The 123,943-nt window shown below is 36.5% G+C and overlaps 2 protein-coding genes across 3 annotated transcripts; one reads left to right on the forward strand and one right to left on the reverse strand.

Moving 5' to 3' along the window:
- Window positions 1-22,133: 22,133 nt before the first annotated feature.
- Window positions 22,134-68,957, reverse strand: LOC123565051 (ankyrin repeat domain-containing protein 54-like). Of its 2 annotated transcripts, XM_045359052.2 has the most exons (8): window positions 68,737-68,953; window positions 65,023-65,230; window positions 58,249-58,296; window positions 56,852-56,950; window positions 49,663-49,734; window positions 37,187-37,234; window positions 33,684-33,805; window positions 22,134-24,735 (listed from the first exon to the last, which is right to left on the reverse strand). In XM_045359052.2, the coding sequence occupies exons 1-8, from the start codon at window positions 68,812-68,814 to the stop codon at window positions 24,562-24,564; spliced, it is 849 nt and encodes a 282-aa protein (XP_045214987.2). In that variant the 5' UTR covers window positions 68,815-68,953; the 3' UTR covers window positions 22,134-24,561. The 2 variants fall into 2 exon arrangements, with proteins under 2 accessions (XP_045214987.2, XP_045214988.2); XM_045359053.2 differs by lacking the exon at window positions 49,663-49,734 and having other exon boundaries at window positions 68,737-68,957.
- A 46-nt stretch (window positions 68,958-69,003) lies between these two features.
- On the forward strand, window positions 69,004-120,886 carry LOC123565050 (chitobiosyldiphosphodolichol beta-mannosyltransferase-like). The gene is made up of 13 exons (XM_045359050.2): window positions 69,004-69,330; window positions 70,393-70,473; window positions 70,975-71,078; window positions 86,717-86,865; window positions 98,975-99,064; window positions 108,024-108,134; window positions 108,659-108,771; window positions 109,833-109,871; window positions 111,702-111,764; window positions 113,600-113,710; window positions 115,004-115,118; window positions 115,851-115,926; window positions 120,166-120,886. The coding sequence occupies exons 1-13, from the start codon at window positions 69,132-69,134 to the stop codon at window positions 120,328-120,330; spliced, it is 1,416 nt and encodes a 471-aa protein (XP_045214985.2). The 5' UTR covers window positions 69,004-69,131; the 3' UTR covers window positions 120,331-120,886.
- Window positions 120,887-123,943: the final 3,057 nt, after the last annotated feature.

Raw genomic sequence — 123,943 nt, forward strand, 5'->3', positions numbered from 1 at the left:
TTTAACACAACATGAGTACGTGCAGTGTAAAATGAAATGATTTATTACAACTTGACGCCGTCTACCGCTTTGTGTAATTAAGAGCGGTGTATTAAAACCTGATGCCATGCAGTGCAATGTGAAGACGTTTAACGCAACATGAGTTCGTGCAGTGTAAAATGAAACGATTCATTAAAGCTTGGCCCCGTCTAATGCATACTGAAACTGTGTTGTGTGATTTGCAGCCAAATATGAAGCCGTTTAACGAAAGACGAGTACATTGCATTGTAAAGGGTTAATAAGACTATCAGTTCATAAGTTTGACCTGTTATAACTATTAAATTTGGATCAATTTTACATAAGAATATCTTAAAATTTGTCCTAAAACTGACCTTGTGGTAAAATTCTAACATTTAATTTAACACTGTTCCTGCGATTTATCTGAAGATTAAAAGGGACCTTATTTTCGTGAAACATCTTTCTTCTTAGTTTAAGCTTTGTCAGAAGTATACTTCGTGAAACAGACTCAGTAATAGAAATAATAATGACAAAATTAACAAACACTAAAAATTTCACGACTTAATTACCAATTATAAAATTATAAAATAAATGTTAACATGTTTATGTTTATCAGTATGTCTAAATTACATGTACTTCACTGTGCAATGTTTTGTTAATTTTTGTTTGTTTATTTGTTATTGGGTTTTTTTTCGGGGATGGGTGGGGCGGAAGATTTTATGCCGTTTCTAAACAGTATTTCATTTAAGTTGGACAGTCAGTTTCCTGGATTTCAAACAAGTATTAAATTTATCTCCACAAGTATCTGCTAAACGGGAGGAAATAAAAAGGACAATAAGAGGAAAAATAGTGACGAACCTATGAACGATGAGCGAAAATCAGGTCGGTATACGCAAACACTCGAGGGAATAACTGTTGTTAGTAGCATTTTGAAAGAGACAAATTCAGTGTTATTTAGAAGAAAGATGTTTTACGAAAATAAGGTCCCTTTCAATATTTAGATAAATCGCAGGTACTGTTTAAAATTAAATATTAGAATTTTACCACAAGGTCGGTTATAGGACAAATTTTAAGATATTCTTATGTAAAACTGATCCAGAATCTATATTTATAACAGGTCAAACTTATGAACTGATAGTCTTATTTACCCTTTACAATGCACGTACTCGTCTTTCGTTAAACGGCTTCACATTTGGCTGCATGGCATCAAATTTTGATACGCCGCTCCAAATCACACAACACGGTTTCAGTATGCATTAGACGGTGCCAAGCTTTAATGAATCGTTTCATTTTACACTGCATGAACTCATGTTGCGTTAAACGTCTTCACATTGCACTGCATAGCATCAAGTTTTAATACACCGCTCTTAATTTCACAAAACGGTTTCATTATGCATTAGACGGCGTCAAGTTGTAATAAATCATTTCATTTTACACTGCACGTACTCATGTTGTGTTAAATGGCTTCACATTGAGCTGCATGGTGTCATGTTTTGTTGGATGATTTCATATTACGGTGCATCGCAACAAGTTATTCAATGCATCGTTCCATGTTTAGATGGATGGAATGAAGTTTTGTATTAAATGGTTTCAAAATACAATGCGTTGAATGCAAATATATTGGACGGGATGGAGTTTTAGACTAGACGGCGTTGAAATGCTATGCACTGACTGACTTGTTTATGAATGGATTGTATATTTACTAATTTTGGAGGTCACCGCCGCCCATAAATGTCCTTGTTTTCTATCACTTGACTACAATTTCGATTGATGATTCTTTTCTGACACTATCACTGTTGAATGACATTTCAGATTACTTCAGGAAATAGGGACCTACAAACAGTTATTTAACAGCTCATCTTAGTTTCTAAAATACAGTTGAAACTGGATATCTCGAATTCGCTTATCTCAAAATTCCTGCCATTTCGAAGATATTTTCAAGTCCCGTTACGAAAACACGTGTTCAAAATACCATTTTAAGTCGGATTTCGGTAATCTCGAACTAAAACGCTCTATCCCTTGGAATTCGAGATAACTACCTGAGCCAAAGTTTGTAATATGTTTTTAACACCAACAGCCCTTCTCAGTGCTATCAGAAAGTTTTCATAGTAGCTACTTTAACTTCATAGTAATGATTACAATTTTACAACGGTGTGATATATTTCTGAAAACGCAAATAATTTATGGGGTTTTGTTTTCATCGTTCAGTACAATACTTGTAGTGGATTTTATCAGATTCATATTTTTGGATTTCCACAAATTTCTCAAGAATTTTAATTATTACGAAGTATATTTCCTTTAAAATGTATTTTGTTGGTAAGTAAAACAAGCATACCATCTGTCATGTTGAAATTTCCAGGTTCGGATCCTGGCAACTCCTAGTACAGCTTGTCCATGGGCAAGGCGGCATTTATATCGCGATCAGCTTTAAACGAGTATCAGCAAATTCCTGAGGAGCTGGTTTTAACTGTACACGTTTTCTTGATATGTTTGTCTCTTTCATGCTTTTATGTCAGTAAGGTTCTAGATTGTCCTTTTCTTAAGTAAAATGTTTGATATTCTTTTAACAGTTTTCAATTAATAGACGTTTTAGATGCCTATTTGTTAAAACGGTGAATTGATTCCACCAGTACAACCAACAGAATGCTGGTGCTATAAGCACAGATGTTTGCAGCATTTTTGCTGTTGTTCTGAGTTGAATTATCAACTAAAAAAGAAGCAATGTCTTCGTAGACACTGTTCATATCGTCTGCGTCAAACTGTACGTCGGAGAATGCTGACTTTGTACCAGACTTTTGGTTGACATTGGAAAACATTCTGTTAGATGCTGCTGCGGACACTTTTTTCGGTGTATAATCTGTTACAACAAGAGATGTTAAAGATGTAACGAAGCCGTGTTCTAATGACAGATTAAGAGCCTGTTCGTTCAAAATTGTAGTACGGTAGGGATCCGTGGCTGTTTCAGCGTCTTTAAGTAGGTGTTTTACCATTTCGTATACAAGAAGACGTGACAACGTTTTGGCAGTTACATTTCGGGCACGAAATGTCGGTACACCGTCAAAAGTAACGTTGTCATTGATACCGAAAGCTCTTATAACTGGTTGGATCTCCGCTTCCGGAAATGTCCAACCGGCAACAACAAGCTCTTCACCACAATCGTATTGTCGGAAATGTGCGCGTGTCATGTTTTCCTTTGGTACAATTTTGTTATCCACCTTAAATATAAACTCAATGTCTTTTAAATAAGGATTTTCAATTCCATCATATACCTTAAGAAGTTCTCCGTCGTCGTTTCTTTCTCTTATAATTGTTAGTGATCCTTCGTTTTCATTTGCAAGAACACGTAAGAAATCTATAGCGGCAGCCTTACCAAATGCGATCGTGTAAATAGTCGATTTGCAGCATTTTTCTCCTTCATAATAGTTCATTTCGCGAACATTGCTTCGGATCTTATCTCGGTCTTGCACCCCGACTGTTGGGGACCCGTCAGTCAAGAACACAACTATTTGTCCTGATCGTTCATTTCCGTCAAACTCTGATTCTTGGCCGAACAAACGTATGGCTTGCAACAGAGCATCGTTTATATTTGTTGATCCTTCTGCAATAACTTTATTATCAACGAACTCTTTAGCATTTGCAATATTATACGGAGTAGCTTGTTGAAAACTTTTCTTCCAAAGGATTGACTTTTCGTTAAATATTACAATGTTGAAGAAGTCATTTACACGAAGCTTGGTCAAGATTTCTTCCATAGTTTGCCGTACTTGCTTAATTGGGTCATTCTGCATAGATCCACTTATATCAATAACAAAAACAATTTGTTTCATCATCACTTTCGTTTCTTCGCATGGTGTTGAAAACATGTGAACAAATTCGCCATTATCGTTTACGTACACCATTCCGCCATTTTCTGTAGGCTCTAGTTCGTATGCAATTTCAAACGGATTCTCCAGTCCAAATTGCGCATATTCTTGATCAGTTTCACTAGGTCTCCATTCAATTTTTCTTGTAAAATAACCATCGTCTGAGACTTTTTCTTCACTTAAGTAAAGTTTTTCAACATCTATAGGAGTTTGATAGGTAAATTGCTTGAATTTCTGCTTTTCTCTAAATTCACACGTAACTTCTAACTTTGGTATAACGTGATCTGAATCTACAAAAATTTTCTGTATATATTTTCCTGCTCTCTTTTGGATAAGTTCTTCATATTGTAAACGAAATTCGAGAGTCGTCTGCGCGGCAACGTTGACCTTGACATTGAAAATATCCCTGTCAGCGTCGTCTGCGACATTCGTCTGTTGAGTTACGGTCCCTGCACTGACGCCGTCTTCCTTCGCTTTGTTGTACACTTCGGTGGCCGCATTTTTCTCTTTAACTACAGCGTTAATGGTTTTCCCATTGGTAACTATCACAAAACTTGTGATGTAGGCTTCATGAGGAATTCTCACCTGAAATGAGGCTTCATTGTCCTCAGTTTCCAAGTTTTCAACGAGGCTCCGCACGAGCACATTGGCATATCTGATGGAAACAGATGAACTGATTGAAAGTTCCGTTACAGAAACCCTTTTTGAGGTTTTGCGTAAGCGTTTACTGCTGCGACAGTCTGCAAAATAAAGTGTTACACTTAAAAAGACACAAATGAAAAGTTTAAATTCGCACATCCTTGTCTGTTTTTACTCCCAAATAAAGGAAAAAAGTGACGGAATCAGAATGAATTCTATTTAAATACGGTTGTAGCGGAGAAGGCGTCAACAAGTATCACGTCACATCTCGCATCATGTCACATCTCGTATTTCATGCGCATTTATTATAGGAGGACGTTATCGCAAAAAAAAGAAATACTAAGGAAGAGAAACATCATTTAAACTTGAAAACTTAGAAATTCTCTTATTAAGAATTATTTCGAAATTTATCAGAAACTCTGAGACTTCCATCCCATCAATGAAGATAATAACAATAATATAGACAAACCCAAAAATGCTGAACTGAATATTAAACAGCGAATGACAGCGGCGTTTAGTCCTAGTAAATTGTTCCATTTTACACAGCAAATCTTCGCATTGTGAACATTTAAGATACGTTGCAATGGATTTTAGCTCCGTCAGGCGTCCGTCCATTCGCACTGTCCTTTGAACAAATCTCCATCTAAACTTCCAGTTCAGTTTGTTGAAACTTCACAGAAATGATCTTTGGATGCCCCCCTTTGAAAATTATTAAAAGAATGAAATTCCGCACAGAAGTCTGTTGCCATGACAACCGAAAGGAAACACTTAACAAGAAATATCTTTAAAAATGATGGTCGGCGAATTGTAATAAGGAAAGAAGTTTATGAATTTTTCATCTAACATTCATGTTTCATCTAACATTTTTCAAATTGCAAAACTAAACACCGCACTTTAACAATTTAAATGGTTCTATTTTAATTTTTCGCAAAGGTTTCGTAGGGTTGCAATTTTGTTTCGTTTATCCTTAGACGAATAATGACAGCAGTAGTTTGATGAAGATTCATGAAGCAAGGTCATTAAACGTGTTTATTTTTTTAGCTAAATTGGTCCCTATCCCCATTTGTAACAAAATAGCAGGAGACCTTACGATATTGTTACACATCGAGTTTGATAAAAATCCATTACATTTTAGTGGTTAATGCGAAGAAAGGCATATCTACTTTTAGCTATAGTGGTCCCTAATAGGGCCCAAGTTCCTATACAAATAAATTTGGAAGAGGACCTTATAATGATGCTCCAGACCAAGTATGACAAAGATCCACCAAGCTGTTCATGAGACGCTGTATAAAGGCATTTCTAGTTTTAGCTCTAGCTGCCCCTAAAAGGGGTCAAATGTCCCAGCTGAACAAAGTTGGCTGCGGGCCTAATAAAGATGCTACAAATCAAGTTTGATTAGAATACATGAGAAAAAAATCAATTAAAGGATTTTTTTATTTATTATTTTTATTTATTTCTAAAATAGGCCAACTGATCCCGCTTTAACAAATGCATATTCGCTATTCATGAATCTTTGGACAATGACGTCACACCTATAAAAATGTGAAGGTCAAGCAAAACATACAATTGTAATTATTTCAATATTTTTGTTTCATAAGGAAAGTTTGACCGTAGTCATATCTCATAGATAAACTGTATGCAGCGTACCTTCGTTTCAGTGTAATGAGATTCAGTCATTATATAGCATATATATAATAAAACAGATTTCAACTGAGTTCAATATTTGCATACCATACTAAAGAAAAATATTCATATATAATAAATCAGTTAAATAATTTATAACAAATATTCAAAGCAAACAAGTACTCATTTTAATATGCAATCTGAATAAGTCACAAAAGCAAGAAACCTTTTCATATACAGACGACAATTGTAACAAGGAAAATCTTTTAAAAAGCACTTCTCTACATAAAAGACTCTTATCACACCCTTATTCATGTGATACGCAGACCGTATTCAGCTCTTTCTTTATTTTGACATATGTTGGTATCTGAACAGGTTTTTATCATATTTATTAAACTTACTTATCATTTTGAGATATATCAATATTCTTGCTAAATATACTGAGCCAAAGTTAGCTTTAAAACTGTGAACAGCGTCGTTTAGGATAAACGCTTTGTCTACATTTCACTCAGCGTAGCACAATCAACAGAGTGAAAGAAATTGACACTCTCGTCCAATCAGGCAGAGTGTTACATAAATCTTCCATTTTGATAAATTATCTATAATGCGTTATCAAGTAGTTTGATTTGCAAACTGAAGTCACGTGGCATAGGAAACGAAAACGAATTTAGACGGCGTTCGCCGAAAAAACAAATTCTCGTCCAAAATCGTAAGGCATAGAGCCTCGATATTTGGCATGTAACATCATCTAATGGTCCTCTATAAAGGTTGTTCAAATTATGTCCCTGAGTGAAAAGAGGCCCCACCCCGGGGGTCCCAAATTTTATATAGACTTATATAGGAGCACAAAAACTTTAAAAATCTTCTTGTCTGAAACCACAAGACCTAGGCCTTTGATATGTGGTGTGTAGCATTGCCATGTGGTCCTCTACCAAGATTGTTCAAATTATTGCCCTGGGGTGAACAAAATTGATCAAATTATTACCCTGGGTGGAAAGAGGCCCTGCCCCTGGGGTCCCAAGTTTTACATCTATACTTATATCGGATTTAAAAAAAACGCTTCTTGTTTTAAACTGCAAGGTCTAGGCTTTTGATATTTGGTATGTTGCGTTGCCTAGTGGTCTTCTACCAAGATAATTCAAATTATGCCCCTGAGTTGAAAAGAGGCCCCACCCAGGGGGTCCCAAGTTTTACATAGACTTATATAGGGGAAAAATCTTCTTGTCTGAATCACAAGACCTAGACCTTTGATATTTGGTATGTAGCATTGCCTTGTGATCCTCTACCGAGATTGTTCAAATTATTACTCAGGGGTCAAAAGAGGCCCTGCCCGGGTGGTCACAAGTTTTATATAGCCTTATATAGGTAACAATCTTCTTGCCTGTACCTGCAAGGCCTAGGCTTTTGGTATTTGGTATGTTGCATTGCCTAGTGGTCCTCTACCAAAATTATTCAAATTATGCACCTAGGGTGAAAAGAGGCCCTCACCTGAGGGTCCCAAGTTTTACATAGACTTATAGAGGATTTAAAAAAAAATCTTCTTGTCTGAAAGTTCGAGGCCTAAGCATTTGATATTTGGTACGTAGCATTGTCTAGTGACTCTCTAACAAGATTGTTCAAATTATGCCTCTGAAGTGGAGTGAAAAGAGGCCCCGCCCCGGGGGTTACTTGTTATATGAGTTATATAGGAGAAAATACTGTAAAAATTATCAGATCATATTTCCTACACTGTTTAGTTACAATTACCTGATGACCCAAATGATTTGGAGGTCACCTGACTGTGGCCTTGACCTACTGACTTACTTTCTTGTTTTTTGAGATACAGTCTTGAAATTTGGATGACCTATACAGTTTTGCACACCGATCTAAAAAAATGACTTTCAGTGACAATGAATATGACCTACTGACCTACTTTCTTAATATTTTAGCATCAGTTTGACATTTAAAACATGTAGGTTATACAGCAAAGAAATTTGGACCACATGTATAATATTTGGTTCAGATTTCAATACTCATATTGAATAGTCTTAATTGTGACCTACTTTCTTGTTTTTGAAGTTATAGCATGGAAAACGGATCACTTGTGTAATTTTTGATACAGATTACAATACTTCACTTGCAATGTCCTAATCTTGACCTACTCACCTACTTTCTTGTTTTTGAAGGTACAGCATAGAAATATGGACCACGTGTATAACTTTCAATATAGATTTCAATACCCATAATACCTTAATATTCTTAACCCTGACCTACTGACCTACTTTCTTGTTTTTTAAGCTACAGCAAAGAGATTTTGACCACTTATATAGTTTTTAACAGATTTCAGAAGTTATGTTGAATAATTTTTACCATGACCTACTCACCTAGTTTTTTGTTTGTTTTTGAAGCAATAGCAAAGAAATTTGCTCAAGCAAGCAACTAAACTCAGGTCAGCGATATAGGGCCTTCATGACCCTCTTGTTTTTTGTTGTTGTTTTTTTTTGTGTGTGTTTTTATTTCAATGGATGTATTTCACAATATTTTCATTTTATCCCATCATATTATATTCAAATAAAAGTGGCGACACGTTTATAGAACTGTATAAAATGATTAGGTAAAAAATATTACCATTTTTCGTAAATATGATGTCGGCAATAAAAATTCTCGCTATAGTTTACAAAAAGTAACGGCCGCCCATAATTGACAAGATAATATGAATTTCACCGATCTAAATGTACGATATTAACAAATGATGAAAAAAATATATATATCACTGAAAAATCATAGCTGTGAGAAGAGTAGGTAGCGTGTCCTTATCAACAGATAATCGAAGTATGCCGATATGAAATCACGCTGGACATAAGACGCCATAAAATGATACTAAACGCGGGGAATGTAAACACAAAATGCGACAACGTCGGGGTAGGCTTCCATTCCAGATTTGCTTTAATATGTTTCAGCAAATTGTCAGTCGGCCAAGGTAAAAAATTGAAAGTCGTAACTCAGTCGTAACCCAGAAATTAAGCAATGCAAAAAATTGAAAGTCATAACCCAGAAAAATTGAAAGTCGTAACCAGAAATTAAGCAAAGGAAAAAAAAATGAAAGTCATAACCCAGATATTAAGCAAAGGAAAAAAAATGAAAGTCATAACCCAGATATTAAGCAAAGGAAAAAAAATGAAAGTCATAACCCAGATATTAAGCAAAGGAAAAAAATGAAAGTCATAACCCAGATATTAAGCAAAGGAAAAAAAATGAAAGTCATAACCCAGATATTAAGCAAAGGAAAAAAAAATGAAAGTCATAACCCAGATATTAAGCAAAGACTGGGCTTTGTCATGATTTTATACTATCTTCCTGGAAACTTTTAGGGTGGATGAAAACGAAATTTATTTGACAGTTCTTATCCTAGATCTCATCTTTTATTGCCTGAAATATTTATTTCTTTGCTATTTTGTTACAAAATGTTACTTTATTTATTACACACAGGATAAAATGTAAAACGTTGTGGTCGCCGTTCTCCACTCCCCACATTCTAGACAAGCTCCTAGACTATGATATATATCTTTAATGTTTTAATATTTGTAAAATTGTGAATATAGCCAGTCTATATCCAATGTGCAATATCAATATCAGTTTTCTGCGAGCGAAAATCTCTAAAATAGACCGGCATGTGTCACTATTACATAAAATAAAAGAAAAATTAAGAAGTTGAAATTTTGTGACGAATTCTTTATCAGTCTTGTGGCTAGTCTAACCACATTCGTACATATACTTTTTCGGAAAGTTTTAAGAACTGCTGATCCTTTATGAAGAAACGTTTTCATATTATTCAAAGGGCTCTGAATGTAACGAATATTTATTTGTAACAGGATGGCTGCTTATTAGATATTCACATATAATACAGTATATATGAGTAAAACAGTTTTAGAAATTAAAAGATTTATAAAGCATTTTTAAAATGCGAATTGAATTCCTGAGTGTCACAGACAGTTGGAATTTTACGACCTTTTTTTAAAGGACAGCCTGTGTGATTGCACAAACGGAATGAGCTTATACAGTTCCACACCTCTCAAAGCAGTTGATGCTAAAGATATATTTGATGTACTTTTTTGTACTTGAATGTACAATGATTATTTAAAACAGAGATTACATATAAGCAACATTGAACACATAATATACATAAACCGATAATTTCAGTAAAGAATACAATCTGACCTCCCATTAAATCGTATAAACACACACACTCGCGCACGCACATGCAAGCACACACGCAGGCACGCACACACACACGCGCGCGTACTGATAATATAAAAGCCATTGCCTTGAAGTCGCCACAGTACAACGAAACGCTGTCCTTGCTCTTGCGTTACTTAACGTTCTGTGTAATCTTGTATCGTATGCATCATAATATATATTTCGTTTCAACTGTTTACCATTGTATAAAATGACTGAATACGTGCCTTGCAATGCCAGTAAGCATGAATTACGTATTTCCAGGAAGAATAGTATATGAGATTCGTAACCGAATAAGCAACCATTAACACCTAAGTAACGTATTTTTGATTCTAAGACACCCTCCTGTTCTTTACTTTTGATGAAAGGCGAAAATATTCAGACTGCTTTTTTATGATAGTCGAAAATATTCAGACTGCTCACACACTACCAAATTTTCAGTTAATTATCAATGTTATGTTATATGTTAAGTTTGTTTGTATCTAATGCTAATCTGTGCTATCTTTAGCCATTACCCTGCTAAATTTCTATAAACCATCTTTCAATTTGGACAGTACCATTAACTGTTTAAAAGGGGTGCATACCAAAAAGATACTGACTAAATGGCGAACAGTGCAGGTCATGAGCAGACTGCACGGATGTGCAGGCTGATCATGATTTGCACTGGTCGCAAAAGGCAGAATCAATCGTGTCTAGCATGAAAAGGGTTAGAGTGATGTTGAAAGAGTCATCATTGTTTTACTGTCGATAATTCAGTGTAGTGACATAATTAAGTCCAACAATATAATACCGGTCATGTGAGCATATTCAGTAAAATTAAAAGCATACAGTAGAACTTAGTAGAAATTTTCATCGTAACAAGACGATGAAATATTTAATAATCTAAAGGTGGAATAAATGTGTGCGGTCATATTTCTTTTCCAGTCCATACCTTCAGTATACATGTTGTATTGCCAAAGTGTCATTGTTCACAGGACTCATGCTGTTGTTCAGATTATACTTCGCGGACTGACAGAAACAAGGTGATCGGTAACATCGATGGATATTCCACGAAATTACTGTAGCATAATACGGAGGTTATACTAAGGAGAAATGTGGGCAGCAAGAGTTGTGGTTCAAAAAGGGAGATAATTAAAAAATGGGACTACCAATAGTTATGGTTCATTGTCACTGAAGTGACTGTCCCCCGTTCTTCACTGCCTTTTATCAGTTTGTAAAGTATGAAGTCAATATCTCATAAAGTATTTAAGTTATGCCCAAGACAAGGTTTTCATAAAAAGGGAGATAATCAAAAAAGCTACCACCTAGAATTATGGTTTCTTGTCATTGCACTCCCTCTTATCGATCTCTATGAAGTCAATCCCTTACATAGTATTCAAAGGTTTTCAAAGAAGGGAGGTAGTTAAAAAAGCTACCACCTAGAGTTAAGGTTCCTTGTCATTGCACTTTCTCTAAATGAGCTCTATCATTGGATAAAGTTACAACTTGGTACATTTAATACTTTTTTAGTTTTACTCTATACGAGAAGTGTGACAGACGGACGTACGGACAAGCTGACGACTATATGCTACTCCACTTTTCAGGGAGCATAAAAAAGTTTGTTCATTGAAAGTTTGTGGAATTTCTAGCCGTTCCTCGCTTATTTCGAAGGAGTCATGACGACCAGAAATGAGCCGCGCCATTAGAAAATCAACATTGTGCGTTTGCGACCAGCATGGATCCAGACCAGCCAGCGCGGATGTGCAGGTTGGTCTAGATCCATGCAGGTCGCAAAGCCACTATGTTGGTTTTCTCATGGTGCGGCTCAAGTCAACTTTGTATAAAGTATCGAATGGACGTCGAAAACGACAGGGATTTTCATGAAATAAAAAGTGTTAACACTTAGAAAGATGCCTCCAAGTGGCAAACACAGAGAGATAACAGTGATCTGGTCGTTTCTTGCAGCAGTGTTCTTGTTTGTTCGGCATCAATGCTTCTGCCTCTTCGGACATCTTATATCTTTATATATATAGGCTTATTAAATCCCTTAATTCTGCCTTTGCGACCAGTGTAGATCATGATCAGCCAGCACATCCGTGCAGTCTGATCAAGATCTGCACTGTTCGCCATTCAGTCAGTATTTTTTAGGTAAGTATATGCCTTTTAGCAGTGAATGGTACTGTCCGAATTGAAAGATGGACAAGTTCATTAGTAAGGACCAAGTAAAATATTTTATAGTGTGTCTGGCACCTGTGATAAGCCTTAATTAAAAATGTTTAATTAGTGGTCTAAATTTTATACAGTTTATAGTTTACAGCTGTAAAACCAGACGGTATTATCAATTTCGTGTCTAGAAATGTCAAAAAGTGGTTGAAATCAAATAATTCACAAATATAAAAACTGATTATCACATCGTTGGTAAAACCGAACGGTTTAAAAAGATGTTAGTTTAAATGGAAAATCCTTGACACATTTATTTCCTGTTTGTATTGTCATTAAATAACTAAAGGGAGAATACATTTTGTAATTACAAACATTACCATTTTTTCTTAGCTCCATCGAAAATCCCGGGAGAAAAATGAGAAATGATTAGTGCTATTTTAGAGATGAAAATCCGGGTATGACTTTATTTAAGAGGCCTTTTATTACTTTACGCCGACTATTTAACTTGGGTATATTAATTTATATACCAGAATGTACAGACTGACCGTTTGTCTACAGATAAAAAGATTTTTTTAAGAAATATACTGGTTTCTTTGCCCTGCACATCTGTGCCTTTGAAATATTTACATTGTGGCTGTCAGTCGAATAATCTTGATACAATGTAATTTTTAACATTTTTGTTGAGTTCAGTAGGGGATATAATATTCAATAACTAAGAAATTAATTACTAATTGTCAATATTTTTTTCTATAATTTAAAGCCCGGCGTCCCCTGCGATAAATAGTAAAAATAGAAACATATCCTATATAGGTCGAGGGACATAAATCTCGCGGTTTCCGCAACAGATATTTACCTTGATTAATATCCCCTATGGAACCCACTCCATGTCATTTTTCAGTCATGGGGGTTTAACTGAGGGGATTTTGAGCGTCTCCCCTATTGAAACATTTACTTTATACCTAGACCATGATGTAATATAATATAATGCCAAGAACACAGTTGTGACGTCGTGTCTCTACAATGGATAACACGTCTTTTTGATGGCCTATCTGATGCTTTGCTCGGATATATTGTTCTGCTATCAAAATCTGAAATTTTAACACTACAATTTACAATTTACTAGCCGTCTTTATTTGAACCGCACATCTATTGCCTCGTTATCGGCGCAAGCCGACCGCCTGCGGTTTAGCGTCGGCAAGACGTTGCAGCATCATTTGTTTGCTAGCGGTCACCTAATCTTCCTTTAAGAGGCAAAAAAAAAAAAAAAAAAAAAAAACAGAAAAAAACAACAACAATATCTTGTTGTAGCTGCAACCACATGCAACATAAACTTTACACCAACCATGTGACCAAAGCGAAGTTTTGAACGTACAACCGCTTTAATGACGGAAATTCTGATAGGTCTGGAATTTTTATTCAGAAATTTGATATAAACAATTTGGTATAAATATTAGTTCAAATACTTATTACGGAACACTCCAGTCTGCTCAATATTTCAGGAGAGTGGGGATAAGTCCATGGAGTACATTATCATGTACATTTGTCAAGATATGGATAAAGTAAAGAGATCAATTTTAACCTTGCTAAATTTCTAAAATAGACTGGTATCATTCAATTTGGACAGTACTATACTATTCGAAGGGGTTTTCGCCGAGAATTTACTGACTGAATAGCGAACAGTGCAGACCATGATTAGGCTGCACAGATGTGCAGGCTGATCTTGGTTTGCACTGGTCGCAAATGCAGAATCGCTTGCCGCCAGCAGGCAAATGGTTAAACACAGTGACGGGAAAAATAATCTGTTGTAGTTTAATAGTTTTAACTTTTTTATTCAACATACAAAATTCAAGTTTGAAGCAAAACAATATCACAAAGAATTGATATATACTACATAAACATAATGTTTAAAAATGTTTTGTTTATCAGTCTTGAGGTGAACTTATTTTGAATAGTACCACTGTGTTTCCAAGAATGAAAATAAAAGCAACAAGTCTGAAAATGACAAATGTTAATGGCTTTTACAAGTTTCCATATTGATTAAAGCACGTAAACAACGAAAAGTTCGAACTCCGAAATGTGCTGCAACTGAAAATAATCTGTATTTAGATACCCATTTGACATTCATTGAGATATCCTTGACCAAACAAAATGCATAAATTTTGAATTTTAATTAAGTTTTAAAAATGAAATTTTTCTCGCGGCACTTTGATCATTGCACTGAAACGCTAACTCACGGTACAAATGTTTACGGACCCATCTCGGAAGCGAGTTCTATCAATGTGTCAATAGATGGTTCTAGAGGTATAACAATACCATCAACTTTATCAATATAGCAAGCCTTGCATTTCATCATTATAATTCACTATTCCCGATTCCCATTTTTAAACGATGCCCGTTATTTATTTAAGATAATAGTAACCATGGTAACCATTGCCGCAATGTGTAAAGGAAGTCTTGTGGTCTTAACGCCGACTGACAAAACTATAAATGACACCCAACAGCAAAAGCACAAACATGGAGATACTGTTAGCACAGTTGTTGGCAGCATTTCCGCTATTATCTTGGATGAAACTCGTACCGATAAAAGAAGAATCGTCAAAAGTAAAATTCGTGTCGTCTGCGTCATATTGTACGGGGGCTGCAGCCGACCTAACTTTGCTGCTACCGCCACGAGGACGGGCAAATACTTCGTTTTCGTTGGAAAGTGCAGACTCTTTTTTCGGAGAATAATCTGAAACAACAAGAGATGTTAAAGGTGTTACGAAGCCATGTTCTAATGACAGCTCAAGAGCCTTTTCGTTCAATATTGTAGTACGGTAGGGGTCCGTGGCTGTCTCAGCATCTTTGAGTAGTTGTTTAACCATTTCGTACACAAAAAGACGTGACAACGTTTTGGCAGTTACATTTCGGGCACGAAATGTCGGTACACCGTCAAAAGTAACTTTGTCGTGGATACCGAAAGCTGTTATGACAGGTCGAATATCCGCTTTCGGTATTGCCCATCCGGCAACAACAAACTCTTCACCACAATCATATTGTCGCAGATGTGAACGTGTCATGTTTTCCTTCGGGACAACTTTGTTACCTGTCGTGTATGTAAACGCAATGTTCTTGAAGTAAGGGTTTTCAATTCCACTGTATACCTCAAGCAGTTCTCCGTCTTCATTGGTTTCTCTTATAATTGTTAGTTTCCCATCATGTTCATTTGCTAAGATACGTAAGAAATTTATATCGGCTGTCGTACCAAACGCAATCGTATAAATAGTCGATTTGCAGCATTTTTCACCCTCATAATAATTCATCTTACGAACATTGCTTCGAATTTGATTTCGGTCCGTCACTCCAACTGTTGGTGACCCGTCAGTCAAGAACACAACTATCTGTCCTGATCGTTCATCTCCGTCAAACTTTGGTTCTTGGTCGAACAAACGTATGGCTCGCAACAGAGCATCGTTTATATTTGTTGATCCTTTCGCATTTACATTGTCTTTAATAAACGCTTTTGCATTTGCAATGTTAAACGGTGTAGCTTGTTGAAATCTAACATTCCACCTATTTGGTGTATCGTTAAATATTACAATGTTAAAGAAGTCATTTACACGGAGCCTGGACAAGATTTCTTTCATAGTTTGCCGTACTTGCTTAATTGGGTCATTCTGCATAGATCCACTTATATCAATAACAAAAACAATTTGTTTCATCATCACTTTCGTTTCTTCGCATGGTGTTGAAAACATGTGAACAAATTCGCCATTATCGTTTACGTACACCATTCCGCCATTTTCTGGAGGCTCTAGTTCGTATGAAATTTCAAACGGATTCTCCAGTCCAAATTGCGCATATTCTTGATCAGTTTCACTAGGTCTCCATTCGATTTTTCTTATAAAATAACCATCGTCTGAGACTTTTTCTTCATTTAAGTAAAGTTTTTCAACATCTATAGGAGTTTGATAGGTTAGCTGTTTGAATTTCTGCTTTTCTTTAAATTCACACGTAACTTCTAACTTTGGTATAACGCGATCTGAATCTACAAAAATCTTTTGTGTATATTTCCCTGCTTTCTTTTGGATAAGTTCTTCATACCGTAAACGAAATTCGAGAGTCGTCTGCGCGGCAACGTTGACCTTGACATTGAAAATATTTCTGTCAGCGTCGTCTGCGACATTCGTCTGTTGAGTTACGGTCCCTGCACTGGCGCCGTCTTCCTTTGCTTTGTTATACTCTTCCCTGGCAGCATTTTTCTCTTTGATCGAAGCCTTAATTATTTTGTCGTTAGTGATTATCTCAAAACTTGTGATGAATGCTTCTCGAGGAATTCTCACTTGAAACGAGACTTCATTGTCGGTAGATTCCAAATTTTCAACTAGACTTCGCACGAGCACATTTGCATATCTGATGGAAACAGATGAAATTATCGAAACTTCCTTTACTAAAATGTCTTCACAATGTGCGAAATAAATAGTTAAAGTTGACAAAATACAAATGCGTAGTTTAAATGTGAACATTCTTAGGTTTTCTTATTTCCAAGGATATGTGACATGTGACAGCAGTTAGAGAGTGATCAAGTTAAATAGTATTGGATAGCCTGCGTCATCAGTTGTCGATACGACTGTATGTATGGCTGGTGGTAAATTGATTAAAATACTAAGCAACTATCTTAGGGAAGGGCAAACATGTGGTCTCAACACAAATGAATAAAGTGGTCATATATGCAAGTGGTCTTCTAATAGACGTGGACGCTCGAACAAATTTGACTGTATACTTGTATCGAGAAACATAATACCATTGTATGGTGAGAGAGAGAGCATGCGAAGCGCGTTGGACAATTTTTCAAGCATAACTCTTGTCCACAATAATCATACATTTGATATTGGATGAATATTTTCTCACCAAAATGCTAAATTTAGATTGATTAAGAAAAATAATCTGAATTGCTAATTATAGTATTAGATCCAAATATTCATGAAGAAACCCATTTTAAGACTCTGATAAAGCTAATGAATTTTGTATACGTGCGCCAGTTCAGGTTAGAGCCGTTGCCGCATAGTTTGAGCTTGAAACATGAAAGAACGATACTTAGATGTTGAAAAGTGGAAATAACAAAACCTCCAAATCATGATGATAGAAACACAACGTTGAAAAGCCGAAACAGCGAAACTGCGATGGTGAAAGGTCGAGTTTTTTGCACTTTCTTTACCGTAATTTCACCTGTCAGTCGCGCCGTTCAGTATGTATGTCTGTCGGTCCGTCCGCCTGTCGGTAGAATAAACGGTTTCCGCTCAATAACTGTCATAAGAACCACTTGGCCTAAGACCACAGTTATTTTTACTATATGTTCTATATAGGCACTGGACACTATAGCAATTTTGCATGCATTCCAACCCCTATAAAAATACCTGAACTCAACAGAACTATCCAAGAGAAAAAATTCCAGCCACAGTAAACATTGGGTTGACTGGCTCTTTTTTCCACCATTTTGAACCAAATCACATGCGTATGAAGAATACTCTCTAGATGGCCGCAAACAGGCAAAACAGGTCCTATCAAAAAGTCATGTTATGCATATTCTGACATTTTTATTCTGTCATATTGTACATGTACCTACTATTTCATATCTCCTCTATTAAATCATACCATTTATTGCAGGTCTTTCACTCAAAAATTCACCAATATTCACCATCAAACAGAGGAACTATTTTCCGCGTAACCACTTCCGTAACTGTGGTCTTGTGCCACTTCACCCAGAACATTCAAACTTGGTAGTATACTTAGGTTTATGAAGTAGATGACCCAAATTGTTTTTGGGGCCAATAGGTCAAAGGATCTTCACATTCAACGGTTTTCCCTCAGTAAACTGAGAATCACTCGACCCAGCCTGAACCTTGCAAAACGGTTTCCGCCCACTGAACCACTTCACCCAGTACCTTCAAACTTGATAGCATGGTTGATTGGAATTATGAAGTTGATGATCCCTATTGTTTTGGAGCTCATGAGTGGACGCATTGGCCGAGAGGGCTAGGAGGTGAAGGCTCCTGGTTCGAATCCTGACTACTCCCATTGCGGTGTGGCTTTGGGCAAGGCATTTATCACGATTGCCTCGGTCGACCCGGCTGTAAATGGGTAACAGCAAATTGCTGGGGATAAGGTATAATTGGTCTTAAAAAAGGTCGCTCAAAAAGTTCTACAGAGCTTATGTTAATTGATTCACAAAGCGATGGTAAATAAAATTTACCTTTTACCTTTACTTTTACCTCAAAGTCATGGTGGTCACGGGACTGAAAATGGGACCTCATCGGGGGCATACATGTTTTACAAATTTAACAGCTCTTGTTTTTTTTCTGTATTTTAGCCCTGGCAGTCACATTATTTGACATATCAAATGGCTAGGAGGAGGGTCCTAACAAGAAACACTTCAAAATCAATCAAACCAGTGATTTGGCGAATAAGTTGTTGGAAATGTTTTTTAACTATGGCGGTCAGGTTTCTGAGAGTCAAAAAAGTAGATGTACGTCAATAGGACACTGGTGCTCCAACTTCCTATCACTATACATGATTTCAAGACTCCAGGTGACATACCCTTATAGGCAGTGGCTACGATTACGGTACCGTAATCCTAGCCTCCTATTCCTACATAGTGTCATGACTCTAGGTCAATCAAATATTTCAAAGATATATGCAGCAATAATTTTCCAGCACCTACTGGTAATTTGTATTTTGCACTAAGTCAATGGTCATAACTCTGGTCTGGCTAAGTGAAATCTCAAATAAAAACCCAGGTGCATAATTTCACATGCTGAATAATATTCCTGTAATATTTCAGACTCCTGGGTCAATTACAGTTTGAGATACACGTGACACAAACTTTTAGGCCCTAATTACGCATTTTTTTTTACGAAATCGTAACTCTGGATTGGCTGTGTGAAATCCCAGTGTGAAATCCCAGTGTAAACACAAGGTGCACAACTTCGCATGGTAAATAACAATCCTGTAATGAGGTGTTTGATTACTCAGGGTAAATAATTTTGGAGATTTTGCACGACAGGGCAGGGCAGGTAGACCAGACCAAGACAGACAGACAGAGGGCAACTCTAAGTGCACCCTAACCCCTAAACAAGACAGTCTGAAAGACAGCTAAATCCCCCGCCACTGTTATGGATAGTGAAAGGGTAAACCTTGACCTTGAACTGATATGGCTGACTCATGAATTCTGCACAACGTCTTGATGAGGTGATCATTTGACCCAAGTTTGATGAAAATCCTTCAAGGGGTTTAGGAGATACAGAGCTCAAACCTTTGACCTTGAGTTGTGATCTTGACCTTGAGTTGACATGGTTGACTCATGAGCTCTTGATGAGATTATCATCTGACTCAAGTTTGATGAAAATCCTTCAAGGGGTTTAGGAGATACAGAGTGGACACAAAATGGAAGGCTCAAACCTTTGACCCTAAGCTGTGACCTTGACCTTGAGCCAGCATGGCTGACTTGTAAGTTCTGCACATCAATTTGATAAGGTGATCATTTGACCCAAGTTTTATAAAATTCCTTGAAGGGGGTTTAGGAATACAGAGCAGACATGAAATGGAAGACTAAAACATTTGACCTTGAGTTGTGACCTTGACCTTGAGCCGGCATGGCTGACTCATGAGTTTTGCACATCGCCTTGATGAGGTGATCATTTGACCCAAGTTTGATGAAAATCCTTCAAGGGGTTTAGGAGATATAGAGCGGACACAAAAAAGGCTCAAACCTTTGACCTTCAGTTGTGACCTTGACCTTTAGCCGGCATGGCTGACTCATGGGTTCTGCATATCGTCTTGATGAGGTGATCATTTGACCCAAGTTTTATAAAATTCCTTCAAGGGGTTTAGGAGATATAGAGTGGACACAAAATGGAAGGCTCAAACCTTTGACCTTCAGTTGTGACCTTGAACTTGAGCCGGCATGGCTGACTCATGGGTTCTGCACATCGTCTTGATGAGGTGATCATTTGACCCAAGTTTGATGAAAATCCTTCAAGGGGTTTAGGAGATATAGAGCGGACACAAAATGGAAGGCTCAAACCTTTGACCTTTAGTTGTGACCTTGACCTTGAGCCGGCATGGCTGTCTCATGGGTTCTGCACATCGTCTTGATGAGGTGATCATTTGACCCAAGTTTGATGAAAATCCTTCAAGGGGTTTAGGAGATATAGAGCGGACACAAAATGGAAGGCTCAAACCTTTGACCTTGAGTTGTGACCTTGACCTTGAGCCGACATGGCTGACTCATGGGTTCTGCACATAGTCTTGATGAGGTGATCATTTGACTCAAGTTTCATGAAAATCCTTCAAGGGGTTTAGGAGATATGGAGCGGACATGAAAGTGTTACGGACAGACGGACGGAGACCATTCCTATAACCCCCCACCAATTGTGGCGGGGGATTAATAATCTAGATATGTCAAATTACACCTAACAATTGGAAGTACCATCCATGTTGTACCACATAAAAGTGGTCTCGTTTTTTCCCTACAACCAATAGTAAAAATGTTGCAAAAAAGTTATTTATAGTATCATGAAAAGGAAGATATTCAACAAAAAGAAATGTAAGTGAAGGAAAAGAGATCTGCGAAAGGAAAACAAAAATTACTAAAAACCAAGACCATGGCAATGGTAAGCAATATACACATATGACCTTTCACCTCTGACCTTGAAGCGGGCCATCCAAAACATGCGCACTGCAAGTCATCTTGATGTGATGAACATTTGTGTCAAGTATCTTCAAAATCCTTCAAGGTGTTAAAAAGTTAGAGATCAGACACAAAATATCATCCCATGACCTTTGATCCCCAAGTGTGACCTTGACCATGACCTAGCGCAGTTGGAACATGGGTTCTGCACATCGCCTTGGCGAGTTAAACATTTGGTGTTAATATAATGGAAATATGTAAAGGGGTTCAAAAGATATGGACCGGACACGAAATATCACCCCATGACCTTTGATCCCCAAGTGTGACCTTGACCTTGACCCAGCACAGTTGGAACATGGATTTTGCACATTGCCTTGGTGTGTTTAACATTTGTTGTTAATATAATGGAAATATGTCAAGGGGTTCAAAAGATATGGACCGGACACGAAATATCACCCCATGACCTTTGATCCCCAAGTGTGACCTTGACCTTGACCCAGCACAGTTGGAATATGAGTTCTGCACATCGCCTTGGTGAGTTTAACATTTGTTGTTAATATAATGGAAATATGTCAATAGGTTCAAAAGATATGGACCGGACACGAAATATCACCCCATGATCTTTGATCCCCAAGTGTGACCTTGACCTTGACCCAGCACAGTTAGAATATGGGTTCTGCACATCACCTTGGTGAGTTTAACATTTGTTGTTAATATAATGGAAATATGTCAATGGGTTCAAAAGATATTGACCGGACACGATTTTGTTACGGATGGAAGGACGGATGCAGACCATTCCTTTAATCCCTCCGCCACGGCGGGGGATTAAAAATGTAGGCTGGGGTGAAGGGCGCAAAAAATGTTGGTGGGATTAATGGGTGATATTATCTATTGTTATGATTTAGTCCACTGAATAGCTTAAAACAAAAGTTGTTGAAATCTAGAGTTCTCATATCTTCAAATATGTACAAAAAATACAGAAGAAATACCAAATGATTTGTATTTTATTCAATACATTTTAATTTCATAAAATATCTCAGCTTGTTAAGGGAAAACATAGTTCTCAGTACAGCTTAAGAAAAAAGTTGAGATCTCAATACCGTATAAGTACAATAAATTAATTAAACAGTTCACCTCACTTAAATGTGCATCATTTTAAAACTGCAGGTTATCCTTTACAAGTGTTTCATGAATATATGTGTCTCAATTTTGTTAACGTTCTCAATTTTGCTACCTTTTTAACTCACTAATTAAAATACAGTTAAACCCTGCATTAAAAGCCATCTGTGAACTCTGACCTCCTGGCTCTGAACAGAAACACTAGTTGCCCTTCCAAATTTTCAATTTCAGTTTGCCTGAACACAATCTGCACATACTGGCCATCTTTTTACTTCCCCCAAGCAGGGCGACTCTATAAAACAAGTTTGACTGTAAAGTCTTGCACATTACCTGTTCAGCTGTGAAATCTTACCCTATCTATTTTTAACCCTTACCCTGCTAAATTTCTATAATGAACTTGTCCATGTTTCAATTTGGACAGTACCATTAACTGTTAAAAGGGGTGATTACCAAAAAGATACTGAATAGTGAACAATGCAGATAATGATCAGACTGCACAGATGTGCAGGCTGATCATGATCTACACTGGACGCGAAGGCAGAATTAGTCGTGTCCAGCGTAAGGATTAAATAATAGAATTGCTCAAAACTGGAGAGAAATAAATAGTAATCCCTTAAATTTAAAGATTATACCATCCTCCCCTTATTCATGTAAGTTTGCGTATTTAAAGGAGACAGCTCCCTGTCACAACAGTATGTATCAGACTTGAAGTCTATTGTCAATTTTCAAATCTGTACCATATTCAAACCATAGCGATAGTTGTTATTTGTGAAATTCAACAATTTACCAAATATAGCTTAAAACTCTTATCAACAGCATAAAAGCCATTCAAAATAAGCATTTTCTTACACTAAAAATTTTGAGCCGCACCATGAGAAAACCAACATAGTGCGTTTGCGACCAGCATGGATCCAGACCAGCCTGCGCATCCGCACAGTCTGGTCAGGATCCATGCTGTTCGCTAATGGTTTCACTCACTGCAATAGGCTTTGAAAGCGAACAGTATGGATTGTGACCAGACTGGGCGGATGCGCAGGCTGGCCTGGATCCATGCTGGTCGCAAATGTACTATGTTGGTTTTCTCATGGCGCAGCTAATTAATGATTACCAAACACCTATACGATCCCTAAAAGGAAGCCTACATAGCATCTGGCTACAGGACATCTAAAATGGGTGTAACTGGACACATATAATGGCAAACTCTCGAGTTGGGGAACCCGCATTAACCTCCAGCAGCCCTATGCATTTACCCGTAGCTTCAATAAGCGTAAGTCTGGTCATAATCATGAACCCAAGGGTAGATCTATCAGATTTGCACATAAATTGTACACGAAACTCACATTAATCGTACATGTAGTTTAGCAATGTTTCCATAATTATGATGTATTCTCAAATGGTAAAATACTATAAATAGTAATTGACTTGGAATGTGACAACAACAAAGTTTTTGACATAACATTAACAGTGTTTCATTGCGTGTATGCCAGTACTATATGACAGTATTTTTTCATTACCCACATCAAAACAATCTCATTTATGACTAATTTACAAGTATTACTTAATAAGTTTATTAGTATCGGTTCCCCTTTACTGACGTAATCATCACATAGACGAATACAAATACTTTTACAGCTATCAGTTATATGTTGCTTTCTGAGTGCAGTCTTTTATTGCCTTTTATTTTGTTTACAATCCCTTCAACTCTGAGATTTTTTTTGTCTTAGAAATAATTCTATTCTGTGCAGTCAATGCCTCTCATAGAAAACTTAGACATCCTGAAATTTCTTTTCTTCATTAACATTTACTACTGCTTAGTTCACAAAGTCTGTAACAGTGCATTTTTAGTTTTTAAGAATTTCTGACTAATTTTGCAATATAAATTTTACAGAAATGTAAGTTTCTCTAAATGTGGTAGTACATACTCTCTGAATTTTAAAGATAAATATCATGGCAAGTTATGTTTAGTTTCATAAGAAGATTTACTGGTATGTAAAGTTTGGTCCATAATGATTTTATTTTTTTAACCCTTTTACAAAAATCTGAAACATGCTAACAGACATTCAGCCTGTTTTTTAAAGGATTCAACAACAAATAATGTTACTTCATAGTTTTCAAAATTTTGTGAACTAAAATTCCTTAAATTTACAATAAAAAAATTAAAATCAAAATACCACATATGAATTTCTTTGGAATGTGTATATCAACTTTTTCAAAATAGTAAGTAAACAGGAACCTGATTAATTCTGTTACAGAATAAATGAATTAAACAGAAGTTTTAAATCATTCAACAAAAATTCAAGAATCAGTCTTTTGGATGTTGAGTGATGCAAATTCTGCCATAAGAGAGTTCACATGATCGACCTCTTCTCGGGTAGTTGTTTTCTCCAGCTGACGGCACAAAGATTCAAGCTGATCAGCATCTTCATTCTGTCCAGAAATTCTGAGGTAAGTTGTCATCATATCAGAAACCTGGAGAAAATAAAGTATATCACTTAAGGTGATTTACTAAGAAGAATATAAGAAATACAAGAAGCGTAGCACAAATAGGCCTGAGACTGAGTTGCACCCCTGGGGAAGCCTTAAACCTTTTGAACTCTTTGAAGTCTTCTCTGTTTTTTGCTGTGATGGCCCCAAAATGTGTAACCATATATTAAGAGCAAACTTGACAGAGGTCCAAACACCAGTTCTACAGATCAAGCTTGGTCCATCAAGTTCATGAGAAGAAGTTGTGTTAAACCTATTCTATTTCAGTCATGGCAGCCCCTGTAAGTCAAAAGTAAACATTTCAAAAATTGAAAAAAAGGTCCATCTAAGGATGCTTAAGACCAAGTTTAGTGAAGATCTTTCATGCAGTTCATGAGGAGGTGTTTCAAAGTTTTCCTATTCCTAGCTCTGGGGGCCATAATAAGTGGAACCATCTGAACAACTTAGAGAGGTCCATGCATGGAGGCTATGGAACAAGTTTGGTTCCAGATGTTTTCATGTGAAGATGTTGTTTAAAAGCTTTCTTTCTGTTCTTTGCTCTGGTGGCCCATACAAGAGGTCAAGCAAAACCATTTAAACAAACTTGAGAGAGAGAGGTTCATGTATGGATGCAATTGACAAAGTTTGATGACAAGCAATTAAACTTTCTACGGGAAGTTGTTTAATTTTGTTTTACTTGAAGCATTGGCAGCCTCTAAAAAGGATGAAGTGGAATCATTTAAACAAGTGAATGAAGTATTGCCATGCAATACAAAGTCTCCTACTGGAAGGCACTTAATTTTCTCTATTGTTATTTATAGTTACAACAAATGGAATTTAATCCTAAAAAAAAAATCTATATAATATAAGTCCACATATAACTCTTTACCAGGTAGAGATAAGTCAAAATACACCTAAAAATTGGATATCACATGCATGTTGTACCACAGAAAAGTGGTCTCGATTTTTCCCTACAGCCAGTAATAACAAGAGCTGTCTGTAAGACAGCGCGCTCGACTTTTCTCAGTGCTTGACTCTGATTTAGAGCTTTGCCAGTAAAAAAAATTCCAAGTTAAAAAGGGACATAACTCTGTCAAAATTCAAATCAGAGTTATGGGAATTGTGTCTCCTGGTGTAGACTTTGATAGTAAATAACTATTTTGAGTTTCAAGTCAAAAGCTATAATAGTAACAGATATATAACTTTATCAAAAATTTTAACAAAAAATTCTAAGTTAAAAAGGAGCATAATTCTGTCAAAATTAAAAACTGAGTTATGCTGATTGTTTCTCCTGGTGTAGCCTCTGATGGTAAATATGTATTTTAAGTTTCAAATCAAAAGCTTTGATACTAACAGAGATGTTTGACTTTATCAAAAACCTTAACAAAAAAAAATCTAAGTTAAAAAGGGGCATAACTCTGTCAAAATTCAAATCAGAGTTATGGGAATTGTGTCTCCTGGTGTAGACTTTGATAGTAAATAACTATTTAGAGTTTCAAAGCAAAAGCTTTAATAGTAACAGAAATATTTGACTTTTAACAAAAAATTCTAAGTTAAAAAGGAGCATAATTCTGTCAAAATTCAAATCAGAGTTATGGGGATTGTTTCTCCTGGTGTAGATTGTGATGGTAAATAAGTATTTAAAGTTCAAGTCAAAAGCTTTGATAGTAACAGAGATATTTGATTTTATCGAAATCTTTAACAAAAATACTAAGTTAACAAGAGTGCCAGAATGTCACAATATATGCCCGTCACAGCAACTTTCTTTACTCTAGCACCTGTATTTGCAGATGTAATTTTAATTTTATGGTTGTTTAGCAATCATTGTAATTCTTTTGTTTTTCTAAGTCCACAAAAAAACTCCTTACCAGGTAGAGATACCTTAAAATACACCTAAAATTAGAAAGTAACAACTATGTTGTACCACAGAAAAGTGGTCTTGGTTTTTCCCTACGGTCAATTATAAAAAGTTACAATATAAGTTATTTATAGTAACAACTAAGGGAAGTTAATCTTTAAAAAAAAAAAAAAAAAAAAAAAAAAAAAAAAATTGGAAGTCCACACAAAAATCCTTACCAGGTAGAGATTGGTCAAAATACACCTCAAAATTGGATGTAACATGCATGTTGTACTACAGAAAAGTGATCTCGATTTTTCTCTACGTCTAGTAATGAAAAAGTGACAATATAAGCTATTTATAGTAACAACTAAGGGAAGTAATTCTAAAGAAGGGAACTGCGCATGACACTTCGTCTCATGATGGTGTATAATTGTGCCAAGTTACATCAAAATCCCTCTATGCATGAAGAAGATATGCTCCGGACAAAGTCATACTTGAATCTGACCTTTGACCTCTAAGTGTGACCTTGACCTTAGACCTAGGGACCTGGTTCTTGCGCATGACACTCCGTCTCATGATGGTGAACAACTGTGCCAAGTTTCATCAAAATCCCTCCATGCATGTAGAAGATATGCTCCGGACAAGGTCTGTGGACGCCGCCCGCCCGCCAGGGGCGTTCCCATAATACGTCCCGTTTTTCAAACGGGCGTATAAAAAGGGGCATAATTCTGTCAAAATTCAAATCAGAGTTATGGGAATTGTGTCTCCTGGTGCAGACTTTGATTGTAAACAAATATTTTGAGTTTCAAATTAAAAAGCTTTAATAGCACAGTGATGTTTGACATATCAATTTTTTTTAAATATTCTAAAGTTAAAAAGGCATAATTCTCGTCAAATTCAAATCAGAGTTATGGAATGATTTCTCGTGTAGACTTTGATGGTACAGAAAGTGTTGAATTTCAAGCAATAACTTTGATAGTAACAGAGATTTTTAACTTTATCAAAACTTTATAACCAAAATTCTAAGTTAAAAAGGGGCATAACTTCTGTCAAATTTCAAAATAGAGTTATGGGGATGGTGTAGACTTTGATAGTAAATAACTATTTTGAGTTTCAAGTCAATAGCTTTGATAGTAACAGAGATATTTGCCTTTATCAAAAACTTTAACCAACGGCGATGCCGACGCCGACGCTGGGGCGAGTGCAATAGGTCTACTTTTTCTTTGAAAAGTCGAGCTAAAAAACTTACAATATAAGCTATTTATAGTAAAACAAAGGGAAGTAATTCTAAAAACAAGGGTGCCTCATGATGGTGAACATTTCTGCCATGAATGAAGAAGAAATGCTCCGGACAAAGTCATTCTTGTATCTGACCTTTGGCCTCTAAGTGTGACCTTGACCTTAGACCTAGGGACCTGGTTCTTGCGCAAGACAATCCCTCTCATGGTGGTGAACATCCACTTGACTTCCAAGTGTGACCTTGACCTTTCAGCTGTGGGCCCAGGTTTTGCGCATGACACATTGTCTCCTCCAGGGGAATATTTTATCATCTGTTTTGCATGAAAAGTTTAGACCGGACAAGAAAAAGAGCTGTCGTAAGACAGCCAGTCGATATTCGAAATATTGTCCCAGAAGCAGGAAAATATTACCGAACAAGAGTGCAAGAATGTCACAATATACGCCCGTCACAGCAAATTTCTTTACTCTAGCACCTGTATTTGCAATGGAATTTTAATTTTTGGTTGTTTAGTAATAACTAGTTTTTGTTTTCTAAGTCCACAAAAAAACTCCTTACCAGGTAGAGATACCTTAAAATACACCTAAAATTGAAAGTAACATCTATGTTGTACCACAGAAAAGTGGTCTTGGTTTTTCCCTACGGTCAATTATAAAAAAGTTACAATATAAGTTATTTATAGTAACAACTAAGGGAAGTTAATCTTTAAAAAAAAAAAAAAAAAAAAAAAAAAAAAAAAAAAAAAAAAATCAAAAAAAAAATTGTAAGTCCACACAAAAATCTTACCAGGTAGAGATGGTCAAAATACACCTCAAAATTGGATGTAGCATGCATGTTGTACTACAGAAAAGTGGTCTCGATTTTGTCCCTACGACTAGTAATGAAAAAGTTACAATATAAGCTATTTATAGTAACAACAAAGGGAAGTAATTCTAAAGAAGGGAACTGCGCATGACACTTCGTCTCATGATGGTGTATAATTGTGTCAAGTTACATCAAAATCCCTCCATGCATGAAGAAGAAATGCTCCGGACAAAGTCATTCTTGTATCTGACCTTTGGCCTCTAAGTGTGACCTTGACTTCTTAGACCTAGGGACCTGGTTCTGTGGGCATGACACTACGTCTCGTGGTGGTATACATTTGTGCCAAGTTATATCAAAATCCCTCTATGCATGAAGAAGAAATGCTCCGGACAAGGTTTTCATTCTTGTATCCTTTGACCTCTAAGTGTGACTTGACATTAACCTAGAGACCTGGTCTTGCGCATGACACTCCGCCTCATGTGGTGAACATTTGTGCCAAGTTATATCAAAATCCTCTATGCATGAAGAAGAAATGCTCGGACAAAGTTTTCATTCTTGTATCCTTTGACCTCTAGTGTGTGACCTTGACCTTAGACCTCGAGGACCTGGATCTTGCGCATGACACTCCTTCTCATGATGATGTAACAATGGTGCCAACTTTCATCAAAATCCCTCTATGCATGAAGAAGATATGCTCCGGACAAAGTCATTCTTGAATTTGACCTTTGACCTCTAAGTGTGACCTTGACCTTAGACCTAGAGACCTGGTTCTTGCGCATGACACTCCGTCTCATGATGGTGAACAACTGTGCCAAGTTTCATCAAAATCCCTTCATGCATGTAGAAGAGATGCTCCGACAAGTCTGTGGACGCGCCCTGTCGCTGCCCGCACGCCCGCCAGGGGCGTTCCCATAATACGTCCCGTTTTTTCAAACGGGCGTATAAAAAGGTTAAATATCAAAAGAGTTTTAAGTTCAAAAGGGGACATAATTTGACCAAAATGCATATCAGCTATGGGACTTGCTGCTATCAACTAGTTTTATAACCCCGAAGACACATGTGAAGTTTCAATTCAATATCTGCATTAGTTCTGGAAATAGAAACTTGCATGTAAAACTCTAACCAGAATTTTCTAAGTCCAAAAGGGGGCATAATTTGCCCAAAATACATGCCAGAGTTATGGGACTTGACCCAGTGAGGTTGGTAATTGATCTAGAAAAAAGAAAAATAACTTTCAAATCTATATGCCTTTTAGTAATAGCTGTATATGTACTTGCATGCAAAACTTTAACCAGGATTTTCAAAGTCCAAAAAGGGGAATAATTTGCTCAAAATACATGTCAGAGTTATGGGACTTGACCCAGAGAGGTTGGTAATTGACCTAGAAAAAGAAAAAATAAGTTTCAAATTTATATGCCTTTTAGTAATAGCTGTATGTACTTGCACGCAAAACTTTAACCAGAATTTTCTAAGTCCAAAAGGGGGCATAATTTGGCCAAAATGAAGGTCAGAGTTATGGGACTTGCTGCTATCAACTAGTTTTATAACTCCAAAGACACATGTGAAGTTTCAATTCAATATCTTCATTAGTTTTGGAGATAGTAACTTGCATGTAAAACTTTAACCAGAATTTTCTAAGTCCAAAAGGGGGCATAATTTGCTCAAAATACATGTCAGAGTTATGGGACTTGAACCAGAGAGGTTGGCAATTGACCTAGAAAAAGAAAAAATAACTTTCAAATCTATATGCCTTTTAGAAATAGCTGTATGTACTTGCACGCAAAACTTTAACCAGAATTTTCTAAGTCCAAAAGGGGGCATAATTTGGCCAAAATAAAGGTCAGAGTTATGGGACTTGCTGCTATCAACTAGTTTTATAACCCCGAAGACACATGTGAAGTTTCAATTCAATATCTGCATTAGTTTTGGAGATAGTAACTTGCATGTAAAACTTTGACCAAAATTTTCTAAGTTCAAAAGGGGGCATAATTTGCTCAAAATACATGTCAGAGTTATGGGACTTGACCCAGAGAGGTTGGTAATTGACCTAGAAAAAGAAAAAATAAGTTTCAAAGCTATATGCCTTTAATTGATGGCTGTATGTACTTGCATGCAAAAACTTAACCAAGGTGTGACGCCGACGCCGACGCCAGGGTGAGTAGAATAGCTAGACTATTCTTCGAATAGTCGAGCTAAAAATTCCAGTTGACCTTTGTTCTCCAAGTGTGACCTTGACCTTAAAGCTAGGGTTCTGGGTGTTGCACATGACATGTCATCTCATCATGGGGAACATTTATGCCAAGTAATATTGTAATCCCTCGATGGATGACAGAGTTATTGACCGGACAGGGAAAAAACCTTTTTGATATTTGACCTCCAACTGTGACCTTGACCTTTGAGCTAGGGGTCCGGGTTTTGCGCACGACATGTCGTCTCATCATGGGGAATATTTGTGCCAAGTCATATCAATATCCCTTCATGAATGACAGAGTTATGGACCAGACACGAAACAGACCCTGTTCATGTCATGTAAACATTTGACTGCCAAGTATGACCTTGACCTTTGAGCAAGGGGTCTGAAAGTTGTGCATGACACATCGTCTTATTATGAGGTATATTTGTGCCAAGTAATATTAAAACCCCTTCATGGATGGCAGAGTTATGGACCGGACAGGAAAAAAGCCCTGTTGACCTTTGACCTCTAATTGTGACCTTGACCTTTGAGCCAGGGGTCTGGGTCAATCATGGGGAACATCTGTGCCAAGTAATATTAAAATCCCTTCATGAATGACAGAGTTATGGACCGGACATGAAATTGTGGACGGACGGACGGAATGACGGACGGAAAAATGCATTCCTATAGTCCCCGAAACTGGTTTTCAACCAGTAGGGGACTAATAAACTTTACAGAGGTCCATACAAGGATGCCACAGACCATGTCTGATGAAGACCTATCAAGTGGTTCATGACAACAAATTTTTAATAAGATTTTCTTTTTTTTATCTGGCGGCCCCTAAAAGAAGACAAGAAAAAGAAATTGAACCAATCTGAGAGGTCTATAAAAGGATTTGGTGAAGATCCTTCAAATGGTTCATAAGAAGACATTAAAAGGCTTTTTTCTATTTTTAGCTCTGGCTGTTCCTAAATGGGACCAAATGTGAACAAACTTGGGACAGGACCAAACAAGGACGTGACAGACAGAGTGTGGTGAAGATATCCATCAAATCATGAGAAGAGGCAGTTCTATTTTTAGCTCTAGTAACCCCTAGAAGCGGTCAAGCAAAATTGAGAGAGGACCATACAAGAATGTCACAGACCAAGTTTCATGAAGATCCATTAGTGGTTCATGAGAATAAGTTATTAATTTGTTTTTCTATTTTTATCTAGAAATGTATATAAGACACTGACAAATAAAAGAAGTGAAAACTGGTGTAACAGTGTGACCTGGCCACAACAAAAGTTAAAATTACAGAAATTTTGGAAGTAATTCATCTTTACCTAGAAGTTATGAAAAAGTCTAAATAAACAATGGACATACTGAAATATTTTTACATGAAAAGAGGTAGTTAAGACCTGCACCTTGCACTGCTTATTTTTACTTTTTGTCAAAAGACTCAACACACCACAATTATCAAATTCATGACGAATTAATAAGTAATTATATACATGCAATCTTTTTTCTAACATTATATTATCAATTTCTACTGAAAACTTCAAGTAAATATGAAACTATTTAGTCCAATTACAGTTATATATACATTATACTGACCCCATGGTGTTCATAAAATATAGAAAAAAATATCGAATTATTACACCAGACACAAACAAGTCTTGCAACAGCTTCATTAAAATGATATCCACAACATTCACCAAGTATAGAATTACATATATCAGGATGAAATTGTGAAGTCTATAATTTTCATGTGGAACTACTTTTCATGGATTTTGTTGTTGTACAAATGCATGAAATTAAATCCAAACAAATAAGCAAAATTTTCAATTTATTTCATGTTTCAAAATTTGAGCTCAACATAATTGAGGCATGCCATGAGAAAATCAACATAGTGGGTTTGCGACCAGCATGGATCCAGACCAGCCTGCGCATCCGCGCAGTCTGGTCAGGATCCATGCTGTTCGCTAACAGTTTCTCCAATTCCAATAGGCTTTAAAAGCGAACAGCATGGATCCATGCTGGTCGCAAACCCACTATGTTGGTTTTATCATGGCACGGCTCATTATTATTCATATCCCTATGTTTGGTCCGTTTGGCAAACCAAGAAATTTTATGAGAACAAAATCAAATGATTTCAGGGTATACCATGAACATGCTTTCCTTTCTAGCAAAACTGAAGCGCTTTTAAATGACCTGTCCAACAAATGAATATGCATCCTTTAACCTCTAGCCTGCTAAATTTCTAAAATGGGCTGGTCCATCACTCAATTTGGGCAGTACTATTTATTATTTAAAGGGTTTAAAGGGGTGTTCACTGAAAATTTACTGACTGAATAGTGAACAGTACAGACCATGATTAGCCTGCACGGCTAATCTTGGTCTGCACTGGCCGCAAAGGCAGAATAACTCACTGCCAGCTAGCTAAAGGTTAAAGCTTGTCTGTGTATCAAACTGGCTGTGTCATGAATGAACTACATTGAGAATTTAACTACTTATTTAACAAAGACAAAGTATACAAAATTTAATAGTATAAGAAATAATATATTCCAAAGAGTGATTTGCCATTGAATAAAGTCGCTGTTTTAAATTCAGATGCAAAGGAATTATACCAGTAGGGCCCAGCTCAACTGATATAATAATACACATCTTAAAGAAAATCACTCGGATCTATTATTTTGCTTTTAACATGATATCAAGAATCATTATCTGCATAGTTTACGACATTCACCAAGCATTTGATTTACTTTTGAAGCATGCTGCTATGACATAATAATTGTGACGTACAAACAGCGATTCTGTTGCAAAATAACAAACAGTTTAATTTTAATCGGGAAATAAACTGAGTTGTTTTAGAATCAACTTTAAAATCAGTTTGGTATACATTATTTCTTAAGAATCACCTGTTTTATTTCAGCACGTAGGCTGTCGCAGGCCTTATTCTCACCCACCAACTTCTGCAGACGTGAGCGGGCAAGTTTTAGCGGTGTTCTGCCATAATCATCCACAGACTTTATATCTGTACCTGAAAACAAGAACTGAAAGGTTCATTGTCCGGTAAATAATCTAATCATCTTCATATATTTCTTTGAAAAAAAAATAGAAAAAAGCATATTCATGGAGTCACTTGCACAGTGGTTCACAGGATAGACCATAGTGCTAGGGACATATGTTCAATTCCCAACTGTGACTGGTTAGTGATTACTCAAATCAGAATTCTTTTTAGCAGTTTCTATTTAGATTGGATCCTGAAGAGGAAAATATGACACCAGTCCTGCCATGAACTTGGCTGGATATAAGTTGTCCTATCCCATTTCATACTACTGTTGATACAAATAAACTTGTTAATATTATGTTTGCAGTAATTGTGCGTATTTTCAAATATGAAATTTAGGTCTAGCATGCCTTTAAAAAAATAAGCATGACATTGTATTCTCCAAAGAGTATAAATTTAAAAGATCTGCTAAGATTAAACAGTTCTCATTCCATTCCAGAAAAATAATATCAATGGGCCCATTAAAAAGCCCTCTTTTTCTGTGGCTTCCCCCAACAAGAGTCAGAGATAAAAGATATTGCAAAAAATCTGTGTATACTAGTATTAACAAAATATTATTAAAGGGGATTTTATGACACAGTGATTAACTTTTTAGGGCCTTTAACAACTGATGCCAATCTAGGCAATATAAACTCAAGATATCAATTTTCTTATCTTAATGAAAAATAAAATCTTATTAATTTAAAAGAAGACTTTTTTAAACTGTTATTTACGACTTGAATCATGATATCAACTTTCTTTCAAAATGAAATGTGTTCATTTATATTGAAATACAGCAACAGACTTTTATTACAATTTTTTTTTTTTTGAGGCCCCAGCTGGGTAACCTATTTTATTACAGAAAATTGTTTATGCTGACAGAGAATACAAAGGAAGTGTATGCTTTTATGTTATTGTGAGAAATTATGTACATACAGCTAAGACTATATTGTAGTCTATTTTTCATAAATGATAAAAAAGCTTGCTAATTTACTTGTACTTTAAAAAAAAAGAGAAAAAAAGAGAGTAAATACAAAACAACCTCAGAATAATTCTAAAGTGAACTTAACCTGTACCCTGATAAATTGCTACAATGGACTGGTCTATCATTCAGTTTGGGCAATACCATTTATCATTTGAAGGGGTGTTCACTAAAAATTAACTGACTGAATAGCTTACAGTGCAGACCATGATCAGCCTGCACAGCTGATCTTGGTCTGCACTGGTCGCATATGCAAAACTACTTGCCACCAGCAGGCTAAAGGTTAAATGTGGCCAGTTCTGAAAGGTTGCAGATGTCAAGAGTTCAGAGCAAAACCAAAGTGCAAGAGACTGGGATTGACCACAGAATCTGAGACTTAATCTAAGATCAAACAACACCTATCAGTATGGGAGTGAATGAAGGTGTGAATATCATAATGGTTACTTGTATATCAAAAGAAATATATACATCTGCAATAGGAACTATCGACACCAATTCTGGCCAGCTACTGTAAGGGCGTTACTTTTCAATTACAGAATAACACAAACACTTTCTAATTAATTAAATACTGTGCGACAACAATACATGAGAAATTATACTGTATAATGACTTTACTGCAACGACAAAGTCATGTGTAGGAACTGCTACATTTTTACAGGTGTTAGAGAAATTATCAGGAGACTCGTTATTTAGGGACAAAACCTTGTCGTGACTTTGAAGTCTGGCAATCGTGAACTACACATCTAAGAAACATTAACCTTTATTTGAACCTAAGGTTATACAAGATTCCATATAATAAATGTTTTTGTTGTGGTGGTAACAAAGGCAATAAAAAATTATAAGTCTGCAGAAGGTAATGGTAAATGAAAAACAATCCTTAACAATCCTTAACAGACATTTAAGGATGTGTGAAATCTTCATGCTCAGCTACAATACAAACTGTAAGGAAAATAACACTTCAAAAATTTAAATGTCAACTAAAGATTCGCTGATCTCCAACATGCTTTTCATTTACTTTAAAAGGGCAAAACCTGTGTGAACAAGACAAGCTGAAGATAGGCAAAATAATCTTGGATCTTATCTTCCTTAAAACGTTTGGTAAAAATCCAAAGTAATTTGAAGAAATAGTTTTGACAATTTTTTTTCCAAAAAGGTATGAAAGGGCAATAACATGGAAAATGATGTTAGTATCAACTTGGTACTCATTATTCAAAGAGATCCTTCCTTTCAAACTGAGTTGAAATTTAAATAGCAATTTTGACAAATAGTATTGGAAAACTTTATTCATAAATTAATGTCACCTTTTAAACTAAATGAGCCATGCCATGAGAAAATCAACATAGTGGCTTTGCGACCAGCATGGATCCAGACCAGCCTGTGCATCCCCGCAGTCTGGTCAGGATCCATGCTGTTCGCTAACAGTATCTGTTCGCTTTCAAAGTCTATAAGAATTACAGATACTGTTAGCGAACAGCATGGATCCTGACCAGACTGCGGGGATGCACAGGCTGGTCTGGATCCATGCTGGTCGCAAAGCCACTATGTTGATTTTCTCATGGCACGGCTCAAATGTGTGTCCAGAGCACACTGGTGCTCATATTTCCTATCACTGTAATGATCATATTTTATTTTGTTGACAATGCAAGAACAGGCAAACTTTTACAAAACATCATCAGGAAACACAAGATAAAACAAGACCTCGTAGAACACGAAATGCCCCCCTTGATGCATTCAGTAACTGCACAAGGAACAGAAATTATTTGGTCACTGTGCACTGGACGTTTGATGTACTGACCTCAAATCAATAAATATGGGTCATTTACCAGTCATAAGTGACCTCCGTATCGAATGTGATCTTAGACCAAAGCATTCTCTAGGTATTTGGCAAAAAAAATCTACTGTTCTGGGTCAATGTGACCTTGACCTTTAGACCTACTGACCTCAAAATCAATAGGGGTCATCTGCTGGTCATGATCAACCATCCTATTAAGTTTCGTGATCCTAGGCCCAAGCATTCTCAACTGTTCCGGGCCACTGTGACCTTGACCTTTGACCTAGTGATGTGCAGGCTGATCATAGTCTGCACTGTTCGCTATTCAGTCAGTAAATTTTCAGTGAACACCCCTTTGAATAAGAAGTGGTACTGCCCAAACTGAATGATGGACAAGTTCATTTCAGACATTTAGCAGGGCAAGGGTTAATATGCATGGCTAGGCTTGGTGCTGTTTCTTCCTAAGATGTTTGTTTCAAATCCGAGAAGCGATTTTAGAAAGGTAGGTGGGACAACTTACAGCGAAACACTCTGAAACAGATCCCATAATATTAGATACATTATAGTGATCTGTTGGACTAAATACAGTTTCTTATTACCCGGTAATGAAAAAACTTACCTGCTTTAAGAAGAAGGGTGACAACAGGTATCTGGCAGGTACAAGCAGCTAAAAATAGAAAAATACAAGTAAGCAATTTGTAAGAACATAAAGTGGCTGATTTCAGCATGTTTTAGACTTGCAGTTTAGTAAATATGCTTTTTAAAAAATAAAGGTCTTAATCAAAAATATCTTTCCCATTTCCAGATCCCTTTATGAAAAATTCTGATATTTGGGACTACTTCAGTTGCCAGTTCATAATTGCTGTTGAAGAATGTGGTGATCCTTTCATGTGTAACAAGCAAATTCGATGAATTGGTATCCCCCGCAGAAAGGGTTTGTGGTGAGGAACAGGGCTCCGGAAATTTGCCGGTTTGTCGGTTTTGGACCGATTTTTGACTTTTCAGACCAATTCCTGGAGTGAAAAAATAAAAAAATTCGGTCCCGTAAAAATGAAAAAAATATAAATTTCGGTCTGAAATCTCAATACACATGACCTGCCAAGCAGGAAACTGTTGGCCGCACCCTCAGATAATCAATAAACGTGTCAAACGGTCTGATTGTCACCTTGATAATCAGTCCGTAATTAGCACGTGAAGCAATCAGTGCTCGCGCGGCACATCCTTTAATGTTTGCAGACTGCCGACTGCAATGTATTAAACATTTTTGACTGGTTTCCAAATGTTTCTGACTGGATCCAAATGGTTTCAACGGGGATCCACTTCTTTTATTTAGAATCCGACGGATGTCTTTTTTCTCAAAAGGCTATGTTTGATCACGGGTAAAAAAAAAACAAATGGTCATTGCATTTAATGAGACATCACACGGGAAACCGATATAACTGAGGAATGGCAAAAAAATATATCCGGCAAAAAGTTAAGGATGTTAATAAGAAGCAAATAATTTCATTAGTCAAGATCAATTTAACAGAAAACAAATGTTTAATAAAAGAGTACATAATAAATGTACCGTATTTTCCCGAATTAAGGCCCCCCCTCTAATTAACGCCCCCCACCCATTTTGGAGGGAAAAAAATCAACAAGAACGGGAAAAAATCACCTACCTCATTTTTATAAGTCCACATAATAAGTAATTTACAGTACTAAAGTCCAATGTATTAAAAATTAAACACACTTTTAAACAATCCATGTACCGTAAGTCCAAAACATTTGTACTAAGTACGGTATGTAACAGAAAATTAAACGGTAAATACATTTTTGATTTGTTTTTACACCACTCGCGCACACGCTTCCTGCCGACTTTAAACAAACTTGCAGCAATGTGTTTACGATATACCCTTTTCTTCGGCAGTTTTAAGAACTTTTAATTTAAAAGCAGGCACAGCAGCGTGTCAAACCATTGACATTGTGTATTGCGCAATTAGCTACCCGCATGTACTAAGGAAAATGTTATCGGAGTACACAGCTGTTTGGGTCATGACGTAATGTGTAGTGTCGCGAGCGTGTCAAAAAGCCAGACATGGAATACACGAGGTACCGTATTTAAATGCATAAAAGACACACTGCATTAAATTGGATGCCAAATAATTACGTTTTGGGGGGATTAAACAACTCAAAACACTTTACAGCTAGATTGAACGATGTTTTTAAGTTTTGTAAAAATTTTCATTTTTTATTTTTTTACCTCAAATAAACGCCCCCTCTTTGGAAAATGTAACGCCCCCGGGGGCGTTAATACGGGAAAATACGGTATGATACTTTGATCCTGACTAAAGAATTTATTTTGAATGGGATATGCTTACTGTAGTAAGCTTAGCTTTTAAAATTAAATGCAGTTAATTGAAATGTGAGCTTGAAGTTTAACTGGAATGAAATATTGTCTTTGAGTGATTTGGCACCAGGTGTTGCTGTTTAACATGTACATTTGAACTTAAAAGAACAGATGTTCTTAAGAGAACACAGGTAAGATATCTTGAACATGGCAGTGAAGTTTAACTGGAACGAAAAATTGTCTTTGAGTGGTTTGGCACCAGGTGTTGCTGTTTAACATGTACATCTGATCTAAAAAAAAAACATTATGTTCTTAAGAGAACATAGGTAAGATATCTTGAACATGGCTGAGGACAAGGTTTGTAAAGTCACAACTTAATATCTTATTTTTTTAGGGGGTGGGGGTGCGGGGGAACGGGAGAGGAAACAAAATTTCACATGTTGATTATAAATATTGATGGAAAATTAAAAATGAAAAAAAAAGAGTGAAGTTGTGGGGGGGGGGGGGGGGGGGGGGTGGGGGGGGCAGAGGATGCATGATCAGTGGTGGGCATGACTGGGTGGAGGAGTGAGGTGGGGGAATGGTACAACTTGCATGTTGATAAATAATCATGGAAGGTTTGAAAAAAAATTTAAAATAAGAAATGAAAAAAAAAAAAATTTTTTTTGGAGGGGGGGGGGGGGGGGGGGGGGGGGGGGAGTGTGACCAAGGCAAGTGGGTGACCATGTGTGGGTGTGCAACTTCACATGTTTATAATAAATGTTCACAGAAAAGAATGAAAGAAATTTAATGAAATTCTGCCAAATGGTAAATTTGTTATGTAAAAATATGTGGAATTTTAGAAAATTAAAGGGCAATAACTCCGGTTACAAAAGAAACCCGTTCGAAATTGTGTGTGCACAACCACATTATAGTGCTCTAAATTCTGTTTAAGTTTCATAGTTCAAGGTCAAATAGATCAAAAGTTATGATGCAGAAATTGCCATATCTATAGATCTATAGTACCCTATATAGTTAACACTGGAAACTTCTAAGGGCCATAACTCTGGTATTACTTGGGCAATCTGTCTGAAACTTGATGGGCCCTATAACCTCATAGTGGTGAACATGTATATGAAGTTTGTTTAAAAAAATTAAAATAAGGATTTTTTTTTTTTTTTTTTGTGGGTCGGGGGTCGGGGGATAGGGAGGGGTGTGATCAAGGTAAGGCGGTGACCAGATGTGGGTACACAACTTCACATGTTTACAATAAATGTTCATGGAAAAGAATGAAAGAAATTTAATGAAATTCTACCAAATAGTAAGTTTGTTATGTACAAATATGCGGATTTTTATACAATTAAAGGGCAATAACTCTTAATTTACAAATAAATCCGAACGAAATTGTGTGTACACAACCACATTATGGTGATCTAAATTCTGTTTAAGTTTCATAGTTCCAGGTCAAATATATCAAAAATTATGATGCAGAATTTGCCATATTTATAGTACCCTATATAGTTAACACTAGAAATTTCTAAGGGCCATAACTCTGGTGTTACTCGGGCAATCTGACTGAAACTTGACGGGCCGCAAGAACTCATAGCGGTGAACATGTATATGAAGTTTTAAATAAATATTCACAACCATTTCCTAGATATGGCTCCGGATGGACGGAAGGACGGATGGAAGGACGGACGGACGGACAACGCCAAAACTATATCCCATTGGGCAAACACGTCTGACCATGCCCTTGTGGGGTGGGGAGTCGCAAGTCTGACAACACCCTTGGGAAACTCTGGTCTGGTCCCACCCTTGGGCAAACACTGATCTATTCTTGCCCTTGAGCAAACACTGATCTATTCATGCCCTTGGACATAAAGTGTATGGGAATTTTACTTGTACGTTGGGATTAAATTTCGTGGATTGACCCAACCACGAAATCCACGAAAATTAGTCCCCACGAATATTAATGATTTCACAGTAAATGTTAACAAGAGATCACAGAGTGATCTTGGCGCCCACCAATGTGCCATTTTTGAGTGTTCCAAATTTCAAGACTTACTGACAAGCTCAAGGTCAAATTTCATTTCCATACACAACACTGTGCATGTGGTTCAAATTTGAAAGCTGTAGCTTGAGAAATGTGAAAGTAGGTCACTAGATCAATTTCAAGGTCAAAGTTCTTTGTACACAAAACTATGCATGTGCATCAAGATTGAAGGCTGTAGTTTGAGAAATTTGAAAGTAGGTCACTAGGTCAATCTTAAGGTCAAAGTTTAATTTGGTACACAAAACTATGGAAGTGGTGCAAATTTGAAGCCTGTACCTTCAAAAATGTGAAAGTAGGTCACTAGGTCAATATCAAGGTCAAAGTTTGTTTCGGTACACAATCCTATGCATGTGGTCTAAATTTGAAGCCTGTAGCTACAGAAATGTGAAAGTAGGTCACTAGGTCAATCTTAAGGTCAAAGTTCATTTCAGTACACAAAACTATGCATGTGGTCCAAATTTGAAGCCTGTAGCTTGAGAAATGTGAAAGTAGGTCACTAGGTGAAAATCAAGGTCAAATTTTATTTCAGAATACAGAACTATGAATGTGGTCCAAATTTGAAGATTGTACCTTCAAAAATGTAAAGTAGGTAACTAGGTCAATGTAAAGGTCAAAGTTTGTTTCGGTACATAAAACCATGCATGTGGTCCAAATTTGAAGGCTGTAGCTTGAGAAATGTGAAAGTAGGTCACTGGGTCAAAATCAAGGTCAAATTTCATTTCGGAACACAAAACTATGCATGTGGTCCAAATTTGAAGCCTGTACCTTCAAAAATGTGAAAGTAGGTCACTAGGTCAATGTCAAGGTCAAAGTTTTTTCGATACACAAAACTATGCATGTGGTCAAAATTTGAAGGCTGTAGCTTGAGAAATGTGGAAGTAGGTCACTAGGTCAAAATCAAGGTCAAAGTTCATTTCCGAACACGAAACTATGCATGTGGTCCAAATTTGAAGCCTGTACCTACAAAAATGTGAAAGTAGGTCACTTGGTCAATGTCAAGGTCAAAGTGTTTTCTGGTGCACAAAACTATGCATGTGGTCCAAATTTGAAGGCTGTATAACTTGAGAAAATGTGAAAGTAGGTCACTAGGTCAAAATCAAGGTCAAATTTCATTTCGAAACCAAAATTATGCATGTGGTCCAAATTTGAAGACTGTACCTTCAAAAATGTGAAAGTAGGTCACCAGGTCAATGTCAAGGTCAAAGTTTTTTTCGGTACACAAAACTATGCAGGTGGTTCAAATTTGAAGGCTCTAGCTTGAGAAATGTGAAAGTAGGTCACTAGGTCAAAATCAATGTCAAATTTCATTTTGAAACATGGAACTATGCATATGGTCCAAATTTGACGCCTGTACCTTCAAAAATGTGAAAGTAGGTCACTAGGTCAAAATCAAGGTCAAAGTTCTTTCCGGTGCACAAAACTATGCATGTGGTCCAAATTTGAAGGCTGTAGCTACAGAAATGTGAAAGTAGGTCACTAAGTCAAAATCAAGGTCAACTCATGTCAAGGTTCATCTGCCTCTCAAAAATATACATGTGGTCCAAGTTTGAATGTTGTAGTTATTGACAAGAAGATTTTAAAAACTTTTCCCTATATAAGTCTATATGAAGCATGTGACCCCCGGGGCAGGGCCATATTTGACCCTAGGGGGATAATTTGAACAAACTTGGTAGAGAACCACTAGGTGATGCTACATTACAAATATCAAAGCCCTAGGCTTTGTGGTTTGGACAAGAAGATTTTCAAAGTTTTTCCCTATATAAGTCTATGTAAACCATATGACCCCCTGGGCTGGGCCATATTTGACCCTAGGGGTATAATTTGAACAATCTTAGTCGAAGACCACTAGATGATGTCACATACAAAATATCAAAGCCCTAGGCCCTGTGGTTTTGGACAAGAGGTTTTTCAAAGTTTTTCCCTATATAAGTCTATATAAACCATGTGACCCCCAGGGCGGGGCCATATTTGACCCCAGAGAAATAATTTGAATAATCTTGGTAGAGGACCACTAGATGATGCTTCATACCAAATATCAAAGCCATAGGCCCTGTGGTTTTGGACAAGAAGGTTTTCAAAGTTTTTCCCTATATAAATCTATGTAAATTATAGAAATAAACAAAGGGCCATAACTCACTCATAAATTGTTGAACCAGTCTGATTTTCAGGGGGACACAACTAGGGTACCAATACATCATTCTGACAAAGTTTGGTCAAAATCCCCCCCAGTAGTTTCTGAGGAGATGCGATAACGAGAAATTGTTAACGGATGGACGGACAGACGGACTGACGGACGGACGGACCACGGACGCAGAGTGATTTTAATAGTCCACCATCTGATGATGGTGGGCTAAAAACTGCCCACACTGAATGATAGACCAGTCCATTGTAGATATTTAGCAGGGTAAAGGTTAAGTTCACTTAAGAATTATTCTGAGATTGTTTTTGTATATACTCTCTTTGTTTTTTTTAAAAAGTACAAGTAAATTAACAAGATTTTTTGTCATTTATAAAAAAATAAACCACAATAAAACCTTAGCTGTAAATGTATGTACATAATTTCTCACAATAACATAAAAACATACACATCCTTTGTATAATTTATAATAAATGTTCACAGAAAAGAATGAAAGAAATTTAATGAAATTCTGCCAAATGGTAAATTTGTTATGTAAAAATATGTGGAATTATAGAAAATTAAAGGGCAATAACTCTGGTTACAAAAGAAACCCGTTCGAAATTGTGTGTGCACAACCACATTATAGTGCTCTAAATTCTGTTAAAGTTTCATAGTTCAAGGTCAAATAGATCAAAAGTTATGATGCAGAAATTGCCATATCTATAGATCTATAGTACCCTATATAGTTAACACTGGAAACTTCTAAGGGCCATAACTCTGGTATTACTTGGGCAATCTGTCTGAAACTTGATGGGCCCTATAACCTCATAGTGATGAACATGTATATGAAGTCTGTTTAAAAAAATTTAAATAAGGATTTTTTTTTTTTTTTTTTTTTTTTTTGTGGAGCGCGGGTCGGGGGATAGGGAGGGGTGTGATCAAGGTAAGGCGGTGACCAGATGTGGGTACACAACTTCACATGTTTACAATAAATTTTCATGGAAAAGAATGAAAGAAATTTAATGAAATTCTACCAAATAGTAAGTTTGTTATGTACAAATATGCGGATTTTTATACAATTAAAGGGCAATAACTCTTAATTTACAAATAAATCCGAACGAAATTGTGTGTACACAACCACATTATGGTGATCTAAATTCTGTTTAAGTTTCATAGTTCCAGGTCAAATATATCAAAAATTATGATGCAGAATTTGCCATATTTATAGTACCCTATATAGTTAACACTAGAAATTTCTAAGGGCCATAACTCTGGTGTTACTCGGGCAATCTGACTGAAACTTGACGGGCCGCAAGAACTCATAGCGGTGAACATGTATATGAAGTTTTAAATAAATATTCACAACCATTTCCTAGATATGGCTCCGGATGGACGGAAGGACGGATGGAAGGACGGACGGACGGACAACGCCAAAACTATATCCCATTGGGCAAACACGTCTGACCATGCCCTTGTGGGGTGGGGAGTCGCAAGTCTGACAACACCCTTGGGAAACTCTGGTCTGGTCCCACCCTTGGGCAAACACTGATCTATTCTTGCCCTTGAGCAAACACTGATCTATTCATGCCCTTGGACATAAAGTGTATGGGAATTTTACTTGTACGTTGGGATTAAATTTCGTGGATTGACCCAACCACGAAATCCACGAAAATTAGTCCCCCACGAATATTAATGATTTCACAGTAAATGTTAACAAGAGATCACAGAGTGATCTTGGCGCCCACCAATGTGCCATTTTTGAGTGTTCCAAATTTCAAGACTTACTGACAAGCTCAAGGTCAAATTTCATTTCCATACACAACACTGTGCATGTGGTTCAAATTTGAAAGCTGTAGCTTGAGAAATGTGAAAGTAGGTCACTAGATCAATTTCAAGGTCAAAGTTCTTTGTACACAAAACTATGCATGTGCATCAAGATTGAAGGCTGTAGTTTGAGAAATTTGAAAGTAGGTCACTAGGTCAATCTTAAGGTCAAAGTTTAATTTGGTACACAAAACTATGGAAGTGGTGCAAATTTGAAGCCTGTACCTTCAAAAATGTGAAAGTAGGTCACTAGGTCAATATCAAGGTCAAAGTTTGTTTCGGTACACAATCCTATGCATGTGGTCTAAATTTGAAGCCTGTAGCTACAGAAATGTGAAAGTAGGTCACTAGGTCAATCTTAAGGTCAAAGTTCATTTCATACACAAAACTATGCATGTGGTCCAAATTTGAAGGCTGTAGCTTGAGAAATGTGAAAGTAGGTCACTAGGTGAAAATCAAGGTCAAATTTTATTTCAGAATACAGAACTATGAATGTGGTCCAAATTTGAAGATTGTACCTTCAAAAATGTAAAGTAGGTAACTAGGTCAATGTAAAGGTCAAAGTTTGTTTCGGTACATAAAACCATGCATGTGGTCCAAATTTGAAGGCTGTAGCTTGAGAAATGTGAAAGTAGGTCACTGGGTCAAAATCAAGGTCAAATTTCATTTCGGAACACAAAACTATGCATGTGGTCCAAATTTGAAGCCTGTACCTTCAAAAATGTGAAAGTAGGTCACTAGGTCAATGTCAAGGTCAAAGTTTTTTCGATACACAAAACTATGCATGTGGTCAAAATTTGAAGGCTGTAGCTTGAGAAATGTGGAAGTAGGTCACTAGGTCAAAATCAAGGTCAAATTTCATTTTCGAACACGAAACTATGCATGTGGTCCAAATTTGAAGCCTGTACCTACAAAAAATGTGAAAGTAGGTCACTTGGTCAATGTCAAGGTCAAAGTGTTTTCTGGTGCACAAAACTATGCATGTGGTCCAAATTTGAAGGCTGTATAACTTGAGAAAATGTGAAAGTAGGTCACTAGGTCAAAATCAAGGTCAAATTTCATTTCGAAACCAAAATTATGCATGTGGTCCAAATTTGAAGACTGTACCTTCAAAAATGTGAAAGTAGGTCACCAGGTCAATGTCAAGGTCAAAGTTTTTTTCGGTACACAAAACTATGCAGGTGGTTCAAATTTGAAGGCTCTAGCTTGAGAAATGTGAAAGTAGGTCACTAGGTCAAAATCAATGTCAAATTTCATTTTGAAACATGGAACTATGCATATGGTCCAAATTTGACGCCTGTACCTTCAAAAATGTGAAAGTAGGTCACTAGGTCAAAATCAAGGTCAAAGTTCTTTCCGGTGCACAAACTATGCATGTGGTCCAAATTTGAAGGCTGTAGCTACAGAAATGTGAAAGTAGGTCACTAAGTCAAAATCAAGGTCAACTCATGTCAAGGTTCATCTGCCTCTCAAAAATATACATGTGGTCCAAGTTTGAATGTTGTAGTTATTGACAAGAAGATTTTAAAAACTTTTCCCTATATAAGTCTATATGAAGCATGTGACCCCCGGGGCAGGGCCATATTTGACCCTAGGGGGATAATTTGAACAAACTTGGTAGAGAACCACTAGATGATGCTACATTACAAATATCAAAGCCCTAGGCTTTGTGGTTTGGACAAGAAGATTTTCAAAGTTTTTCCCTATATAAGTCTATGTAAACCATATGACCCCCTGGGCTGGGCCATATTTGACCCTAGGGGTATAATTTGAACAATCTTAGTCGAAGACCACTAGATGATGTCACATACAATATATCAAAGCCCTAGGCCCTGTGGTTTTGGACAAGAGGTTTTTCAAAGTTTTTCCCTATATAAGTCTATATAAACCATGTGACCCCCAGGGGTGGGGCCATATTTGACCCCAGAGAAATAATTTGAATAATCTTGGTAGAGGACCACTAGATGATGCTTCATACCAAATATCAAAGCCATAGGCCCTGTGGTTTTGGACAAGAAGGTTTTCAAAGTTTTTCCCTATATAAATCTATGTAAATTATAGAAATAAACAAAGGGCCATAACTCACTCATAAATTGTTGAACCAGTCTGATTTTCAGGGGGACACAACTAGGGTACCAATACATCATTCTGACAAAGTTTGGTCAAAATCCCCCCCAGTAGTTTCTGAGGAGATGCGATAACGAGAAATTGTTAACGGATGGACGGACAGACGGACTGACGGACGGACGGACCACGGACGCAGAGTGATTTTAATAGTCCACCATCTGATGATGGTGGGCTAAAAACTGCCCACACTGAATGATAGACCAGTCCATTGTAGATATTTAGCAGGGTAAAGGTTAAGTTCACTTAAGAATTATTCTGAGATTGTTTTTGTATATACTCTCTTTGTTTTTTTTAAAAAGTACAAGTAAATTAACAAGATTTTTTGTCATTTATAAAAAAATAAACCACAATAAAACCTTAGCTGTAAATGTATGTACATAATTTCTCACAATAACATAAAAACATACACATCCTTTGTATAATTTATAATAAATGTTCACAGAAAAGAATGAAAGAAATTTAATGAAATTCTGCCAAATGGTAAATTTGTTATGTAAAAATATGTGGAATTATAGAAAATTAAAGGGCAATAACTCTGGTTACAAAAGAAACCCGTTCGAAATTGTGTGTGCACAACCACATTATAGTGCTCTAAATTCTGTTAAAGTTTCATAGTTCAAGGTCAAATAGATCAAAAGTTATGATGCAGAAATTGCCATATCTATAGATCTATAGTACCCTATATAGTTAACACTGGAAACTTCTAAGGGCCATAACTCTGGTATTACTTGGGCAATCTGTCTGAAACTTGATGGGCCCTATAACCTCATAGTGATGAACATGTATATGAAGTCTGTTTAAAAAAATTTAAATAAGGATTTTTTTTTTTTTTTTTTTTTTTTTGTGGAGCGCGGGTCGGGGGATAGGGAGGGGTGTGATCAAGGTAAGGCGGTGACCAGATGTGGGTACACAACTTCACATGTTTACAATAAATTTTCATGGAAAAGAATAAAAGAAATTTAATAAAATTCTACCAAATGGTAAGTTTGTTATGTACAAATATGCGGATTTTTATACAATTAAAGGGCAATAACTCTTAATTTACATATAAATCCGAACGAAATTGTGTGTACACAACCACATTATGGTGATCTAAATTCTGTTTAAGTTTCATAGTTCGAGGTCAAATATATCAAAAATTATGATGCAGAAATTGCCATATTTATAGTACCCTATATAGTTAACACTAGAAATTTCTAAGGACCATAACTCTGGTGTTACTTGGGCAATCTGACTGAAACTTGACGGGCCGCAAGAACTCATAGCGGTGAACATGTATATGAAGTTTTAAATAAATATTCCCAACCATTTCCTAGATATGGCTTCGGATGGACGGAAGGACGGATGGAAGGACGGACTGATGGACAACGCCAAAACTATATCCCTCCGACTTTCATTGGGGGATAATTAGACAACTGAAATCCATTGCTATAAATAACTGAATTCTGTACTGTTTTTGACTCAGCTCATAACCACAAGCAAAACACTGGTATAACCATGCCTCTGGGCAACCCCGTCTGAAAATGCCATTGGGCAAACACGTCTGACCATGCCCTTGTGGGGTGGGGAGTCGCAAGTCTGACAACACCCTTGGGAAACGCTGGTCTGGTCCCACCCTTGGGCAAACACTGATCTATTCTTGCCCTTGAGCAAACACTGATCTATTCATGCCCTTGGACAAATGCTTGTTAGATGATGCCCATGGGCAAGCACTGGCCTGAACATGCATTTAGGAAAACACAAGTCTGAACATGCCCTTGGGAAAACACAAGCAAGTCAGACCATGCCCTTGAGCAAACACTGGTCTGAACATGCCCTTAGGAAAACACAAGTCTAAACATGATCTTGAGAAAACACCAGTTTGAACATGCCCTTGGGAAAACACAAGTCTGAACATGTCCTTGGGAAAACACAAGCAAGTCAGACCATGCCCTTGGGCAAACACTGGTCTGAACATGCCCTAGGAAAACACAAGTCTGTACACGATCTTGGGAAAACACCAGTTTGAACATGCCCTTGGGAAAACACAAGTCTGAATGCAAGTCAGATGATCATGCCCTTGGGCAAACACAGATCTGACAAACCCTAGGGCAAACACAAATATGACCACGCCCCTTAGGCAAACAGAAATCAGACCACTCCCTAGGCAAACACAAGTCTGACAGTGCCCTTGAGCAAAGTCAAACCTCTGTCTTAACCTCTATTTAGTTCAAAAACCTACTTTTATTGCTACAACTGTAAATCAGCTTAACAACTCATATTACAATTAAAGTAGGCCCTAAGTCCTAAGGCTACTTTCAGAGATGAACAATCAATGAGTTTCTGGTACTGGGCAATACCCAGATAAACATTTAAACAATGATCAAGAAGACTTCTGTAAACATTCTTTAAAAGAATGAAAAACTTTCAAAACCACTTTTTATCTAACAGTTTTTGTTTATTTAAACTATGAATGTCAACAAGCACATCAATGTCTTTGTTTCTTTTTTTTGTCAGAGATGGTGCATTTTATCATAATGAACATGCATATTTGTTTGTGATAGCACCTTGTGCCAGAAATTCTCATATTTCCCCCAATACCTAAATACTTTTATCTATCTTTAATGTATATAGTTTCAATTGTTCTTAAAATGCTTCTGTCCTACTTAACTTTAAAATACTTACACAAATGCAACGGGGTGTTCCCAATAAAATCCTTTTTATTAGGATCAGCACCTTTATCCAGTAAAACTCTCACTGCAACAAGAAGATTATTATAAATCAGATATTAACAACTGTTTTATTTACAATAATTAGTTGTCCTTTTTTAATGTTAAACGTTTGAAGTTGTTTCTGTTGTTGCATAAAGAGAATGCAGAAAAATGAATTTTATAGTGTAATTTAATCAATCCATGGTAGTTTTGGTGGTAAAGTATCTGATATTATTTGACTACAATAACACCACTAAATAAGAGTATTTCTAACATGACCCAATTTGTTTTCCTGTCAAACAAAGTTGAAAATTGTGTGTTATTTTGCAACAATTTATTTTTCTGACTTCACAATTATTACATCATAGTGTCAAACAGCAGAGCAGCGGCACGCTGGATGAAACCAACAGAAAACTGGCAAATATTTGATGGATGTCATCAAGGATGCTTATGATAATCCCTGATAACGTGTTTGAATCAGAATAATATATCTCAGTGATATTCTCTTGAATAAAGTTATTGTTTGTCGTTTAGATGCATACCATTATATCACGAGGGCTTTGCCCTTGTGATATAATTCTTAGCATCTAAACTTCCAAAGTATGAATTTATTCAATGATAAATCACTGTAATAGTTATGGATATATTATTTCTTAAACAACAATCAATTTTTTGGCTTTTTCTTTCACAAAAAGCATTGAAAAACTTAAAAATTAACTCCATACACATCACATGCATATTACACTACATGGAGCTACTGCACAGCCGGGCATGTATCATGTTAATTAGCATAGGGGTCACTAAAATTGTATCCGTACACTGTCAACAAAACAAATTAATTTCAATTCATCAACTTTTCTTTTATTCACAATTTATTAGTTTATAATGGAACTTATGTCAAGCTAATAATTACTTTATATAATTACTACTGATGTCTTCCTTATAGACTTACAAAGCCTGTTGAGATCAAGTAATCTGTACTTATGTTTTTTTCTTTCTTCATAATGACGCTGATATTTTCTTAGAAAAGCCTCTTCTCTCAAAGCTCATCTCAACAGACCTTAGAGCCAGAGATAATATTGAAAATTTTGCTAAGGAAGTGCTATTAAAGAGGACTTGATGGCAGAGATATTTATTTCATAGGACTCTAATGACTGATGCCAGCTTATCTCCCTTGTTTATATTATCAGTCAAAGATAAATGTTTTCTTCTTCTAAGCTGCTTCATGGAGTATATGTGAAATAGACTATAAATTATGTATATTTCAGTCGTATTTATAGTTTACTTAACTTGTTGAATAAAAACTATTATGTCAGAGGCTCAAATAATGTCAATATATCCAATTCATTCTATAAATTCAAAACTGAAACCTAGCCCTTACCATACTGACATGAGTGATTCTGCCTTTGAGGCCAGTATAGATCAAGATCAGCCTGCAAATCCATCCATGCAGTCTGATCAAGATCTGCAATGTTCGCCATTCAGTCAGTGTCTTTTTGGTAAGCACACCTTTTAACAGTTAATGTTTCTGTCCAAATTGAAAGATGGACAAGTTCATTATAGAAATTTAGCTGGGTAAGGGTTAGTTACATTCATTTGATATCCTCTATATACAAACACAAACTATACACTGCTCATTACAATGTGACAACTTTTAAATAACTTCCAGACATCAGAGAAAGGAGTAATGTAACAAGAGCTGACACAGGAGACAGCAGGCTCGACTATTTCGATGCTGGATAGTGAAACTAGGCACATCTGTGGAAACTGGAGCTGTCACTGGAGTGTTTAATGATTCCAGTGATGGATGAAGATATTGCACAATAGCTTGACTCTGTGTTAAAAACTTTAAGTAATAAGAGAGGTAAAGATAAAGTTTATCAAAACATTAAACAAGTATAATTCTAAGCAAAAAGGGGGCATAATTCATAAAATATTGGTGTAAGAGTTATGCAACTTGTGTCATATGATTTCAAGTTTGAATCCAATGCATTTCATTATAACTGAGATATAGTGAAAATGCATTAAATAAACCTTAAATTCTAAGTAAAAGGGGGAACAATTCATGAAAAATTTGTGCCAGAGTTATGCACCTTGTGTCATATGATGTGGGTGATGATATTGAACAACTATTTTAAGTAGGAATCAAATCCATCCAGTAATTACAGTGATAGAGTGAAAGTGCATCAAAACTTTAACCTGAAATTCTAAGTAAAAAGGGGGAATAATTCATAAAAAATTTGTGCCAGAGTTATGCACATTGTGTCATATGATGTTGGTGATGATGTTGAACAACTATTTTAAGTAGGAATCAAATCCATTCAGTAACAACAGAGATAGAGTAAAAGTGCATCAAAACTTTAACCTGAAATTCTAAGTAAAAAGGGGGAATAATTCATGACAAATTTGTGCTAGAGTTATGCACCTTGTGTCATATGATGTGGGTGATGATGTTGAACAACTATTTTAAGTAGGAATCAAATCCATCCAGTAATAACAGAGATATGGTGAAAGTGCATCAAAACTTTAACCTGAAATTCCAAGTAACAAGAGCTGTCACAAATGCCCCCCGCAGCACCTTGACCTTTGACCTGGTGACCCAAAGTCAGTTGGGGCGGTGTACTCAATAAGTACTACCAGCATGTGAAGTTTGAAGGTCCTGGGTGAAGTGGTTCGCATGTGAAGTGCCTTCATGCAAAAAGTTAATGTTGGCCCCTGTGACCTTGACCTTTGACCTGGTGACCCCAAAGTCAGTAGGGTTGGTGTACTCATAAAATACTATCAGCATGTAAAGTTTGAAGGTCCTGGGTGAAGTGGTTCACGAGTAAAGTGCCTTCATGCAAAAAGTTAATGTTGGCCCCTGTGACCTTGACCTTTGACCTGGTGACCCCAAAGTCAATAGGAGTGGTGTACTCAATAAGTATAATCAGCATGTGAAGTTTGAAGGTCCTGGATGCAGTGGTTCGCGAGTAAAGTGCCTTCATGCAAAAAGTTAACGTTGGCCCCTGTGATCTTGACCTTTGACCTGGTGACCCCAAAGTCAGTAGGGGTGGTGTACTTAATAAGTACTATCAGCATGTGAAGTTTGAAGGTCCTGGGTGCAGTGGTTCGCGAGTAAAGTGCCTTCATGCAAAAAGTTAACGTTGGCCCCTGTGACCTTGACCTTTGACCTGGTGACCCCAAAGTCAGTAGGGGTGGTGTACTCAATAAGTACTATCAGCAAGTGAAGTTTGAAGGTCCTGGGTGCAGTGGTTCGCAAGTAAAGTGCCTTCATGCAAAAAGTTAATGTTGGCACCTGTGACCTTGACCTTTGACCTGGTGACCCCAAAGTCATTAGGGGTGGTGTACTCAATAAGTACTATCAGCAAGTGAAGTTTGAAGGTCCTGGGTGCAGTGGTTCGCGAGTAAAGTGCCTTCATGCAAAAAGTTAACATTGTGACGAACGAACTAAATAACTAATGAACGAACGGACAGACAGTTGAAAACTAATATGCCTCCCTTTGGGGGCATAAAAGGGGGAATAATTCATGAAAAATTTGTGCCAGAGTTATGCACCTTGTGTCATATGATGTGGGTGATGATTTGTTTGTTAGTTTTGGGTTTAACGCCGTTTTTCAACAGTATTTCAGTCATGTAACGGCGGGCAGTTAACCTAACCAGTATTCCTGGATTCTGTACCAGTACAAACCTGTTCTCCGCAAGTAACTGCCAACTTCCCCACATGAATCAGAGGTGGAGGACTAATGATTTCAGACACAATGTCGTTTATCAAATAGTCACGGAGAACATAAACCCCGCCCGAGGATCGAACTCGCGACCCCGGTATCCGTAGACCAACGCTCTTACCTACTGAGCTAAGCGGGCGGGCTTGTGGGTGATGATGTTGAACAATTATTTTAAGTTTGAATCAAATCCATTCAGCAATAACAGAGATAGAGTGAAAGTGCATCAAAACTTTAACCTGAAAATCTAAGTGAAAAGGGGGGATAAATCATGAAATATTGGTGCCAGAGTTATGGCCTTTATGTCAGATGATGTGGGTGATGATGAGGAATTTTAAGTCTGAATCAAATCCATCGCGCAATTACAGAGATAAGAAGAAACAAGAGGGCCATGAAGGCCCTGTATCGCTCACCTGACCTATTGACCTAAAGATCATCAAGATAGTTTCATTAAGATATGGTCATAAATGCGGTGTTAACTAGCTTTTCTTTGATTTGACCCAGTGACCTCCTTTTTGACCCCACCTGACCCAGATTCAAATTTGACCTAAAGATCATCAAGATTAACATTCTGACTAAGTTTCATAAAGATAAAGTCATAAATGTGGCCTCTAGAGTGTTAACAAGCTTTTCCTTTGATTGACCCAGTGACCTAGCTCAAGACCCCACCTGACCCAGATTTGATCTTGACCTATAGATCATCAAGATTAACATTCTGACCAAGTTTCATTAAGATATGGTCATAAATGTGGCCTCTAGAGTGTTAACTAGCTTTTTCTTTGATTTGACCTTGTGACCTAGTTTTTGACCCTACATGACCCAGATTCAAACTGGACTTTGAGATCATCATGAGTAACATTCTGACCAAGATTCATGAAGATACATCATAAATGTGACCTCTATGGTATTAACAAGCTTTCTTTTGATTTGACCCGGTGACCTAGTTTTTGAACCCAGATGACCCAATATCAAACTCGTCCAAGATTTTATTGAGAGTAACATTCTGACCAATTTTCATTAAGATTGGGCCAAAATTGTGACCTCTAGAGTGTTAACAAGCTTTTCCTTTGATTTGACCTTGTGACTTAGGTTTTGATCCTAGATGACCAAATATCAAACTCATCCAAGATTTTATTGAGGGTAACATTCTGACCAAGTTTCATTAAGATTGGACAAAAATTGTGACCTCTAGAGTGTTAACAAGCTTTTCCTTTGATTTGACCTGGTGACCTAGTTTTTGACCCCAGATGACCCAATATCAATCTCATCCAAGATTTTATTGAGGGTAATATTCTGACCAAGTTTCATTAAGATTGGACCAAAATTGTGACCTCTAGAGTGTTAACAAGCTTTTCCTTTGATTTGAACTGGTGACCTAGTTTTTGACCCCAGATAACCCAATATCAAATTCATCCAAGATTTTTTGAGGGTAACATTCTGACCAAGTTTCATTAAGATTGGGCCAAAATTGTGACCTCTAGAGTGTTAACAAGCTTTTCCTTTGATATGACCTGGTGACCTAGTTTTTGACACCAGATAACCCAATACCAAACTCGTCCAAGATTTTATTGAGGGTAACATTCTGACCAAGTTTCATTAAGATAAGGTCAAAATTATGACCTCTAGTGTATTAACAGTCAAATTGTTGACGACAACGGACGAACGACGAAGCTAAAAAGAGAAAGTGTAAAAAAAACTTTAACAAGCAAATTCGATAAATTGGTATCCCCCGCCGAAAGGGTCTGTGGTGAGGAATGGCAAAAAGATATATCCGGCAAAAGGTTAAGGATGTTAATAAGAAGCAAATAATTTCATTAGTCAAAATCAATTTAACAGAAAACAAATGTTTAATTAAAGAGTACATAATAAATGTATGATACTTTGATCCTGACTAAAGAATTTATTTTGAATGGGATATGTGTACTGTAATAAGCTTAGCTTTTAAAATTAAATGCAGTTAATTGAAATGTGAGCTTGAAGTTTAACTGGAATGAAATATTGTCTTTGAGTGGTTTGGCACCAGGTGTTGCTGTTTTACATGTACATTTGAACTTAAAAGATCAGATGTCCTTAAGAGAACACAGGTAAGATATCTTGAACATGGCTGAGGGCAAGGTTTGTGCAGTCACAACTTAACATGTTGAAGGTTTGAACATATAAAAAAAAAGGAATGGAAATATATATATCTATATATAGATATATGTATATATTTATTTTTTAGGGGGTGGGGGTGCAGGGGAATGGGAGAGGAAACAAAATTTCACATGTTGATTATAAATATTGATTGAAAATTAAAAATGAAAAAAAAAAAAAAAGGTAAAAGGGTGAAGTTGGAGGGGGGTGGGGCTTCACATGTTTATAATAAATGTTCACAGAAAAGAATGAAAGAAATTTAATGAAATTCTGCCAAATGTTAAGTTTGTTATGTACAAATATGTGAATTTTTAGACAATTAAAGGGCAATAACTCTGAAGTTACAAAAAGAAATCTGTAAAAATTGTCTGTGCACAACCACATTATAGTGCTCTAAATTCTGTTAAAGTTTCATAGTTCTAGGTCAAATATATCAAAAGTTATGATGCAGAAATTGGCATATCTATAGATCTATAGTACCCTATATAGTTAACACTAGAAATTTCTAAGGGCCATAACTCTGGTGTTACTTGGGCAATCTGTCTGAAACTTAATGGGCCCCATAACCTCATGGTGGTGAACATGTATATGAAGTTTGTTTGAAAAAAATCTAATATAAGGAATGATTTTTTTTTTTTTTTGGGTGGGGGGGTGTCGGGGGATAGGGGGGAGGTGTGTGATCAAGGTAAGGGAGTGACCAGGTGTGGGTACACAACTTCACATGTTTACAATAAATGTTCATGGAAAAGAATGAAAGAAATTTAATGAAATTCTACCAAATGGTAAGTTTGTTATGTACAAATATGTGGATTTTTATACAATTAAAGGGCAGTAACTCTTAATTTACAAATAAATCCAAATGAAATTGTGTGTACACAACTACATTATGGTGATCTAAATTCTGTTTAAGTTTCATAGTTCTAGGTCAAATATATCAAAAGTTATGATGCAGAAATTGCCATATTTATAGTACCCTATATAGTTAACACTAGAAACTTCTAAGGGCCATAACTCTGGTGTTACTTGGGCAATCTGACTGAAACTTGATGGGCCGCAAGAACTCATTGTGGTGAACATGTATATGAAGTTTTAAATAAATATTCCCAACCATTTCCTAGATATGGCTCCGGACGGACGGAAAGACGGAAGGATGGACGGACGGAAAGACGGACGGACAATGCCAAAACTATATCCCTCCATCTTTCGTCGGGGGATAACAAAGGTGGGGACGCGGAAAGACGCCGATGCCAGGTCGAGTAGGATAGCTCTCCTTATACTTCGTATAGTCGAGCTAAAAAAGTTCCATACCTATTTCTTGGTAGCCTTGTGAGGCTGCAATATGAAGAGGGGTCCTCTTTTTCTCATCTTCACAAGATGGATCTGCCCCACCCTCCAGAAGCTCGACAACTGCAAACACAGTACAATCTTTAGACAAACATCAATAAACCAAGAACACTGGTACTCAGCATTCTCGCATGCTGGAGCCTTAGGTCTGCTAAGGTGTCCGGGTTGAACCTCTGGCACAGTTTGCTTAATCTTTTGCAATTCACTAAGTATCAGTTCGAAGCCTTACTGATTTAAAGTTATTATTTTGAACTATTTACATGAAAACCTATCTATTGTCAAAATTATCCTTTTAAAGTAGTTCTGCATTTTCATATCAAAATTTCTTCTACAATGTGGAATTAGATTAAACCTAGATTTTTCAAAACTTCAGAATATACTTAGAAAATTGGCAAATAAAAAATATAGGATCATAATAATTATCATGCTTGATATTTTGCTAGGCTGATCTGAAAAATTTGGACTCCCAGCAACATTTCTGCTACTTGTGTAACGAGTACCAGGTATTATTCTAGGCTTTCTGGATAAATGAGGTTACACCGTCACTTTCTATTAATCAAACCTGCTTACTGACTGAGTAATGGTAAATATTGAACTGATTTAATACTTTGATTTTCATCTAAATTTTCAGCTTTTAAATAGAGAGATTATGCTAAATTTTAAGTAAAAAGTAATGTGAACCAAAGTAAAATAAGAGCTTGTAGAACACAAAATGCCCCCTTGATGCATTCAGTAGTCTGCACAAGGAACAGAAATTATTTAGTCACTGTGACCTTGACTTTTGACTTACTGATCTCCAAATCATTAGGGGTCATCTGCTGGTCATGGTCAACATCAATATTAAGTTTCGTGATCCTAGGCCAAAGCATTCTCAAGTTATCGTCCGGAAACTGTTTAACTGTTCCAGGTCACTGTGATCTTGGCTTTTGACCTAGACCTAAGTATTCTTGAGTTATCATCTGGAAACCGACTGGTCTACTGACCGACCGACAGACTGACCAACCGTCCAACATCAGCAAAACAATATACCCTTCCTTCTCCATAGGGGGCACAATTAGTATGTTAAAGTTAGAATATGGTAACTATGAACTAAACACTTAATACTAGTATACTATCAGCTCCTTCCGAATTCTAGGTTTTGAAAGAGATACTGTAAAATTGTAATATTAATGGGGGCGGTGGGGGGTCAGGGGAGGGGTACTAATTTTTGTGGATTTTGTCACTGTGTTAAATTAAAGCCCAATGAACAAATTATATACTGTTCTTTTTATCTTTGAAACAGAATTTTTGTTTTTTGGCAAAAGCCACAAAATTTCATGCCCATGAAATAAAATGATTTTAAGGTATAAGATAAAGTCTACCTGTAATGTAGTCATTGTCATTACAGGCTGCTCTCAATCTTCTTTCATCTGAAAAGAAAAAAAAAATTTTTGTTTATACAGGGACTAGAACTATATCTGGTTTAAATGGGTCAACCGTCTTGTTGTACTTATAAAATAGACTGGCCTGGTTTATAGGTTGGTCAGGGCTACAGATATGTATTGTATTTTGCCATCGAAATATTTCTATAAAATGCTTCTTCCCCTTCCGTTTGGATCCATCCATGCTCACCAACAAGTTTGTTTATTTTATAGACTGTAGGGGATTCCCTTGTATATATTCCTTTAAACACCTCAGAATTGCAGGGTAACCTCAGATATTAGATGTAACAGCAATTTACACGGAGATTGGCCATTCCTGCGAAAGGGAGCATCACTGTAACATGAAAGTAATTGTTGAGATGAAATGATTTAAAACTAAATTATTCTGTAATGAATAGAAAGGGCCACTGTAATTACAGTCAAACCTGTGTTAAAGACCACCTCTGAACTAAGACCACCTGGCTCTAAAGACCACATGTTTTGTTTCCAATTTTAACAGTATTTTAACCTGTGAATAGAGACCACCTCCCAATAAAGACCACATTTTGGAGCTAGGGAGATTTCATGAATTTCCTCTTCCATTTATTTCTGAATATCCTTGAGGTGAGATCTATCCGAAGACCTTCAAATATTCATGTCTGAACACAGGATTGGGCAGCGAGTGTTGAGGAAGTATATTTTTGAAAACTGAACACGGGATTGGGCAGTGGGTGCTGAGGAAGTATATTTTTGAAAACTGAACACGGGATTGGGCAGTGGGTGCTGAGGAAGTATATTTTTGAAAACTGAACACAGGATTGGGCAGTGGGTGCTGAGGAAGTATATTTTTGAAAACTGAACACGGGATTGGGCAGCAGGTGCTGAACAAGTATATTTTTTAAAAACTGAACTCGGGATTGGGCAGCGGGTGCTGTCACAGGAAGTATATTTTTGAAAAATTGTACACGGGATTGGGCGAGTGCTGAGGAAGTATAGTTTTGAAAAACTGAACACGGGATTGGGCAGTGGGTGCTGAGGAAGTATATTTTTGAAAAACTGAACTATATGGAATTCAATTCTTTGAACAATTCTTAAAGAAGACCATCCAAGGAACATCCCTATGAAGTTTCATCAAAATTGACCTGATGGTTTAGGAGGAGATGTTGTTTAAAGGAAAGTGTGGACGGACGGATGCCGGACAGATGGACGGACGGACGCCGGACGGTGAGTGATCACAATAGCTCACCCTGAGCCTTTGGCTCAGGTAAGCTAAAAACTGACTTATATTAATTCTGTGCTCAGGTGGCAATTCTTCTATAACTTAAATTAATTATTATGCAAAACATTTATCAAAATACCTGCAACATTAAATTCCTGTTGTCTTTTATTAATTCTATCAAATTGCAAAATTGCAGATGGGGTCTATACAACTTGGCTTAGAGATTGTTACTGAAAAGCAGTTTTTCCTAATTAATTAAAGGCACGCCATAGAAAAAAAACCAATTGAAAGTGACATATATTAGGCCAAGACATTGTGTTTAATGTCTAAACATTTTACTACATGGATGTAACAATATGCACAGTATTCGATGTATTAAATTCATTTTAGACCACACTTCGTTTCTAAAGGATATAAAAGTGGTTATTTATCTATGTTTTTAAAACTATACTGAACTACCGGTATACTCTGGTAGAGTTGCATATCTTGTCACACTAATGTAAATTGCATCTACAAGAAATTACAGTAACCTTAAGTAATGAAGAAGACAATAAACTTTATAAAAACTTTAACCTAAATTTCTAAGAGGGGCATAATTCTGGAAATAGAATTACACAACTTGTCACACTGATGGACATTGTCACTATAAGCAACTACAGCAAAATTCAACTGCATACCTTAAGTAAGGAAGAAGATACTGGACTTCTTAAAAACCTTTTACCAATGCCGACTCCGGGGCAAGTGCAATAGCCCTCCTTATTGTTCGGAAAGTCAAGCTAAAAACAGGGGTTTAATAGGGTTATTCTTAATGAGCTTGTCCTTTGGTGTCCCTAATCCAAAAGCTGTCTTTCTTCTTATCCCTATGACAAATCCCTATTTGAGCCGCACCATGAGAAAACCAACATACTGCATTTGTGACCAGCATGGATCCAGACCAGCCTGCGCATCAGCGCAATATGGTCAGGATCCATGCTGTTCGCTTTTAATGCCTATTGCAATTAGAGAAACTGTAAACGAACAGCATGGATCCTGACCAGACTGTGCAGATGCGCAGGCTGGATCCATGCGCAGGCTGGTCTGGATCCATGCTGGTCGCAAATGCACTATGTTGGTGTTGTAAGTGGAAACTATTAGATGGCAAGTTCAGTTTTATAAATAACCGATTGCAATTGAATATTTCCAAGGTGGTCGACTTTATCATCTCTCTGGGTTTATCATCAGTACCGGTAAACAAATTAGTAAAAACAAGCCCTCTTCTTTCTTCTAATAGTTGAGCCTAATTCCAGAAGGCTGGATAAATTAGCCAATATCTTTTTTTTAGAATTGCGGCAGTTTTCTGTTTCCCAGCAACAACAAGCGCCTATTAATCAAGAAATATGAGGAAGTGTTGCACAATACTGCTAAAATACTGATACTGTACTTTGTGACATTACATAAATCACAAAAATTATGTGAAAATATCACCTTAGTTCTAAAATCCTCACTTACTAGTACCTAATATGACCTTTGATAAATATCAACAAGGTTCAGTTTTTTTCATTTCATCTGCCAGGGTTTAAAGACCTTTTTTAGGATTCTTTACTACACACAGATTTTTTAAATGATTTTACATAATATCAACTTCAATATTTAGTTCATTAATTTCAGTGATCATTAAAGTATGTCAGTGTGCCCATTTTAAAGGTATGGACAGAATAAGTAAATGACCAATTTGAAATTGGCACCAAGAACTGAAGCAAATTAAAATGGTTTCTTAATAGATTTTGCTAAACCTAAAACAAGAGCTGTCAGTAAGACAGCACGCTCGACTTTTCTCAGTGCCTGACTCTGAATTAGAGCTTTGCCAGTAAAACCTTTATAAAACTTTAACCAAACAATAAGTTAAAAAAGGGCATAACTCTGTCAAAATATAAATCAGAGTTATGGGGATTGTTTCTCCTGGTGTTTCTCCTTTGAAAGTAAATAACTATTTTAAGTTTCAAGTCAACAGCTTTGGTAGTAACAGAGATATTTGATTTTATCAAAAACTTTAACTAAAAAATTGTTAAAAAGGGGCATAACTCAGAGTTATGGGTATTGTTTCTCCTGGTGTAGACGTTTCAAGTCAATAGCTTTGATAGTAACAGAGATATTTGATTTTATCAAAAACTTTAACCAATGGAGCCGCTGACCCAAATGCTGGGGCAAGTGCAATAGCTCTACTTCTTCAAAAAGTCGAGCTAAAAACTATAAATAGTTTTCAAAATTTGTTTTAAGAAAACTTCTTCCAGTCCACTGACCATGGATATTGTTTGTTTGCTGGGCTATAAGAATAAAATCTGTAAGAAAATCCTTTGGTATCATAGAATGCAAGCAAAAACAATAGCAGACTCGAATTTGGCCTAGAAATCATCAAGATAAATATTCTGACCAAGTTTCATGAAGATAGGGTTATAAATGTGGTCTCTAGGCTGTTTAGAAGCTTTTCCTTTGATTTGACCTGATGACCTAGTTTTTGAACCAACATGACCTAGTTTCAATCCAGGCCTGGAAATCATCAAGATAATCATTCTGTGCAAGTCTGTATAAAAAAAAAGCATAAGTGAAACTTCCATATGGCTGAAAGGGCCAAACTAGAAAATTCTGCGCCTTTCAGGGGCAGTAACTCCAGAACCCATGAAGGAATCTAGTCGGTTTTCGAAAGGAACTGAGATCTTATTGTGACTTAAGTTGTGTGTAAGTGTGGTTAAAATCAAATATAAAATGTCACTACTATCGTGTTCACAAGGTAAAAATTAACAAATTTTGGCTCTTTTAGGGGTCAATCAGGGGCCGTAATTCCTGAACCTATTATTGGATCTGACAGATTCATCATGGAATCCAAAATTTAATGTTGTTGAAGATATTTTGCAAGTTTGTATCAAATCAAACCATAAATGAAGTCTCTAATATGGCTGCAAAAGCCAAAATAGCAAAGTTTGGCCCTTTAAGGGGCCATAACTCTGGAACCCATGATGGGATCTGGCCAGTTTTTGAAAGGAACCGAGATATTATGCCAATACAAGTTGTGTGCAAGGTTGATTAAAGTTGGTTGCAAAATGTTGTCTCTATCGTGTTCACAAGCCAAAAATAGCAAATTTTGGCCCTTTAAGGGACCATAACTCTGGAACCCATGATGGGATCTGGCCAGTTTTCAAAAGGAACCGAGATATTATGCCAATACAAGTTGTGTGCAAGTTTGATTAAAGTTAATTGCAAAATGTGGTCTCTATCGTGTTCACAAGCCAAAAATAGCAAATTTTGGCCCTTTAAGGGGCCATAACTCTGGAACCCATGATGGGATCTGGCCAGTTTTCGAAAGGAACCGAGATATTATGCCAATTCAAGTTGTGTGCAAGTTTGATTAAAATTGATTGCAAAATGTGGTCTCTATGGTGTTCACAAGAAATTGTGAACGGACGACAGACAGACGGACAATGGACAAAATGCGATCACAAAAGCTCACCCTGTCACTATGTGACAGGTGAGCTACAAACACTATTGACCTCTGATGTGACCTTGACCTTTAGACTAGGGTCTGGGTGTTAGGCATGACACATCATCTCATTATGGGTTACATTTGTGTCAAGCCCTACAGGAAGTTATTGACCGGACAAGTGTGGCCTTGACCTTTGAGTTAGGGTTCTGTGTATTGCGTTAGCCACATTGTCTGTTTATGGGGATCATTTATGCCTTAACAAATAGTTGAGTTACAGACCAGACAGGAAAAAAGCCGAGACATTTGACCTCCAAGTGTGACCTTGACCTTTGAGCTACAAGTCCGTGTCTTGCGTATGACACATTGTCTCATTTTGGTGAACATTTGTATCCAATAATATTAAAATCACTTGAAGGGTGACAAAGTTACAATCTGGATATGAAATCTGGACGAATGAACAAACAGTCCAATCACTGCAATTATAATTTGTAAGGATGGGTTTAAAAGTATCATTTATACCTGACATTTGGGTACACATGTTATTGAGACACGTGAAAAGAACTGAAAAACAATATGTGCAACACAGTAAATGCCAAACCTACTGTCAGATGAGTGCAAATATATAAAGGGAGATGTTTTTAGGACAAATCTATTATTACAAATGTAATTAACTAAAAGGTGAAACTTTTACAGTTTATTCTGTCGATCTGTTTTGATATTTTGTCTGATTTGTGTAAGTATGAGTAAGCAATCAGCCCTGAATGCTGTTTTTCTCTCAACTTACCTTTTTTCTTCAAACAGTGTGAATTGTGGATTCCTAACTGAATGCAAGGTGGTAAAAAAGGACAAACAGAACACGAACAGTGGTTATCGTACAAATGACCTTTATGAACTATCCTGTCAGTGAGAAGCCAATATAAAAGTACATAAGTTCTGAGATAATTTTAGATGTCCAGACAAAAGTACATAGGACTTTGCTAAACAGATAAATATTATGTCATAAAATGACAAGATTTTAACATTTAAAGCGCAGAACTGTTCAATCTGCTACTTCATTGTAATTTGGTAACAGAAGTTTCAAAGCTGAGTTGATATCACGAACAACACTCCTATCATTCTGTTAGAATCCAGTAGAATTATTACCGCATTATTCTTATTCTTAGTATCAATACAGTAAACATAGCAAAATTCAACAAAAATCTGCATCGAGTTAAAAAGTCTGTGACTGTTCAGTTTCATCTAGCCTGGGAAGCCGTTGATAATATTTGTGCTTTGTCAGACGAAATCATACCTAATATCTATGCATTAAAGATTCCACTTAATTTACACTAATTAGTGTTAATAGGCATTCATCGAGTTTCTGATATTGTCAATTTCCAGTTCGAAAAAATTTAGAAATTGTAAGACTGGAATCCCTGGCTAATTTCATCTAAAGGTATTTTATGTGTGACAAAGTCGGAAACAGCCACCCCAACCCCCAGCTACTACCCCACTCCCATACCCTACAACTGCCATGACCTTTCTTCATGAAATGACAACAAAGAGAAGTTCAACCACAATAAAACATCTCATTTCTGCAACAGAAACATTTTCAGAAAAATTTATTTTTGACTCATATTTATGAACACCTTTGTAGTGTTATTTCAGTATATCAGTGAGGTTTGTATAGTAGGGGAGACGGCCGGCGCGGGTAGCAGCTGGGAAGCTGGGTAGCAGAATTTGACTTGACAACATGCCATATACCTGTGGTTTCACTAACAGACTCAATACATGTTTCCACTCCACACTTACAAAAATAAAGCCATCAATATTATTTAACCCTTACCATGCTGGACACGATTGTTTCTGCCTTTGCGACCAGTGTAGACCAAGATCAGCCTGCACATCCGTGCAGTCTGATCATGGTCTGCACTGTTCGCTATTCAGTCAGTAAATTTTCAGTAAACATCCCTTCAGATGATAAATGGTACTGCCCAAACTGGAAGATGGACCAGTCCATTATAGAAATTTAGCATGGTAAGGGTTAAAACATTTTGACAGAAAATCTAAGACAGCTTACCAACAATATTTCTACAAGTCGTCCTTCCTGTTTGGAACTCTTTCAGTCTCTGTTTGCGGTGTGTTGTAGATACTTTAATCTTTCCAGCACGTGATTCCTTGTCTCCCACTAAATGGGTTTGCATGAAAGGCACAAGGGATACAAACTGTAGTCCTGCAGTTCCCCGTGGACTCCATGATGATATCTCGAAACAAGGAACCTGGTATGGCTTTTGTTGGAAAAACAAAAATACTGTACAATGATATCATTACATTTGCATTCAGATTTAATTACATCTTTTTAACAGTTGTGAAAAATGTGTTGTAAATCGTTTAAATTGGGAACAATTATAAAATGAAGATATTTTTCATTTAAATCTTACATTTAAGAAAATATTGGTCAGTATTGCCTCAGTGAAATTAAAAAACACTGTTAGTCTGACTGACGACTAGATAATCTTTTTAAATTTTTTAAATAATTACTCTTATATATTCTGACCAACCTTTCTTGGCTCTGATTACTAACTAGATAGTCTTTTTAATTTTTTATGAATAATTTCTCTTATATATTCTGACTAATCTTTCTTGGCCCTGATTATCCAGTGTTTTGAGAAGAAAAAGGACATAATTATACAAAATCTGAATACCCTCAGGAGTTATTTCCTGTGCTGTGAACAATACATAGGGTCTGAACACAGACTATGTTTTCTAAAACTCATACAAGATTCTGTTTACCATGTTTACAATGTGTTTGCCATGTTTACAATGTGTTTGCCATGTTTACAATGTGTTTACCATGTTTACAATGTGTTTGCCATGGAGCAATATGTTTACCTGAGCAACATCTGTATAAACAAGCATATTTCTATGAATATGATAAATGGCAGTCTGTTCTGGCTCATATTTATCCCCCTACAATTTCTCTAGCTTCAGGGAAACATAGCAAATTCATTGCATTGTTAATTATACTAATCAAAACAGCTATTATTACCTTATCATTACTATAATGTTATTGTTATTGTTATGACCATTTTTTCTTAACATTAAAACATTTTTGTTATTGTTAAAACCTTATTGTTACTGTTAAAACGTTTTTGTTATTGTTAAAATATGGTAATGCCCTCTAACATTGTTAATTACTCTAATCAAAAATGCCCATTCTCGATATTTCTTGCAATATCATTCATACTGCAAGTACACTTAGTATGTTTATGAAATTTCTCATAAAATGAGAAAAATATATCATGATAATAATATGTCATTTATAAGAATACAGAGTAGCTTAAAGGCATTATTTCTGATATATGACAAAATATCAAGACAAATTAAAATTAGTATGGCAGGTTGAAGAAATAATTTTCCTTTTTGTTATGATTTTCCTAATTTTTCACAAAATTCCTCTGTTTGTTCATAACTTTTTTTTCACTTTTTGAAATTAGGTCAAGCTTGCAAAATGAATGAAGCACTCATCCACTTTCATTGAACATGTTATTTCAAACATATAATGCTCATAAAATGTCAGAAATTTTATAAATATACTATTTGTAACAAAATGAAAGATATTTCAAAATGTACTGAGGGGGCATAAGAACTTTCATTCAGTGTATGTCTTTAATATTCCAATAGCAAAAATCTTTTCTGGCATTTTTTAACTAATGTGTACAAGTACAACTGCCATAAGCTAGAATCTCAATACCCCGGATGGGCTTGTGGATGATTCCGGATTCCCATCCCAGGCTTGCTCCTGATGTGTAAGAAAAACAAGAGGGCCATGATGGCCCTATATCGCTCACCAGAGTTTATGAGGCCTACTGACCTAGTTTTTGACCCCAAATGGCCCAGTTTCGAATTTAACCTAAAGATCATCAAAACATTCTAACCAAGTTTCATATAGACTGAGTCACAACTTCTGCCTTTAGAGTATTCAAAAACTTTTCCTTTGATTTGACGATGTGACCTAGTTTTTGACCCCAAATGACCTAGATTAAGACTGGACCTAGAGATCATCAAGACAAACATTCTGACCAAGTTTCATAAAGATTGAGTCACAACTATGGCCTCTAGAGTGTTCACAAGCTTTCCCTACTGACCTAGTTTTTGAACCCACATGACCCAGTTTTGCACTTGACCTAGACAAACCTTTGTCATCATGACAAACATTCTGACAAAGTTTCATAAATGGTGGGTCACAATTGTGGCCTTTAGAGTGTTCACAAGCTTTTCATTTGATCTGGCCTACTTACCTACTTTTTGATCCAACATGACCCAGATTCATATTTGACCTAGAGATCATCAGGACAACCATTCTGACAAAATCTCATAAAGATTGAGATAAAACTGTGGCCTCTAGAGAGTTCACACACTTTTCCTTTGATTTGGCCTACTGGCCTAGTTTTTGACCCACATGACCCAGATTTGAACTTGATCTAGAAATCATCAAGACAATTATTCTGACCAAGTTTCATAAATATTGGGTCATAATTGTGGCTTCTAGAGTGTTCACAAGCTTTTCCTTTGATCTGGCCTACTGACCTAGTTTTTGATCCCACATGACCCAGATTCAAACTTGACCTAGAGATCATGAAGACAAACATTCTGACTAAGAGTCATAAAGATTGAGTCAAAATTGTGGCCTCTAGAGTGTTCACAAGCTTTTCCTTTGATTTGACCTAGTGACCTAGATTTTGACTCCACATGACCCCGATTCAAACTTGACCTAGAAATCATTAAGACAAAATTCTGACTAAGTTTTATAAAGATTGGATCACAACTGTGCGAGTGTTCACAAGCTTTTCCCATGATCTGGCCTACTGACCTAGTTTTTGATCCCATATGACCCAGTTTCAAACTCGACCTAGAGATCATCAAGACAAATATTCTGAGCAAGTTTCATAAGATTGAGTCACAACTGTGGCCGCTAGAGTGTTCTCAAGCTTTTCCTTTGATTTGACCTAGTGACCTAGTTTTTGAATCCACATGACCCAGTTTCGAACTTGGCCTAGAGATCATCAAGACAAACATTCTGACCAAGTGTCATATAGCTTGGGTCATAACTGTGGCCTCTAGCATGTCTAGAGTGTTCACAAGGCAAATGTTGACGGACAACGGACGACTTGAAAGTCCTGACAATATGCATGTTGACGACAGAAACCATGCCAGTTTCTTTCAGTTAAATGCATGGTCTTTCAAAAAGGGTAATAAAACAAAAATAATCTCACAAAAATAATCACTGGACAAGAAAGTCATGAAAAAATATGTGTATAATTATGTCCACTTCATGTAAAAGAAATATACCAATTAGTTTTATTTTAACTGGATGGAAATGTATGAGTTTCAAAAGGTAAAACTTCTTGTATAATGTGGGTATATATATATATAGTTGACGAAATTCCCCACCTGGAATGGAACAACTTACTTCCAGCCGAGCCCACAGCAGGTGTCATATTTACTTCCCCAGCATCCAGTCTAGGCTGATACTGTTGGAAACAGTACCCGTTTAAATCACTCAGCACTAGTCGGGATATTAGCTGCGACGGGAATTCGAAGCCAGACTGACTGCAGAACCCGCAGACTAGTACTACCTAGGATTTGCAGACCAACCTGCTTACCACTTCGCCTCCGATTCCCAAGGTTCACCAAGTTAATTGAGTTCATAGAAATGTAGGATGAACTGATGAATGGTCAGTTCATACACTATTTACTCTATACTATTAACTCAGGCATAAAATTTTCTTACCTTTTGTTCTGTACTGCTACCTCCAGCAGCAACACTGTTCATGTCACTGTCAGGGTCTGTATCATCTTTGTCCATCATACTCGGACCTTGTAAGTAATCATCACATCATAGACCTTCAAACCGCATCTTGCCATGTCATTTCGGTGAGTAAATATATCGAAAATATAATTTTAGAGCTCTCTGAAAAATAATCAAACATAAAAAATCTGTATCCAATTGACGCTCATTAAATCTTATTCACCAATTCAATGAGCGTCTGATTCGCGAAGATCGTTTTTTCTCGATGATGCAAGAGGCGGAAGTGAAATCTTGACACATGTCAACAGAAGATTTGTACTTTCAGTTTAGAAATAACTGATGCATATCTGGGATACTGAATAAGTAAAATAATCAAAATGTTGATTGTTGGGACAATATTCCTGATGCTGCCTCCGACTGTCTTTGCTCTGTACGTCCTGCTAAATTATTTTGTTGCAGGGAAGAGAAGTGTTTGCATTGTTGTTTTGGGTGATATTGGAAGGAGCCCCAGGATGCAGTATCATGCAATGTCATTTCTCAAATGTGGTTTTGATGTAGACATTGTTGGATATGGAGGTAGGTATGGCGGTATGATAACAAATGTTTGTTGAACAAGTCCCAGGAATATCAACTGTAATTATTTAACATTTAGCTAAATATCGATAACTGTATATAAACCCGTAACAGTTTTGCAAAAAAAAATGTCAAATGTAAATATACAAGTTGTTTACAGTCATTAAACCCAAATAACAAAATAAAAAAATGAGCACAGAGGACTGTAATCAATGCAATGGGATAAATCAATAGAAAATTAGCAAATCAAATTGCAAATTGTCAAAAGTGACACATTTTCTCAGAGATTTATGATGTTACATTTATTTGTTGATTAAAATATTTTACTGCATACGTCTCAGGTTGTGTGATTGTCTTTCATCATTAGGCAATCCATAGGCAAACACTAATCACACCACTAAAGAGTTAACCCAACGGCAAGGCTGTTGGAAGTGGTTAACCCAACAGCAAGGCTGTTGGAATTGGTCTATAAACCTACTATATCACTGCAGAAGTTTATATCTTTAGCACCAAACCAAAGCTTTGTTGTAGCTGATCTACTGTAAATTTATTAACACCAAACAATTTCTTACATAACTAATGAAAATTCTGGTCAGATAATTGAAAGACACTTGTGGAAATCACCACAGAACATACATAGCCAATCTGGAATTAAAAAAAAATTCTGAACCACCATATGCTTACAGGACTCGCGTTCTAGTGCTTTGCACAATCTAACCTTTGACAGGTGTGACGTATATATAGATATTTCCCAGATATGTTTGAAGGACTTTTATGTAGCACTCTTATCGGACTTATTACCACGAAACCATAATAATTGAATTAATGGTGGAGCATGTAATATTTTCAAGCCTGCAAGTTGTCGTGCAGAACATTGGTATTGCTCTGGGATCATACTGCATAATAGTAACTGCATGTGATCAATAGGCATGCTACATAACTGGACCATAACAATTAGGTTTGGAAAAGACTGTAATCCGTTGAACATTTGGAATCACTGCATTTTCAAACCCATTGTGTTGGAATACAGCTTACATAATTATTATATAGTGTTATAAATTTCAGGGTCAGAGATTCAGGCAGACTTGAAGAATAACAAAAATGTGGATGTTCATCAGTTGCAGGAAGTACCAGGAATTTTTAAAGGTTGGAATTTTAAGTGCTTTTCTTTTTTATAAAATTTGCCCTGTTTGGAAAAATGGATGTATTATTTTATGATGTGAGTGTCTGTTAATCTGTCTGTACATCATATTTAACGTCCGGAGCAGAATTCAATAATCATTCAAACTTGGCATATAGATAAGTGTGCGAAGCAGTGAACCAGACTGTTAAGTCAAGGGTCAAGGTCACAAAATTATAGCTCAGCGGTTAAATTTGTCCCTCATATTTCATGTCCGGAGCATAACGTTATTACAATTCAATATATTGACTTTAAACATAGCATAAAGGTAGGTGGTCAAGGTCACAAATGAGGTTCAAATTTGTCCTTTGTACTTTGTTGTCTAAGCACATGCACAAAATATGAGATTCAATATATATATGAGATAATAATTATGTATGCCAGTTTACTCATTGCTGCTAATGGTAAAGATTCATTAAGAATATACTGTGTTAAAAAAAATAATTGTCTACAAAATTACATTTCAGGCTTTCCAAAACTCTTGCTGTATGTGATCAAAGTAATTTGGCAATCTGTAACACTTGGAATATCCTTGCTGTTGTTGCCGAAGTCTGGAAACATACTTATACAGGTAAATCTAGATTTTTCTTTCCTTCGTACGAGGGGCGTTCAATAAATACCCGGAAAAGTGCTCCCATTTCTTTATTTCTAGTCTCATTTTGCTAAAATTTGAAAATATGACGGATATGAACATACTGAATTAAAATACCTAAATTACAGATTTCAGAACATGCACAATATTTATTTGTCGTCTCCTAGGCAACGCCATCACCTCAAAAGTGACCCACCGTCATTATGATGCTGTCATATCACACTCAATTAATCAATACTACTCGTGATTACCATTGATTCAATGTTTATCACCATTAAATGCATTCTACACCTTCCTAAGAATAAATAAATACTGTTCATATGATGTTCCTGTCGTATTGAAGAAATTGGACACTGAAATGATGCCCTATCAAGGAGCTCTTTAATTCATTAAATGTGACTGAACGTTATTTTTCATGTCTGCAACACAAGTCGTCAGCAATATTCTCCTGACCACTTTTAAACGTCACTTCGCACTAATAAATTTTTGTTTTCTTCAGGGCATTCCTTAAACCTTTTTCAGCATAGCATTTGTCTCTTTCCTTGATTTTCAATTCAAAACACAAAATGTTATCTCACATCTCCGTTCAACACTGATTTTCAAGCGACGACCAACTTAATATGCCTGCCAAATATTTTCATGATGTCACATTTATAATTTGACGTTATTGGCGTAACGCTTACTTTTCATATCAATATTCACCCAATTTAAGAAAAGGTAGCTTGAAAATTAGGTAAGTGGCAAGTAATGTTTTAGGGCATGTAAAATAGAAAAAGAGAAAAAATTGGGCCGGGTGACGTCACATGACGTTGCCATGGGGACTCGCATTTACTTATTATTTATCCAAAGACAATTTAATTTTGACATATCAACTCAGTAATCCCTAGTCTACATTCTGCAGCATTTTCATTTATTTTTGATGATACATGAAGAATTGAGAGCACTTTTCCGGGTATTTATTGAACGCCCCTCGTATTGTTGAGTTTTCATTTCTTTACATGCTAGTATGGGTAGATGAGTTATTTTAAAACACCAGGGGTGAGTCAACATTGATGTTGTGTCTGGATATGAAGGAAATATAATATTATGAAAGCGTCCTGGTGCCAAATCATAATGTTCTATGAAAATAATCTCCTAAGAACTCCTGACTGGGATTTTATACCGGTAATATCTCTTAGGTAAAGTTTCTTGTTGTACGTGGGTAGTTGACGAAAGTCCCCACCTGGAATGGATGGAACAACTTATTTCCAGCTGAGCCCACAGCAGGCGTCATATTTACCTCCCCAGCATCCAGTCTAGGCCAATACTGCTGGAAACAGTACCAATTTAAGTAAATCACCCAGCACTGAACACTAGTCAGGATATCAGCTGCGACAGGAAATCAAACCCAGACCGCTGGCGTTGTAGGTCCTATCTGCTAACCACTGCGCCACTGACTCCCTGATTTAATAATTTAAAAAAGGATCAAGTCTCTTAAACATGCTGTTGCCTGCTTATGTTGCAGTTAATCTCAGAAAGACCCAAGATTGACTTTTAAATTTTTTGATAACTGTTTATTATGCGAAAACAGCAGGTGATAGTTCTTAAATTTTTGTAAAAGGTTTTACATTTCAACATTTATATTTCTAAGGTTTGTTTAATTAAACACACTTGTTGGTTAGGGTCTATGGGTAGGGTAGTGTGTAGTATTTCATTCTTAAAAAGTATATGATGGCACCATTGTGATGCTTTAAGCATCGCAATAGGGGTAAAATGACCTCAAGAGGAGGGGTGCGGTCATGACTGTTTGTTACAATAAGGCTGTTATTGTTATTATTGTCATTGTCAATATTGTTATAATATTATTATTATTATTATTATGTACAATGCCATTGAATATATCATTGTATAAAAATAGGCGTTTAATCAAATTATTCAGTTTCAGTTTCCAAGATGCTAAAATGAATGAAATAAATATAATATCTATGATACCTAATACTTTGAAATCATTATTTTTATGGAAGACTATCTTTTTTTTTTTTTTATTTCATGGTGGTGTTTTTTCATATAATGTAACTGCAACTAGGAAGTAAAATTCACATTTTTGGTACTTTTCATTATTAAATACCTGTTTCGGCAGAAAAGGTAAAATTTCAAATGATAACTGGTATGCAGTACTGCAATGCCAAGGTATTTTCGTCTTATAAACAAATTTTCCATATAGTGGAGTGCCGAATTTGCTTCACATTACTGGAATATTACTGCTTGAACCTATTGCAAGACATGAACTTCATATTGTCCATTTATCTGTCTGTCTGTGCCACAAAGTTTATAAAAATACTTTTTCAAAACTGTATACTTGTTGGCTTTTAATTTCAAGTTTGTGTGGATCAGTACCAGGCATAGGTTCACATGCAGGCCATTACCCTTGTTATTGCCTTTCATTCCAGCAATTTGTTTTCATTTTGTTTATGATTTTGAATTAAGTTGTACATTTTAAGAAGAAATTGTTACAAGGAAAAACTATGTCATTGCAAGGAGGGAACAATTACTTTTTGTATGAGTCAAAACATTGTTTCCATTTGAAATGCTTTTGTTCTTTTTACTTTGACAAAATTGAATACCGTCATTAAATTAATGTGTATCACAACCAGGTCAGCACTCTATTAGCTGAGGGGCAAGGCAAGGACCATGCCTACTTCCTTTATATGTAGTGCTTTATAGTGCGTCATAGCTTATCATGTTTATGAAACAGTTTCATGTATCACAGAAGTCAAAATACTTCTTAACTCCAGTTAACCTCATCTAATTTTCATGTCTGTGGGTGGCCAAGACATGATGTTAAAACTCTTTGATGTTAATTAAAATTGAGATGAGTTACTATTTGTATGAGTTTATAGGAAAGGTTTAGAAAAAAAGTTTATATAAGCAACCAGGAAGTTCAAGCATGTGTTCTGTATATTGCCTGAGACTACACCTTATTTTTCTCCTTGAACAGAGACTGACCTTAGAAAGCATGAGTTGACAAGCTGGGCAAGTAATTGTGTGTCTGATTGGGGTTATCAATGAAAAATTTAATAAGCTAAACAAAAAGGGATGGAATAACTTCAAAACTTCAAAGATATTCAAATCTGAATGTTAATACATGTTTTGAGTGCTCTCTACTGTGTCTGGTTCCAACCAATCAGTTACTACACTAGTGGTGCTGCTGTAAAACCTGATGGATTGACTTCCTGTACAGTGTAAGATTGGTTGAAATATTGAGAAAAGAGGTAGTGGCAGCCTTGCTTTCATCCATATTGTAGCTCTAGATGGACCCAATTAAGAAATTTTTGTCCCCCGCCTTTTTCGAAAAAAAAAGGTGGGACAATTAGAAATAGGCTGCGTCCTTCCATCCATCCATCCTTCCTTCTGTCTATCACACTTTGTGTACAGTCCATAACTCTGTCATCCATAAAGGGATTTTGAAATTTTCCCCATGATAAGACGACATGTTATGCGCAAGATTAGACCCCTACCTACAAGGTCAAGGTCACACTTAAAGTTAACAGGGTCTGTTTTATGTCTGGTCCATAACTCTGCCATCCATGAAGGGATTTTGAATCAACTTGGCATAAATGTTCACCATAATGAGACAACATGTCATGCACAAGACCCAGACCCCAAGCTCCAAGGTCAAGGTCACACTTAGAGGTCAGTGGTTAACAGGGTCTGTTTCGTGTCCGGTTTATAACTCTACCATTCATCAAGGGATTTTGAAATTACTTGGTACAAAATTAATGTTCCCCATAATGAGACAACGTGTCATGCGCAAGATCCAGACCCCTAGCTCTGTCATAGGGTAAACGTTTACCATAACGCAACAATGTGTCGTGCGCAAGACCTAGACCCCTAGCTCCAAGGTCAAGGTCACACTTAGAAGTCAAAGGTTAATGGGGTCTGTTTCGTGTCCGGTTTATAACTCTACCATTCATCAAGGGATTTTGAAATTACTTGGTACAAAATTAATGTTCCCCATAATGAGACAACGTGACGCAAGATCCAGACCCCTAGCTCTAAGGTCAAGGTCACACTTGAGAAGCCAAAGGTCAGATACAAGAATGACTTTGTCCGGAACATTTCTACTTCATGCATGGAGGGATTTTGATGTAACTTGGCGCAGTTGTTCACCATCATGAGACAGAGTGTCATGCGCAAGAACCATGTCCTTAATTTAGAATTACTTCCCTTTGTTGTTACTATAAATAGCTTATATTGTAACTTTTTTATTACTGGCCGTAGGGAAAAATTGAGACTACTTTTCTGTAGTACAACATGCATGTTACATCCAATTTTTAGGTGTATTTTGACCTATCGCTACCTGGTAAGGATTTTTTTTTGTGGACTTAGAAAAACAAAACTTACTTCCCTTTGTTTCTACTATAAATAGCTTATTCTTGAAACTTTCTAAACTGGTTATTAGAATTGGATATGTCATTGTTTTGGCTTTATACTGTCTACCAAACTTATACAAAATATGTTTTACTGTAACATCTTCATGACAGGTGTATGTTGTGACATTTTGGCACTCTTGTTATTTTTTGTTCATGCCAAGATGCCGTATTGTCATGCAGTATGTTTTGTGAAAAATGTCCTTAAGCGGGGACGTTGGTAACTCTGTTACAAATTCTTGTTTAGTGTATTTTCTTCAGAATTACTTCCTTTTAATATAATTAAATATTTCATAACAATTTTGTTCACCTAAATTTTATTCTGGGTGAGCTTTTACTTGTATAGTAAAGGTGAATGGTCTGTGATCTGTGTCCTAGGTAAATATTTTTATGCCCCCGAAGGGAGGCATATTAGTTTTCAACTGTCCGTCCGTTCGTTAGTTCGTTCGTCACAACGTTAACTTTTTGCATGAAGGCACTTTACTCGCGAACCACTGCACCCAGGACCTTCAAAATTCACATGCTGATAGTACTAACTGAGTTCACGACCCCTACTGACTTTGGGGTCACCAGGTCAAAGGTCAAGGTCACCAGGTCAAAGGTCAAGGCGCTGCGGGGCATTTGTCACCATTTGTGACAGCTCTTGTTTACTTAGGCATCTTCTCATTTGAAACTATTGATCAGAATTACAGCAAACATAGTAAGTATCATCCTGGCATGAAAGTCTTTTTAGCCTACCATCATCAGATTGTGGGCTATTCAAATCAGTCTGCATCTGTGGTCCGTCCAACCTTCCATTCTTCCATCCGCTAACAATTTCTCATTACCGTATCTCCTCAGAAACTACTGGGGGGATTTTGACCAAACTTTGTCAGAATGATGTATTGATACCCTAGTTGTGTCCCCTGAAAATCAGACTGGTTCAACAATTTTTGAGTGAGTTATGGCCCTTTGTTTATTTTTAGCTCACCTGTCACAAAGTGACAAGGTGAGCTTTTGTGATCGCGCGGTGTCCGTCGTCCGTCGTCCGTCCATGCGTCCGTTCGTCCGTAAACTTTTGCTTGTGACCACTCTAGAGGTCACATTTTTCATGGGATCTTTATGAAAGTTGGTCAGAATGTTCATCTTGATGATATCTAGGTCAGTTTTGAAACTGGGTCACATGCCGTCAAAAACTAGGTCAGTAGGTCTAAAAATAGAAAAACCTTGTGACCTCTCTAGAGGCCATATAGTTTAGAAGATCTTCATGAAAATTGGTCAGAATGTTCACCTTGATGATATCTAGGTCAAGTTCGAAACTGGGTCACGTGCCGTCAAAAACTAGGTCAGTAGGTCTAAAAATAGGAAAACTTTGTGACCTCTCTAGAGGCCATATATTTCACAAGATCCTCATGAAAATGGGTCAGAACGTTCATCTTGATGATATCTAGGTCAAGAACGAAACTGGATCATGTGCCGTCAAAAACTAGGTCAGTAGGTCAAATAATAGAAAAACTTTGTGACCTCTCTAAAGGCCATATTTTTCATGGGATCTGTATGAAAATTGGTCTGAATGTTCATCTTGATGATATCTAGGTCAAGTTCGAAACTGGGTCGCGTGCGGTCAAAAACTAGGTCAGTAAGTCTAAAAATAGAAAAACCTTGTGACCTCTCTAGAGGCCATATATTTCATGGGATCTGTATAAAAATTGGTCTGAATGTTCATCTTGATGATATCTAGGTCAGGTTCGAAACTGGGTCGCGTGCGATCAAAAACTAGGTCATTAGGTCTAAAAATAGAAAAATCTTGTGACCTCTCTAGAGGCCATATATTTCATGAGATCTTCATGAAAATTGGTCAGAATGTTCATCTTGATGATATCTAGATCAAGTTCGAAAGTGGGTCACATGCTGTCAAAAACTAGGTCAGTAGGTCAAATAATAGAAAAACCTTGTGACCTCTCTAGAGGCCATATTTTTCATGGGATCTGTATGAAAGTTAGTCTGAATGTCCATCTTGATGATATCTAGGTCAAGTTGGAAAGTGGGTCACCTGCTGTCAAAAACTAGGTCAATAGGTCAAATAATAGAAAAACCTTGTGACCTCTCTAAAGGCCATATTTTTTATGGGATCTGTATGAAAATTGGTCTGAATGTTCATCTTGATGATATCTAGGCCAAGTTCGAAACAGTGTCATGTGCGGTGAAAAACTAGGTCAGTAGGTCTTAAAATAGAAAAACCTTGTGACTTCTCTAGAGGCCATACTTGTGAATGGATCTCCATAAAAATTGGTCAGAATGTTCACCTTGATGATATCTAGGTCAAGTTTGAAACGGGGTCACGTGCCATAAAAATGTAGGTCAGTAGGTCAAATAATTAAAAAACCTTGTGACCTCTCTAGAGGCAACACTTTTCATGGGATCTGTATGAAAGTTGGTCTGAATGTTCATCTTGATGATATCTAGGTCAAGTTTGAAACTGGGTCAACTGCGGTCAAAAACTAGGTCATTAGGTCTAAAATTATTAAAATCTTTTGACCTCTCTAGAGGCCATATTTTTCAATGGATCTTCATGAAAATTGATCTGAATGTTCACCTTAATGATATATAGGTCAGTTTCGAAACTGGGTCACGTGCGGTCAAAAACTAGGCCAGTAGGTATAAAAATAGAAAAACCTTGTGACCTCTCTAGAGGCCATAATTTTCATGAGATCTTCATGAAAATTAGTTAGAATGTTTACCTTGATGATATCTAGGTAAAGTTAAAAACAGGGACACGTACCTTCGAAAACTAGGTCAATAGGTCAAATAATAGAAAAACCTTGTGACCTCTCTAGAGACCATATTTTTCAATGGATCTTCATGAAAATTGGTCAGAATTTTTATCTTGATAATATCTAGGTCAAGTTCATAACTGGGTCACTTGAGCTCAAAAACTAGGTCACTATGTCAGATAATAGAAAAAACGACTTCATACTCAAAACTGGGTCATGTGGGAAGAGGTGAGCGATTCAGGACCATCATGGTCCTCTTGTTATAATTTACATAGATTTATATAGGGAAAAACTTTGAAAATCTTCTTGTCCAAAACCACAGGGCCTAGGACTATGATATTTGGTATGTAGCATCATCTAGCAGTAATCTACCAAGATTGTCCAAATTATTTCCCTAGGGTCAAATATGGCCCCGCCCCGGGGTCACATGGTTTAATTATATAGACATATAGGGAAAAACATTGAAAATCTTCTTGTCATAACCTACAACATTCAAATTTGGACCTTATGTATAATGTAGTTTTGAGTGGCTAGATGAACCTTGACATGAGTTGACCTTGATCTTGATCAAGTGACCTACTTTCACATTTCTGTAGCTACAGCCTTCAAATTTGGACCACATGCATAGGTTTGTGTGCCGACATAAACTTTGACCTTGACATTGACCTAGTGACCTACTTTCACATTTAATTTGGACCACATGCATAGTTTTGTGTTCCGAAATGAAATTTGACCTTGATTTTGACCTAATGACCTACTTTCACATTTCTCAAACTACTGCCTTCAAATTTTGACCATGTGCATAGTTTTGTATACCGAAATGAACTTTGACCTTGAGATTGACCTAGTGACCTACTTTCTGATTTCTGTAGCTACAGCCTTCAAATTTAGACCACATGCATAGGTTTGTGTACAGAAATAAACTTTGACCTTGACATTGACCTAGTGACCTACTTTCAAATTTTTGAAGGTACAGGCTTCAAATTTGGACCACATGCATAGTTTTGTGTTCAGAATTGAAATTTGACCTTGATTTTGACCTAGTGACCTACTTCCACAATTCTTAAGCTACAGCCTTCAGATTTGGAACACATGCATAGTTTTGTGTACCGAAATGAACTTTGACCTTGAGATTGACCTAGTGACCTACTTTCACATTTCTCAAGCTACAGGCTTCAAATTTGGACCACATGCATAGTTTTGTGTTCTGAATTGAAATTTGACCTTGATTTTTACCTAGTACCTACTTTCACATTTCTCAAGCTACAGCCTTCAAATTTGAAGCACTTGCATAGTTTTGTGTACAGAAATGAACTTTGACCTTGAAATTGATCTAGTGATCTACTTTCACATTTCTCAAGCTACAGCTTCAAATTTGAAGCACTTGCATAGTTTTGTGTACAGAAATGAACTTTGACCTTGAAATTGATCTAGTGATCTACTTTCACATTTCTCAAGCTACAGCTTCAAATTTGGACCAAATGCATGGACCACATGCACAATTTTGTGTACCGAAATGAACTTTGACCTTGATTTTGACCTTGATCTAGTCTTGAAATTTGGAACATTCAAAAATGGCTCAATGGTGGGTACCAAGATCACTCTGTGATCTCTTGTTCAAATGATCTACCTTGGTGCCAGAGCTAAAAAATTAAAAACCTTTAAACAACTTCTCATGAACCACCTGAGGGAGAATTATCAAATTTGGTCTGTAGCATCATTTGAAATAGTCCTCTCGAAAGTTTGTTCAAATGGGCACTAATAAAATGTGTTGTTGTAATTCTAAAAAATAAATGTGAAATGATTTATATGCTATAACAAGTGGTTAGAATTATCAAAAATGGTATTAAATTTGGAATTTTTGGGACTGATGGGTACCAGGATCCGGACATTTTCCTCCAAGGACATGTGCCACACACAAATGGGTACCTTACCATCTTTGAAGAGTTGAAATTAATAATTTTTGGCGACCAGCTTCTCTTATATTTTCCATAGTTATGTCTCCCACCACACAGTGGTGTGGGAGACATATTGATTTACTACAGTCTGTGTGTGTGTCTGTGTGTCTGTCACAAAGCTTGTCCGCACTTTAAGTCGAACATTTCTCATCCGATTTTCACCAAACTTGAACAAAATGTGTTTGACCATAAGACCTCGGCCAAGTTAGATAACTAGCCAAATCGGTCCAGGCGTCTTGGAGTTATGGCCCTTGAATTACCAAAAATCGGTCTTTTTACTCTTGTCCGCACTCTAATTTGAATATTTCTCATCCAATCTTCACCAAACTTAAACAAAATGTGTTTGACCATGAGACCTCGGCCAAGTTATATAAATAGCCAAATCGGTCCAGGCATTTTGGAGTTACGGCCCTTGAATTATTGAAAAATTGGCCTTTTTACTCATGTCCGCACTCTTAATCAAACATTTCTCATCCGATCTTCACCAAACTTGAACAAAATGTGTTTGACCATGAGACCTCGGCCAAGTTCGATAACTAGCCAAATCGGTCCAGGCATTTTGGAGTTACGGCCCTTGAATTATCAAAAAATCAGCCTTTTTACTCTTGTCCGCACTGTAAGTCGAACATTTCTCATCCGATCTTCACCAAACTTGAACAAAATGTGTTGGACCATGAAACCTCAGCCAAGTTTGATAACTAGCCAAATCGGTCCAGGCATTTTTGAGTTACGGCCCTTGAATTACCAAAAAAATCCGTCTGTTTACTCTTGTCCGCTCTCTAAGTCAAACATTTCTCATCCGAACTTCACCAAACTTGAACAAAATGTGTTTGGCCATAAGACCTTACCCAAGTTTGATAACTAGCCAAATCCGCTCAGGCACTTTTGATTTATGGCCCTTGAATTACTGATTGGATCCACTCATCCAAACCATCTAATTGGATCCACTCATCTAAAACATCTAGAGAAACTAACATTTTTCATAGGGGCAGTTGTGGGAGACATGCGCTTTTCTCAAAAGCATCTCTAGTTGTTAAATGATATGGCAAAGTCCATAAAAATATTAGCAAAACTGAAGAGATCCACTCAACAGTTTCCTTTGATCATTTTTCCAACCTGTACATTTGTTTGTCTTTTGGTGTACATATGTACTTACTTCCTTAGATAGATATTGAGATATTTCAACATTCTTCACCTTTATCCTGCTGAATTTCTATAATGAACTTGTCCATCTTCCAATTTGGACAGTACCATTAAATGTAAAAAGGGGTGCTTACCAAAAAGATATTGACTGAATGGCGAACAGTGCAGATCAGTATCAGACTGCATGGATGTGCAGGCTGATCATGATCTACACTGGTTTCAAAGGCAAAATCAGTCGAGTCCAGCATGATAAGGGTTTTAACAAAAAGAGAAGCTTTAAAACAGTGAATATTTCTAAATTCCCTAATTACCAGTCCATCTTCAATCTTATAGTTGTGCATAGGAGGTTTTAATAATTTTAGAGACTTACATTTCTAACTGATTTTGACTTTCAGTATATGTGTGTGTGTGTATATATATAAATATATTTATACATTTAAACATTCAGGGTCGCGGCAAATGTTTAGGGTAGGTTGGGTGACCTGAAACAAACAATTTGTTTTTAGGCCTAAGAAAAGTATGTCAGTGGATTGCTGCACTTTTGTATTAAGGGTCTTAGGAAAATGTTGTCTTACTTTAACATATATTCTGGTTATTTTAGAACATAGTTGAAATACAGCCCTTTGAGATATCATATTACAACCCCACTTTCCCCTTTCAGAAGAATGTGGATGAAATTTCATTAAAAGAAACAATTCACAGTTTACATCCTACCACCCCTACCAAATGGTATAGTAATTTTCTTCCATCTTTACTGTTCATTGGAAAATAATTACGGAGCAGATATTCAGAACCATGGGGAATGTGCCATTATCTAATGAAATAGACTTGTCGGCAAAACACATTACAGAGTCATTGAGCTACTGACTTTTTATCAGAAGGATTTAAGAGTCAAAACTCAGTGTTGGGTTCATTTAGGGTTACACAGAGGTGAAGAGGTCAGTGGGGGAGGGTTTATGGAGGTCATATTAGGTCATTTTAGTAGAACACTAGTACATTAGGAGTGGATGACCTCAGTAAAGGTCATAAAGAGGTAGACCTTTAAGGAAGGATGAACTGACAATTTCTGCCTCAGTGAGGGAGTTACATGTGTCGCAGAGAGCAATGAACTAGTGTGTCATGAACTCCAGAGCAATGAACCAGAGTGTGTCATGAACTGGCAGTAAATGAAATGACATTCCACAACAAAGCTGATTTAATTATTGGTATTTTTTTCATCTGAACACCATTAAAGGAAAAATGTTTGACATACTGTGAATTTATGTATTGGGCTTGCTTGCTTAATGAGAAAATCTGTTAATAGTTTGTTTCGTGTGACTAAATCATTCTTCTCTTTTTTCTTTGAGAAGATAATTATTAGCAGTGCTTTAAAAAAAATACAGTTTTTCACAATCAAGGCTAATACACTACTTTACAGGTCAGCAGTTAAATGTTTTATTTATTACAACATCATCACTGGATTTAACTGTCACCTGGGGGACATACCCATGTATAGGTTTGGTAAAATTCTTTTATTAAATAAAAGTTTAAGACATATGCCTTTTTTGGACATGATTTATTCCGTTAAAAAGATGTGTGGCAAGCAGCAACTCTTTATATCATGTATTATATGTGCCTCGCCCACTCCCAAACACACAACAGTTGTATCATTATTGTTCATACTACCAATGTACAATATATAGTATTCAGTTATATTGCAAATGATAATTGAACTTCTACAATAAGGCCTAGAAAGGTTGAGTTAGGCAGGTTCCAGCTTATTAGAAGTACTAAATTAAATAGAAATATTAAATCTGTTGATGAAGCAATTCAGTTTAAATACCGGCCCTACCCTTATGAAAAACCTTCCCTATTGTCAGTGTGTGGTCAGTTTATGTCCAGTGTGTTTCCAGTCAATAATACTCTAAAATCCAGTTACTTGCCAGCCTATTTTCAGAGCTGACAATAAACTGATCCAGTGTGTTGCCACTTAATAACCATCATGTGTCCATGTGCTTGTCAGCTGATTTCCAGACCTGAAAACCAGCTGTAAAATTTAACTTCCAGTCTGCTGTCAGTTTATATACAGTTTGTTGTCAGTGATGTTTGTAATGACGTTTTAACAAAATTTCATTGATTTTTCATATAAAACTATTTGAAGGAGCTAAATTATATAGAGGTATCTGGAAATAAACACTGACAACAATCTGGCAACAAACTGGTATGCAGTGTCAATCTGGCAACACACTGGATACACAACTGACAACAAGCGGCTTTTTGGACTTTCCAGTCTGTTGTCCTTGTATTGTCAGTGCACAGCCAGTCAACTGGAAATATTTTTCTAACAACACACTGGCATATTGCCAGTGTGTTGTCATTGTATTGTCAGTGTATAGTCAGTCACAACATGCCAGGCTCTCTTACATGGACAAGAGAAACACTTTAGCAAACTGGAATCATTATTTAAAGTTTTAACTAAATTTCTTTATGCAGTACAAAGTTATGAGCACTTATACATGACTGTTTTTTTGTTTTGGGTTTTAACGTCGTTTTTCAACAGTATTTCAGTCATGTAACAGTGGGTATACATTAGTGTGGCAGATGGACTAGTTTTGTTTGTTTGTTTTGGGTTTAATGCTGGTTTTCAACAGTATTTCAGTCATGTAACAGGGGGCAGTTAACCTAACCAGTGTTCCTGAATTCTGTACCAGTATAAACCTGTTCTCTGTAAGTAACTGCCAACTTCCCCACATGAATCAGAGGTGGATGACTAATGATTTCAGACACAATGTCATTTATCAAATAGTCATGGAGAACATAAGCCCTGTCCTAAGATAGAACTCGCGACCCCATGTTCCGTAGATCAACGCTCTACCTACTGAACTAAAGATGGACTAGTATCCCAATATATCGCTTACTACTCAGTGTTACTAATTTTTTTTATTTCCCCCTAGGAAAATTGTCTTTATTACCATTGTATTGTCATAGCATTGTCAGTGTATGGGAAGTTTGTTTCCAGTTTAGTGTCAGTATATATTTTTTTCTATTTATCCTTATTAATGTTTAAAATATGAATTTTAATGTGACTTAAAACCTTCATTTGCTTGTGACTCAATTTTAATACAAATTCAGATTTGCAATATTTCAGTTATCAATAATATAATATTGAAACCAAAGGAAATTTGACAAAGATTATGGTAAATCTGCAAGTTTAATTTTACAGGGTAGCGAAAATACATGACTTTTAAAATTTCTGTATCTGTTTAGCAAAAATACTTGTTGCGGACAGAATCTGTGTTACAATGAAAACAAGTAACTGTAAAATAATGAAAAAGTACCTTTACAATGTGCCCATCAGTGCTGGAAAACTATTGAAAACTGAAAATAGTTTTTGAGGGAAAAATGCAACACTTGGCCATTTTGATAAGGTGTCTTGTAATATTTGTTCTGCTGTGAAAATTGCTAAGATGGGTATATTGCCAGTGTATTGCCATTGTGTAGCCAGTGCATTGTCAGAATCTGCTCTGAGTAAATTTATATCCAATGTACTGTCAGACAGACAGCCAATCCATACAATATTGTCACTTATGTAATTTTTATCTCGATTATTCAAAGAATAGAAGTTATTGGACATGCCCCTATGTTGTTTTTTTTTACAAAATTATAGATTGAAACTAATTACACACTTGTTCAATGTCATGACCTGACATGTACTAAGCAGGTCCCATAACTATACTTTTTTCCAAAATTAAGCCCCTTTTTCCAAATAGCATTTTTTGCTTAAGTTTTTGTATGCAAGCTTGTATCTCAGTACTCATTCAATTCGATTATAGAAATTATGTTTTTTATTTCCAGTTTCTTGCCATTTTCCTGCCAGATTTCTTCTAGACACTGGAAACAAGCTGACAATATTGTCAGTGTGTTTACATGCTGATTGTTATGAGCCAGTTTATTGTCATAATGTTTGCAGATTATTCCCAGAAACTGGAAATAATATGGAAATAGTGTCCATATTATTTTCAGCTAAACTTTTTTTCTTGGAAGTTTGTTCCCATATAGGAGTCAGATTATTTCCAGTTACCTTTTTTTTTTGACAGACTGTTGCCAGATCATTGACAGTTACCTTGCAGCTTAATGCCAGCTTGTTTCCATATTTCATTTTCGTAAGGGTAGAATAATGTTGTATATTTGTGATGGTAATTATACATGATTTGCATTGAAAAATTAAAATACAAGTAAATATTCTTACGAATTAACTGTGGTGTTTAGGAGTTCAAGACAAACTGTTTACTACAGTCTGTCCAGCATCTCTAAAAATTCTTACTATTTCCTACTTTTTATGTTATTAGAAGTATGCCCCAAAAAATCTTGTTTCTCTGGAACTACTGACAAAACTTTATCTGTCTCATGGCATGTGTCAGAAAGTCATGCCCCTTTTTCAACTAAAATAAAGTGTTAGATTAAATTTATTTTTTGATAAATTAAATATGGATTCAAATTCCATTACAGACACAAAGATTGCTATAAAATGTATTTGGAATTTATTAAAAAGCCATTAATATGCAGATCCTTGCAGAACTATCAGTGCTATAGAAACTGAAAAGAACAACTCTTAAAATCTTTCAGTTGAATCCAAGAAAAAGACATAAATGATCTCTTATGATCTCTTAGAAATGATTGCTAAATGATTTTTTATTAAAAAAAAAGCCAGTCAACATGAGCACATTTAAGGTAGAGGACCAGTGATGATAAGCAGCAAATTACATGTTCTTCCATATGTTATTTCGGGCCCTCCATGGCAGAGTGGTTAAAGGTTGCTGACTTCAAATCTCTTGCTCTTCACAAATGTGGGTTCGGGCTTGCTCAGGGCATTGAATTCTTCATGTGAGGGGAAACTGGCTTATGGAAGGTCTGTGGTTTACCCAGGTGCCCACCCATGATGAAATAATGCACATAGGGTCACCATGTGAATTCCTCCAGCATCAAAAGCTGGAAAGTCGCCATATGATGTATGATTGTGTCAGTGTGATGTTGAACCCAGCAAAAAACAAAATTCCTGTGTGATTTCAGCATAGTCTGACCTTCACTGAAATCTATCAGCACATTGAGCAATATTTACATCCTTTGCCTAATGAGTATTTTACCCTTTAACCTTTAGCCTGCTGTACGGCAAGTGATTCTGCCTTTGCGACCAGTGACCATGGTCAGCACTGTTCGCTATTCAGTCAGTACATTTTCAGTGAAAATCCCTTCTAACAATAAATGGTATTGACCAAACTGAATGATGGAGCAGTCCATTTTAGAAATTTAACAGGGTGAAGGTTAAAGTATGTTAATTACATTTTGTGTTGGATGATACTAGTATTTTATTTCAGAATCCTCCATGCATTCCAACATTCCTGGTTGTGTGGATAGTTTGCTGGCTGAGAGGAAGCAAGATGGTGGTTGACTGGCACAACTACGGCTATACCATAATGGGTTTGTCGCTAGGTTACAGAAATCCACTTGTCAGGTTGGCTAAGTGGTAAGTACATACTTAAGAAATGATATTTTTTTTCTGATTTCATGTGAATTAGACAACAGAATATGATAGCTAGATCCATGTATTGCACTTATTATTCATGGTTAATTAGCCAGTCAAACGCTGTTATTAATTTCTTGTGAACTCAGAATTTTTCTTCATATTTATGTTATATTTCCTTTCCATATGTAAGCAAGTTCTTCTTTATAATGTTGTACATAGTTTATTTTATTTAGCATTGGAATGTGCTTCTCAGGCATTCTATTTAGCAGCGAGAACTGCGGCATCAACCAAGGGCCGAACCCCTGACTACATGCAGATGTCATCAGAAAAGCAGCTCATTATCATTTAGCAGCATTATTATAACTTTTGGGGCATTTCCTTCTGCAGTTCATACAAAATTAATCTTATAATAATTATGTTTCAGTGGAACAAATTTGTCTGTTAGTAGATAATAGGAATCCTTTTAGTTTATATATATTATCCCCCACAAAAAGAAATGTGAAATAGTTTTTACTTAGCAGCTTTTCTAACAGTTTGTCTGACCTTTCCTCTGTACATCTATCCAGAGCAATATATAAGATTTAACCTTTACCCTGCTAAATTTCTTTAATGAACTTGTCCATCTTTCAATTTGGATAGTACCATTAACTGTTAAAAGGGGTGTTTACCAAAAAGATACTGACTAAATGGCAAACAGTGCAGATCATGATCAGGCTGTACAGATGTGCAGGCTGATCATGATCTACACTGGTCGCAAAGGCAGACTCAATTGTATTCAGCATTGTAAGGGTTAAAATTTAAATAAAACTTGATAGAAATATTTCTTTTTAGTTTAGGGAAATGCTGCCTAACAAGTTACAGTCAGGTTGCCTAAAAACATGAGTTATAACCCATAGTATTTAAAGCATAATACCACTTTTGGGACTTTCTGACTTCTGTTACAGCAACATTTATTACCAATTCATCATATACTTTCCAAGGCTTGGTTCTCTGCCTTTATCCATTGCCGTGAATATAAATTTGATCTAAATTTGATTGATCTGGGGGGAAAAAACAAATACTTATTATGTAACTTTGAACACAAATTTTTCAAGTTTTAGTTGAGGCAGTAAGAAATATCGGAGAACTTACCTATTTTTGAAATTCCCGACTGAGATTTCAACCCTTGGTATACAATGTGACTATGTGTCATTTATTTCTAAACTACGGATATTCATAACATGAATAATTGAAAAAAAAAATTTCTCTGAAATGTATGTGCAGAATTCAAAATAATTTCATATGAATGATCATCCGATACAAAAAACATCTAGAATTCATTTAATCTCAAAAGAGTATCCATTGATAGTGACAACACAAAAAACTTCATTAAGCCAATATCAGATTTGGAAGTTATTGAAGAGAATTGAATAGAAAATAGATACCAAAAAAAAAGAACCAAATGCTAAGAGGTTTTTTTTAAACTTAAAAAGTGGCTTTCATTGCTCTCTATGGAATGTAATATCAATTGTAGTAAATACAGTATTCAGGAAGAAAATTAAAGGGGCTGACCTCCAGATAGTGTGACAAAAAAGAAAGAGATCAGGAAATTACTGCTTTGTTTCAAAAAAGGATTTGAAACTTAGTTTTCATATATTCTGTTAGAGAAATATTTAAGGAATAAACAGACCCATTACATAGAGTTAGATCCCTATTAGAAATATATGTTTTATTGTTTATGAAATTTTATAATTAGCTCCCTTTAATATTAAAGTACTTAAAAAGTGGACTATTTCTTTTGATTTAAATATAATTTCTAGCTTTACATTTGCATTTGATAAATATTGGGATATTTCAACTACCTGAAACAAAAGGCAAGTTTTAAAACAGCATGTAGCTTAGTGAACACAAATAAGTGTAAATGATCAGTTGTTAAAGATTTGAACAATCCAATAGTTGACCAAAATCTGATTTACCACCTTTAATTATAAATATTTATATAATCAGTCATTTATGTACAACTTGTTTAAATGGGTCAACCGTGTTGTTGTACATATAAAATAGACTGGCCCGGTTTATAGGTTGGTCAGGGCTACAATATATATCGTATTTTGCCATTGAAATATTTCTATAAATGCTTCTTCCCCTTCCGTTTGGATCCGTCCATGTTTACAAACACGTTTGTTTAATTTATGGACTGTACTTACTCCTCTGGTGTATTGGCCAAGATGGAAAGTTTTTTTTCGCCAAAGCAACCTAGTTTGACTTAGACATCTTTTTTTGTGATCTAGCATTAATTTTTAAAATAGGTTAGAAACAAAAACTTGTGTTCTATAAATGTTTATGGTAGACCAGACTTCAGCTTAAAAGAAAGATCATTTTTAGCCAGAAATCTGGAGTCCAGCCCCTTTAAGCAAAATCCTTTTATAAATAGTTGATTCAGAAATTATAATTTTATTAAAATGGTTATATTTACGATGGTCACAGATTCTGTTTATGGAATGTAAATTGGAAGGCTGTCATGAACAGTCAAAAGTAGAAACTGTTATTATTTTTGCTGTCTAGTTTAAAGAATTAGTTCCATGGAATTAATTAAATGTCCTCACAATTTATTTCATTTGTTATTTGTTTCCTAATATAGATTAAAGCAAGCGTATTCAACATTTGATCCTAAAGCCATTGACTAGGTGTTCAAACCTGTGAACAAAAGTTAATTATATTGAAAACTTGCCATTTAAAATTTTTTCTAATGCTTGCCTCTTAACCTAATAAAGTTTGACAGTGACCATGGCATTAAAACCCATTAAAGAATTTACATCTAATTATAGTTTACATGGGAGTGGAGAATTTCCAGTTCAGGAGAGTCTCTGGTCAATGAAAAGTTTAGGGGCTCTTAATCCTTAGCCTGCTGGCGGCAAGTGATTCTGCCTTTTCGACCAGTGCAGACAAACATCAGCCTGTATGTGGGTGCAGGCTGATCATGGTCTGCACTGTTCGCTATTCAGTCAGTATATTTTCAGTGAACACCCCTTCAAATAATAAATGGTACTGCCCAAATTAAATTATGGACCAGTCCATTTTAGAAATTTAGCAGGCTAAAGGTTAAGGTAGGTGGCTGCTTACAGTTGGCATGAAGGAAGTTTCAGCTATAAACCACCTCAATAGCTTAGTGGTACAGCATCCACTTTGAGTACTGGAGGTTGTGGGTTTGATCTTCGGCCGCCTCATACCAGACATGAAAAATAGTACCAGCAGCTCCCTTGCTTGTTGCTGAGCATTAAAAAGGAAACTGGCTTCCATTCTCTTATGAGTGATTGATATAAGTTGTAGAACTTGCTTCACAATCGACCTACCTAAATGAACCTGTCAAAAGTTTTGTACAGCAAATATACAGTGGTGTTGCTTTAAAGAGGTTTCACTGTATATCTTATTTGTGCAAAAAAACAAGGGTAGCTCCCTACATGATATCTACCATATTCATTCATCGGAAATATAATTAAAACTACTAAGAATAAATGCCATATGAATTATAACAAGAATTTTTTTTGTAGATAAACAAGATTAATATGTTGAAATTAAACTTTACCTATATTAATTTTAGTCTTCACTGAAAAAAAACACTGTATTAATAACAGAAATTCAGTACAATGTAATGTCCATTATTTCCACAGAAAATTCACTCTCATTAGATTCTTTTACTTCCTGTGTAGAAATTGTCTGGTACATACAGGTTTAAGCCTCACCTGAGCCAAAGGCTCATAGTGAGCTTTTGTGACCGCTCAGTGTCTGTCGTCTGTCGATTGTCCATCGTGGGTTGTCTGTCAAAAATTTCTAAAAACATCTTCTTGTAAACCACTGGGCAGAATTACACCAAACTTCTCAGGAATGATCTTTGGGTGGCCCCCTTTCAAAATTGCTCAAAGAATTGAATTCCATGCAGAACTCTGGTTGCCATGGCAACCGAAAGGAAAAACTTTAAAAATCTTCTTGTCCAAAATTGCATGGCGTAGAGCTTTGATATTTGGCATGTGACATCATCTAATGGTCCTCTATGAAGATTGTTCAAATTGTGCCCCTGGGGTGAAAAGAGGTCCTGCTCCGGGGGTGGGGGTGGGGGGGTCACAAGTTTTACATAGACTTATATAGGAAAAAACTTTAAAAACTTTTTTGTCTAAAACTGCAAGGCCTAAGCTTGATATTTGGTATGTTGCATTGCCTTGTGATCCTCTACCAAAATTGTTCAAATTATGCCCCTGGGGTGAAAAGAGGCCCTGCCCTGGGGGTCCCAAATTTAACAGACTTACATAGGGAAAAAAAATCTTCTTGTCTGAAAGTTCAAGGCCTAGGCCTTTGATATTTGGTATGTACCATTGTCTAGTAGATCTCTAACAAGATTGTTCAAATTATGCTCCTGGGGTGAAAAGAGGCGCCGCCCTGGGGGTCACATGTTATATGAGTTATATAGGAATAAATACTTCAAAAATTATGAGATCATATTACGTAGACTGTGACAAGCAATTAGGGGTCACTTGACTGTGACCTTGACCTGCTGACCTACTTTCTTGTTTTTAGCTCACCTGAGCATGAAGTGCTCAAAGGTGAGCTTTTGTGATCGCCCGTCGTCAGCCGTCGTCGTCAACAATTTGACTGTTAACACCCTAGAGGTCACAATTTTGGCCCAATCTTAATGAAACTTGGTCAGAATGTTACTCTCAATAAAATCTTGGATGAGTTCGATATTGGGTCATCTGGGGTCAAAAACTGGGTAACAAGGTCAAATCAAAGGGAAAGCTTGTTAATGCGCTAGAGGTCACAATTTTGACCCAATCTTACAGAAACTTGGTCAGAATGTTACCCTCAAAAAATTCTTGGACGAGTTTGATATTGGGTCATCTGGGGTCAAAAATTAGGTCACCAGGTCAAATCAATGGAAAAGCTTGTTTACACTCTAGAGGTCACAATTTTGGCCTAATCTTAATGAAACTTGGTCAGAATGTTACTCTCAATAAAATCTTGGACGAGTTCGATATTGGGTCATCTGGGATCATAAACTAGGTCACCAGGTCAAATCAAAGGAAAAGCTTGTTAACACTCTAGAGGTCACAATTTTGGCCTAATCTTAATGAAACTTGGTCAGAATGTTACTCTCAATAAAATCTTGGATGAGTTCGATATTGGGTCATCTGGGATCATAAACTAGGTCACCAGGTCAAATCAAAGGAAAAGCTTCTTAACACTGTAGAGGCAGCATTTATGACTGTATCTTCATGAAACTTGGTCAGAATGTTAATCTTGATGATCTCAAGGTCCAGTTTGAATCTGGGTCATATTAAGTCAAAAACTAGGCCACCAGGTCAAATCAAAGGAAAAGCTAGTAAACACTGTAGAGGCCACATTTATGATCCTATCTTAATGAAACATGGTCAAAATGTTAATCTTGATGATTTATAAGTCATGTTCAAATCTGGGTCAGGTGGGGTCAAAACCTAGGTCACTAGGTCAAATCAAAGGAAAAGCTTGTTAACACTCTAGAGGCCACATTTATGATTGTATCTTCATGAAACTTAGAATGTTAATCTTGATGATCTTTAGGTCAAGTTTAATCTGGGTCATGTGGGGTCAAAAGCCAGGTCGAATGAAAGGAAAGACTTGTCAACACTTTAGAGGCCACATTTATGACCATATCTTAATGAAACTTGGTCAGAATGTTAATCTTGATGATCTTTAGGTCAGTAGGTCAGGTGAGCGATACAGGGTACAGTTTGTACAGTTCTGCATACGATTTTAAAACTGACTTTCAGTTACAATGAATGTGACCTACTGACCTGCTTTCTAATATTTTAGCATCAGCTTGCCATTTTTAGCTCACCTGTCACAAAGTGACAAGGTGAGCTTTTGTGATTGCGCGGTGTCCGTCATCGGTCCGTGCGTGCGTCCGTCCGTCCGTAAACTTTTGCTTGTGACCACTCTAGAGGTCACATTTTTCATGGGATCTTTATGAAAGTTGGTCAGAATGTTCATCTTGATGATATCTAGGTCAAGCTCAAAACTGGGTCACGTGCCTTCAAAAACTAGGTCAGTAGGTCTAAAAATAGAAAAACCTAGTGACCTCTCTAGAGGCCAGATATTTCACAAGATCTTTATGAAACTTGGTCAGAATGTTCACCTTGATGATATCTAGGTCAAGTTCGAAACTGGGTCACGTGCCGTCAAAAACTAGGTCAGTAGGTCTAAAAATAGAAAAACCTTATGACCTCTCTAGAGGCTATATATTTCACAAGATCTTCATGAAAATTGGTCAGAACGTTCACCTTGATAATATCTAGGTCAAGTTCGAAAGTGGGTCACGTGCCATCAAAAACTAGGTCAGTAGGTCAAATAATAGAAAAACCTTGTGACCTCTCTAGAGGCCATATTTTTCATGGGATCTGTATGAAAGTTGGTCTGAATGTTCACCTTGATGATATCTAGGCCAAGTTCCAAAATGGGTCATATGCGGTCAAAAACTAGGTCAGTAGGTTTTAAAAATAGAAAAACCTTGTGACCTCTCTAGAGGCCATATATTTCATGGGATCTGTATGAAAATTGGTCAGAATGTTCATCTTGATGATATCTAGGTCAAGTCTGAAACTGGGTCACGTGCCATCCAAAACTAGGTCAGTAGGTCAAATAATAGAAAAACCTTGTGACCTCTCTAAAGGCCATATTTTTCATGGGACCTGTATGAAAATTGGTCTGAATGTTCATCTTGATGATATCTAGGTCAAGTTCGAAACAGGGTCATGTGTGGTCAAAAACTAGGTCATTAGGTCTAAAAATAGAAAAACCTTGTGACCTCTCTAGAGACGATACTTGTGAATGGATCTCCATAAAAATTGGTCAGAATGTTCACCTTGATGATATTTAAGTCAAGTTTGAAACTGGGTCACCCGCCGTAAAAAACTAGGTCAGTAGGTCAAATTATAAAAAAAAACCTTGTGACCTCTCTAGAGGCCATACTTTTCATTGGATCTGTATGAAAGTTGGTCTGAATGTTCATCTTGATGATATCTAGGTCAAGTTTGAAACTGGGTCAACTGCGATCAAAAATAAGGTCAGTAGGTCTAAAATTATTAAAATCTTTTTACCTCTCTAGAGACCATATTTTTCAATGGATCTTCATGAAAATTGGTCAGAATTTTTATCTTGATAATATCTAGGTCAAGTTCAAAACTGGGTCGCATGGGCTCCAAAACTAGGTCACTATGTCAGGTAATAGAAAAAACGGCATCATACTCAAAACTGGGTCATGTGGGAAGAGGTGAGCGATTCAGGACCATCATGGTCCTCTTGTTAAAGCTTTAGCTAGGAAATTTGTTCAAGCAAACAACTCTACTCAGGTGAGCGATATAGGGCCATCATGGCCCTCATGTTTAAGATACAGCCTTGAAATTTTTATGACATGTACAGTTTTGCACACCGATCTTAAAACTGACTTTCAATGACCATGAATGTGACCTACTGACCTACTTTCTAATATTTTAGCATCAGTGTGCCATTTTAAACATGTGGCTCGTATGATTCAGGTGAGCGATTTAGGATCCTCTTGTTTTTCACTGGTCATCTGCAAACTCCAAAGCAGTGATCTCCCTTGCTGCTTCGCTCATTGATCACTGCCAACACAACATTCCGTGACCGTAGTTCATCACGTGATGTCAGATCAGTTAAGAAATTAAGGTCATTATGATATACTAAACTTTTGACAATAACACATCTTGGCCAGCAGGAAAATATTCAAAAGCCTCCATCTGTTTCGGCTTGGGTCAAATGACAGCATTATAATAGTGAACGGCGTCAAAGATCAACGTCGACATACTCGTTTGTTTACTTTTAGTTTCGTTTAAGGATACCTACTGGTCGTGTAAATAAATACCTATTTTCATTCAGAATCATTATTTTTTTCATTATGGAACATTCGCCTGTGCTAAAAGAAATGTAAACTTCGAAAACATTGGGGAAAAAATAACTAAATAATCATATAACTAAAAGAAGTCCACTTAGCTGAATTTTAGCTAAAAACATTGTGTTAGCAGTGATCAATGAGCGAAGCGGCAAGGGAGATCACTGCGTTGGAGTTTGCATTATCTGTTGTACAATTACTTGATGAAACTTGGCATGGATGTTAACTGGATAGTCCTCTACTAAATTCTTATGTAGGTAAAATGTTAAATAACTTTTTGTAAGAAGTTGTTGACCTGATTTTAAAATAACAATGTTCCTTGGGCAGCTCTCTTACTAAGATGATTAAAAAATTTCCAATTAATCACAAAACATGGCTGCCAAAGGGTGTGGTCACTTTTCCTTATTATTATGTATAAAGGAGATCTTTTTTTTCAGAAACAGCTGGCATGTTTTTAGCTCACCTGTCACAAAGTGACAAGGTGAGCTTTTGTGATCGCGCGGTGTCCGTCGTCCGTCCGTGCGTCCGTCCGTAAACTTTTGCTTGTGACCACTCTAGAGGTCACTTTTTTCATGGGATCCATATGAAAGTTGGTCAGAATGTTCATCTTGATGATATCTAGGTCAGATTCGAAACTGGGTCACGTGCCTTCAAAAACTAGGTCAGTAGGTCTAAAAATAGAAAAACCTTGTGACCTCTCTAGAGGCCATATATTTCAAAAGATCTTCATGATAATTGGTCAAAATGTTCACCTTGATGATATCTAGGACAAGTTCGAAAGTGGGTCACGTGCCGACAAAAACTAGGTCAGTAGGTCTAAAAATAGAAAAACATTGTGACCTCTCTAGAGGCCATATATTTCACAAGATCTTCATGAAAATTTGTCAGAACGTTCGTCTTGATGATATCTAGGCCAAGTTAGAAACTGGGTCACGTGCCATCAAAAACTAGGTCAGTAGGTCAAATAATAGAGAACCTTGTGACCTCTCTAAAGGCCACATTTTTCATGGGATCTGTATGAAAGTTGGTCTGAATGTTCATCTTGATGATATCTAGGTCAAGTTCGAAAGTGGGTCACGTGCGGTCAAAAACTAGGTCAGTAGGTCTAAAAATAGAAAAACCTTGTGACCTCTCTAGAGGCCATATATTTCATGAGATCTTCATGAAAATTGGTCAGAATGTTCACCTTGATGATATCTAGGTCAAGTTCGAAAGTGGGTCACGTGCCATCAAAAACTAGGTCAGTAGGTCAAATAATAGAAAAACCTTGTGACCTCTCTAGAGGCCATATTTTTCATGGGATCTGTATGAAAGTTGGTCTGAATGTTCATCTTGATGATATCTAGGTCAGTTTCCAAAGTGGGTCATCTGCCATCAAAAACTAGGTCAGTAGGTCAAATAATAGAAAAACCTTGTGACCTCTCAAGAGGCCATATTTTTCATGGGATCTGTATGAAAGTTGGTCTGAATGTTCATCTTGATGATATCTAGGTCAAGTCCGAAAGTGGGTCACGTGCCATCAAAAACTAGGTCATTAGGTCAAATAATAGAAAAACCTTGTGACCTCTCTAAAGGCCATATTTTTCATGGGATCCGTATGAAAGTTGGTCTGAATGTTCATCTTGATGATATCTAGGTCAAGTTCGAAACAGGGTCATGTGCAGTCAAAAACTAGGTCAGTAGGTCTAAAAATAGAAAAACCTTGTGACCTCTCTAGAGGCCATACTTGTGAATGGATCTCCATATAAATTGGTCAGAATGTTTACCTTGATGATATCTAGGTCAAGTTTGAAACTGGGTCACGTGCCTTAAAAACTAGGTCAGTAGGTCAAATAATAAAAAAACCTTGTGACCTCTCTAGAGGCCATACTTTTCATGGGATCTGTATGAAAGTTGGTCTGAATGTTCAGCTTGATGATATCTAGGTCAAGTTTGAAACTGGGTCAACTGCGTTCAAAAACTAGGTCAGTAGGTCTAAAATTATTAAAATCTTTTGACCTCTCTAGAGGCCATATTTTTCAATGGATCTTCATGAAAATTGATCTGAATGTTCACCTTGATGATATCTAGATCAGTTTCCAGACTGGGTCACATGCGGTCAAAAACTAGGCCAGTAGGTATAAAAATAGAAAAACCTTGTGACCTCTAGAGGCCATACTTTTCATGAGATCTTCATGAAAATTAGTGAGAATGTTCACCTTCATGATATCTAGGTAAAATTCAAAACAGGGTCACATACCTTCGAAAACTAGGTCAATAGGTCAAATAATAGAAAAACCTTGTGACCTCTCTAGAGACCATATTTTTCAATGGATCTTCTTGAAAATTGGTCAGAATTTTTATCTTGATAATAGCTAGGTCAAGTTCAGAACTGGGTCACATGAGCTCAAAAACTAGGTCACTATGTCAAATAATAGAAAAAACGACGTCATACTCAAAACTGGGTCATGTGGGAAGAGGTGAGCGATTCAGGACCATCATGGTCCTCTTGTTTTATAATGATTTCATACAAATATTCTTTGTTTGACCCTCTAGCAAGATCATTCAGATTATTCTGATTTCACAAAAATCATGGCCAGCAGAGCTAAAACTAGAAAATCTTCTAACCTCTCCTAAACTGTTCGTCTGGTTTTTATAATAAAAACAGAAAACCCATATAGGAAATTGTTCAGATTATTTTGATTGGCCTTATGTCATATGATGTGGGTGATGATGTGGATAACAACTTCAAGTTTGAATCAAATCCATTTAGTAATAACTGAGATATAGTGAAACTGCATCGAAATTAACCTGAAAGTCTAAGTAAAAGGGGGGCATAATTCATGAAATATTGGTACCAGGGTTATGGACCTTGTGTCATATGATGTGGGTGATAAGGTGGAACAACTATTTTAATTTTGAATCAAATCCATTTAGTAATAACAGATAGAGTGAAAGTGCATCAAAACTTAAACCTGAAATTCTAAGTAAAAAGGGGGGATAATTCATGAAATATTGGTGCAAATGGCCCATGTGAATATATGATGTGAGTGATGATGTTGAATAACAATTTTAAGTTTGAATCAAATTCATATAGTAGTAACTGAGATAGTGTGAAAGTGAATCAAAATTTTAACCTGAAATTCTAAGTAAAAGGGTGGCATAATTCATGAAATAATAGTGCAAGAGTTATGGACCTTGTTTCATATGATGTGGTTGATAAGGTGGAACAATATTTTAAGTTTGAATCAAATCCATTTAGTAATAACTGAGATAGAGTGAAAGTGCATCACAATTTTAACCTGAAATTCTAAGGGGGGATAATTCATGAAATATTGTGGCCATTGTGTCATATGGTGTGAGTGATGATGTTGAATAACAATTTTAAGTTTGAATCAAATCCATTTAGTAATTACGGAGAGAGTGAAAGTGAATCAAAACTTAACCAAAGTGCGGATGTGGAAGGACGCTGATGCCGGGTCGAGTAGGACAGCTCTCCATACTTTGTATAGTCGAGCTAAAACTCTTCTCTCTTTAACTGAAATTCTAAGTAAAAACGGGGGATAATTAATGAAATACTGCGTGAGAGTTATGGCCCTTGTGCCATATGATGTGGGTGATAATGAGGAATAACTATTTTAAGTTTGAAACAAATTCATCAAGTAATTACAGAGATAGACGTCGAAGCCAACACCAGGTCTAGTAGGACAGCTCTCCATACTTTGTATAGTCGAGCTAAAACTCTTCTCTCCTATAACTTTTTGTCCAATTTTGAAATAATTTTACAGGAAAGTTTGTGCGGTGAATCTCTACCAAGGCTGCTAATGAGAAGTTTCCCTATATGTATGTAATTAGTTTTCAGAAACTGCTGGCCCAATTTGAAAACAATGTCTCATAAGTAATCCTTGGGTGACTCTCTATCAAGATTGTTCAAAATCAGATTTTTCAAAAAGAATGGCCCCAAATGTGCATGGTAAATTTTCCTTAAATTGTACCAGCATTGTATTACTGAAATAGTATCGGAATAGTATTGAAAAATGTTGTTATCACCTGAAAAAGATAACTGACTTTTAAATGGCGTTTTCCTTGTCAACAAGCATGAATTTGTTGGGAGTCGAAATAAATGAAAATTTTATGTTTCATTGTCATCCTTGATGGATTGAATCGTGTAAAAATACTGATTTCACGGAATCTGAAAATTTTGTATTGCAGGTATGAGCATTTCTTCGGAAAGTTCTCATCAGAAAATGTTTGTGTAACCAAGGCAATGCAGAAAGACCTTCAAGACAATTGGGGAATAAGGTAAAGCTTTTTGAGTTTCAGTTTGCACCTTTTTGAACAAAATAGAAAAGGGACACCACTCTCTTTTTCTATAAGACAACTTGGAGAAGATATGCAGTCAAACCTGAATTAAGCAGCCAGTCAAGGGAGCAACACAACCTGGATGCTTAAAGCAGGTGGCTGCTTAAGACAAGGAGAAATTAGAACAAAAAGTCAATTTTGGAAATTAGCTGGCTGGCTGCTTCAGGCAAGTGGCTGCTTCATACAGGTGACCTCTAAGACACGTTCCACTGTATTGCTATTGTTTTGTTCTCTGTGGAAGGTAAGAAAGGATTAATTTGCATATTTGAGCCGCACCATGAGAAAACCAACATATTGCATTTGCAACCAGTATGGATCCAGACCAGCCTGCACATCCGCGCAGTCTGGTCAGGATCCATGCAGTTCGCTTTCAAAGCCTATTGCAATTAGAGAAACCATTAGCGACCAGCGTGGATCCTGACCAGACTGCACGAAGGTGAGTTTTTGTGATCACCTTTCGTCCGTCGTCAGTCTGTCCGTCCATGCATCAACAATTTCTTGTTTGCATGATAGAGGTTTCATTTATGATTTTATTTTAACCAAACTTGCACACAACTTGTATCACCTTAAGATCTTGGTTCCTGTCTTGAACTGGCCAGATTTCATTATGGGTTCCAGAGTTATGGCCCCGTAAAGGGCCAGAATTAGCTATTTTGACCTTCTCTGCACAATAGCAGCTTCATTTATGATTTGAATTTAATCAAACTTGCACAAAACTTGTGTCACCATAAGATCTCGGTGCCTTTTTTGAACTGGCCAGAACCCATTATGGGTTCCAGAGTTATGGCTCCTGAAAGGGCAAAAATTAGCTATTTTGACCTTGTCTGCACAATAGCAGCTTCATTTATGATTTGATTTTAACCAAACTTGCACACAACTTGTATCACCACAAGATCTTGGTTTCTTTATTGAACATAGGTTCCAGAGTTATGGCCCCTTAAAGGTCCAAAATTTGCTATTTTGGCTTTTGCAGCCATATAGAGACTTCATTTATGGTTTGATTTGATACAGACTTACAAATATCTTCAACAACAATAAATCTTGGATTCCATGATGAATCTGTCAGATCCAGTTGTAGGTTCCAGAGTTATTTTATATCTGATTACCTCCCCTGATTGTAATCAAAATGGATTTATATCAGTAAGTACTTATAGGACTTATTTGAAATTTCATTATTGTCATATGTTGGACTGAGACAATCAGGGTAGATAACTATGGACTGATTTTATGTCAAATTACCTCCCTTTATTTGAAATTAAAATTGGTATATCTCCATAACTAATGAAGATACAGATCTGAAATTTCATTTATGTCAACAGAATGGACTCAGACAAGTGAAGATATTGACTGAATTTATGACAAATTACCTCCCTTTATTTTTTATCTAAATGAATACACCTTAGCAGCTTCTGATGAGATTGGTTTGAAACGTTATTTATGTCTTCCATGTAAGAAATAGTCATATTAGATAACTCTTGATTGAACATTTATCGATATGAATACTTTACTAATATATTGGCTTGTACTCTGTATCTTCTACATGCATATACCAATGCATGATTACCTCCCCTAATTTTAATAAAAATGGATTTATCTCGGTAAATATTTATAGAACTCATTTGAAATTTCATTATTGTCTTTAGTTGGACTGAGGCAATCAGGGTAGATAGCTATTGACTGATTTTATTTCAAATTATCTCCCTTTGTTTCAAATTAAAATGGGTGTATCTCAGTAACCAATACTGATTTGAAATGTCATTTGTGCCATCAGAATGGACTCGGACAGTCAGGGTAGATAACTTTTGACTGAATTTATGACAAATTACCTCCCTATTATGTAAAAAAATAAATATCAGCAGCATCAAATGAGATTGGTTTTAAATGTTATTTAAGTCTTCCAGGGTAAAGAATAGTCATGTTCGTACAAAAATGCAGCATTTGAGCCTAGGACCCTCAAACTTGGTATGGAAATTGGCCCTGATTAGGTCAAAAGGGACTGTTACAAGAAAATGTTTATCCTGATGATATTTAATGTGTATGCCTATGTGCTCTATCGCAAAACTTGATCATATCATTTTGAGCAATGGTACTCAGGTGAGCGATACAGGGCCATCATGGCCCTCTTGTTTATTTTTTTGCTGCTCTGTGTAATAAAAATCAGCTTCTGAAAAAATGCTGTGCTTATATTTATGGAACATAGTGTGCTTTTGTCAGATTTCCCACTGCTGAACATAAGATGTGGAATTTAGCATTTGCAAAAAGTAGAGGTTATATCATTAGTAGAAATAAGTATGGAAGAGCTGTTGTCTGAATACCAGACCATATTTATGTCTGCTTGAATACAGACATGATAACTGGCACCTATCCCCATTATATATTATGTTGAAATAAAAAACCAAGTTCTTCTCGCCCACCAAGATTTTCAGTGAAGAATGCATACAATTAAATGATATTAAAATCAGTTCAGAGACAGAAAATTATTGTTTATATTATATGGGAATAGACAAGGGTCAGGGATGATTTTGTCTGGTGTATATTTTGTCCATTATTCAGGTCTGTTCCATGTTGTCAGCTCTCTCACACCTTTTGGTCTGTGTGACGCTTACATCTTAACAATAAGAGACCATAATGTCTTTTACAGTATTCTTTGGCGAGAAAAATTACTTATTTTTGGAATATCCTGCGTAGATAGTTAGATGTTTAGCATTTTTTGCTTGGTCATTTTTGCTTTGCGCTTGTTTTTGCCCAGTAACACTTTGAAAATGTTATTTTGTACAAAATCCAATACCTGATTGAATTACGTATGTATTTCTATAACAACCTGTGAATCTGGTGTGAAACTATGGGAGTGGTCATTTTCCTGGAATTGCACTTTCTTATTTTAACATCACGTTGAAAAAAGTGTGGTAGAGCTTGAAAATTGGCGTCGGAGGTAGACACAATTTTAACCCCTAGCCTGCTGGCAGCAAGTGATTCTGCCTTTGCGACCAGTGCAGTCTGATCATGGTCTGCACTGTTCGCTATTCAGTCAGTAAGTTTTCAGTAAATACCCCTTCAAATCACCAATGGTACTGCCCACAATGAATGATGGACCAGTCCATTTTAGAAATATAGCAGGCTTAAGGTTAATGATTACTGACTGCATGGTGACATCTGTGTTATAACCTGTTATAGCAGAATCTTTTTGCACACTTCCCTTCCCCGTGGTACCAAGGGAGTGGCATAGGTTGATGCAGTTACTTTCCTTAATTGCATTTAAACGTTATCAGACATGTAAGTTAGTAAAATAAGATAAAGTTAGTAAGACATTTTTTTCTTCTGTCAGTAATGTTTTCAATTGAAAACGAGTTAGTGTTTCATTGACTATTTTTATGCCCCGAAGAGAGGCATATTAGTTTTCAACTGTCCGTCCGTTCATCACAATGTTAACTTTTTGCATGAAGGCACTTTACTCGCAACCACTGCACCCAGGACCTTCAGACTTCACATGCTGATAGTACTTATTGAGTACTCGACCCCTACTGACTTTGGGGTCACCAGGTCAAAGGTCGAGGCGCTGCGGGGGCATTTGTCACCATTAGTGACAGCTCTTGTTGCAGTAATGTGCTTCTTATTTTTACCAGGACATTTTTGTTAACAAAATTCTGTTTGCGAGTATTTCCAAGTATTTCCAAGTTAGTATCTCGAAACTTCTGTTCCCGTTCATGATATCTGGAGAATGGCACTGTGAGGTACCATAACTTTCGTGATCACTATGATAAAATGATGCCACTTTTTGTATGAAGATTTTTATTTCAATATTATTCTGATAAAAATATTTCCCATTTTGTACTTCAGCTTCATATTGGGAATAAAGCTTTCTCCTTTTTTTTTTTGTTCCGTCATGGATGCTATCTGTTCTATCAAGTGGCAGCTTTATGTTTTCTCATCCCTCTGTCATTTTGCATCTGCTGTGGATTGAGTTTGTTATAATGTTCTTCTCACTTAGACAACATGTAGAACCCTGCACTTTTGCTGTGTTGTATTAAGTTCAAGGTCATTTCCAAGGATCAAAGGTTAAATAAGTATAAACTATCTTAATTTCAGTTCCATATCTCATACCTGTCAAGACACACGCATTGTACGTGTATCACACGCATTTCGGCCCTAGATCACGCTCACATGCCTACTATTCCAAGTCACACACATTTAAAAAAATAAAACAAATCAAATTATTTTTTATAGAAAATCATTGAATCCAACTTGCCAGGCGTCGTAGACACGGTGTTATCATACCATTTCATACCGCATAATACAGCTTTTATATTCACCGCTGCAACATGTAATTTAACGCATGAATAAACGCCACAAAAAAGTAAATATGGAGGGAGACGATTCAAAACCAGGTCTATTTTGTGTTGGAAAAAACTAAATTTTCCATGTGAGAGTGTCTCCAGCTTCTAGGGGGTTTCGCCCCCCAGAACCCCCATGAGGGGCAACTTCCCCTTCAAACCCTGATCACACTTGTGGCCTTTGTAGAGCCTTGACAGGTATGATATCTGTACATTCCTGAATTGACTTTGATAAATTTAATGGAAAATGACAGTTTTGGGGGCAAGGGACAGTAAATTTGAAAATTCCACAACTCTGCGCTGATACCAGTGCAAAAAAAATCATAAAAAATCCAGTTTTGACAAATTCAAGGCAATTTTTAAGCGAATGTCTTGCATAGACATAGCACTTCATTATATGACATTTTCAGCCTGCCGATTCTGTTGATTCTGTGATAGAAACGAGAAAAACGCAGGTTTCAGGACACTAAATTTTGAGACAAAAATGGCCCAGAATGCACACCTTGCGCGGCCTGTACCATATTATCTGCAAATGACTGACCTAAAATGCACACATATTTTTAAAGCATGTGGCCAGACGAAAATAATGGTGGGAAGAAAATGATCTCATAACCGTTTACTTTTTCCGCAAATTTGAGCTGAAGCTGGATGGATGGATGACCGTTTCCAGTTCGTCTGACTCCGTTACCTCAGGTAAAGTTTTAGACCCGGCCGTCTACTTGGAGCTAGGAAAATCGATACAAGCACATATTTATTTTACACAATAATCACTCGTACGCAGGAATCCTTAGTTCTATAAACATCATAAATAACCAGTTGAATATACAGTACATATGTCTATTTTATTTAAAAAACGTACCCGGGCCAAATGCGAAACTGGCCCCTGCCACTTAAGAGGCAGAGTAAAGTGGAAGAATCATATCTTGAGTAAATGTTGATTTATCTCCCCTGTTGTACTAAATTCTCCTGTGGTCAAATATGTTGAAAGTAAAGAAGGAAATTAAATGAAACTTGAAATAATAACATACAGCAGTAAGAGGAAGTGCAAGATTTATAGCTCTGTCTCAGATAATAATTGACTTTTCTCCAGTTTTGTACCTATTTTTGTCACAGACTACCCAGGTGAATTAAATTAAACCTTATAAAATGATGATTGTTTGCAATAAGAGGAAGTACTGAGAATAAGGTATGTAACTCCTTCATGAGTAATGTTTTTGTTTATTTGTTATGTTATATTGAAAGGTTGCCAATCACATTAGAGGAACCTTTTACAACATTTTTCGCTTTTCCTGTAGGTCAGATCTTAGAAAAAAAACTTAGTTAACACTGTAGAGGTCTACTCGGTCATCATAAATCTTTGTCAGATTTTTTGTCTCTGTGAAGTCCAGGCTAAGAACAAAATTTGTTTAAATGAGGTCAAAAACTTGGACATTAAGATTGAATTATAGGAATCCTTGTTAACACTAGAGGCTATACATTCATGAAATGTTTGTCTCTGTGAAATCTAGGTCAGTGTCGAAAATGTATTGTATGGGGTCAAAAAAAACTTGATCTCTAGGTCAGATCATAACTTCTGGTGGCTACAGTTAATTATCATATTTTTTTCAGAATGTCTGTCTGTATGAAATCTAGGGCATTTTAGAACATGGTTACCTAAGTCAAAAACTAAGTTACTAGGTTAAATCATAGGACAACTTAGAGACTATATTTTCTATTTAATCTTTATGAAAACTTTGTCGAAATGTTTGATTCTAGGAAATTTGGGTCAAATTTGAAAATGAATCATCTAGGTAAAAAGCTAGGTCATAAGTTTTTCTTGAGTTCACCCTGGGGCTAGTTTTCCCTGTATGCTTGTATGGAAAACTTTGAAAATGTTCTACTTTGAAACCGCTGGCCTGACTTTGCAATAATTTCACAGCAGTGTTCCTTTGATGACTCTCTACCAAATTCTCTCAAGTGATTGTGATTTGCCTAAATATATTGTTTTCTAGTTTTCTGGATATGGCTATAATCATAGAAAATTTCAGAAATCTCCACAGTAATTGCTGGCCTGACTTGGAAATAATTTTACAGAAATGTTTCTTGGGTGACCTTCTTCCAAAGTTGTTCCATCCAAATGTGAAAACTCAGATGGGCAATCTAGGGCCATCATGGCTCTCTTGTTTATCAAATCGACAGAAAAGAATGTTACTGTCTATCAGGCTGTTCTCTTTTCAAAAATTTTCATCTCAAATTGCAATCTTGTTTGTCTGCTGAAATCTGACAAGGTGGTAAACTTTGGCGGCATCACATGATATACAGGTATAAGCCAGTATTAATTTATAAATTTTGCAACATAATGCCATGGCAACACATATATCAGTAGTTTATATGGAATATTGACACATCCAATGTACTCATTACAAGAGGGATAGGCCATGACTTGTTCTTACCTGAAACAAATCGTGCTGGTGTATAAAACTGATACATTAATTAATGACAATCAGGGCTGCGGAAATTTTGATAACTCAATCGGTCCGAAACGAAAATCCTGACATCGGCGCTACCCCACCCACCGCATTCCCAATATTACATATTTTGTAAAACGTGATAGGGTAAAGAAATAAGCATGTCATGCATTAAAACTGAGTTACCAGTCACCGCGCGTTACCATACAATGAAGACAGTTATTCAGTGTTATGTGTGATCGTTACTTTGTTTAAATTTCGATGTTTTTCCGAGATAATACGAGGCATTGAAAGAAATGTTTCTTTTCAAATATCACACAATTTTCATTTCTATTTTCAAGAAAGATGTAATACCAAACATATTGCCAAGTTTCATTGTGAAATTTCGAGATTTTAGAGAAATATAGACATTTAATAGAAGCCACCCCCTACCAATTTACTGGGCTAAATTTTGGCCCTATGGCCCTTTTATTGTATATTTTGGTAAAAGTTTCACTCGTTTGCATTATTTTTCACTTGGATTCTGAAATATCATTCATACCGTCATGAATAAGACCCAAAAGGATGCATTTTGTGCATTTTCTGACATTCTGGAGACAAAATATTGGCTTTTTAATCCCAGAAATCGCTGCTGAATAGGCGCATCTACTCAAAATATGGTCAAAATTCAATTTTTTTCAAATTTCACTACTATTTTGCATTGAAAACACCCTTTTATATCATAAACAACCGATCTATGACTATTAAGACTAATTGCGATGTGTTTTGAGAAAGTCTTATTTCAGCTCTTTATAGACACCGTGTGCGTAACTAGTCTAAAAGCCAACGCACGTGACCTTGATACCGTATACACGGCAGATACTTGTGATGTTTCCTCATTTTTTTGACGGAATTCTATAAAATACAATGCGTCAAAGTGAGTTACACGACACATTTTCTCTGCTAAACAGCCTCAGTATTTAAAGAATAATCTGCCGCGGACCGAAGTGTACGTTATTTGAACGCTGAGATCGAATTTCCCGCAAGTATAGCACCAAAACGTCACGCGGGTTGGCCATTTCACTTACGTTGTACTTCAATAAGCAACTACATTACTGTATAAAGTTATATGTTCTCTTCTGATGTAAACAAAATTTCATTTTTTGAAACGTTTTTTAAAAGACCGATTTAATAAACAGTGCCACTCCGGTTTTCTTTATCATTCGTGGTTGCCCGTCCATTTTTTTCTTTTTTGTACAGTCGGGTTGCAAAGACGATTTTCTGCATTTGTTTCAACTGGAGCCCCAACAAATGAATCATGTAATGTTTTCAAATCAAGTAATTGTAAAAATTATTTTTATCGGTTTTCCGTGTGATGTCTCATTAAATCAAAGACCTATAATGTACAATTATAGCTCTTTGATTAAATGCAGTGACCATTTGTTTGTTACCGTGATCAAACATAGCCTTTTGAAATAAACCATCCGTCGGAAGTGGATCCCCGTCGAAATGATTTGGATCCAGTCAGAAACGTTAGGAAACAAGTCGAAAATGTTTAATACACCGCAGTCGGCTGTCTGCAAACATTAAAGGATGTGCCGCGCGAGCACTGATTGCGTCACGCGCTAATTACGGACCGATTATCAAAGTGACAATCAGACCGATTGACACGTTTATTGATTATCTGAAGGTGCGACCAACAATTTCCTACTTGGCAGGTGATCGTGTATTGAGATATCAGACCGAAATTTACACTTTTCTCCATTTTTACGGGACCGATTTTTTTCGTTCTTTCACTTCACGAATCGGTCTGAAAAGTCAAAAATCGGTCCAAAACCGACAAACCGGCAAATTTCCGAAGCCCTGATGACAATGTCTATGTATTATATGGCAAGGTACTTTGGAAAGGTATTATATGGCATATTCATTTCCTGTTAAACAGACTCAATCAAATGCAGTCTGGTATTATTTTGCTTGGTTGCTTTCTATGCTTCCAATAGATCTTCCCACAGATTTTACTAATCAAGCTTGTTGTATGTCATCTGCACTTAACCCAGGTAAGGGTTTTTAAAAAAAGATATTTTACTTTTTTGGGAAAATCCTTTTACAGAATTCTCAACATTTTTCACTGATATCTTACAGAGCAACAGTAATGTATGACAGACCAGCACACATTTTCAAGGAGACCCCACTAAACGATCGGCACAAACTGTTTTTGAGATTAGCAGAAGAATACTCTGTATTCAGACCAAAGTGAGTACTATTTGTACTTAGTATTTATTTAGTCAGACATATTTAAACAAAGAATTAAAAGTTTTAGACAAAAAAATGGGGAAAAAATGAGTGGAGCCTTGGGCTGTTGGGTAAAGTATCAGTAGCTGGAGGTTGCCTGTTGGAAACCTGCTAGGGTTGCAACCTCACCTCTTCATTTAAAACCAGTCCAGGCTTCAAAAAAGCTACAATAAGGCCATAAGCTAAGCCGAAAAAAAGCAGAACAAATGTAAGGGAGGTAAATGCAGTAAGGAGTCTGACGTGTTTACTCAGTGGTAATGCCCCTTGTTAAAATTTTAGACGTTTGTTAGAAATTACATTTTTTTTTCTTCATGTACTTAAATAGGGAGTTGAGCAAATAAAAGTATTGAAACGTAACAGAAAATCCCTTTTGATGAGTGTATTTTTTTCTGTCAGGAAAGTTTGTACAATGTTTCTGCTATATGAATGGATATCCTTGGTATTCAGGTATAATCATTGATATATATAAATTCTATTGTATCCAGGAGTGGGACAGTATGTCAGGATGAAACAGCGTTCACAGTTTCTAATGGTAACGGGGATGCCTTTTATCTACAGAGTCGCCCAGCCCTTGTCATCAGTAGTACAAGCTGGACAGGTACAGGTTTGGCTTCTATGGCTGATTGGTTAATTACAATTCTTTATTTGAGGAAGCCATCCAGCTGGCTCACAGAAGGTCAGTGGTTCTACCCAGGTGCCTGCCCATTATGAAATAATGCCCAGAGGAGCACCTACTCTCTTCCTGCACCATCAAGAGCTGGAAAAGTCATCATATGCACTGAATAATATCTGAGTAACTGTAAACACAGAAAAGACAAAACAAAATCTTCTATGCCCATGATATGAAATATTTGGAGGGTTAAGTTTCTTTCTAGCAGATATGCTATCTTAGTAAGGAGGGTCACAATTCATAAAGCTGAGTATCAAGGCCACAATGTGTGTGTGTGTGTGTGTGGGTTTAACGTCTCTTTCAACAATTTTTCAGTCATATAAATGACAGTGTCTATTTGTAGCAGCGAGCACAATGCCCTACTTTATAGTGCTGCCTCACTGGAATATCACGCTGTAGACACGTGGCATGATACCCCACCAAGTCACATTATACTGAGACTGGGCTGACCAGTCCTAGCACTATCCTCTTAATGCTGAGCGCCAAGTGAGGAAGCTGCTAGTACTATTTTTTACGTCTTGGGTATGACGCGGCCAGGGATCGAACCCATGACCTCCCTAATTCGAAGCGGGCGCTCTACCACTAGGCTACGAGGCAAAGAATGTAACCTTGCTGTCTCTGAATTTCAAGATTATGATCAGAAACTACCAGATGCTGAAAATTACTGGTCTTCAAATGCAGATTTATGATCTAGAACACTAATTAAGATGTATTAGATTTCTAATTTTAGTGCATTTAATGGCAAATAAAAACTTCTCAATCATTGTGTGTTGTGATTTCTTGAACAAATATGTTTCATTTCAAGTCTGTGTGTTACTACATCACTGGGTTGATTCCTTTGTAAACTTGGTCCCCCAGTTGAGTAGTTGCATGCGATTGTCTTTATAGTATTTTAAAGTGATAATAACATTATAAAAAAAATCAGCAATCAGTTGGAACAAACTTCCTTGTTATAATTATAATGTGAACTTTTGCATTTTTTTTTTCAGAGGATGAAGACTTTGGTGTTTTGTTAGCAGCCCTCGAAGGTAGTGTGAAAGTTTTATATGTTAATTAACACCTCTTTCCTATAAGCTCAGAGATATAAGGTCTATCTGTGTGGACCTCCTTTCCTAGGTGGTAAGGACAGCTGACTTTGAATCACTTACCCTATAAACCGAGCTTCAAGTTGAGGTAGCTATCCGGCCTGCTGACAGAAGGTTTGAAGATCTACCTATGTGCCTGCCTGTGCCTGAAATAATGCTAAAATGGGCTCAGGGGTCATCATTCACCAAGCTGAAAAGTTACAGGAGTTTATGTATATAAAGCTTAGGATGCAACAAAAAACAAAAAAAAAAGTAAAAGTAAGAGTTTGTAATGTAGATACTGTAAAATCCTTAGTTTTTGTGAGGTATTAATTTTCGTGGATTTCATGGTTGAGTCAACACATGAAATTAAGTCCTAGCAAACAAGTAAAATTACCAATGTTTTTTTTTTTGTTGTTTAAAATTTGAAATTCACAAATTCATATCCCCTTGAAATGACTGTTTTGGGCAAAACCACAAAATTTCCTGCCCACAAAACTAAATGATTCTACAGTACCCTGTGGGATGTTTGTTTATCATGATAAATTGTCCTTAGACATTGCACTGCATGAAAATTTCACCTTACCACTGGTTTATGTAGGAAAGTAATCAGTTATATTTGACAAGTCTGGAGTTTGTACTTTTAGTTAACTGATCTCCAGATAAGTAATCTTGTTGAAAAAAAAGAATAGACCAGACAAAAGAAATGAAAATATTGAATGATTTATTTCAAATATACTATAGATATTCTCGTGCTAAAAATTGAGGCAAATTTCTTTGGCAAACTCATTTTAAGCTCCACCATTTGAAGAGTAGGGAGAGCTATTCTGCTCAAATGGGCATTGGCATTGCTGTCATCACATCTTGGTTAAGTTTTGTATCTCAGTAACTATCGCATGTATGTACACAAGACTTTCAAGTCATCAAACCTTGTTTTCACGCTATTCCTGTTCAATTGACTTGCACAGTGAGCACACAACGTCAAAAGTGGTTGAACAGGAAAAGTGTTAAAACGAGAATGTTTTGGTGGGAAAAACATAAAACAGGAGGTAGCACTTTAAAATAGGTTTCGAATCATGTGCATGATGTTAACACAATATATTGAATAAAATTCTTACGCCCTGATTTATAATTTTTGTTTACCTTTCCACTTTCATCTTTGAGCTCAAAATGACGTAGTGTGATCATCTGATTGGGCACACTGTGTGTGCTACTGTTAAATATCTTGTTGGATTTAATGTTACACTGACAAAATTGTACATCATATGACAACTTTCAATCTTTATATAATGAAGGAAGACCCCAGGTGCCCCTGAGTGCACTATTTCAGGCAATGGCTGGCACCCTGGTAAGGAGGGTCACAATTTTCAACTTTCTGTAAGTCTGCTGTATGGCTTTCTTACATGCATTCTTCATCCTAAGCAAGGTTCTGAGCCTACAGGAATGAGGGGCAAGTGATTCTAAGTCAGCAATTGTAACCACTCTTCGACATGGAGGCCCCAACTATCAGGCTGTGAACTGCATACAGTGTTTCCTAGTCTTGACTGAATTAAACTCAAAATTATAACCCTTTTCTGACTTAGATATTCTGTTAGACAGTTTAGTGATAAGTAAGAGAAAGCAAATCAGAGCAAATTTAGGAAATAAAGTTTGCATGAGTTTTACAGTATAATTTTCATTAAGTTTAGATATCTAATTATGTTTTTGCTTTAATAGGCAAAAGTTTGGTGCATTTCAGTGTAACTGATCTTTTTTTTCTAGAATAATAAATGAAACTGCATGTGAATATTTCAGAGTACGAAAAGCAAGTTTCAACTAAAACTACAGATATACCTGACATTGTCTGTGTTATAACAGGTAAAGTCACTTTCTTTCTTCCAAGTAATAAGTTTAGTCCTTTTCTTTTGATATTTTGAGAAAAAGACACTTCTCCAGTTAGGGAATTTTGAGTATTTGATTTTTTTTTTTTTAAAAGTAGCTTATGTTGTCTTCCATGTCAGTGTCAGTATCATAAAAATTTTGCTCAAACATGTCTTCAGCATCATTAGTTGACCACACTTGACAAGTAACATCGCTTCCTCTTGAGCACATGGGTTCAGGATGAGCTGTAAGTATAGGAGGAGGTCTGGCATCCCTTGTCCTGTGTCTGTTGTCAACAATTTACTTAAACTTCTTCTCCTCTGAAAGTACTAATCAGAATTACACTGTCTGTAGCATCTTAGCAAGGTCTTCCCTTAAATTTGTTCAAATTGGGGCACTTGATCTCACCTTTAAATGATTTCCTCCCATGAACCACTTGGATCTTCATCAAACTTTGTTCGTAACATCACTTTAAGGTCTTCTTTTAGATCTGTTGAAACCGGGGCATGGCCTTTTTCACGGGTCACTAAAGTTAAACAAAAAATACCTTTTGATGACCTCCTCATAAACGACTTAATGGATCTTCATTGGACTTGGTCTGTAGCATCATAGTAAGGTCTTTTCAATTTTGTTTAAGAAGAGGGCACTTGGCCCCTGTTAAGGGTCACTCGTATTATAGAAAAAAAGAACCTTCAGACAACTTCTTCTCATGAACAATTTCAGGGGTCTTTAGCGGTTTTAGTCTGTTGCATCATTGTAAAGTTTTTAGGTCACCTGAGCCAAAGGCTCATGATGAGCTATGTCTGTCGTCCGTCGTCAACCGTCCATCGTGTGTCCGTCAACATTTTCTAAAAAAATCTTCTTCTTGAAAACCACTGGGCAGAATTACACCAAACTTCACAGGAATGATCCTTGGGTGCCCCCCTTTCAAAATTATTCAAAAAATTTCATTCCATGCAGAACTCTGGTTGCCATGGCAACCGAAAGGAAAAACTTTAAAATCTTCTTGTCCAAAACTGCAAGGCATAGAGCCTTGATATTTGGCATGTGACATCATCTAATGGTCCTCTATGAAGATTGTTCAAATTATGCCCCTGGGATGAAAAGAGGCCCCGCCCCCATGGGGGGCAAGTTTTACATAGACTTATATAGGAGAAAATGACCACTTTCAGGGGAAGCTAGAGCTAAAAATAGAAAGAAACCTTTAATCAACTTATTCTCATGAAGTGCTTACTTATTCTTCATCTAACCTGGTCTGTAGCATCTGTGTAGGGTCCACTGTCAATTGTATTTAAATAGGGGCTGTAAACTCTGGAAGTAAATAGACATCATTGATAACAGCACAGTTTAAAAACCATAGTCACTAACAGCACAGTTTAAAAACCATAGTCACTAACTGAAATTGCTGGCACTTAAAGCAGCAAAGGGAAATTCCAATCAAGGCAAGTGCTAGTTTTGATTGCCATCAGTTATCCCAATTTAAAACATATGCACTAAGAATATGTCTTTGCATTTGGTAAACCCAGGTCTTGTTAATCCAACACTAGCTGGAAACTGTAGCTGAAGATTTTTCTTCTTAAACAGTACTACCTTTTGTCTACCATTTTGTCCAGCAATGTTTTTACACAGCTGATTCTTCACTTACTTAAAATTTGTTGACAAGAAGGAGTTTTTTTTTTCCTGTCCCATTTTGCAGCAAACATTATAGTTGCAATAAGTGTATTCTATGTTGTGCATAGTCAAGAGCAGTTTATGATAATTTTCACAGTTGAAATCACTAAATGTGACTGATCACAATATTGATTGATCACAAAATGTGTTATGATTTCTAGGAAAGGGGCCATTGAAGGAGTTTTATCAAAAGAAGATAGAATCTCAGCAGTGGAGCCATGTATCATTCTGCCTACCTTGGCTTTCACCCGAGGATTATCCATTGCTGTTAGGTAACATACTTGATACCTTAGTTACTTAGTAATACCACTGAACATTTGTAAAAAAACTTTCTTTTCGGTGGTTTTGTTGAAATAATATTTGAAAATTCCATTGATTCAAACAGTTAGATTACCACAATATCTTTTCACTGGTGTAGACTTACACTTGAATGTATAAAGATACTAAACAATTGAAAATTGTTACCAAAGATGACAGACAGTAAAGACGGAGTGAACAAAAACACATGCCTGCCAAATTAATATGTAAAAGAAATCTATACACATCTTCCATCATATTGTTTTGCTTGACATTTTGCATTTCCGGTAATTTAGATCATGGAGCATGCTGAATGTCAATATCGTCTGCATTATAAATAGTTGTTGAAACATTGTCTAAAAACCAAATTTGTATGAGTCATGTTGTAAAGTTAAGAATTTTGCTTTAATCAATAGTGTATGGAGAAGTATTTACACCTCTGGTACTGAGACATTTCTGGTAATTATCTCTCCCACCACACAGTGGTGTGGGAGACATATTGATTTACTCCTGTCCGTGTGTGTGTGTGTGTCAGTCACTCTGTCATAAATCTTGTTTGCACTCTAAGTCGGACATTTCTCATCCAATCTTCGTCAAACTTGAATAAAATATGTTTGCCAATAAGTTCTCGACCAGGTTCGATAACTAGCCAAATCGGCCCAGGCACTTCGGAATTATGGCCCTTGTGGGAGACATGCACTTTTCTCAAAAGCATCTCTAGTTTTTACCCAGTTATTTACATCCCACGATTGGCTGATAACGTATTACCAATTTCTTGAAAAAATTTACATAAGGGCTATTGCAATAGAGCGAACAAAGTTTGGCAGTATGATTGTTTTTGAAAATAAACTGAAAATATAAATTTATTTAATTTAAATTTACTCCTTTCTGTATTTAAATAAGTAAGTTAGAAGATATTTAAGTTTGGGATTGTATTGAAGGCTATCTGTCATATGTGATATTTTTCTCTTTCTCCCTGAAGGTCATAGAGTCTAATATAAGTATAATGTTCCCCTTAAGCCAGTGCTGGGGGTGTAAGCGGTGTTGCACATACTTCATTTTCCGCGATTGCACATGTCAACATCAAATATGTACATCTAGATGTCTGTAACGAGGAAAGTTTATTACCTCGCATAAACAGACTGCGTCAAACTGAGTCTTTTATTGTTTCACTTGATTGTGTTCTATGCTGGCAAAGAAGCTTCATGTAGATTTAATTCTTAAACTATTTAGGAATGTATTTTGATAATTGTATGTTTGTATTGCAGGAAGTGCAGATCTGGGTATATGTCTTCATAAATCATCAAGTGGCCTTGATCTCCCAATGAAGGTGGTTGACATGTTTGGTTGTTGTTTACCTGTTTGTGCCATAGACTTTAACTGGTGAGTTGTTCTGTGGTTAGTGCTTTCCCAGCTTTTTTTTTTTAATAACAGACTGGATGTTAAGCTCGCCTTTTTGGCTCAGTAAGGAGAGCAAAGATCTACAGCTCACAGGGTCATGAGTTCGATGTTCTCCATGATGATTTGATAAAACACATTGAGGCTGAACTCATTTTGTCTGCCACCCTGATGGGGGTTCGAGTCCCTCTTAGAGTGTTCAATTGTTCATATGAGGAAGCCATCTAGCTGGCTTAGAGGAGGTCAGTGGTTCTACCCAGGTGCCTGCACGTGATGTAATGATGCAGGGAAGGGCACCTGTGGTCTTCTCCAGTGACCAAAAGCTTGAAAGACACCATATGACATATAATTGTATTGGTGTGACATTAAACTTCAAAATAGAAAATTATGTAAAACAGTTAAACTACTAAGTCAAATACTTTCAAAACTTCACACATGTAAGGGAGAGTTATATAACTTGCCAGGTAAGGCCATCTAATGATGCTTAAGATAGATGTGTGGTGAATCCTAAGAAACAGTCTCACATGCAGAACGTTCACAAAATATGTTAAAAATGGCATAATTTTAATAAAATAAGACCAGAGTTGCATAACTTGATCTGAGAGGACATCTCTTGATTGTTTATAAGCTAGTATTTTGTTGAAGGAATTCAGATAGTAGAACAGGATGTAATATGTCTCCGATATATATGTTGTCACGGAAATATTTCCATTTCAGTTTAGGTGAGCTAGTCAAACATGAAGAAAATGGCCTAATATTCAACGATAGCCAAGGCTTAAATAAAAGTATACATGTAAGTAAAACAAAAAAAGAACAAGGCATTTTTTTTTGCCATTTAGCCAAAGCTGGCACTTACAATGATGTGTGCTCATCTCTCTGTCTGTATGTTTATCCATCTGTCCATCGATAATGTGGTTAGTGTTTGCTCAATATCTTTCATGTATCTGGATTTGTATTGATATAACTTGAAATAAATGTTTGTCCCATTGAGACAATAGTCTGTCTCCATCTGTTTCAGATTATGGTCAAGGTCAAGTTTTATTTGCAGATTTTTTTTTCATTTTTATATCTTTTTAAATCCAGATGTTGACATTGACCATTGACGGATGACGAAAGAGGTTGTGCAATAACCATTGTTCAGTTAGATATCATCTGAATCATTACAGAATTTCGCAGCGAGCTTATTTTAAATTGTCTCCCTAGGGGCAAAAAATTCATATATTATCAGTCTTGCATATTTTATTACCTCTCATGAACAGACTCAGTCCAACTGAGTCTTTTATTTTTTGTGTTGGGAGGAGATGGGTGGCTGAGATGCAGCCTATATTGCGGTATGTTCAACTATCGGCAGAAAATGTTTTTGAAGAGGGTTTGATAAAATAACCGAACACTTTTGGAAAATTGTATCAGTATTGTCAAAGAATCAAAAGAGAAACATCCTTTCCTTGGCTTTAATTTTGTGATCATCATTCTGGCCCTTGGCAGAAGTTTTAATGTTAACCTTGTTTAATGGAATTAGTAGTTTGTAGCCTGTCTTTTTCATGTTAACGAATGTCACGTTTCCATTTTAAGGTATAATTACAGTGACTGATAAATATCCTTACACATTTTAATGATCTGTTTAAGGACAGAACTATTTCTGTCTTGGTTATTGATATGTCCAGGTTCATTTTTATACGCCCGTTCAAAAAACTGGACGTATTATGGGAACGCCCCTGCCGGGCAGGTGGGTGGGCAGGTGGGCGGCGTCCACAGACTTTGTCCGGAGCATATCTTCTACATGCATGAAGGGATTTTGATGTAACTTGGCACAGTTGTTCACCATCATGAGACGGAGTGTCATGCACAAAAACCAGGTCCCTAGGTCTAAGGTCAAGGTCACACTTAGAGGTCAAAGGTCAAATTCAAGAATGACTTTGTCCGGAGCATATCTTCTTCATGCATGGAGGGATTTTGATGAAAGTTGGCACAGTTGTTCATCATCATGAGACGGAGTGTCATGCGCAAGAACCAGGTCCCTAGGTCTAAGGTCAAGGTCACACTTAGAGGTCAAAGGATACAAGAAAGAAAACTTTGTCCGGAGCATATCTTCTTCATGCATGGAGGGATTTTGATATAACTTGGCACAAATGTTCACCACCACGAGGCGGAGTGTTGTGCACAAGAACCAGGTCCCTAGGTCTAAGGTCAAGGTCACACTTAGAGGTCAAAGGATACAAGAATGAAAACCTTGTCCGGAGCATTTCTTCTTCATGCATAGAGGGATTTTGATGTAACTTTGCACAAATGTTCACCACCACGAGGCGGAGTGTCATGCGCAAGAACCAGGTCCCTAGGTCAAAGGTCAAGGTCACACTTAGAGGCCAAAGGTCAGATACAAGAATGACTTTGTCCGAAGCATTTCTTCTTCATGCATAGAGGGATTTTGATGTAACTTGGCACAATTATACACCATCATGAGAGAAAGTGTCATGCACAGTTCCTTTCTTTAGAATTAATTCCCTTTGTTGTTACTATAAATAGCTTATATTGTAACTTCTTCATTACTAGTCGTAGGGAAAAATCGAGACCACTTTTCTGTAGTACAACATGCATGCTACATCCAATTTTGAGGTGTATTTTGACCAATCTCTACCTGGTGAAGACTTTTGTGTGGACTTACATTTTTTTTTTTGGATTTTTTTTTTTTTTTTTTTTTTTTTTTTTTTATGATTAACTTCCCTTAGTTGTTACTATAAATAACTTATATTGTAACTTTTTTATAATTGACCATAGGGAAAAACCAAGACCACTTTTCTGTGGTACAACATAGATGTTACTTTCAAATTTTAGGTGTATTTTAAGGTCTCTCTACCTGGTAAGGAATTTTTTTTGTGGACTTAGGAAAACAAAAGACTTACAATAATTACTAAACAACCACAAAATTAAAATTCATTTGCAATACAGCAGCTAGAGTAAAGGAATTTGCTGTGACAGGCGTATATTGTGACATTCTGGCACTCTTGTTATAGGAATATTAGCATTAAAGACATTGAAAGTGTTTGTAGGTTTTAGAAAGATAGCAGGATCCTGTCAATATTTAAATCCCCATAGAATGGCAAATAGAAAACACAATCCATGACACAGTCTATTTGCTTCAAATTTTGTGTGCAGTCTGTTATTTTATTGTTCATCAAGAGATTGTAAAATAGCTTGGCATAAATGTTCACCATAACATTGCAACATCTTGTGCGCAAGACCCATTTCATATAGCCCCATAGTGTCAGACACACTTGAAGCTCAGAGATTAATTTGGTCCATTTTGTGTCTGGTCCATAGCTCCGACATCCATAAAGGGATTTATTGACCATAATATAATGACAGGGTTGCTGCACATCAGAAAAGTCAGGGAAATAAAATAAATCAAGGTCAGGGAATTGTCAAGGATTTTTTATGCCCCCAGCATCTACTGATGCGGGAGGCATATAGTGATTGTCCTGTCCGTTCGTTCATTCATCTGTCCATACGAGGTTAACCAAATGGGACCGTTTCATCTAGCATCAATACCCGTTACTAGAATGACTTGATACTAATGCAGATATAACCTGTGACCATTTTTCATCTTCAGACATCACCTGACCTCAGTTTGACCTTGACCTTGACCTTATTTTGGACATAGGTTGCTTTATACGGGCCATGTCTTGGTTAAGCAAATGACCGTTTCATCTAGCATCAATACCCCTTACAAGAATGAATTGATACTAATGCAGATGTAACCTGTGACCATTCCTCATCTTCAGACATCACCTGACCTCAGTTTGACCTTGACCTTGAACTTGACCTCGTTTTGGACTTAGTTTGCTTTGTATCGACAAGGATGCCACCGGGGGCATCAAGCGTTTATTGAACGCAGCTTCTTGTTTTTATCTGACAGTCAATGATCAATATCTAACAGGGGTGGATGAAGGCCAAGGTTCCAAACTTTGTTCCTGCAGAGAGGAAAATGACTTTAAACTTAAAAAAATTCACTGAAGGTTTTAAAATAACTTAATTAACAAAATCAGACCACCATTCAAGAAAATTTCTTGTAGACATTAACTCTTTTCTTTTGATTTTTTATTATGCAAGAAAAAAGGAATTATTTAATATGTAAAAAAATGGAGGTAAAGAACATATTTTATGATCAACAGTACTGTTATAAAGTCTGATTTATACGGATTCATAAATTTGTCATCCATCAAAGAATTTTGAATAAATGTTTAACGAATGTTGCAACAAGTCTCCTGGTGCAATGTCAAGGCCACACTTTTGAAGCAAATACTTAAACATTGAGTGATTAAATGACAGCCAAATCAACAGCATCATGATCATGACTGTGTTACATACAGGTTGTATGCCTGTTCTGGATAAAGGACATATGGTCATGCCAGTTAATCATGGGTCAAGTCAGGGACCTCCATGGCCAAGTGGTTAAAGTCTTCAGACTTTGAATCTCTTGCCACTCATTGCTGTGTGGTTCCAAACCTTGCTTTGGGTGTATAGAATTCTTCCATGTGAGGAAGACAAACAGCTAGATTACCTAAGGTCTGTGGTTTACCGAAGGTGCGCACCCTAGCCTAAAATATTGCCTGGAGAAATTCCTGGGGTCTTCCTCTGACATCAAAAACTGGAAAGTTGCCGTATGACCTATAATTCTGTCTGTGTGATTAAGAACCCAACAAAACAACGCAAGTCTCAGAGCAATTACGTTTCTATTCCCAATGTAAAACTTTGAACAGCCATGTTATGTATTGTTTCATCTACATATGTCATAATAATACAAAAGTACAGGAGATTTTTTCTTAAAGTGGCCATATTTACAAAATGAATCACTGAATTCCCAGGCCCAGCTCCCACTAGCTTGATAACAGCTTTATATAGCATACATGTACTCAAGCTGTGTCTGCTACACATGGTTAGGTACTAGAATGTTACAGGGTGAGAGAGTGGAGAATGTTACAGGATGAGCGAGTGGCTTATTATGATGCAATCAGTTACTTCCATTATTTTACAGATGTTACTACAGGGATTTCCCAATAACAGCAAGAAGCTTGACCAATTTAGAAAGAATTTGACTGGTTTTCAGACTACAAGATGGCATGACTGTTGGGTCAAAACAGTTCTACCAATTTTTGAGGACCAGTCTAGTCAAACTGCAGACAACAAGAAATCTCAGTGACAATTCTCTTAGTGATGTACATTTTGATCTGTGATTTTTACTTATTTATTTTTGTGCTATTTTTAAAGAAACGTATCTGTTTTTGAAACAGCGATAACTAAATGAGCTGCACCATGAGAAAACCAACATAGTGCATTTGCGACCAGCATGGATCCAGACCAGCCTGTGCATTCACACAGTCTGATCAGGATCCATGCTATTCATGAATGTTTTCTCTAATTGCAAAAGGCTTTGAAAGCGAACAGCATGGATCCTGACCAGACTGCACGGATGCACAGGCTGGTCTGGATCCATGCTGGTCGCAAATACACTATGTTGGTTTTCTCAATGTGCGGCTCAAATACAAGGTGCACTATGAGTTCAAACTATTCTATACAAAATGGCATAAAAGCAACTCAAAGACAGAAATCTGTAATACTCTGATATATAAATACAAAGATTCTTCTAAGATGTATTTATGGTGGTGGTAGAAATTGAGATGAACCGAAACAAGTACAACTGTCTTGCAGAAATAAACGTCAACAGATTTATTAAATTGTATTTTATACAAAAAAAACCTGTTACGTTTTGTCTTACTAAATATTTAAACTCTGAACCATGGTCTGATCATCACTTTATTTGCCAGGTTTTTAGCTCGACTATACGAAGTATAAGGTGAGCTATCCTACTCGACCCGGCGTCAGCGTCTTTCCGCGTCCCCACCTTGGTTAAACTTTTTTTACATTTTCTCTTTTTTCAATGTATCTCTGTAATTACTTGATGGATTTGATTCAAACTTGAAATAGTTATTCCTCATCATCATCCACATCATCTGACATAAGAGCCATAACTCTGGCACCAATATTTCATGATTTATCTCCCCTTTTCACTTAGTTTTTAAGATTAAAGTTTTGATGCACTTTCACTCTATCTCTGTTATTGCTGAAAGGATTTGATTCAAACTTAAAATACTTGTTTAACATCATCACCCACATCATATAACACAAGATGCATAACTCTGGCACAAATTTTTTATGATTTATTCCCCCTTTTTACTTAGAATTTCAGGTTAAAGTTTTGATGCACTTTCACTCTATCTCAGTTATTACTGAATGGATTTGATTCAAACTTAAAATCATTGTTCAACATCATCACCCGCGCCATATGACACAAGGTGCATAACTCTGGCACCAATTTTTCATGAATTATTCCCCCTTTTTACTTAGAATTTCAGGTTAACGTTTTGATGCACTTTCACTCTATCACTGTTATTACTGAATGGATTTGATTCAAACTTAAAATACTTGTTCAACATCATCACCCACACCATTTGGCACAAGGTGCATAACTCTGGCACCAGTTTTTCATGAATTAATGAATTATTCCCCCTTTTTACTAAGAATTTCAGGTTAAAGTTTTGATGTACTTTCACTTTATCTCTGTTATTACTGAATGGATTTGATTCAAACTTAAAATAGTTGTTCAGCATCATCACCCACACCAGTTAACACAAAGTGCATAACTCTGGCACCAATTTTTCATGAATTATGCCCCCTTTTACTTAGAATTAAAAGTTAATTTTGATGCATTTTCACTATATCTCAGTTATTATGAAATGCATTTGATTCAAACTTGAAGTAGTTGTTCCACATCATCACCCACATCATATGATACAAGATGCATAACTCTTGCACCAATATTTAATTAATTATGCCCCCTTTTTGCTTAGGCTGTACTTGTATAGTGTTTTGATACACTTTATCTGTACTTCTCTTATTACTTAATATTTTTGACACAGACTCAGGCTATTGTGCAATATCTTCACCCACCACTAGAGTTAATAAACACTCCAGTGACAGCTCCAGTTTTCTCAGATGTGCCCAGTTTCACTATCCAGCATCAAAATAGTCGAGCACGCTGTCTCCTGTGACAGCTCTTGTTAAAAAACCTGGTTATTAGATTGTCTAATGCCAATGGATTTCGGGCTTGTGTGCATGTGGTTGGCATCAATCTTAAGTTGATGTTGAAAGAAACTTGACTTTAGTAAGACCCAGGCTGGGATTGCATTTGGGTTCAGTGGAGACAAGTTCATTGTTACACAAAAATAACTATAAAAAGAATGGTTCCACTCAATGACTTTAGTTTTGGGTTGATGCATTGAAATAGATCTAGAATAGGGATGGTATATTGGGTCGACGGGGCCTTCTATGGTATTGCACTGCTATGGTGGTGCAATTTGCAATTTGTATTTAGGTAAAAAAAAGTACAATTCACGGCATCCCACTCTATTTGCCTAGTACATTTATTAAATTAATATAAATATTTATTTTTATGGTAAATTGGACAAAAAATGTTTTTGAAAATTAACAGTTTGGGCCAAAATTGACTTCCTGGCAATTGATATGCATTTGTGAATATCAAACTTTAAAGATAAAATAAATGTGAATTGTATTTGTTTGTTTGAATTGGCGAAACCTCAAAATCTGTGAATAAGAATAAGAACTATTTTTATACACCTGTCTCTGAAAGAGCGGGGCGAATTATGTGAACACCCATGGTGGCGGGCGGTCGGCGTCCAAAGCATGTCTGCTCTCTACGTCTAAACAGTTTTCATCAGATTTTCACCAAACTTGCTGACAATGTTTGTGGGCATAATATCTCGGCCAACCAGCCAAATCGTCCCAGGCACTCTTGGATTATGGCCCTTGAATTACTCGAAAAACTGCAAATTTAGCCTTGTCCGCTCTTCAACAGTTTTCATCTGGTCTTTTGTGGGCATAATATCTCAGCCAAGTTCGATAACTAGCCAAATTGCCCCAGGCATTCTTGGATTATGGCCCTTGAATTACACAAAAAACTGCAAACTTAGCCTTGTCCGCACTCTTAAGTCGAGCAGTTTTCATCGGATCTTCAAACTAGCTGACAATGTTTGTGGGCATAATATCTCGGCCAAGTGGGATAACCACCGAAATCACCCCAGGCACTCTTGGATTATGCCCCTTGAATTAGGCCAAGTTCGATGACGGGCGTATTTTGTGACAGTCTTGCACTCTTGTTTACAGTATTTAATAAATTATTTGAAAACCTCTCTAAAGAGTATTAAGTTTCAGAAATACACCTTACAAGTGCTTTAGTGTCTGATTACTGTTGAAATATCATGGTACTGAATTGCTTATCAATATACAGTATCACAGTGTCAGCATATTGCAAATAGATGATTCAGTTCTGGTAAATGGTTGACCAAAACTTTCCTCACAGAAGACTTATGACAAAATAATATTTTTCTGTGTTAAACAGCCTAACTGAGTCATTCAAAATGCCAATTCTATCTTTAAATATGCTTGAATAATAGTGTTAGCCATTTGGACAATTATTTGCCTATAGTATTGTACCTAATTTTGATTCTGAAAAAAAAAAGTTTCTTTTTCTACTGATCGATCAGATTCGAGAATTCCACAGATTCCCAAAACCAAAAATTCTACATAATAAAAACTTGCACATGTATAATACATGATAAAATCTGGACACAGCTTGGTGTTAATGAGGAACCCAATTTCTCCCTAAAACCACTTCAGTACAGATTTTTGGTGTTTTTCCAATTTGCAAGATTTTTAATCTGGATTCCAGACAAGCT

This window comes from Mercenaria mercenaria, chromosome 2 (genome assembly GCF_021730395.1).
Source record: "Mercenaria mercenaria strain notata chromosome 2, MADL_Memer_1, whole genome shotgun sequence".
NCBI lineage: Eukaryota > Metazoa > Mollusca > Bivalvia > Venerida > Veneridae > Mercenaria > Mercenaria mercenaria.

What these genes read in the sequence shown, in the direction of transcription:
- LOC123565051 (XM_045359052.2), bottom strand. Translation starts at nt 68,814, where the DNA reads ATGATGGACAAAGATGATACAGACCCTGACAGTGACATGAACAGTGTT. An exon ending in GAACACCCCGTTGCATTTGT is followed by an intron (nt 37,235 to 49,662) that starts GTAAGTATTTTA and finishes TTCTATTTTTAG; the next exon opens with CTGCTTGTACCTGCCAGATA. An exon ending in CACCCTTCTTCTTAAAGCAG is followed by an intron (nt 33,806 to 37,186) that starts GTAAGTTTTTTC and finishes TCTTGTTTTCAG; the next exon opens with GTACAGATATAAAGTCTGTG.
- LOC123565050 (XM_045359050.2), top strand. Translation starts at nt 69,132, where the DNA reads ATGTTGATTGTTGGGACAATATTCCTGATGCTGCCTCCGACTGTCTTT. An exon ending in CAAGACAATTGGGGAATAAG is followed by an intron (nt 99,065 to 108,023) that starts GTAAAGCTTTTT and finishes GATATCTTACAG; the next exon opens with AGCAACAGTAATGTATGACA. An exon ending in CAGTAGTACAAGCTGGACAG is followed by an intron (nt 108,772 to 109,832) that starts GTACAGGTTTGG and finishes TTTTTTTTTCAG; the next exon opens with AGGATGAAGACTTTGGTGTT.